The sequence below is a fragment of the Pristiophorus japonicus genome, chromosome 21, assembly GCF_044704955.1.
Source record: "Pristiophorus japonicus isolate sPriJap1 chromosome 21, sPriJap1.hap1, whole genome shotgun sequence".
NCBI classification, from domain to species: Eukaryota; Metazoa; Chordata; class Chondrichthyes; family Pristiophoridae; genus Pristiophorus; species Pristiophorus japonicus.
The window spans coordinates 10,800,511-10,944,689 of NC_091997.1; the positions used below are offsets into that span (position 1 = coordinate 10,800,511).

General features: G+C 45.1%; 1 protein-coding gene across 1 annotated transcript; it reads left to right on the forward strand.

The window, feature by feature from the left end:
- Positions 1–4,676: 4,676 nt before the first annotated feature.
- On the forward strand, positions 4,677–104,329 carry LOC139233600 (uncharacterized). Its single transcript, XM_070864004.1, has 11 exons — positions 4,677–4,740; positions 11,893–12,007; positions 20,114–20,232; positions 38,037–38,079; positions 39,411–39,529; positions 63,567–63,663; positions 80,104–80,219; positions 84,560–84,659; positions 94,604–94,722; positions 103,559–103,670; positions 104,151–104,329. Exons 2-11 carry the CDS (start codon positions 11,921–11,923, stop codon positions 104,205–104,207), a joined length of 969 nt encoding a protein of 322 aa, XP_070720105.1. The 5' UTR covers positions 4,677–4,740; positions 11,893–11,920; the 3' UTR covers positions 104,208–104,329.
- The last annotated feature ends 39,850 nt before the right edge of the window (positions 104,330–144,179 follow it).

The window sequence follows — 144,179 nt, forward strand, 5'->3', positions numbered from 1 at the left end:
CTACAACTACACACAGTCTTAATTACCTCTATACTTCTCAGCCATTAACTTTAGCTTGAAGTGTTATGCTATGAGATTGGTTAAGGTTACATTTTAGAGTTAAAGCTCAGGAACAATCCTGATTTTGCTGGGTATTGTAAGCCTTTTGCTAGGCAATGTGTGTATTTTTATTGTTGGGGACTGGTATGCTGTGCATGACCGGTTACACTGGGATGTGTTACCATATTAGGAACTAGGCTGCACATGTGCAGGCTCCACCAGTTGACCCAGCATGCCTTGTAACAATGGCTATGTCAACAGAAGACAGGAATATGAAAGTAGGGCTGGTGCTGGAACAACACCCTTGATCCTGGCATCTGGTCGGCCCCCAATTAGTGGTAGGAGTGGTAGTCTTGGGTCAATTCTATTTCAAAATGCTCGGAAGTACTGGTGATGGTCGTCTGAAAAGTGAGGACAAGGCTACAGTGATCCTTTTACATGAGCATGTTAATTAGCGCACTACTTATGTCGGACAGATGTCCCAGAGCACTTTGCAGATCAGAGAATGAAATGAATACTAAGTAGGAGGAAATAAAATAGAGAGTTAAGGGACGTCCTCAATGGACTTTTGAAAGCAGGAAGGGAACAGATAAGGTGGAAAGATTTAGGGAGGAAGTTCCAAAGGGCAGGGGCATGGTGACTGAAAGTATAGCCACCATGGACGGAGTAAAAGGTGCAAGGGATGTAGGCTTGAAGGAGATCACTGAAGTCAGGTGGAGCAATGCCATGAAGGCATTTGAAGATGTAGATAAGTTTGAAATTTATTTGTGTATGGAGGAGAGCCTAAGGGGGTCTAAGCAGAACTGAGGTTAAGGAATTGAGCAGGGATGTAAGGACATGGGCAGTGGCATTCTGAAATAGTTGGTAGTTTGTGGTGCTGGAAACAGGAGACCAGCTAGTGGAGTAGCAGTGGGTATAGGATGACTGGAACTAAAGTGGATGCCTTTAGTTTTGCCTACTTTAAGCCAGTAAAATGTTTTATTCATCTGAGACTTAATGTTGGACCGATAGAGAGTGGAGCAACAATAGAATCAAAACAGGAGGTAAAATTGTGAAACTTTGTGTCATCATACTGTCAAGCGGTATATGAATAGAAGAGGGGAGCTGAAACCATTTGAGTAGTGCCATTGTTAAGACCCAACCCTGGAGAGGACAGTGCTATAAGGATGGCCTGCCAAACAGACGTTGTGGAGAGTAGAATGATCGACAAGGTTTAGAGGCAGAGGGGAGGTCAAGGAACATGAGGAGGAGCAGTGACTATAGTCACAGATGTAAGCTATGTTATTTGACAAGAATAGTTTGCTGGGTGGTTCAGTTCCATTCGCAACTCCTTGGATAATGAAGCAGTTCGTGCCCGGATGCAGTAACACCTGGACGACATTCAAGCTTGAGCTGATAAGTGGCAAGTGACATTTACTCCATACAAGTGCCAAGAAATGACTACTTCCAACAAGAGAGTCTAACCAGTTCCCAATGACATTTAATGGCATTTTCATTGCCGAATCCCCCACCATCAACATCCTGGGGGTCATCATTGACCAGAAACTTAACTGGATACCCACATAGATACTGTTGCTACAAGAGCAGGCCAGAGATTAGATATTCTGCAGCAAGTGTCTCACCCACTCTGACTCCCCAAAACCTTTCCAGCATCTACAAGGCACAAATTAGGAGTGTGATGGTATACTCTCCACTTGCCTGGATGAGTGCAGCACCAACAATGCTCAAGAACCTCGACATCACCCAGGACAAAGCAGCCCACTTGATTGACACCCCATCCACCAACTTAAACATTCACACCCTCCACCATCAGTGCACGGCAGCTGCAGTGTGTACCATCTACAAGATGCACTGCAGCAATTCGCCAAGGCTTCTTCGACAGCACCTCCCCAACCCATGACCTTTACCACCTAAAAGGACAAGAGCAGCAGGCGCATGGGAACACCACCACCTCCAAGTCGCACACCATCCTGACTTGGAAATATATCGCCGTTCCTGCATCGTTGCTGGGTCAAAATTCTGGAACTCCCTCCCGAACAGCACAGTGGGAGAACCTTCACCACATGGACTGCAGCAGTTCAAGAAGTCGGCTCACCACCACTTTCTCGAAGCCAGTTAGGGATTGGTAATAAATGCTGGCCTTGCCAGCAATGCTCACATCCCATGAACAAAAAAAATGTAGAATCTCAATCTGGGAGTAATAGGAAAGGTGGGTGTTTTGTGAAGTAACAATGCACTCCAGGATTTTGGAGAGGAAGGGAAATTTGATGACAATAACTGGAGAGAGTTGAAAGGTTTAAGATGGGTTTTTTGAGGGAGGCTGATAGCTGTTTTGAAGGAGGGTAGGTTGATACCAGGCTGAGGAGAAGTTTCTTTTAAATAGGTTAATGCCTCCGCTAAAATAGCAGACACAAGACTTTCATCAACAGTAATTTCTAGGCTCATATTTTAATTTGAAGATTACTGCATCAAAGATGAATCCTTTACCTATACTGAACTGAAATGTAATTATTTGAATATATACTTCAGATACAGTAACTTCTCAGCTCTCCAACACCTTCCCACACTATCAGACTTGCTTATGGTAGCTAATTTAGGGTCTGTTTTGCCAATTCTGTGTAGTTATCTTTTTATATACATTTACAAAAAGTACTTTGAGGTGAGTTAATTTATAATTACATCATTGAATTTTTTCACTCCAAGTGTAAAAGTATCTGGGTTCTCATGTTTTGACTTTTGTGTATAGTATTCAAAACTCAGATTAGTTGTTAAAATGAGTTCTCTTATATAATAATAGAAGATCCTGTAGTTCTACTCCCAAAGTATTATAACCGCTACCTGTGATTTTTGTGTTTGGCATGGCAACCTATTCATGACATGTACAGTTTACCTTCTTTGGAACTTAATTATTCTAAAAAGTTGCTTCATTTTTTGTTGTGTACATTGTTACAATAATGATTTGTTTTACTTCAGGTGACAGCAGATATATCCAAAGTGATGAGGTAAAATTACAGCAGAATTTTAATATGCTTTTTTTCTTTTCCTTTATTACTTTCCGCATACCACAGGAAAGGTCAGCCATGTAACTGAGGAATGCTTGTGCCCAATATAAGAAAACCCCTTCCCCCTGTCCATATTTAGTTTTGATTACACAGTTCATCTGCAAATTAGCTCTCCTGATTTTGAATTGAATAAATGCTTTAAATTCACTTTAACTTTGCACTACACAAGTTCTATTTTTGCTAAGTTCTGGTTTCAAAATTGCTGTCAATTATTCTGTCACTGGACATGCATGGTATCAAAGCATAATGTTGCATTGTACAAGTGCTATTGATGCTTTTAAGGAGATTGCAAACATACTTCTAAGTCGTAATGTTAACATTTTGAATCCGAAAAGCGAAGGTTGAAACAAAAGCATTTCCTTCTATCCAAAAGACAATGGGAAAAATAAAATATTGTATTGAATCCTATGGCCCAAGTTGTCATCTTCACTATCCAAGTTGCCATGGTCTTCAATGTGCAAATTAACACCAGTATCAACATTCACTTGTAAATATTTGCACAAGACAAAATATCTTAAAGGAAACTTGTCTTGCGAACCTTCTAGGTTAATAAAAACATAAGAAATAAGCAGGAGTAGGCCATACGGCCCCTCGAGCCTCCTCCGCCATCTAATACGATCATGGCTGATCCGATCATAGACTTGGGTCCACTTCCCTGCCCGCTCCCCATAACCCCTTAGTCCTTTGTCGGTCAAGAAACTGTCTATCTCTGTCTTATTCAAGCTCTCTGAAGCAGCGAATTCCACAGATTTACAACCCTCTGAGAGAAGAAATTCCTCCTTATCTCAGTTTTACATTATTCTAAGATATTATGTCCCCTAGTTCTAGTCATGGAACCCTAACCCGAACCCTAACCTGGTGGTCACGGAGGAATGTACACTTGCGCTCCGAGGCCTAATTGCGCAGTCCAGCGTAGGGATCCAATTCGTCCAGGAGCGTATGCGTATCCTAGGATCATATGGGCCTGGACTACCAATCACAATGCAGTATTCTTATTCATAGTAATCAGAGCTCGGAGCTCCCATTATCATTAAGAATACCCCAAAAATCAAAAAACATCAACATAAATTTAAAAAAAACACTTCACTTGTTTTTAATTCGTAGAAATTGCATTAAATTAAATGTTTGAGAAAAATGTATTTTTTTGAAATAAAAAAAAGTTTTAATAGTGTTAAAAATAAACTTACCTTCATAGACAGGGTTTTTAATATAAAAATAAGTAATATTTAATATTTCTTTGTTTTACAGCTCTTACGCTGGTAAAAGTAGGCTATGTGACTGTTTTTATTAGTCGTAAGAGTTTGAAGGACATTCGTTGGGCAACAGTTGGGCAAATAGCCTAAGTGTCCTTCTCCTACCCATGTGCATCTCCCACGCATGTGCATCGTGCGCCGAGAACTGGCATTTGCGAGGCTTCTTCGTGTGTGCGCGCACATTGTACGCACCCTGAGAGTCCACAATTTTCGGGCCATTGACTTAACAAATAAAGAGCTTATTTGTGGAAATGACTATTGCTTTTTAAAAATCAGAGGGAAACATATGAATCTGCAGATGCCAGAACTGCCATGGTAGGAAGACCAGCAACGAAAACAACCTCCCAAGATGGAGAATCCAGCAGGAGTAGCATTGGGGCAAGAAGGTAGGATATTTGCCATTATTTTTCCTTTCAATAAATCCAAGTAGCAAAAATTATTACATACCATCACTGATGGACAGGAAAATACCTTTTGGTCCATGAAGCCTGTCCCACACAACGGCAGTGCCTTACCCATCACAATATATACACTCTCCACCCAATGTTTCCTCTCTTTTTTTCCTGCACAGGCCCTTTAAATATTTATTTTCTTTTTATAACTCTTCCAGTGGTAGCAGCTGGTGAGTGGCCTGTGTCGGACCTCACGATTGGTGCGCAGCCGCACACCTTACGGGGAACATTGTCCCCACCGCAAAGCCATGTGATCTCCTGGGCAAGATGAAAAATCATATTTTAAAAACTCAGGCTAATTATGAACAAAATCAGTGAAATTCCTCTCTGACCCCCCTTAGGCGATCAAAACTAGTCCAGGGGACCACTCTGGGCCTGATTTAATTTTGCACAGTACCTACCTTTTGTACAAGGTGATCTCTGCCCCAGCCAGATTTCGCTTGAAGGAATTCAGTGAATCGACATTCAGCGCACGAGCTGGCAGCCTGATCCAGAGATGCACTGTTGTTTTTAAAATTTTGTTTTAAATCTTTCAAAAGTTTAATGGACAGGGATGTTACCAAATAAAGCACAATTTGTTTCGTCACCACAACTTAGAAATAATATAGGACCAAAAAAAAGCCGATTGATTGTTAGTGATTTTAGACCGAGTAACTTTAAATTTGGAGCTCTCTTCCTCAAACAGCAGTTGATCCTGGGTCAGTTGTTCATTTTAAATCTGAGATTGATAGTTTTTTGTTGACCATAGGTATTGAGGAATATGGGACAAAGGCGGGTATATGGAGTTAGGTCACAGATCGGCTGTGATCTTATTAAATGGCGGAGCAGGCTCGAGGGGCTAAATGGCCTACTCCTGATCCTATGTTTTTATGAAATCATATCTTTTTGAATTGGTTTAGTGATATTGTTCACTGGCTATATTTTAATACTGATTTATTATTGTTAAATATTTGTACAAAAGACCACAGCACAGGTGGTATTTAGTGAACTACAGAGGTATCATTTTGTACCAGGATTTCTGCATCACATTGCTTTGAAGGTGGATGGGTATATCTAAATCCTTTTTACTGTAATAGTGGAACCTCCAAATAACTTCTAATGAAAGTAGTTAAACAGGAAATGGATGTTACTAGTTCAGCCTGCACTACCAGTTGTCATGTATCCAGACATGTTTACTGTTTGTACTATTACATATGATATGCCACCAGAGGGCACTACTATGGGGAAACTTGTACACCAGCTGTATGGTCACTAAGGTGTGCCACCAGAGGGCACTGCAGTGGGAGACTTGTAGGTTACATGTACAGGTGTGCCAGGCCTAGTATAGACCATGTGTGATCTTCACTCTGGAGTTATAATAAAATGGACTAAGGTCACTACAGTTCAAGTGCAATACATTGCCTCGTGGAATCATTATCAGAGCATCTAAAGATATAACAATTGCTGACGAGATTACGGACTTTCACGCGAAAATGGCTAACCTTGATATGTTGCAGCAGTTCGCCGTTGGTGAGCATTGGGATGCCTTTGCGGAGAGACTCGACCATTTCTTCATAGCAAATGACTTGGCAGGTGATGATCTGGCCACATTGGCTGATAAGCGCAGAGCTATCCTGCTAACCAGTTGTGGGCCCACCGTCTATGGCCTCGTCAGGGATTTGCTGGCACCAGCGAAGACAACAACCAAGACGTACGAGGAGCTTGTAACGGTGATCCAAGAACAACTCAAGCCCAAAGAGAGCATCCTCACAGCCAGACGCTGGTTTTACATCCACCGACGGCCCGAAGGCCAGGAAATTGGGAAATATGCTGCAGACCCCAGGAGGCTGGCGGCACTGTGTGATTTCGGCGAACACCTCACCAAAGCGCTGCGGGATATCTTTGTCATCGGAATCGGCCACGAGGGCCTTCTTCACAGGCTACTATCTGCAGATACCACAGTCACATTGCAGAAGGCCATCACCAAGGGTCAGGTATTCATGACCTCGATCTGCGGCTCTCGGTGGATGACTCATCCTCAGGACTCAAACCCAGCAAGTACTGTACACAGGTGCCTTTTAGAGACTGGATTGTAGAACATGAATCTCCTCGGGAAAGGGAACAGGCCCCCTTAACTCAGTCTGCCGAGGGGGGCTTATCGGATAGCACCATGCTGGCGTTGTGGAGAGAATCACATGGCTCACCAGTGCCATTTTAAGGACTATGTGTGTAAAGGCTGAAGCACAAAGGGCCACCTCCAGCGAACATGTAAAAGAAATAGGACTCACTGTGTTGAAGAAGAGTCTGCAGATGTCCATGAATCCAGCGCGGATTATGAAGAGGTGGTCAGAGAGGCAGCTCAGCCCCACGATGAGGTGTATGGTATGTTTACCTGCACCACAGAATGTTTTCCCGTTTAGGATGGAAGTCGAGATAAACAGCCTTCCAGTCTTCATGGAAGTGGACACGGGGGCGAACCAGTCAGTAATGACTCAAGAAGCCTTCGAGAGGCCATGGGACAATCAAGCTGAACGACCCAAGTTGGTCCCGGTTCAGGCAAAGCTGCGCACCTACACCAATGAACTTATCCCAGTTGTTGGTAGTGCGGATGTAAAGGTACTCCATGATAGCGCAGTGCACAAGTTACCCCTGTGGATTGTTGCAGGTGATAGACCAACGCGACTCGGAAGAAGGTGGATGAAGAAGATCCATTGGAGCTGGGAAGATTTCATCCCTCCAGCGATCGACATTCCCCGGGCTCCGAGGCAAAGCAAGCCCCCACCTGAGGTTGGATCCGGCAGCAGAGAGCAGACCAGCACAGCACCCGAGACACAGACCGCTCAGCACGACTGCGCAGAGATGATCGAGCTGAGACGACCCAAACGCATCTTCCAGCCTCCAGTGGCAGGACTCCGGAGGAAAAAAATCTGATCCAAAGGCGACTTCCCAGCTTTGGTGGCAGAACCCGGGGAGAAGAGGATCACAGCAGTCGACATCGTGGATGGAAGAAAGATGGCGTCTAAACCACGAGGTGAAGCGCTGAAGAAAAAGATGGCGGCGGCGGTCAGACTATGAGGTGCAGCGCTGATGGAGCAACACGTGGTACTAAGCGAAGAAGAGGATTGGGGTAAAGATAGCAAAGGAGACCAGCAACCCACCACACTTAAAGGGACAGTCCCACATTCTCAATCAATGGAATAGCAACTGAGAGTTAAATGTAAAGCTTGTAATTGATGATTAGAATTTTATACATGTAATAAGCAAAGAAAAGTCGTGCGATTGCGATCGGAGCTATAGTTTATCGACAATGAGTAATGAAACGTTGTGCAGTGTAGGATTTCACCTGTATTCAGATAATGTAGCGGGCAAACACCCATCGGGAGCACACAGGTCCAGCGGGCTACCCAAAGCTGTAGCCTGCGTCCCTGGGACCAGAGTGATGCACCACAGAGTGTGGCCACAAGCAGCTAATATAGACAAGCTGCAGATCAAGCGATCTCAGGAGGGCAACGGCACCGGTATCGATACCCTGCCCCTGATTGGCTGCACCAACCGCCACGAGCCTGAAAGAGCAAACTGCGCTAAGGCCCAGTCTCCAGATCCTATCGCTACCAAGGCTACACCCGGGAACGAAGGATCACCCGCAACAGTTCTCCCAAATGGGACTGGGACCAGCCAGGATCCCAAACCCAATAACGCCCAGGCAAGTGAGTCAGCAGTTCCCTGTGCACTGCTAGACGACTGCTCCTCAGGGAGCATCAGTGACCCGGGGCGTAAGGAAAGGACAGGGAGGTCACAGGCATCTGTGAACCTGCCCGACGCTAGGAGCAATGGCAATGTCCCCGAGAGCAGGCAACTTGAGTCAACCGGGTTCCCACTGCCAGCACCACCGGGCACCGCACCACCACCAGACTACCTGGACACCACCTAGCAGTTCTGGAACAAGCTTGTCCTCACGCACCGGTGCTGACCCCAGTACTGATTCCAAGTGTGTATCAAGAATGTATCTCACCAGTCAAATGTACTTGGCTCACAACTGTACCACAAATGTAATGATGTAAATGCAATTTTTTTTTTCTGGACTTGAATGTATATGAATGTAATGAGCCACCGGCATAATCTGTATGTGGAGGGGGGGGGGGGGGCGGTGAGAGAATGGAGTGGTCATGGACTCACAAACAGAAATCACCAGCACCTCTACTGCCAACGAAACACCACCTACTCACGCAAGATGGAAACGACCCTCCAAGGGTTAACCAGATAGAGCTAACCCCAGAGCACAGTCAATGTATGAAGGCGATTTGCACTAAGGACTTGGGGGGGGAAAAATATCCAGACATGTTTACTGCTTGTACTATTACATATGATGTGCCAACAGAAGGGTCTAATATGGGAAACTTGTACACCAGCTGTACGGTCACTAAGATGTGCCACCAGAGGGCACTGCAGTAGAAGACTTGTAAGTTACGTGTACAGATGTGCCAGGCCGAGTATAAAAGGCAGGCCACCATGTGTGATCATCACACTGGAATTATATTAAATGGACTAGGGTCACTACAGTTCAAGTGCAATACATTGCCTCGTGGAGTCATTATCAGAGCATCTAAAGACATAACACCAGTATTGCTACATTTCAGCAAATTAATTCTGCTGCAATACTGCCAATCTCATTAAATCATTGAAAACTATTTATTAAACAAAGAAAAGTGACCTTTGGCCCAGATGCGCTATCTACTGTATCAGTTGGGGGAAGGGGCAGGGAAGGATGACTAGAGCAGGTCTCATTAAAACTGAATGCTGAATATAATTTGAGGCTTAATAGTTTAATTTGATTTAAAATGGTATTAGCTAAATATGTAGCAGTTGCGCATTACGCATCATTTTTCAGAAGGCTTTCCAAAATCCAACTGTCTAGGGGCATCATGTAAATAAGAGAAGTCTGTCCATCATATCCCAGCTGCTTAGGGCACATTTCTCACCATCAACAGCTGGAAAATCTTGGTCAGTTCAGCCTCGATTTCCTGATATGTGAGACGAGCAGGTGTAGCTCCCCTCTGGTTGCACATATTCAGTTAATTGTCATCTTTCCAATTTCCCATAGCTAGACCTGTGAGACTTTTGAAGTTGTTCACTTATAAGTTATTATATTAATGACCTTCAAAGTTGATTAAATCCGAATCAAAATCTTGGGAAATCAAATGCAATGAAAAGGTAGAGTAAAGGTCAGATCGTGCTTTAATATTCAAAGTCTTGTCAGCAGTCATTTCAAATATGAGGCCTTTGTATAGTTATAGATGTGCCTCCATCTTCGTTTTTTTTTAATTTCACTAATAAGAAAGGTTCCCCCTTCACTCTGAACTATGGGTTCCATCAACCTGCCTGTTACTTACAATGTCTTGTATTGGGGCCGTTTCCTTTGTGTGCTATGTGTAGGGAAATCCTTATAAATGTCTTCATAGTTTTGCTACATACAGTGCACAGAAGACATTTTCCCCCAGGAGGGCTTCTTGTGCCCAGAATTTTATTGCATGTTTTGTCCCATCTATGCTTAGTACATATACTGCAAATGTAACACCCCTATTAAAAAGGAGGCAGACAAAAAGCAGGAAACTATAGACCACTTAGCCTAACATCTGTCATTGGGAAAATGCTGGAGTCCATTATTAAGGAAGCAGTAACGGGACATTTGGAAAAGCATAATTCAATCAAGCAGAGTCAGCATGATTTTATGAAAGGGAAATCATGTTTGACAAATTTGCTGGAGTTCTTTGAGGAGGTAAGGAGCAGGGTGGATAAGGGGGAACCAGTGGGTGTGGTTTATTTGGATTTCTAGAAGGCATTCGATATGGTGCCACATAAAAGGTTACTGCACAAGATAAAAGTTCATGGGGGTTGGGGATAATATATTAGCATGGATTGAGGATTGGCTAACTAACAGAAAACAGAGCGTCAGGATAAATGGATCATTTTCCGGTTGGCAAACAGTAACTAGTGGAGTGCCGCAGGGATCGGTGCTGGGTCCTCAACTATTTACAGTCTATATTAATGACTTGGATGAAGGAACCGAGTGTAATGTAGCCAAGTTTGCTGATGATACAAAGATGGGTGGGAAAGCAAATTGTGAGGAGGACACAAAAAATCTGCAAAGGGATATAGACAAGCTAAGTGAGTGGGCAAAAAATTGGCAGATGGCGTATAATGTGGGAAAATATGAGGTTATCCACTTTGGCAGAAAAAATAGAAAAGCAAATTATAATTTAAATGGAGAAAAATTGCAAAGTGCTGCAGTACAGAGGGACCTTGGGGTCCTTGTGCATGAAACACACCAAGTTAGTCTGTAGGTACAGCAATTAATCATGAAAGCAAATGGAATGTTGGCCTTTATTGCAAGGGGGATAAAGTATAAAAGCAAAGAAGTCCTCCTACAACTGTACAGTATTGGTGAGGCCACACCTAGAGTATTGCGTACAGTTTTGGTCTCCGTATTTAAGGAAGGATATACTTGCATTGGAGGTTGTTCAGAGTAAGTTCACTAGGTTGATTCCGGAGATGAGGTGGTTGACTTATGAAGATAGGCTGAGTAGATTGGGCCTATACCCACTGGAGTTCAGAAGAATGAGAGGTGATCTTATTGAAACATATAAGATAATGAGGGGGCTCGACAAGGTGGATGTAGAGAGGATATTTCCACTCGTGGGGGAAACTAAAACTAGGGGACATAGTCTCAGAATAAGGGGCCGCCCATTTAAAACTGAGATTAAGAGGAATTTCTTCTCGGAGGGTTGTAAACCTATAGAATTCTTTGCCCCATAGAGCTGTGGAGGTTGGGTCATTGAATATATTTAAGGCGGAGATAGATAGATTTTTGAGCGATAAGGGAATAAAGGCTTATGGGGAGTGGGCAGGGAAATGGAGCCGAGTCCATGATCACATCAGCCATGATCTTATTGAATGGCGGAGCAGGCTCGAGGGGCCAGGTAGCCTACTCCTGTTCCTATTTCTTATGTTCTTCGTACACTGAATGGTGTAACATTCTGTGGAATAGACTGCCACAGTACTGTACTGTTATTTCTTGAATTGTTTGACCAGGTAACTCATTTCTTATAGTTTGAAAAGGAACAGACCACAGAACACAATGCCTAAATTTTATGGATCTAGTCAGACTACACTCCAGAGAAGAACCACAAACCGGAATCAGTCACAGCCGAGCAATAAGAAAATGGTAGGATTCATTTCAACTGCAAACAAACTTTTGACTTTTTGTAAAATAATATACTCCCTCATCTCTAGATCTTAGCACAGAATTTCTGTTTTGTATTGCCATTGCCAGGGTCTTCGATATATGAGAAACGAATGAGGAAATATTATTGCAGATGGATTAATCATTATCAGGGCTATTGGTTTGCACTGAGCAGAGAATCAAATTGTACTTTGATTAGATGGGATTCAGAGATTTCTGCCAGTTCTTTTGGGGGGGGGGGGGCAGGTGCGGTTGGGATTCGGGGTGAGTCACATTTATAGCTCCTCCATTCCATGCAAACCATACACCCAGACCTTGATTATTCTGGGTGTTTCATGCTGTGTGTATTTTGCCGCTTTGTGTGGATATTTGTAAAAGATGCTATTCGAGGCATTCTGCCAGAGACCTGGAAGCCCAAAGGGCATGGTACTCGACTTGGAACCCAAAGGTCTTGCGTTCAGATCCCAACGTGGCAATTTGTGAAATTGAATTTAAACAATCTGGTATTGTACTTTGTGGGATAGCACCGTAGAAATAACTATGAAAGCTTCCGGATTACTGTATTAAACCCAACTGGTTCAATAATTTGCTTCAGGGAAGGATGCCTGCCACCCTTATTTTGGGGTGTCTGTGCATGCCTGAAACGTCACTTCTTTAACAGGCCCAGCAAACCGTGGCAGGAACAGTTGTTGAGCCATTTTCAGAAGCGGTATTTAAAGGGATCCTTGACTCCATTAAGGTACGTCTTGGGTTAGTGGTTTTAGGGTGCTTTTGAGTCAAGTTTTGGGCACTACTTGGCTGTTAATTCATTTTTCAGAGTCCATTTGTGGGGGGTACAACTGTATCTCTGCAAGTTCTTGTTCAGATTTGCTGGGCTTACCCTTGATGTTCCCAAATGAGGAAGAGGAGCAGCGGTAGCGAAGAGCTGCACAGACTGCAAGAAGAGGGTGAAGAAGGCATGAATGCAGGAAGCCTCGCAGGATGTGGGTTTCCAGGAACTGATCATCATACCCAGGCCTCAGAGGAGCAGTGTGCAACAGGGAGGCAGTCACGTATCTGCCACCTGATACAGCGAGAATTGGAGCTCAACACCAGGGCATGCACTGCACTGCCTGTGGCAGTGAAGGTTACCGTGCCTCTAAACTTTTATGCCTCTGGCTCCTTCCGCACGGCTCCTGGGAACATCAGGAGCATGAGCCAAGTTCACTATGCAGCTGGTCATCCGGCAGATCACTAGTGCACTGTTATCGAGGCTTCAACAGTTCACTACTTTCCCCATGGAGCTGGAAGAAATAGCACTGGGATTTGCCCGCATTGCTGGATCCCATGGTGCAGGCCATCATGGACTACACACACAGCTCTGCATGCTCCCGATCAGGAAACATCTCTGTTTCTGAACAGGAAGGGCTTCTGTTCGCTCAATATGCAACTTGTTTGTGACCACAGGCAACAAGTCATGCGGGTCGATGTCTGGTTTCCTGGCAGTAGTCATGATGCTTTCATACCATGCCACTCTTCTATTGGCAGGCTGGCTTCTGGTATTGAGGGCTATCCTCTCACTAACTGGCTCATGGCTCCTGTCAGGAACTCAAGCGCAGATGCTGAGCTCCGATTCTAATGAGAGCCATGCATCAACAAGGATTCTCATTGCGCAAATCATTGATGTTCTAAAACAAGGATTCTGCTGTCAGATGTGATCAGGAGGGGTCCTTCAGTATAGCCCAGAGCTGAAGAGCTCAAGGTTTATCATTTATTGCATGCTTTACAACCTCAATTTCAAAATTCTCATCCTTGTTTACAAATCGCTCCATGGACTTGCCCCTCCCTATCTCTCTAATCTTTCTCAGCCTCACAGTCCCACAAGATGTCTTCACTCCTCAAATTTTGCCCTCTTGAATATCCCTCATTATAACTGCTCAACCATCGGTGGTGGTGCCTTCAGCTGCCTGGGCCCTAAGTTCTGGAACTCCCTCCCTAAACCTCTCCGCCTCTCTACCTCTCTTTCCTCCTTTAAGACGCTCGTTAAAACCTACCTCTTTAAACAAGCTTTCAATCATCTGCCTTAATTTCTTCTGTGGCTCGGTGTCAAATTTATCTGTTTTGTCTGTAACACTGTTGTGAAGTGCCTTGGGACGCTTTACTATGTTAAAGGCGCTATATAAATAAAAGTTATTATTCAAAGCGGAGTTGCCTTGGAGATTCCTGAGGAGGAAGTGGTGGAGTAGAAGGGAATGAGGAGCTAGAGGAACCAGGGACATGACCCAGCTGTAATGCAGCAAATTATTGAGAGATTTTCCTGATCAATTGTTCCCCTCTCCCGGGACAAACACTCCTTATTTACATTTGACCCATTTTTGACATCCACTATATTAATGCACTCGAACTGTACAACTATAGCAAAACAAAATCCCTTACTTCACTACTCCAATAAACTCCATTCTTTATTTGACTAATGCTTTCATAAAGAAAGAAAGACTTGCATTTATATAGCACCTTTCACGACCACCAGACGTCTCAAAGCGCTTTTCAGCAATGAAGTACTTTTGGAGTGTACTCACTGTTGTAATGTAGGAAATGTGGCGGCCAATTTGCGCACAGCAAGCTCCCACAAACAGCAATTGGTAATGGCCAGATAATCTGTTTAGTGGGCCAGGGCACCAGGAATATCTCCCCTGCTCTTGGGCCTCGGTTTAACGTCTCATCCGAAAGCCGGCAACTCCCTCAGCACAGTGCTCGATGTAGGCCTAGATTTATGTGCTCAAGTTTCTGGAGCGGGACTTGAACCCATAACCTTCTGACTCAGACACAAGTGTGCTACCCACTGAGCCACAGCTGACATTATGGTTCATGACTGATGCCCATCTATAAATCACCTTTGTGCAACCACTTGAGTGCCTTTTTTGTGTGCTCGTTTATCATTTTTGGGGAAGAAAACAGTGGAAGATGAAGATAACTTACAGGCAAATGAAGAGATGAAGTAACCTGAAAGTAAAACAGCAGAGAGGAGAGATGGGAAATCTAGAAGCCCACAGGGCCAAATGGGTGTTGCAGTTCCAGGATGCCTGTAAGAAGGCAAAACTTTAACAACAAAAAAAATGATTTAAAATATTTCTAGATTTATAAGGAAAATTTAATCTCGTTTGCTATTTCTTACCTTTCCCAGGTATCTGCCACGTGAGAAGCTTAAAAAAGAGCTCCAAAGGGTCATCTTGTGGCCAGAGCCTGTAGTTATATTCAGTCTCCAAGTAGTGTTTTAGTGCCCCAGACTGTCACATCAGTGGGAAAATCCTATTACAACATGACAGACAGGTGTCACCAGGTGTAACATTGAAATATTCATGAGGAATGTTTACAGGTGCTGAGACATATTGATTCTAATAATAAGGTATCGATGTATAAAATCTGTAGTAATTCTTTAGATCTCTATCCATTTGCAGTCGGTTCCTGTTCGGTAACTAGCCCTCTTGATAAATAATTTTATTCACTTATTAGACATGTTCCATAAAATAAAAAGTTGTTTGTGTTCATTTGAGTGCTTTGGGACAGTCCACAAATTGAAATTCATCTATAATATTTTTTAATGTGCATTATAGAGATGATGGGTTGGTAATACATGTTAAACAGAAGGGGCTCAATTTTTCCCCAGTGATTTGTGGCGTTTTCTTGGCGTGCGCTGATTTTTTTTAGCGTAAGGTTAAAAAATTAGTTTCCCCAAGGAATGTGCGCCAGCGTAACTCAGTCATGGTTTTTTTAGGTTCGTTTTTTTTTGCGTAACCCGATGTCTACGCCAGTTTTTGTCAATTATGGAAGTTTGACCCCCCAAAAATTCTCCTAGGTCGACGTATGTGACCACTGCCAAAAAACCTTCTGGTGAGTTAAGAAAAAGCAGCGCACATTGAAAAATCGGTGCTGAAAGATGCCATTGTTTTTCAGCCAGCGAAGTTTTGGAGCGAGTCCAGAAGACTTAAATATGCACAATAAAGATTACATTTTTTTACCTTATAATGCAGTAAGTGGAAGTTTGATGGAATTCTGTAAGTTTTCATATTTTTTCAACTGACATGCCACCTCCGCACATCTGCAAACTGGACTGGAGGGTCGGAGCGACGGCCGGCAGAATCAGTCCTGTGCCCAGACACGGGCTCGGCTGCGAAAGAAGCGCGGGGGGTGGGAGGAGAGGTCGGGGGCTGTGGAAGGTGATTGGAAGGCATCAGAAGCCTGTACTACCCATCAAATCAAGCCCGGGTGGGTGGGGAGGGGGTGGGGGGCTGTGGAAGGCGATCGGAAGGAATCAAGACTGCACTACGCATCAAATGTAGGTTGTGGGGGTGGGGGGGTTCCTGATCACTGCGCCTGCTCAGACCTGGGTGTGGTCTGTACCGACCTGTGGGGAGAAAGAACAAATCTTGTCCTGCCTGCTGTTTTGAGCTTCTTGCAAAGGTAAAATTTAAGCATGGGGGCAATACTGACAAATGCCATACTTTGTGCAAGCCTTTTGAATGATGGTACTGTGGAGGAGACAATTGATTCGAGGTCATTGCATGAGGTACCTCGGAGCCTATAGGGTGATGGGCCGGAGGCCTTACCCACATTGGATATATTGAGACAGGCATTCGTACCTGCACCTGAGTGACGTAGACTGTGTCAGAAGGCTGCATTTTCACAAAGAAGTTGTAACTGAGATCTGTGAGTTGGTAAAATCAGACCTTCAAACTAGAAGGACTGCATACAGCTGCACTTTCATTCTATACATCCGGATCCTTCCAAACTACACCTGGGGATGTGTGCGCCATTTCTCAACATGCAACACGTCTGCATTTGGCAGGTGACAGCTGCACTATATGCCCAGAGGAATGACTACATAAAGTTCCCCATGACCGCCCAGGCAATGTGTGACAGGATTGTGGGCTTCTCCAGAATTACTGGCTTCCCAAAGATACAGGGCTGCATTGATTGTACCCACAAAGCCTTGCAATCACCGTTGGAGGATTCCGAGATGTACAGGAACAGAAAAGGCTTCACTACATTAATGTGCAGCCCGTGTGTGACGACATGCATCACATCATGTCAGTTGATGCAAGATACCCTGGGAGCACCCATGATGCGTTCATCCTACACGAGAGCATTATATCTACCATGTTTCAGCAACAGCCAGAAGGGCAGAGCTAGCGACTGGGAGACAAAGGGTACAGCCTCGTCACCTGGCTCATGACTCCCCTACGCATAACCCGGACGGAAGCTGACCGGGAATACAATATGTCGCACATTGCGACGCGCAGCATAATAGAGAGGACCATTGGCATCTTGAAACAGCTTTTCCGATGCCTGGACCATTGCAATACTCCCCTGAGATTGTCGGACAGTCCACTGTTGTGTGCTGCATGCTGCATAACTTAGCCATCATGAGGCAGCAGCAGATGGTAGTAGAAAACCCACCTGAGGTGAAAGTGGCTGATGATAATGATGAAGTGCAGATGACGAGGAAGAGGAGGACAAGGAAGCCATGCAACTACCTGAACACGGAGCACGACGGCGGAAAAGGGCGGGCCATCGTGCCCCCTTAATGATTGCTTGAGCCTTGCGCTCATCCATGAACGCTTTGCTGCCTGAAGGCTCAGCGGCAACTATTCCACATGGACCATGTTTACTGTTTGGACCTGTTCCGTAATGTTCTGTTGTGTTATTGGAACAAATAATGTAAATGATTCAGTTATAATTTAAAATATATTTCATTCAAAAGTTTAACAAATATTTGTTTGTACTTAACTTTAATAAAATTATTCTTGTATCAAACTTTTCAGTTACGATCACTTACAAACTCTAAGATCACTTACTAACTTTTAAACGTAAATTTACATAACTTACAAAAACTTTAAATTTGAGAACAGTTACAATAGTAACACCTCAAATTTAAAGTTTTTTGTAAGTTATGTAACAATAGTAACTGTTTCCCGGGTTGGTACCAAGCTTATTCTTTCAAACATCTTGGGTAATGCGCACTTCTTGATTGGGGGGGGGATTGGTGGGCAGGGAGGGTGAAGGTGGTTATATGGAGGGCCAGGCTTGGGCCTCTTCAAAGGCTGGTCTGGGGATTGGAGTGGAAGTGACATTTGATTCTGTCAATGGGCGCGGGGTCTGGGCGTGTTCCTTTATCGCAGCAGCTAACTCCAACATTCCCTCCCTCATGTTCACTGACAGTGTCTCAGCTACCTGTGACATGCCGTTACTCATGTTGAGCAACAGTGTGCCAACTACCTGCAACATTCCCTCCCTCATGGTCACTGACATGGTTTCAGCTGACTGATATATGCCTTCCCTTATATTCCCTGACAGCGCTCCCATTTCTCGTGAGAGTGTTGTTACTTCTCCCGACAGGCCTGATATCTCATCACCCACCCCACTGATGGTGTCCAGGAGTGATCGGATAAGGTCAGTGCTCTCTGCACTCAATGACATCATCTGAACCACATCTGTTAGATTCTGCACCTCAGGAGAGTGCGGTCGAGCTCTCCTTCCCCTCCTCACCCTGGGTGTACCTCACTCCACCCGACCACTGGGGACCCGCAGCCTCGGAAGGTGGGAAACCATGGAATGTCCCACCAACACTCAAACCACTACTTGGAGAAGGGGCTGAGACCTCAATGGGTGGCATCTGCACCTCCTCCAAAGTCAGTAAAACAGTGGGGGTTTCATCCATCTCCATCCTCACCCCCGTGCTCTTGGTCTGCAAGGTGGGATTGGAAGATGTTCTCCTCTCCAGGCTCGTCCTTGTCTGAATCTCCTGCATCGTCAGGGTTGGCCTCAAGTTCTGCAAAATAAAACCGAACAGACAAATGGTTAGCAGCAGAGGAGGGGGCAGGGTGGGTGACACGAGTAGGCTCACATAGCACAGGCAGCAGGCTGATTTGAAAGACCACGATGAATGATAGCACATTGCATCAACTGAAGCATAGCTGATGGTGACATCCCCATGAACCGAAGCATGGCTAGCCCACGCAGTACTTAACATTTAGCAAAGCCAGACTGTGGAATTTGAAGGACTTACCCTCTCCCTCGAGTGTGGGCCCAGATTGTGCAGTGGTGGTTGCTTTTGTCTAGGCAGGACCCATCAAAGCAGTGACCCTCTCTTCCAAGGGTGTCAGTGAGTGCAGATTTGCCGGGCCTCCTCCTGTTTGAGTTCTTTCTCGTTTGTTGTGTGTCACTTTCCTCTGCAAAGATGAAAATATTATTTTTTTAGAGAGGGTATCTTTCTGCTGAGTGGGACATATACAGATGGTCACATTTACAATTGTAATTCCATTGAAAAATGAAAATATTACTTACACTAACTACTTGACCAAGGTCCTGCTACTTTTTGCACTGGCCTCCAGATCTCGGGGTGGTCACCATTACACAGTAATTTTCTGCAAGTTGGTTCCAGCATTTCTTTATTTCTTTGGGTGGAACTTTTATGTGACCTCTGCTGGTGTCCCACTCCTGCCATCTACCCTCAATCACAGTAACTAGTGCCTCCACTTCATCCTGTAAGAGATTATTGGTCCTTGCGCTGCGTTGCATCTTGTATTGCAGCTCCGATTTTTCCAATGAGAATTAAAGTTCTCGCACACAACTGGCTCTGTAAAAATGGCTGCTTGCAGACCGGGAGCTGTACTGCGCATGTGTGCCCATAGGAATCACGTCAAAAATGTCCTTTTTTTTTTCCCCACACATGCGCAGAAGGGGCAGCATCATTTTTTTGCCGCAGACAGTAGGCTCCATCCCCCGAGGTTACAGGACAGCCAATTTTGAAAAATCGAGTGGGGAAACTTGAGACATTTATTTCTGGAATAGTTCTGGCCTAGAAAAACGGGAGTAACTCAGGCAATATGCCAAAAAACCGCTTTGGGCAAAATTGAGCCCAAGGTTTGTAACTTTTGCCACAAATATGGTAAAAGATGGAGCAATAGACAAGAATATTCACTTGGTGACACCCAGTATTCCTTTCTAAAGAATGGAGACAGTAGAACTGCTGAGGAAGTTGAAAAGACATTTTCAGTTTCCACTGATAGTCTCATTTCAGTTATTTACTTGTGGATTGACTTTTAACAGGAAGATGCAAGAATGCGTCAAAACATTGAAAAAGATAACATCATCCTATTGGAAAGGCTTGCTAAGATAATGAACCCTCCAAGAGGTGGACTTGTTTCAAGTGCTTACAATTTGAAAAGGTAGGACATTTGTTTTCCTAATGTCTCTCTTTTACCAGTGTTTTCCGTTTGAAGATGCGAGTCCTTAAATCCTTTTAAAATACATGGACAAAAGCCAGTTATTTATTTTAAATGTGCTTTATTGCTGTAGCAGCAGAATAGGCCAAATATACCACTTGACTCAGAGCTGTGTTATCATGTGGCTGTTGCTGGTAATTTTGCCAATGGTCTAATGACATGTGAAAGCTTCAGTGCTAGGTGGAATGAATCAGTCATCAATGTGGGACAGCCTTCCAGTTTCTCATGTATACTTAAAATGGCAGCAGCAGATCTCTGAGGGTGTCAGAAAATCAAGGCCATTGTTGAGTGAGTAGATGCAGTTTATGGTAGCCATGTTGCATTTTATGAAGAGTTAGGTTGTCTGCACACATGAGCTACAAGTTGAGCTCAAAGCTGTTGAATACTTTGCTAAATCCACCATAACATAGCAGCATAACATTTTGTCTTATTGTGGCTACCACCGTCTTTAAAAGGATTGCAACAAATAGGAAGTTGTAGAAAATATGATTGCTAATCATTTAAGTTTAGAGAACTTTCTCTGCCATGCAAATGAATGTTACAAAACCAGATCACACGTACTGACCAAAATGAACAATTCAGCACTCGCATTCAAATATGTGTAACCTGTCTGTAATAGTTGCAATATAAAATGAAGTATTTATCATGGCTCGTGTGTCTCCTATTATATGTAGCATCCATTCCTCTTGCCTTTAGGCCCAGTTTAAAGTACTTGTAATGGAGAGGATAAAAGGAAGGATGCGACTGAAAATTCGGTACCGCCCCATTTGGGAGCAGTAACATCCATGAGGCGGGATATCCTGCGCCAGGAGCAGAAGTTCGCCCCGCAAGTTATATTGGGCTTACTGCCTCCGACAGGCACGGCAACGCAAAATCTCGCACTGCAGTTCCTGTCGGGGGCAGGGCCAGGGTGCAATGGGATGCGAATTTTCAAGCACTACGTGGAAGGACGCGTAGCGCTGGCGGGGAAACAGCGCCCTCCCCGTCCATTAAAGGAGAGGGCCAAGCTGCCGACTCTGCAGGAGGGAGAAGGGGCCCGTGCTAGACCACCAGAGAGCGGGATGCCATGGCAGCAGGCCAGCACACTAGCAGAATGCCGGGCTGCAACATCACGGTACAGTCCCCGCGATCTGCATTGAAGACGACCATTTAAAAAAAATTGACACAGTTGTACCTCCCTTTTAATTTTCACCCTGTGAGCGGCCTACAGCCCGGGACATGCCCCGTGAAGTTGCTGTGGGCAAGCTTCCGAATTTTTGCTCCGGGGTGAAAACGGGTAGCTGCGCATGGTGATGACGTTGTCCGGGGTGTTACTGGTGGGAGCGGGGCGTTACTGGCAGGGGTGGGGTGCCAACGGTTAGCGTAGCTGCTAAACTCCCGGCGTGAGTGGCGCTGCATCCGGGTGAAAAGCCGTTTGCGCCCCGTTAATGGGAGGCACAAACTAGTTTGTCTGCAAATGTGTGAGAGAAGTGGGAACTTTGCAGACTGTATAATTAATGTATTAATTCCACTGAACCTGTGGCAGAACAATCGCTTAAATAGAAGAACAGTTTTTGTGCTATTAATGGTCCTTGTTATGAGGCAGTCAGCTTGTTCCATTTAAGTTGCACCTGTGGGCTGACAACTGGCAAATTATCTTTATTGTAACAATTGTACCGAATGTACTGGGTGTAGCAATTTTGTGATCCATTCGAAACTTCTGTATTTTGTGGTTTTGTGCCTGTCCAAGGGGACTACATGGCTGCGAGCAGGGCAGGGGTTATGTAAGAAGTGTAAACAGGCCTCTCTAACCTGAGCTTTTCCCCTGTCCGTTCGCGAACGCACTTTGGCTGCTGCTCCGGACCCGAGCCGATCAATACTTTTCCACTTTTCCTCCTCTTTCCTTTTCACTTTCTCCCTCTCTGACGATTCTCCCCTGTCACCATGCCTCCTTTCATCTCTCCTTTCTCGAATAGTCTGCCCTCCCAAATCCCTACCCCAATCCTTCGTTACTCTTCGACCTTCCTACTCTTGCCGTTGTCCCTGGCTTGACTCCCTCACACACCAGCCTACAGCTTCCCTCTGTGCCTCTCTTGGCATCCTACGGAAGGGTCCATCGAGGCATTCATCACTGCCTCCTTACAAGCAGCATCCCCAATTTGCCCCATCCTGCTCTCTCGCCGACCAACCGCCCAGTGAGCCCACTGGGGGCTAATCGTGCCAGTCTCCCAGCGCTGATCCTGTGGACGCAGGCAGCCGTCTTCTTAGGTAGTCCCTCATAGTCAGGGATGACTTGCTTTCACAGTAATGAGAGTTCTCAGGTGACTGATGAGTCCAGTGCGGGATCTACAGTCTCTGTCACAGGTGGGGCAGACGGTGGTTGGAGGGACGGGTGGGTGGGGTGCTTGGGTTGTCGTGCGCTCCTTCCGCTTGGTTTCCGCGTGCTCCCGGCAGAGAGACTCGAGGTGTTCAGCGCCTTCCCGGATGCTTCTCCTCCGCTTTGAGTGATCTTGGGCCAGGGATTCCCAGATGTCGGTGGGAATGTTGCACTTTTTCCAAGGAAGCTTTGAGGATGTCCTTGATGATTTTCCTCTGCCCACCTGGGTCTCGCTTGCCGTGTCGGAGCTCTGAGTAGAGCACTTGTTTTGGGAGTCTAGTATCAGGCAGGCAGACGATGTGGCCTGCCCAATAGAGCAGATCGAATGTGGTGAGAACACTGACATTGGTGCGCCTATCCTGCCAACGGATTTTCAGGATCTTGCACGATCTTGTGGATGCAGCGTTGGTGGTACTTTGAGGTGCCTGCTGTACATAGTCCATGTCTCTGAAGCATATAGGAGGGTGGGTATCACTACTGCTCTGTAGATCATGAGCTTGGTGCTGGGTTTTGAGGTCCTGGTCTTTAAACACTGTCTTCCTCAGGCGACCAAAAGCTGCACTGGCACACTGAAGGCGGTGTTGGACTTTGTCATCGACGTCTGTCCTTGTTGACAGTAGGCTCCTGAGGTATGGAAAATGGTCCACATTGTCCAAGGCCTCGTCGTGGATCCTGATAATCGGGGGGGGGCAGTGCAGTGTGGTGGGGGCAGGTTGGTGGAGAACCTTGGTCTTGCAGATGTTTGGTGTCAGGCCCGTACACACATACACGCTTCAGTGAAGGTGTTGATGATGGTTTAGAGTTCGACCTCCGAGTGTGCGCAAATGCATGTTCAATGACAGAGAATGGGACAATCTTGGATCTGGACTGGAGACAACAGAGACCGTTTCCCGTTTCCCACAGGCAGTGGGGCAGCCATCACCGACCCTCTCCTCATCTTCCTCCAGAACGTCCATGCGCTTGCGAACAAGGCCCTTCCCATCTATGAGCTTATTGTGGATAATGGCAACGACATCATGGCTCTGATGGTTGAAGGGTGATGATACCGTACCCTTAAATGAAGCCTCCTTGCCTGGATGTACTTCCACCACTTGCCCCGCCCAGACCGCCATGGTGACATTGTGGCTCTCATCAGCAAATCACACCTTGGTCTGTCCCCTACTCCTCCGACACTTTCTCCTCCTTTGAGCATCTCACCCTATTCCACCTCTCTTGCATCTCATTTAAAATTCTCGTTCTCAATCGCGCACACAGGTACAATAAAAAATGTTATTACCGATATTTCGTCACTACTTTACTCCCTCAGCCTCTGCACCGAATGGCTTCTCATCCTCGGTGATTTCAACCTCCATCTCAATTCATCATGCGCTCTCTCCTCTGAGTTCACTACCCTCCTGTCCTTCCTTAATCTCTCCCTCCATGTAAACGCCCCAACCCATATTCACGGCCAGCCTCCTCAACCTTGCCATCTCTCGTGGCCTCGCTATTCTCATCGTGTTAATCACAGATAAGGCCATCTCTGACCACTTCCTCAAATCACTCTCCACCCACATCCCCCTTCCATTCCCCCAACCCTACCTCCTTCTGTGGCCGCCCCTGGAAAAAAAACTCTCTCGACTCTCTGACAACTGCACTTATCAACTCCCAACTGTGCAGCCTTTGGCCCTCCATGCACCACAACATTTCTGCTCCATCACACCCCCACCACCACCTTTGATGCCCTAGTCCCTGATAAAACAATTACACTCTCTCACTCTGGCTGTTCACCTGGTACAGCCCTGATCTTCGCTCCCTTAAATCCAAGGGATGCAGATTTGAAAGGATATGGCAGACAACTGGTTTAGCCAATCACCGCCGGATTTGGCTGGGCCACATAAAACAAAATCGCTCACTATTCCAGAATCATTCTGGAATGTAAAGATAAACCCCGGTGTCTATTCTCCACTGCAAACTGCCTTTTTCAAACCCTCTCCCCAATCTCCACCATCACCTCCGCCAATAAGTTTGAGGAGCTCATGGACTTCTTTGTCTCTATGATTGAGGACATCCCTCCTCGACCACCTTGACTTGTCTGCATCTTTGACACGGTTGACCACTCTATCCTTCTCCAACGCCTCTCCACCGTCATCCAGCTGGGTGGGACTGCACTCGCCTGGTTCCACGCTTATCTATCTAATTGCAGCCAGAGAATCACTTGCAATGGCTTCTCTTCCCGCTCCCGCATAGTTACCTCTGGTGTCCCCCAAGGATCCATCCTTGGCTCCCTCCTATTTCTCATCTGCATGTTGCCCCTTGGCGACATCATCCGAAAACACAGGGTCAGTTTCCACAGGTATGCTGATGACAACCGGCTCTACCTCACCACCACTTCTCTCGACCCCTTCCACGGTCTCTAAATTGTCAGACTGCTTGTCTGACATCCAGTTCTGGATCAGCAAAAATTTTCTCCAATTGAGTATTGGGAAGATCAAAGCCATTGTTTTTGGTACCCGCCACAAACTCCGTTCCCTCGCCACTAACTCCAACCCTCTCCCCAACTCCTGTCTGAGGCTGAACCAGACTGTTCGCAAACTTGGTGTCATATTTGACCCTGAAATGAGCTTTCAACCACATATCCGCAGCATAACTAAGACTGCCCATTTCCACCTCCGAAACCTCGCCCGTCTCTGCCCTTGCCTCAGTTCATCCGCTGTTGAAGCCCTCAACCATGCCTCTGTTACCTCTAGACTTGACTATTCCAATGCACTCCTGCCTGGCCTCTCACATTCTACCCTACGTAAACTTGAGGTGATCCAAAACTCAGCTGCCTGTGTCCTAACATGCACCAAGTCCCGTTCACCCATCATCATCATCATCATAGGTGGTCCCTCGAAACGAGGATGAGTTACCCATCACCCCTCTACTCGCTGACCTACATTGGCTTCCGGTTAAGCAACACCTCGATTTCAAAATTCTCATCTTTATTTTCAAATCCCTCTATGGCCTCACCCCTCCCTATCTCAGTAATCTCCTCCAGCCCCACAACCCCCCCCCTGAGATGTCTACGCTCCTCTAATTCTGCCCTCCTGAGCATCCCTGATTATAATCGCTCAACCATTGGTGGCTGTACCTTCTGTTGCTTAGGCCCCAAGCTCTGGAACTCCCTGCCTAAACCTCTCCGCCTCTCTATCCTCTTTCAAGACGCTCTTTAAAACCTATCTCTTTGACCAAGCTTTTGATCACCTGCGCTAATTTCTCCATATGAAGGTCGGTGCCAAATTGTTTTATCTCATAATACTCCTGCGAAGTTCCTTGGGACATTTCACTACTATAAAGGCGCTATATAAATACAAGTTGTTATAAGTTCCACACTTGCATAAATGCATTTATTTTGATTTTTGCGTTCAGCATATTCACATTATACAAACCAAACATTACACCTACGGACACATCCTGTCCACAAAACCTTACTTCATTATGCCAACTTTTCTATTATGCATACGGGATTGTTTCTTAGAACAGTATGTTACAGAACCTACAAGGGAGCAAGCTATCTTAGATCTGGTCCTGTGTAATCAGACAGGAATAATAAACGATCTCCTAGTAAAAGATCCTCTCAGAACGAGTGATCACAGTATGGTTGAATTTGTAATACAGATTGAGGGTGAGGAAGTCGTGTCTCAATCGAGCGTACTATGCTTAAACAAAGGGGACTACAGTGAGATGAGGGCAGAGTTGGCTAAAGTAGGCTAGAAATGCACACTAAACGGTGGCACAATTGAGGAACAGTGGAGGACTTTTAAGGAGCTCTTTCATAGTGCTCAACAAAAATATATTCCAGTGAAAAAGAAGGGCGGTAAGAGAAGGGATAACCAGCCGTGGAGAACCAAGGAAATAAACGCGAGTATCAAATTAAAAACCAATGCGTATAAGGTGGCCAAGGTTAGTGGGAAACCAGAAGATTGGGAACATTTTAAACGACAGCAAAGAATGACTAAGAAAGCAATAAAGAAAGGAAAGATAGATTACGAAAGTAAACTTGCGCAAAACATAAAAACAGATAGTAAAAGCTTTTACCGATATATAAAACGGAAAAGAGTGACTAAAGTAAATGTTGATCCCTTAGAAGATGAGAAGGGGGATTTAATAATGGGAAATGTGGAAATGGCTGAGACCTTAAACAATTATTTTGCTTCGGTCTTCACAGTGGAAGACACAAAAACCATGCCAAAAATTGCTGGTCATGGGAATGTGGGAAGGGAGGACCTTGAGACAATCACTATCACTAGGGGGGTAGTGTTGGACCGGCTAATGGGACTCAAGGTAGACAAGTCCCCTGGTCCTGATGAAATGCATCCCAGGGTATTAAAAGAGATGGCGGAAGTTATAGCAGATGCATTCGTTATAATCTACCAAAATTCTCTGGACTCTGGGGAGGTACCATCAGATTGGAAAGCAGCTAATGTAACGCCTCTGTTTAAAAAAGGAGGCAGACCAAAAGGCAGGTAACTATAGGCTGGTTAGTTTAACATCTGTAGTGGGGAAAATGCTTGAAGCTATCATTAAGGAAGAAATAGTGGGACATCTAGATAGGAATAGTGTAATCAAGCAGACGCAGCATGGATTCATGAAGGGGAAATCATGTTTATTGGAATTCTTTGAGGATATAACGAGCATGGTGGATAGAGGTGTACCGATGGATGTGGTGTATTTAAATTTCCAAAAGGCATTCGATAAGGTGCCACACAATAGATTACTGCAGAAGATAAAGGTACGCGGAGTCAGAGGAAATGTATTAGCATGGATCGAGAATTGGCTGGCTAACAGAAAGCAGAGAGTCGGGATAAATGGGTCCTTTTCGGGTTGGAAATCGGTGGTTAGTAGTGTGCCACAGGGATCGGTGCTGGGACCACAACAATTTACAATATACATAGATGACCTGGAAGAGGGGACAGAGTGTAGTGTAACAAAATTTGCAGATGACACAAAGATTAGTGGGAAAGCGGGTTGTGTAGAGGACACAGAGAGGCTGCAAAGAGATTTAGATAGGTTAAGCGAATGGGCCAAGGTTTGGCAGATGGAATACAATGTCGGAAAATGTGAGGTCATCCACCTTGGGGGGAAAAAAAACAGTAAAAGGGAATATTATTTAAATGGGGAGAAATTACAACATGCTGCGGTGCAGAGGGACCTGGGGGTTCTTGTGCATGAATCCCAAAAAGTTAGTTTGCAGGTGCAGCAGGTAATCAGGAAGGCGAATGGAATGTTGGCCTTCATTGCGAGAGGGATGGAGTACAAAAGCAGGGAGGTCCTTCTGCAACTGTACAGGGTATTGGTGAGGCCGCAGCTGGAGTACTGCGTGCAGTTTTGATCACCTTACTTAAGGAAGGATATACTAGCTTTGGAGGGGATACAGAGACGATTCACTAGGCTGATTCCGGAGATGAGAGGGTTACCTTATGATGATAGATTGAGTAGACTGGGTCTTTACTCGTTGGAGTTCAAAAGGATGAGGGGTGATCTTATAGAAACATTTAAAATAATGAAAGGGATAGACAAGATAGAGGCAGAGAGGTTGTTTCCACTGGTCGAGGAGACTAGAACTAGGGGGCACAGCCTCAAAATACGGGGGAGCCAATTTAACACCGAGTTGAGAAGGAATTTCTTCTCCCAGAGGGTTGTGAATCTGTGGAATTCTCTGCCCAAGGAAGCAGCTGAGGCTAGCTCATTGAATGTATTCAAATCACAGATAGATAGATTTTTAACCCATAAGGGAATTAAGGGTTACGGGGAGCGGGTGGGTAAGTGGAGCTGAGTCCACGGCCAGATCAGCCATGATGTTGAATGGCGGAGCAGGCTCGAGGGGCTAGATGGCCTACTCCTGTTCCTAATTCTTATGTTTTTTTGTTCTATGAATTCTCTGTCATTTTGCAATGAAAACTGGCTATGTAAATTGATTAAGCTGTAATTATATGTTTCCTCCAGTAGTGGCGCTGCAGCATTTCAGTTTTGCATATCCCAGCTTTTCGGCCTACACGACAGATAAGCAGCAGCCACCTCTATTTCTCTGGTTCCCAAATGTTGTTATTTTAACTATGGGGGAAAATTACGGTCGGAGGCTTCCTTCGGATGAACAGCTACCCGAATAAAATCTACAAAAATACCTGGTGGTCCTGGAAGAACATAGGATTCCGGTTGGAGGTCTTCAATTGCTGTACATGTCTTCCAGATACGGACGCACATGTTGGAATCTGTTTGTCCAGGCCCACACATCACTAAGTGGTATTTTCATTGATAATAATGGGAGCTCTGTTTTTACGAGCTCCCATTACTATCAATGAGAATACCGCCCCCTAAAACAAGAAACACAGCTTAATAAATTTAAAAAAAAACACCTCATACATTCAATTTGAATTAATTTTAAATATAACTAAATGTTTTAGAAAAATTATTTTTTTGAATTTTTTTAAAAGTATGTGTTTTAATTGGGTTAAAAATAAACTTATCTTAATGGACAGGGTTTTTAATATAAAAATGAGTGATTATATTTAATTTTTCTAAGTTTGAAAACTCTTGCACTGCTAAAATGGTGTTCCTTCACAGACCTTCTCTCTCAATACAGCTCCCTCTACCTCCTAGCTCGATGGCGCTATACATTATCTCGTTACAGACGTAAGAGTTTGAAGGACATTCTGTTGGGCACGATTTGGGCAAATAGTCCAACCTCTGCCCCGCGGATGTCCTTCCTGCAGGGATGTGTGCCGAGAACCGGCACTTGCGAGGCCTCGCCGGGTGCATACGACGCGCACACCCACCTAAGCCACAATATTTGGCTCATTATAGCAATATAACAACAGAATGTGTGCACACCTGGTCCAACTCCCGCTGCCCTCGAGTCCCATTTCACCTGAGAACCTTTGATTCCGCATGTGCAACATGTGGAAGATTTGACTAATTTATGAATATAAATATTGTTGTGTTTGGCTGCAGTCTTGACTTCAAAGAAATTGATTAAATAAAAACAGGAGTTCGGGGACTCTTGCAATTTTATAGTGTGAATTCAGATGGAAGGCTCTCTGTGAATTCCTTATCCAAGGAACATATAGGAAGATAAATGCACTGAATTTGCTTTCCCAGTAACCTGGATTTTATATTGCAAACAGAAAAGACCATGGGGTAGATTTTCGGCTCTTCTCCGCTCCGTTTTTAACCCCGGAACAGCGGCATTGGCGAGGTGTTCTGGGTGGGCGGTCAGTCTCCAGTGCCCCACAGCGGTCCTGGTTTAGCGGCGGCACTGATCAGCACCGCCCGGCAAAGCTGCGCCTGGTGTGCAACACCGCTGGTTGCGACACTGTCACGAGTTCTGACAATTGCCTGACCCATACGCCCCGAAGCGGTCCAATGATACCAACAGCGGAGAGGTAAGTGTATTATATAGTCTCTTGGACACTCTTGAACCCTCTTAGTTCAACTTAACTCTATTTATTTGGGAGATCTCAGACAGCCATGTGGAGCTTTAAAATGGTGTTCCTTCACAGACCTTCTCTCTCAATACAGCTCCCTCTACCTCCTAGCTCGATGGCGCTATGCATTATCTCGTTACAGTAAGTAATGGACTCCAAAGGTAAGTAAGATTGTTCTTTTAATTTTTTTTGCAGTTTGTCTTGTGGTGGCATGGGTAATGGTTTGGGAATGTTTTTTGAGGTTTTTTAGTTTTCCCCCCTCCTCCAGGCATTTCTCGGTGCGCTCCCAGCCCGGCTCTTTAGCTCGGGAGTTTCCCATCCGAGCAGCCAAGAAAGTTGTACAACGCCTCCCTTAGCACTGTACCCCCTGACTCCGGGCCCAGCTGCCCATTTTTACTTACTGAGGCACAATCTGTTCGCGGGCGCAAACTTTACCGCCCCAGAAACGCCAAAGCCAAAAATCCAGCCCCGTGTTTCTCTTGCCTGTTAAGAGCAATTGACTTCCCATTAGGCCTTTCCTTGTGTATGGTTGACTTCTAGTGCTTGTTCATATTTGCAGATCTTTGGTATCATCTTTTATTTCCAATATCGTGACTATCCACCATTTCTGAGGTGTAGCACACAGCTACATTCATTCACAGGTCGTGGAAATCTGCAAGGCCAGATTTCTGGAAAGGTACAACTTCTGGATTGTAGGGGACAAGGCTTGTTTAAGAGAACTGTTTTGGACCCATTTAGAAAGAAACAACTCCATTTTAACAACTTGTAATTGTGACAGCATCTGTAAATCTGCTATTTGTAGATTGTCACTAACTTTTTGCATCATCTGCAGTCTACATATCGGGAACATTCCAAACATCACACTGCCACCCAACCACTGCGTAGAGCTCCTGAGGGAATGAATGTTAAGGTTCCTCCTTATTTCGATACTTTGTGGTTTAAATGAATTAAGTGGGTAGGACTGTCTTTACACAAGGTGCAGAAGTGAGAAGAATCACACGGAGGATATCACTATCTTACAACAACAACTTGTATTATTATCGCACCTTTAATGTAGTAAAACGTCTTAAGGAGCTTCACAGGAGAGTTATGACAAAAATTTGACAACGAGCCACATAAGAAGAAATTACGGCAGATGACCAAAAGCTTGGTCAAAGAGGTTTTAAGGAGCATCTTAAAGGAGGAAAGAGAGGCGGAGAGGTTTAGGGAGGGAGTTCCAGAGCTCGGGGCCTAGGCAGCTGAAGGCATGGCCACCGATGATTGAGAGATTATAATCAGGGATGCTCAAGAGGGCAGAATTTGAGGAGCGCAGATATCTCTGGAGGTTTTGAGGCTGGAGGAGATTACAGAGATAGGAAGGGGCGAGACCATGGAGGGATTTGTAAACCAGGATAAGACATTTGAAATCGAGGCGTTGCTTAACCAGGAGCCAGTGTAGGTCGGCAAGCACAGGGGTGACGGGTGAATCGGATGGTGCGAGTTAGTACATGGGCTGCTGAGTTTTGGATGACTTCAAGTTTACGTAGGGTAGACTGTGGGAGAGCACGTGCTCACGTGAGCAGTACGGGTACTCAGTGGTCTTTGGAGCTTGTCTTTCCAATGGAAGAATAAAACAGGTAAACAAAGTAGGTATTGTTTCTTATTGCTAAATTAAAGACTTGGGCAATCTCATAACTTGATCAAACTTTGCTGTACAGCAAATGTTTCCTCCCATGCCCTGTGTTTTCCTGGCTATATATAGCAATAGCAACAGCTGAAGGGAAAGAAAAAAATGAAAATTGTTTCTGCAGCAATCAAGCTATCAAACTTTTCTTCCTGTAATGTATATAATGACTCGAAAGACTTGTTACTGCAAACCTGGTTCAACTTTATTTGCGCTCAAAGTGCCCACATGACATGGTACTCACTCTTGTATACCAGGGCCCACGCGCACACAAGTACAGCCCGATGACCTCCGACAGTGGCGCCCCCTGGTGTCTAGTGACCCCAAGCATCAATACATAACAACATCCCCCTTCAAGATCTTAGTATCAATCTCTTTACAAATTAAGACGGTCTGGGGCTTTTTGCTCACGAGTTGATCGTCCCAGTCCAACTCCAGTTCTGGGCGAGCGTTCTGAGTCAGTTATGACTGGAGGCTGAGTAACCAATCTGATGGGAGTGGTAATGGTCCAGATTCAGTAATCTTCCGATGAATGAACATTGATTGGTTGGTCACTAACTGCATCTTCCTCAACTGGTTCTGGTTCATCCGTGTGCCGCAGTTTTATCTGATCAGCATGTTTCCTGCATGTTTGCCCATTCTTGAACACAACAATAAACACTCTGTTACCCTCCTTGGCCGTAACAGTACCGGTGATCCACTTTGGACCTTGACCATAATTCAGCACATAAACTGGATCGTTGACAGAGATGTCACGTGACACAGCAGCGCGATCATGATACCATTGCTGATATTGACGTCTGCTTTCAACATGATCATTCAAATCAGGATGGACAAGAGAAAGCTTGGTCTTGAGACCTCTTTTTATCAGTAGTTCAGCAGGGGAGACCCCGGTAAGCGTGTGAGGTCTTGTCCTGTAACTAAACAATATATATGACAAACGAGTTTGCAGTGAATCATGAGTCACACGTTTCATACTTTGCTTGATCGTTTGAACCGCACGCTCTGTTTGACCATTAGACGCAGGTTTGAATGGAGCAGACCTTACGTGTCTGATACCATTGAGTTTCATGAACTCCTGAAACTCAAGACTTGTGAAGCAAGATCCGTTATCGCTCACAACAATGTCAGACAAACCATGAGTATCAAACATGACACAAAGGCTCTTAATACTAGCTGTGGACATACTGGATAACATCATAATAATACTCTATCCACTTTGAATATGCACCCACCACAACAAAAAACATCTTTCCCAGGAAAGGGCCCGCAAAATCGATGTGCATCCTCGACCATGGTTTAGATGGCCATGACCAAAGACGCAGTAGAGATTCCGCTGGTACTTTACTTAGCTGCAAGAAAGTATTGCACTGATGCACACATGATTCCAGATCAGAATCAATTCCAGGCCACCAAACGTGAGCCCTGGCAATGGCTTTCATCATGATGATACCAGGATGAGTGCTATGTAGTTCACGTACAAATTTTTCTCTGCCTTTCTTGGGCATGTCAACACTATTGCCCCACAGTAGACAATCTGACTGAATGGATAGTTCATCTTTGCGACGGCTGTAAGGTTTGGTCTCATCGCACATTTCTATAAGTATTGCAGATCAATCACCACTGAGGACACAACGTTTCACAACCGATAAAATAGGATCATGGCTGGTCCAGATCCTCACTTGTTGAGCAGTGACAGGAGTTCCTTCACTCTCAAAAGCATCCATTACTAACAGTTGATCTGCAGGTTGAGGCATCTCCACTTCAGGTGTGGGCAACTGCAGACGACTCAGTGCATCGGCACAATTCTCAGTGCCAGGTCTATGATGAATAACATAATCATAGGCAGACAATGTCAGTGCCCACCTCCTGGATGTGGGTCGATGCATTGGTAGTAATACCTTTGTTTTCGAAAACAAAGAAATAAGTGGCTTGTGATCCATTTCGAGTTCAAAACGAATACCAAACAGGTACTGATGCATCTTTTTGACCCCATACACACAGGCCAAAGCTTCTTTTTCTACCATGTTGTAAGCTCTTTCCGCCTTTGACAAACTTTGAGGCATACGCAACAGGTTGTACCTTACCTGACTCATTTGATTGTTGGAGTACACAGCCAACCACATATGATGAAGCATCACAGGCCAATACAAGACGTTTACACAGATTATAGTGAACAATCAGCTGTTCGAACAGAGCAGATTCTTCGCTTTCTCAAAAGCTCTATCTTGAGATACACCCCAGACTCAGTTGTCGTCTTTTCTGAGCAGCATGTGCAGTGGCTCTAATAAAATGCTCAATCTGGGTAAGAAGTAGTTGAGTAGCCCAAGGAACGAACGCAGCTCCATCACATTGAGGTCTGGGTGCATTTTTGATGGCCTTGTTTTTCAAATCAGTAGGTCTGATCCCATCAGCAGCAATTTTCCTCCCCAGGAATTCAATTTCAGTTGCCATGAAAGACACACTTTGAACATTTCAGCCTGAGTCCCACTTTGTCCAGACGATGTAGGACTTCAAGATTGTTCAGATGTTCAGCAGTGACCAGAATGTCATCTTGAAACACAACGGTTCTAGGAACGGACTTCAGTAGACTCTCCATGTTTCTCTGAAACATGGCTGCAGCCGAACAGATTCCAAAAAGGACACCTGTTGTAGACAAACAGTCCTTTATGGGTGTTGATGCAGGTGAGTTTCTTCGAAGTGTCGACAAGCTCCTGTGTCATAGAGGCCGACATCAGATCCAGTTTAGTGAACGTCTTTCCACCAGCTAGCATAGCGAACAGGTCATCAGCCTTCGGTAGTGGTTAATCGTAATCCTGTAGTCTCCACAGATCCTGACAGTGCTATCACTCTTTAACACAGAAAAGATAGGACTGGCCCATTCGTTAAATTCGACCGGTGAAATCCCTTCATGTTGGAATCTGTCAAGCTCAATTTCGACCTCTCTCATCATGTAGGGAACAGATAGATAGGTCTTGCATCAGAATTCGGGTGAAACTGCACCTTGGCTCCAGTAAAATTGCCAATGCTCGGTTCAAACAAAGAAGGTAACTTCAGGATTTGAGCACACGAAGTGTCATCCACCGAGGACAACGCTTTGATATCATTCCAGTTCCACTTGATTTTCTCGAGCCAATTCCTGCCGAACAGTGTTGGACCATTGCCTGGGACGATCCATTGTGGTAAATCGTGAACCACACCATTATACGACACCTTGACTACTGCACTACCAATCACCGGTATGAGTTCCTTAGTGAAAGTACACAACTTGACATTGACTGGACTCAGCTTAGGCTTCACAACCTCAGTGTCCCACAGCTTGACGAATGTTCTTTGGCTCATTATCGACTGACTCGCACCTGTGTCCAGCTCCATTGATACAGGCACACCATTCAGCTTCACATTCACCATTATCGATTGGCTCTTTGTCGGGAATGAATACAAGGCCGTACACTTCCTTCTCGGGTATCTTGGGTTGCATATCCGGGCCAGCACTGGACTGGTCATCATCATCAGTGTGATGAACAGCAGCACGCTTGCTCAGTTGTGGGCACATTCGCTGAAGATGCCCCACTTTCGAACAGCCTTTACAGATGTACTGTTTAAACCGACACTGATGAGGCTGATGATTGCCCCCACAACGCCAACAGGGTGAAATTGAATTCGTACCGATTGGTAGACTTTGAGCAGCTACAGGTTTCACATAAGCAGTCGAGTAGGCCCTGTCATAAGTAGCTCTGTCAGATGACGACACAATCTTGTTTACAGTACTTGCTGTGGAGCTCCGATTCTTCGATGATATCTGCCTTAAATTATCATCAGTCGCCATGCACGCCTGGGCAGTCGTGATGGCCTTGCTCAAATCCAGCGTTTCTGCAGCCAATAATTTCCGAAGGATCACATCATGGTTGATGCCTATCACGAAGAAATCTAGCAGCATGTCTCCCAACTTTCTGAACTTACACGGCTCAGCCAGACGTCTTGGGTCGGCAATGAATCCCTTCACATCCTGGCACTCAGCACGAACGTGTGTGTAGAAGCAATAGCGTGAGATGATGATCCCCTCTTTTAGCTTGAGATGTTCACGCACCAGAGCGCACAAATCCCCATACTCTTTGTCCGTTGGACATGCAGGCGAGAGAAGATTCTTTGAGGCCATAGATTTTTGGACCATAAACGGTGAGGAAAACCGCCCTGCGCCTAACTGCATCGCCAGCTTCCTCCGTTTCGTTGGCTACGAAATACTGATCCAGGCGGTCGATAAAATCCGCCCAATCCTCGCCATCCACGAATCCCTCCAGAATTCCAGTGGTACCCATTGTGCATGCGAAGGTTCTTAAGTTACCTCGTCGCCAAATGTAATGTATATAATGACTCGAAAGACCTGTTACTGTAAGCTCACTCAGGTGCAAACCTGGTTCAACTTTATTCACGCCCAAAGTGCCCACGTGACATGGTACTCACTCTTGTATACCAGGACCCGCGCGCACACGCGTACAGCCCGATGACCTCCGACAGTGGCGCCCCCTGGTGTCTAGTGACCCCAAGCATCAATACATAACACTTCTGGAATTTGCACTCGCCTGCTTTCTTTCTATGTCACTTTGTTGCTGTTCTTCCTTCTCATGTTATAACTACCTGCCATTTGCTTTGCTTTCTCTCTCAATTCCTTCATTGCCCTGCTTCTTTGCTTTATTTATTTTTCCATTTGCTATCTTCATTTCCTTTGCCTTTGTTCTCTTTCTCTATAACTCTTTCTCTCTCTCTTTTACCTTTTGAGTTCTCAAGATTATTTGAAACATTTGTGCTGTATCGAAGTATGCACCAAGAGCAATGTAAAGCATTGTATGTTTCCCGTAGCCACTCAGATTCTCCTTGCAATGGTTTGGTATCTTGAAAAATGTAAAAATGGATTCTGACATGAAATCTTTCTCATCTCAGTTTATAGGTTGGAGTCTTGTATTGTGATCTCATGTTGGATAATTGTTAGAGACAATTCAGGCAACTTAAATTAAGAGAACAACTTAAAAAAAAAAATAAAATCCTTTAGGGCTTTCTTTACTATGGCACCTATTTTCCACTTGCTGGATTTTTGGTGCCTGCGCATATTAACGTACGATTTTTTTGTGTACTTTCGTGCCCAAAAAAAAATCGGTACATTCGCCAAGAATTATTTGAATTTGGCGCAGCGCTCTCTGAAGCTAGTCTGGGGCGGAGCTTCAAGTCTGCGCCATAAACTCTGGGCATACGCGAAAAGCTGAAGTTGCCAGGGCAACCAGAGACGCTCCTGACATTGATTTATAATGACGTTCACACTGAGGGGTTAGCGATCGTAAGACAACTTTACCAAGACGTAGACATCACGAGCAGTTGATCACAGCTGTATTCGGTACCCCAAAATGATAACCTGCTCATTTCTATACAATCCAGCATTTAAAAAGTGAAATACGCTGGGCCCCCGAAGGACCCCTCCCCATACCGCCCTGCTGCAATCCCCGGCCGATTGGCCCTCCCGCTCCTGAATTTCAACTCTTGGGGGTAGCGGGACTGGGGGGGGGGGGGGGGGGGCATTTGACCCAGGATTGCAGCGGGCCCAGCTTGTGGGGAGCAGTTCTTTTGGCCCAGAAATAATCATCCCTTGCTCCAAAAAGAGTTCCCGGGGGGGGGGGGGGAAGGGAAACGTTTTTTATTGTGTATTCTTATTGCCTTGCTCCTGTCCTCTTGTGCGCCACGCAGATTCCTTAAGATAATGTACATTTTTTTTTTTGAGGGACTTTTGGGCAGTGTGCACTGCACTGAAAAAAATTATGATGGCCAAAATCGATAAGTCCACAAAAATTGCGTCTGATCCCGTTTTGACTCATGTCTGTGCCAAAAATGTTTAAACTGGCGCACATGATCGGCACCGGCGTCCAAACATTGGCGAAAGTTGGAAAGTGAGTATTTCATGCCAAAAACTGTTTGGACGCCAAAAAACGGCGCACAATCGTGGCGAAAATAGGGGCCCCAAAAAACATATCTTTCCCTTTTCCCTGGGATGGTAGATAAAGGGCGTAGCATTCATGAATCAAGCTGCCAACCAAAAGCTTTCAGCTCACTGCGCAAAATTTATTTGTGCCTTCAGATGACTGGGCATGCAGGAAGTGCCCATAATACTCTTTGAACTTTCCTGGACGACAATGTTAGGCACAGCATTCAAATTAATATATATATATTATGCATGCTGTAGACTTAATTCAGTGCTTGGATGCTTTGATCATGTAATTTTTTTTTTTTTTTTTAACAGACCACCAAAATATGATCGAGAAGAAGCCAAGCTCAAGCAGATGGTAGGATACGTTTAAAATTCAGATAAAGTTTTGGCCTAGCCTCAACCTAACTGTTAAATCTGTTCAGCTCTGGTGACGCCTTCTCTGCCTTTAGCTTATTTTAGTGAAAACAAGAACCTAATGAAAATGTGTGTTTGCAGAACTGTGTTGCTCCTCTTCTGGTATTTGAGGTGTCTGGGGCTGTAATTAGTAGTCTCTTGCTTTTAAGTTAAAGGATAGCTGATATCTCTCTATTAGCAACCAATAGGAAGAAAAGAGGTGGAACTGTATGTAGTTGCTTAACTCTGCCCTCTTTCCGCCCCCTTGGGCTACACACCCCGAACAATGCACTCCGTTCCAGTCACTGAAATAAGCTAGTTATCTGTGGTAATGCACTAATAATTCACATACAATACCCAGTGGTTATGAGAAAAAATGAAAATAATGAATAGGATGCATTATCTTTTTGAACTAGTACATTATCCTTGTTAACATGGCCAATGTATGAACACTTTACTTTGTTTCCACTTTAATGGTTAATGCTTCACAGGCTTTTTGAAGGAAAGAAAGACTTGCATTTACACAGTGTCTTATCACTTTCCTCAGAAATTACTCGAATGCACTTCACATACAATAATTGCTTTGAAATGCAGTGACTGATTATATATGTGAACACAGTAAAATGTCTCAATTAGCATTCAGAAGAAATGAAAAGTTAATCTGTTTTTGGCGATGTTGATTGAGTGAGGAATGTTGGCCAAAATACAAGGAGACTTTATTGCTCTTTCATTGAATAGTGCTATGGGATCTATAATGTCTGCCCAAACCCACTGGAACAGGCAAATGAAACTTCAGCTTATATCTCATTGGGAATACCTCTGATAATACAGCACTTCCTCATTATGACATGTTCTGGCTCTGAGATAAGAGTGCAAACAAGTCGAGCAAGAATTCAAGGCTAGGTGGACCATAGTAGGATTTAAAACTATTATTTTTTGGTATCAAGCTTGTAAATCACACTCCTCAATTTCTGCTACTTTGTGGTTGCCAAAAAAAAAGAAACAAATCCTGGATCTGAACAAATTGTTATCTCATCTTAGATCTTAGTTATTGAAAATGAAAACTTCAAAATTGTTCTTCCAATTTTATAAGGGTGTAGCAGAATACACCTGGCCATCTGAGGAGCTAAAAATCTATTTGGGCACCTCAAGGGACTCGAGGTCACGATCCCAAACGATTTGGATAATATATAAAGGCTGTGGATAGAAAATGAGTTTGGTTTGCCAATATCGAAGAGGGATATTCATGATTCAAATATGCAATTGTAGAATTTACTCCACTTATTCTTGCAGAGGCTTGAGCGCCAACGTGCACAGATTGAAAAAGAAAATATTGCAATGCTGGAGAAACTGGCGAGTATAATGGCCCCCCGCCCAGGGGGACCCACCTGGAGTGACTACAAGAAAAACAAGTAGGTCATTTGTTTAGTGCTACTTCTATTTTTGCTAGATCTTTTACATTATCCCTGAGAAAAATGATTCTCTTGCCCTTCTAACTATTGCTTTCTTGCTCTTAGTTATGGAAACTGTTGTTTGAATCTTAAATCAACCATTACCTTCAAAATGTTGCCTTAATCTGTGATTGCCAGTGTGGTTCTCAGCATCGCACCATAAAACTGGTCATTTTGTTACCAAGATTTCTCACCTTTGGACCTATGCGCTTGAAAACTTTTTTGGATCACCTACCTTAGCTTGGACATCTTCAGAATCTTTGACAGGATCTGATTCCATGCCTTTTTAAATAAGTTACCATGATGAGGTCTAATCAGGGCTATGCTAATGGGTATTTAGTTTCCTTTCAAATAGCTCTGTGCTTTGGTTAACAGCTCACTTATTTCTTTTATGAATTCAGGGATTATCTAGGAACTGTGTCCTCTCTCTCTTTCCAGATCAGTGGCCATTTCTATTTCTCACCCAATCCTATCCACTGTTTTTAAGACGATTCCACTGTAAATTCATTGAATTCAATCAGATTACATTATCTGAGTTCCTGGTCTGATTAAAGGGTGCCCACTCAAAGGAAAGGAATGCCTGTAATTATCCATACACCAGTCATTGAATCCATAGCATGGTTCCATATCAGCAAAGCAGCTTTGAAAATACTGGACCCAATCCTGAACTCTTACACTCCCTAACCACCATGTCTTTCTCAGAATTGCTGTATTTTTTACTTGTTTTGCCACCATGGCAAACTAGCTGCCTACTCTTTACTCTTTTTTTCCACCAGTTGTATAATTTGGGGCCAAGTTTCACCCTGAGTTGCTCCTGTTTTTTTTGGAGCAACTGGTTTAGAATGGAGTATCTTAGAAATTGCAATTCTCGGCATTTAGTTTGCTCCAGTTCTAGTCAGTTAGAACAGTTTCAGTTTGGAACAGTTTTTTTTTTTCAAAAGGGGCCGTGTCCAGCCACTTACGCCCGTTTTGAAAGTTTAGGCAGTGAAAACATTCTCCAAACTAAGTTAGAATGGAGTAAGTGTAGATTTTTGTACGCTCAGAAAAATCTTGTCTACACTTAGAAATTCAGGCGTAGGTTACAAATCAGGCGTAGTGAATGGGGGGGTGGGGTGGGGAGGAGGGTTTAAAGGGAAGTTTACAAACATTAAACACTTCAGTTTTACAAATAAAGAGCCATCATCAATAATAAATGATAAATACATCAATAAATCAACCAATAAATCAATCAAAAAAAATTAATAAAAAATAAAGATTAAAAAATCAATAAATAAAACATTTCTATTTACCGACTGCAGCATCGGGAGTCCTCCCCCAGTGTGTCACTGTCAGTGTCTCTATCTCTCTGTCTGTCTGTGTGTGTGTGTCTCTCACTCTGTGTCTGTGATTCTGACAGCGAGAGAAGGGGGGGGAGGGGTGGGGGGGGGAGGTGGGGAGGTAGAGGGGGGGCGGGTGGAGAGCGGGGGAGTTGCGGAGGGAGAGGGGGCGGAGTCGCAGAGGGAGGGGGTGGGGGTGAGGGGGGGATGGGGGGGAGGGGGGAGCGGAGGTTGGGTCGCCGGGGGAGGGGGGGGCGGAAGCGGAGGTCGGGTCCGGGGAGCGGGAGTCAAGTCGGGTCGGGTCCGGTCGGGTGGGAGGTGAGCCTTATCCATGCAGCCCCAGTGAGGCCGTTCGGCCAGGGCTAGGGGCTGCGTGCTTCGGGCCCCTCCCACAGTTTTGGGCGCCTGGAGCTACTGCACATGCGCGCCCACTGCAGCGCGCATGTGCAGAGGTCCCGGCACTGTTTTCAGCACAGGGACCTGGCTCTGCCCCCCCACAGCTCATGCTGCGCTGCGCCCAGCTCCAGAGGACCTGCAGGGAACCGGAGAATAGATGAGTTTTTTTTAGGCGCACTTTGTGGCGCGAAAAATGGGCGTCCAGGTCCGGGCTGCGCCGTTTTAGGCGCGGCCCGAAACTTGGGCCCATAGTCTGGGACATTGGGATGCACCTTGTTTTATATTATAATACTGAAAGCATCTACTGATGGAATGTATGAGGGAGAGCTTGATGACCTAGTGCCAGCTTAACATGGTAAGTGTTCTCTTCAGCCTCTTCTTGCTAGCCCCTTAAACTCAATCAGTGAGTAACAGGCAGGCACATCTTCCCTTCGGCTTCAAGGCATCGTATTGACCTTGCTACTTCATGCAGTCATTGGCCACATGTTCCATGATAACACGTGTTCCATTTTTCTTTTCATAGGTGGCTTCCAAGGTGAGGATGCTGGCACCAGAGAGGGGTAGGAAACAGCCCCATGTGATGAACACACATCAAGCACCCCAGATCCTGTAAGCAACAGCACAAAAACATTCACTTCAGGAAATTCAGACAGGGAGTCTCAGGAAGGAGTACCTGGTGAAGGAGCCACTGGAGGTGGCACCAAACCAGCATTAGCAAGAAGAAGGAACCGCTAGGGACAGGTGTGCAGCTAAACCCATGGATCCGTAGCATTCAGGAGCTGGTCTCCAGTCATCTTGGTTAATCCTTGCCACTGGACCAAGACCTAGCTCTGCCAAGCCCGTGTAGTGGCTGATGTGCAACGGCCACCTCACGTTAAGAAAAAATCCACGCACAGGCATCTTCCACCCTTCAAGATTTAGTTCGGGATCTGGAATTTTAGATCCTTCTTTGAAACACCTGCGAACTTTTTGACGTGGAAGCAAGTCATCCTCGATTCGAGGGACTTGCCTATGACTGAAAAAAACTGATTAATCAGCAGATGTTTTTCTTAAAGTTCTAACTAATGTTAAATAATGCTGCTGCAATATCTGTCTGTATAGCCATACAAGTGGGTTTTGGGAGCCTGCAGAGCATCTTGGAGTGAGTTGCAACTCCAGTGCGACCTGCAATGGAGTTCCCAAGATCAAAGGGTCTATGCAACTTGTTTGCCAACACTGCCTGTCACCGTTGAGATCTGAGGTTCCAATTTGCAGGAGTCGAGAGCAGCAGGAGTTGAGAGGATCTTAATGGCAGGCTTCGTGCTCCTTAGTTGTGGCCATCTGCAAACAGCACCTGGCAACTAGGACATGGCAGGAAGAGAGGTGGATGAGCAACTGATCTCCCCCGGGTGATGATTTGCCCACCTGCCCCTCCCAGCCAGCCATTTCAAAGGACTGTAGAAGAGCCAGCTCGTGCAGACACTGAAGTTCCGGCGGGATTTTGTGAGCAGCAGAACGAATGGAATTGCCACAGCCAAGTTGCGAGGTACCCATTGATGAGCAACAGCCTGCTACCACATTTGCTCCACTCACAGAATGGGAAGCATGCGGAACACCTGACGCTGTTAACAAGGAAAAGCAAACATTAAAGCAGGGACGCAGCTCGACTCGGAATAAATTGATAATACCGTCTTTGGAATGTATTGTGTAGAATTATTGTCAAAAGGGACGTATGTAAGTTGATTTTCAGGCAAAATATGTAGAAATTGTAGTCAAGACAGAAAGGATAAGGTCACAATGTTGGTACAGGGGCTAGTGAGAGAGGTCTATAGGAAGTGAAGCTTTTAACAAAGTTCTGTCAGTGATTCTTCTTGGCAGTGCATTTGCGGGTCATTTCTTCTTCCTCATTCTCCTCTCCTCATCTTCCTTCTCTGCCGAGGCTGCGCATGAAGTTTTCTGATTCCCCTCTCAGTAATGTAGTCATGCAGCATACAGCAGATTATCTTCGAGACTTTCTCAGAGCTGTAGAGCAGGACCCCATCTGATGTATCCAAGCAACAGAATCTCTGTTTCAACATGTCAATCGTCTTGGGGGATAAATCCTCAAGGCTCATAAGTCACTTAATGTGCCATTCTTTATTGGGACCACTAAGCTGTAGAACTCCTGACCTCTCTCAGTATTTCCTTCCTTCTGTTCAGTAAATGTTGATTTACCCCATCTTTTTTCAAACTTGGCAATGTCCTGCACGATGGACCTTGCTGCCTCACCTTGGTTTCACAATTTTAGTGTAAATAAAGTATTGTAGTTTCATTCTCTTCCTATTTGTTGTGACAAAGGAGTATCCAAATGGCTATGTTGAGAATGTACAAGATCTCATGAATGTAAAAATGTAGGACTGAAGTCTAATCCAATGCATTTAGACATCTTGTATTGAGTGCCATTTTAAAATGTATGCTGTATTCATTATATTTTATGTATCAGCATTTTTGTGTTTGTAAATTAGCCATTTTGCCATATAATCATGATTCTGTTTTGAGAAAATATTGTTAAACTTTCTGTATTCTGCCTAATTCTTTAGGTCATTTACTGCAGAATAAAACAATGAGGTAGAGAATATAAGGAGTTTGATTTCTTTTTAGTGGTTACTGATGGTACAGGCATTCTTCAAAACAATGTACTGACACTATTTTTATTGATGGGTTCATCATTATTTATGGCACTTTAGCTCCAAGAAGCAAATGCTATATTGACCATACTAGTGGAGAACCGTAGCATGGTGGTAATGTTACTGGGCTAGTAATCTAGAGGCCTGAAATAATAATCTGGAGACATGAGTTCAAATCCCACTATGGCAGCTGGGGAATTTAAATTTAGTTAATTAAATAAATCTGGAATTTAAAAAAAAAAAGCTAGCATCAGTTATGGTGATCATGAAACTACTGGATTGTCATAAAAACCCATGTGACTCCAGACCCACAGCAATGTGGTTGACCCTTAGTGGCTCACCACTACCTTCTCGAGGATAAATAGGAATGGGCAATAAAAGCTAGCCTTGCTGGCGACACTCAACTCCCATGAATGAATAAATTTAAAAAAAAACTTCGAAAGGCATTTAATTGGTTGTAAAGCGCTTTGGGATATCTGGTGGTCATGTCTTTCTTTTCTTCTCTCTCCTTTTTTTTCTTTTCTTTTATGTGATTGGTGGAGAGGACATCGTCGGTGAAAGTGAATGTTAGATTCATCTTCGTTTTAAGATCCATACCAGAAGAACCATGGGCATAAGTTACATACTTCCATACTTGTTGTAGTGTGTCATGACAAATACAGTTTTGACAGGACTTTAACTGGTCTTGACCTCACGAGCCCAGACTTTTCTCGATAGTTGGGACCCCTATTGGAAGGAACCTGCTTCTGCTCAGCTGACTGATGCAGTGCAGACCTCAACAGTTTTTCAGGGTCAACTTAATTTAATTTAAATAATGGTGAGTTCCCAGTGCTATTCCTGCCTCAGATTGGAGCTTGCCACTTTGATGGAGAGGAGGAGAGAAACGGGTTGCCGCTGCAGGATTCAAATGTCAGCAGCAGCATAAAGGGAAAGGCACCATCAGGAAAAAATTTTTGTGGCATTAGATTTTGTTGTTGAAAAGAGAGTAAGTGTTCTGCAGCATACAAGGCCCCCAAAGTTTCTGAAGCATCAATAGATGCCTTCTAGTCCAAATCAGGATAAGGGAAGGAAGGCCCTGTGGGAACGGAAGGAAGAATGCCATTGAAGGGGCTGCCCAGACACAGTAGAAGGAGGTGGCTGCTGCTTTAATGCCATCTCCATGACTCCAGATTGGTTACAACCGTACTGTCATTTCACAAAGTTAGAGACTTCAAGAGGAAGATTGAGGCTTGGGCCATCCTGCTAAACTCAGCAACTGTAACATGAGGTTTTCCACGGCCTTTGCATCAATGTGTGCTGTCTGAGTACAGTTTCCTCTAATAAATCTATAAGCAAAGGACTCTGCTTCTAGAGCTCGCATTCCTGGTACAGAGATGATGACACCAAGCTTTTCTCTATAGCATTATCTAGCACAGGTGCTGCAAGACCTTTAGTAGCCTTAACAGGTATGACGAGATAAGAGTCAGCTCTATCTTCCAAGACTACACTATTAAGCATGTTTTCCACCAATTACCTTCCACTCACTGTGTTGAAGTCCTTCAAAAGCTCTGTAGGGATCTTTACAAGCCAAACCTTGACCTGCAAGTCATGGTACATAAACGCTTGTGTCAAGCATCTGTCATGAATCCTTTCAATGCCAACAGTTAGCTTTCACTGCATCTCCTGGCAACCAGAGGTCATTCATGCTTTTGCATTCTAAAAGGGGAAGACAGCCCATAATGCCAGTGAGGAATTGGCCACAGGTGGTGAGGGGTGGTTGGGGAGGGGGGGGGGGGTGAGAATTTGTATTTCATTGTCCAACACTGAGAAAGCACAATAGGTTGGTGCTTGCAAAAGATGGAGTCAATCACCTCTGTGGGTAAGGCAAAGTTTTTCAATACCATCATTGGTGAAAATAATCTGAAATCTAAGATCTGATACAACAAATTACATTTGAGTTTAAAACCAAAACAAATGAATCAAGATTATGGTGTTGGAAAAGAGCTTCAATAAATGTGGCCAAAACAATGGGCTCAATTTTCTCGTTATCTGCGACGTTTTTTGGCCTAAATTTAAATATCCAAGTTTCCCCAAAGATTGTGCGCCAGTGTAACTCAGTCAGTTACGATTTTTTTGGGTTAGTTTTTTTTTGCGTCATTGGGGGCGTAACCTGCCACCTGCGCCAATTCTGGCCATTTAAGCAAGTTTGGCCAGCACCGATTTACTCCAATTTTTCTTTGGACGGCATATGTGACCGCTGTGGAAAAACCTTCTAGGCAGTTAAGAAAATTGGCGCAGGTAAGTAAATCAGCACAGCAGATGCAGTTACAGGGCCTGGACAGCAGCAGCAGAGGGGGGGGCGAGGGGCGAGGGGAAGAGGAGAGGGGGAGGCCTTTCGGCCAGGGTTAGAATGGTAACCGGCACCGGAAGGCCCATCGGCCAGAGCTAGCAGCGGGCACCGGGAGGGGAAGGCCCTTCGGCCAGGGCTAGCAGCGGGCACCGGCATCAGGAGGGGGAGGCCCTTCGGCTAGGGCTAGCAGCGGGCACCGGCAGGGGAGGCCCTTCGGCCAGGGTTAGCAGCGGGCACCGGGTGGAGGGAGGCCTTTCGGCCAGTGTTAGGAGCAGCACCGGGAGGTGGGGGGGATAGACTTTTGGCATAAACACTTTAATAATTTAATGATGGAATTTTGTTGCAACGTGTAATGTGCTTGTGCAGGTTGCTGTGAGCTGGCCCAAAATGTGTTGTATGTGTCACTTTCCAGCCTCAGCCTGCAGTGTGTCCCTGGTTACCCTGGCAACCCAATCTTTTTGGCGCAGATCTTAGCCTCCACCCCCAAAGGGGCTAGGCAGCGCCAAAATGAACAATTCAAACGGGGAAAGTTGGATGATTTTTTTTTTGCCGTAGTTGTGCCCCCAAAAAAACGGGTATATGCCAAAAAAACAGCTTCTCTGGAAAATTGAACCAAAATATCTGAGAAGCTGGTTCTCCATTAGCTCATTACTTTCACTGTGTCTGGTCAACTGATGGTGTCCCCATCTGAATGTAAAACAACAATGAGAAGTTAGTCCCATCCTGACAATGAAAGGCCTTAAAATCAGCCACCGTAGGACTGCACACTACCAAACCCGGTGTATTGAAAATCTGGCTTTACTGAAGGCCTACTGTTCTGTAAAATTAATAGAAAAAATAAAATTGTCGGAGTCCCAACAGTAGACAATTTCTGGTGGGTGAAAAGATCCTCATCCACTCTAAAATTGCATGGAACAATACTGAATGAAAAGCTTATTGAACATCCATATCACAACAACCTGTTACTTGGTTGACTATTGGTTTTCAAAACAAACCAGTTGATGTTTTTTGTGGAACAGTTCTCTTGATGTTTACTATGAAGTTTCTTATTTAATGAGCTGTTGAACTAGACACTGCACACACCAATCCCACAATAATTTGTGTACAACTAGCGACGTATCTGTGACGTATAATGACAATACAGTTATAGATTCAATCACTAAACATAATAAGATTTGGTCCTCAGATTACATTGATACAGTTTCAAGGATGATTGAACAGAATTATAAATCATCATAAAAGTAACCAAGAAACCTAGTTTCCAGAATTTGCTGTGACTAATTTAACACAGCATCAATAATCAGTGTTTGATTTGAACTGTTACCTTCCCTAATCTACGTAACAAGACAACATTCATATGTTCTGTTAACTCTACAGCATAGAAATTACTGTTGGTGATATTAGTGGATGAATGCTTAACATGTTCATATCATCACGATCATAGGCAGTCCCTCGGAATCGAGGAAGACTTGCTTACACTCTTAAAATGAGTTCTTAGGTGGCTGAACAGTCTAATACGAGAACCACAGTCTCTGTCACAGGTGGGACAGATAGTCGTTGAGGGAAAGGGTGGGTGGGACTGGTTTGCCCCATGCTCTTTCCGCTGCTTGCACTTGATTTCTGCATGCTTTCAGCGATGAGACTCAAGGTGCTCAGCGCTCTCCCGGATGCATTTCCTCCAGTTAGGACGGTCTTGGGCCAGGGACTTCCAGGTGTCAGTGGGGATGTTGCACTTTATCAGGGAGGCTTTGAGGGTGGCCTTGTAATGTTTCCGCTGCCCACCTTTGGCTCGTTTGCCGCGAAGGAGTTCCGAGTAAAGCGCTTGCTTTGGGAGTCTCGTGTCTGGCATGCGAACTATGTGGCCTGGCCAGCGGAGCTGATCAAGTGTGGTCAGTGCTTCAATGCTGGGGATGTTGGCCTGGTCGAGGACGGTAATGTTGGTGCGTCTGTCCTCCCAGGGGATTTGTAGGATCTTGCGGAGACATCGTTGGTGGTATTTCTCCAATATGATATTCCAATGTCCAGCACTTCAGGTGAGCTGTTCACACTATCAAAATAAATAGATTAACATCTACACTAAACTAGCATGTAGACGAATGTTAAATGAATGAATTGTTCGTGAATGCTATTAACTTAAATTACATTAATATAAATACATACAATCTCCTTCATTGGATGACAGATTAACCAATGTACAGTAGCCATCAATGCAATGTATACAGCCCACCTACACTCTGGTTCGAAGTCCTGATCCAAACATCTCTATTTATCTATTCTCGGGATTTGGTTATTGCTGGCAAGGCCAGCATTTACTGCCCAACCCTCGCTGCCCTTGGGAAGGTGGAGGTGAGACGTTTCTTGAACTGCTGCTGTGGTGAAGGTACTCCCACAGTGCTGTTAGATAGTGAGTTACAGGATTGTGACCCAGCGACGATGAAGGAATGGCGATATACATCCCAATCAGGATGGTGTATGACTTGGAGGTGCTGGTGTTCCCATGCACCTGCTGTCTTTGTCCTGCTAGGTGGTGGAAGGTTGTGGGTTTGCAAGGTGCTGCCAAAAGAAGCCTTATCATTGCTGCAGTGAATCCTTTAGATAGTACACACTGCAGTGCACCAGTGTTGGAGGGAGTGGATGTTTAAGCTGGTGGATGAGAAGCCGAACAAGCAGACTACTTTTTCCTGGACAGCTTCTTGAGTGTTGCTGCAGCTGCATCCATCCAAGCAAGTGGCGAGTATTCCATCGCACTTCTGACTTTTGCCTTGTAGATGGTGGAAAGGCTTTGGGGAGTCAGGAGGTGAACCACATGCTGCAGAATACCCAACCTTTAACCTTCTCTAATAGCCATGGTATTTATGTGGCTAGTCCAGTTGAGTTTCTGGTCAGTGTTGACACCCAGGCTGTTGATGGTGGGGGAATTTCATCAATGGTAATCCCATTGAATGTCAAGGGAAGGTGGTTAGACCCTCCCTTCTGCTTGAGATGGTCTTTGCCTGGCACTTATCAGCTCAAGCCTAGATGTTGCCCAGGTCTTGTTGCATGCGGGCATGGATTGTTTCATTATCTGAGGAATTGCGAATGGAGCTGAACAATAACAACTTGTATTTATATAGCGCCTTTAGCATACTAAAAGCTCCCAAGGTGCTTCACAGGAGTGTTATAACACAAAATCGGACAGCGAGCCACATAAGGAGAGCTTAGGGCAGATGATCAAAAGCTTGGTCAAAGAGGTAGATTTTAAGTGTCTTAAAGGAGGAAAGAGAGGTAGAGGGGCGGAGAGGTCTAGGGAGGGAATTGCAGAGCTTTAGGGCTTTGGTAGTTGAAGTCACAGCCACCAATGGTTGAACGATTAAAATTGGGGATGCTCAAGAGGCGAGAAGAGGAGCGCAGATATATTGGAGCTGGAGGAGAACAGCCCACTTTTAATCTGATGGAGTAAAGGTAATTGATGGAGTAGCTGAAGATAATTGGGCCTTGGATGAACAATGTTTCTTTGTCTCATGTATGACTCCAGCTACTGGAGCGTTTTCCCTCTGATTCCAATTGACTTCAGTTTTATTTGGGTTCCTTGGTGCCACACTTGGTTGAATGCTGCCTTGATGTCAAGAGCAGTAACTCTTGCTTCCCCTCTGGAATTCAGCTCTTGTGTCTATGTTTGGACCAAGGCTGTAATTCGATCTGGAGCTGAGTGGTCTTTGTGAAACCCAGATTGAGCATCAGTGAGCAATTGCCGCTTGATTAAATTGTTGATGACTCACTTTTACTGATGATTGAGAGTAGGCTGATAGGGTGGTAATTTGCTAGGTTGGATTTGTCCTCCTTTTTATGAACATGAAATGCCTGGGCAATGCTTCACATGGTCGGGTAAATGCCAATGTTGGAGCTGTGCTGGAATGGCTAGTTCTGTGGTACAGGTCTTCAGCACTGTAGCCGGGATGTTTTCGGGGCCCGAAGCCTTTGCTGCATCCATTGCGCTCACATGGAGTAAATCGAATTGGCTGAAGACTTTTGCACTCACGTACTGGGCTCTGCTATCAGTGAGAATAGGGATGTTCATGGAGCCTCCTCCCCCCGTTAGTTATTTTACTACCACCTCCATTTCCGACTGGATGTGGCAGGACTGCAGAGCTTTGACCTGATCCATTGATTGTTGGATTACTTGGCTTCATCTATACCGTTGTTTAGCACGCATGGAATCCTGTGTTGTAGCTTCACCAGGTTGGCATTTAATTTCAGGTATGCCTGTGGCTGCTTCGGACATGCTCCAGAGAATGTCCTGCAATGGCTTCTCATGTTGCCTCTGTACTGCTACCTCTGGAGTCCCCCCAGTGTCTTTCCTTGCCCCTCTCCTATTTCTCATCTACATACTACTCCTTGGCCACATCATCTGAAGACATTAATGGCAGGTTCCACATTACCACCTCTCTCAACCATTTCACTGACTCTATGTTGTCAGGTTGCATGTCCGACATCCAGTTCTGGATGAACCGAAATTTCCTCCAATTAAACATTGGAAAGACTGACGCTATTGTCTTCAGCCCCCCTACATTCTCCGTCCCATCGCCACCGATTCCATCGCCCTCCTTGGCCACTGTCACAGGCTGAACCAGATCGCACGTTCTGGTGTCCAATTTTACCTGAGTCTCTGACCTTATAGCCTCTCTATCACCAAGATCGCCTATTTCCACCTCTATAGTATCACCCATCTCTGCCTCTGCCTCAGCCCATCTGCTGCTGAAACCCTCATCCGTGCTTTTGTTACCTCGGGTCTCGAATATTCTAATGCTCTCCTGGCTGGCCTCCCACCTTGCAACCTCCATAAACTTGAGCTCTTCCAAAACTCTGCTATCCATATCCTAACTCGCACCAAGTCCCGTTGACCCATCACTCCTGTGCTCGCTGACCCACATTGGTTCCCGGCCCACCAACGCTTTGATGTTAAAATTATTAATCTTGTGTTCCAATCTGTGCCTAGCCTTGCCCATCCCTATCTCAATAACCACCTCCAGCCATACAACCATCTGAGAACTCTGTGTTCCCCCCACTCTGGCCTCTTGTGCATCCGCCCATCTTTCATCCCACCATGGTGGCAGTCCCTTCAACTGTCTAGGCCCCAAACTCTGGAATTCCCGCCCTAAACCTTTCTGCCTCTCAACCTCTCTTTCCTACTTAAATATGCTGCTTGAAGCCTGCCTTTTTGAATTAGCATTTGATCACATGCCCTAATGTCTCCTTCTGTGGCTCGGTGTCGATATTTGTCGTCTTATGCTCATGTGAAACGCATTGGGATGTTTTACTACGTTAAAGGTGCTATTTAAATGCCAGTTGTTGTATGTTTTATCAGCTGCATTTGTTGTACAGAGTCCATGAAGTTATAAAAGTCTGGGGGATTCTGAAATTTATCAATTTCTCCTAAAATTTGTGCAAACAATATGAAATTCATTGTGTTTCTCTACCTCAAGGAACTTTGGATTCCCTGCAACAAATGCAGCCTGCAAAAATGTTTGTCAGTAACCTTAATGCAACTCGAGCACCACAACAGGTAAACTGGCCAGTCAGTCAATAATCCGCCTTGGTGAGTTTGAAAGATCCAATTGACACCGCATAAGTATATCCTAGAAATTGTAATTATTCAGTTACATAGATGCCATTTTTTATGCTCCACACGAGCTTCCTCCCACCCTACTTCATCTAACCTTATCAGCATACACTTCTATTCCTTTCTCCCTCATGTACTTATCTAGCTTCTCTCTAAATGTATCTATGCTATTCACCTCAACTACTCCATGTGGTAGCAAGTTCCACATTCCAACTCTCTCTGGGTAAAGCAGTTTCTCCTGAATTCCTTTGAATTTGTCAGTGACTATCTTAAAATTATTACTCCCTACAAGTGCAAACATCTTCTCTACGTCAACCCTATCAAACCCCACTATAATTTTTAAGACCTCTTGGGTCACTCATCCTTCCCTTTTCTACAGGAAAGAGCCCCACCCTATTCAATCTTTCCTGATAGTTATAACCTCTCAGTTCTGGTATCATTCTTGGAAATATTTTTTGCATCTTCTCCAGTGTCTATATTTCCATTTTGTGATATGGAGACCAAGATAAAAGTTCACCGGGTTGGGGGTAATATATTAGCATGGATAGAGAATTGGCTAACTAACAGGAAACAGAGTCAGGATAAATGGTTCATTCTCGGGCTGGCAATCAGTAACTAGTGGGGTACTGCAGGGATCAGTGCTGGGACACCAACTATTTACAATCTATATTAACGACTTGGAAGAAGGGACCGAGTGTAATGTAGCCAAGATTGCTGACGATACAAAGATGGGAGGAAAAGCAATCTGTGAGAAGGACACAGAAAATCTGCAAAAGGACATGGACAGGCTAAATGAGTGGGCAAAAAATTGGCAGATGGAGTATAATGTTGGAAAGTGTGAGGTCATGCACTTTGGCAGAAAAAAATCAAAGAGCAAGTTATTATTTAAATGGAGAAAGATTGCAAAGTGCTGCAGTACAGCGGGACCTGGGGGTACTTGTGCATGAAACACAAAAGGTTAGTGTGCAGGTACAGCATGTGATCATGAAGGCCAATGGAATCTTGGCCTTTATTGCAAAGGGGATAGAAACATAGAAACATAGAAAATAGGTGCAGGAGCAGGCCATTCAGCCCTTCTAGCCTGCACCGCCATTCAATGAGTTCATGGCTGAACATGAAACTTCAGTACCCCCTTCCTGCTTTCTCGCCATAACCCTTGATCCCCCGAGTAGTAAGGACTTCATCTAACTCCCTTTTGAATATATTTAGTGAATTGGCCTCAACTACTTTCTGTGGTAGAGAATTCCACAGGTTCACCACTCTCTGGGTGAAGAAGTTTCTCCTCATCTCGGTCCTAAATGGCTTACCCCTTATCCTCAGACTGTGACCCCTGGTTCTGGACTTCCCCAACATTGGGAACATTCTTTCTGCATCTAACCTGTCTAAACCCGTCAGAATTTTAAACGTTTCTATGAGGTCCCCTCTCATTCTTCTGAACTCCAGTGAATACAAGCCCAGTTGATCCAATCTTTCTTGATAGGTCAGTCCCGCCATCCCGGGAGTCAGTCTGGTGAACCTTCGCTGCACTCCCTCAATAGCAAGAATGTCCTTCCTCAAGTTAGGAGACCAAAACTGTACACAATACTCCAGGTGTGGCCTCACCAAGGCCCTGTACAACTGTAGCAACACCTCCCTGCCCCTGTATTCAAATCCCCTCGCTATGAAGGCCAACATGCCATTTGCTTTCTTAACCGCCTGCTGTACCTGCATGCTAACCTTCAATGACTGATGTACCATGACACCCAGGTCTCATGTTACGCCGGATGGAGTATAAAAGCAGGGAAGTCTTGCTACACTTATACAGGGTATTGGTGAGGCCACACCTGGAATACTGCGTGCAGTTTTGGTTTCCATATCTACGAAAGGATATACTTGCTATGGAGGCAGTTCAAAGAAGGTTCACAAGATTGATTCTGGAGATGACCTATGAGGAAAGGTTGAGTAGGTTGAGCTTGTACTCATTGGAATTCAGAAGATTGAGGTGTGATCTTATCGAAACGTATAAGATTATGAGGGGGCTTGTCAAGGTGGATGCAGAGAAACTGTTTCCACTGATGGGGGAGATTAGAACTAGGGGGCATAATCTTAGAATAAGGGGCAGCCCATTTAAAACTGAGACAAGGAGAAATTTATTTTCTCAGAGGGCTGTAAATCTGTGGAATTTACTACCTCCGAGAGCTGTGGAAGCCTGGACATTGAATAAATTTAAGACAGAGATAGACAGTTTCTTAACCGATAAGGGAATAAGGGGTTATGGGGAGCAGGCAGGGAAGTGGACCTGAGTCCATGATCGGATCAGCCAAGATCATATAAAATGGCGGAGCAGGCTCGAGGGTTTGTATGGCCTACTCCTGCTCCTATTTCTTATGTTCTTATGTAACTGTACACAATATTATAAGTGTGGTCTAACAAGTTTAACCTAACTTCTCTGCTTTTTAATTCTATTCCTCTAGAAGTTAATCCTAGTACTTTGTTTTCATTTTTAATGGCCTTACTAACCTACATTGCTACTTTTAATGATTTGTGAATCTGTACCCCTTGAATTCCTTTGCTCCTCCACTCCATTCAGACTCTTATTTTCCAAGGAGTATGTGACCTCCTTATTCTTCCTACCAAAATGCACCACTTCATACTGATCTATATTGAAATGTATTTGTCATTTACACGCCCATTCTGAAAGTTTATTAACGACTTCTTGTATTTTGTCGCAGTCCTCCTCAGTCTTAACTAAACCTCCCAATGTGCGGCCAGCCGCAAATTTTGAAATTGTATCTCAGATTCTCGAGTCCAGATCGTTTATGTAAATGGTGAACAACAGTGATCCCAGCACTGATCCCTGTGGAAACACCACTTCCTACTTCAGCTAGTCTGAGTAAATACCTTTAACTCTGTTTTCTGTTTTGTAGCCAGCTTGCTATCCATTCTGCTAATTGTCCTTGAACTCCACATGCGCTGACCTGAGACTTGGATCAGCTATGCGGTACCTTATTGAAGGCCTTTTGAAAATCCAAGTATATCATATTCACTACACCTTATCTACTCTTTCTGTTACTTCTTCAAAGAATTCAATAAGGTCGGTCAGGCATGACCTTCACTTTTATAATCCATGCTGACTATTCTTCATTTATATTTTCAATTTCTAGGGGCTAGATTCTCCTATGGCTTACAGCCCAGTTTCTGGGCTGTATTGGCCATTGTGGGCAGTAATCAGGTGAGCGAAAATGTCCTTACTTGAGTTACGCCGGCGGTTTCGAGGTACCGCTGGGGAGCGGACCGCCGGTGTGCCCAGTCCTGAAATCACCCTGGCGCGATATTTGGCTGAGCGCGATGACCTGTAGGTAAGTTTACAAAACCACCCAGGAGGATCAGTGGAGCTGTGCAGTAGGTGAGTAGCTCGTCAAGAAAAAGGTTAGTAATTGGTTTTTTTACTAATTATTTTAAAAATGTGTTGAGGTGACAGTTTTAAAGTGTCTTGGGGATTTTTTTTGATTTTTTTTTTTTAGTTGATGTTTTTAAAAAAATTATTTTTATTGTTTATCTGATAGGCCCAACCCGCAGCCTCGGGTTAAATTTTTATTGATTTAAAAAAAAAAATTTCGCCCATTTTGTTTACGAACCGCCCAATCGACCCTAAATTGCACTTTTTCGTCCAGAATGAGGGTGCAAGGCCCATGTTTTACGCTCAGCGGATTTAAAACATTTTTTTTGGGGGGGGGGGGGGGGAGTTTTCGCCGGCGATAATCTTCCCAGTCTTAGCGGTCTTTTGGGCGGCGATCCGGCGCTGGCGGGCTGATAGGAAATTCTAGCCCATGATATTTTTATATTATATCTTTGAGTAAAGATTCCATTACATTTCCTATCACCGACACGAAGCTAACTGGTCTATAGTTCCCTGGACTTGTTCTAACTCCCTTTTTAAATATAGGAATAACATTAGCTGTCCAATAGTCCTCTGGTACTATTCCCTTTCCTAATGAATTTTCATAAATATACAATAATGCCTCTGCCATCTCTTTCCTTACTTATTTTAGTATGAGCAGATGCAATCCATCTGGACCAGAGGTTTAATCTTCTCTATGTTTGACTAGCTTATCATTTATCTCCTCCCTTTCTATCGTAAATGTCATGCTATCTTTTGTGATCTCTTCTCCCAATGCCATGTAAACCCGATTAGTCTCCCGTAATACTGAGGCAAAGTAATTATTCAATATTTTTGCAATTTTGCTGTCGTTACCTGTGAGTTTATCCTGTGCATCCTTTAGTGGCCTTGGGCCCAAATTTTCCCAGGATTGCTCCGTTTTTTTTTTTGGAGCAACTTGATTTTTCTTTTCAGTTGCAATTCTGGCCTTTTAACTTGCACCAGTGTAAGTGAGTTAATTAGGTTTTTTTTAGTTTCGTTTTTTTTTCAAAAGGGTGCGTTCCCAGCCGCTTACGCCTGTGCTGGCCATTTATGCGAGTTTAGCCAGCAAATAGTTGCTCCAAACTAACTTAGACCAGAGTAAGTGTCCACTTTTGTATGTTCTGAAAAACCTTGCGGACACTTTAGAAATCAGGCGCAGGTAGCCAGAGATGGCGGGGGGAAGGGAAGTTAGAGGATTTTCCAAAGCATTAAACACTTCACTTAAAAAAAATAAAGAACCATCAATAATAAATGATAAATAAAAAATTAAAAGTTCCTACCTCACCCACTGCTGCATACTTAATCATCATGTAAAATGCTGATACTATTTGAGATACATAGACATCAATGGGGTAAGTTCTGGCAGGGCTGCTAATCCAAGAACAAAGGGTCCTGCCTCCTGAAAAGAGTGATAGGTAAATATGTCATATATGCATGCTCAAAGTAATTAAGTTTATGTACTGGAGTTTATTATATAGACTGCCAACATTATTTCCTTAGCACTGCAAACAAAGTGGCCTAAATCTCCCTGTGTACACGCTCCATACGGCTGGGTTGCCATGGGAACTGTTCAGGAAGCACGGGAAGGCAGCGGCTGGCTTATGCGGCAGGCCACTCGGCCCGGGTTGGGGCTGCGAACATCGCGTCGTCCCTTCAGCCAGGGATAGGGTCGCCCGGAGACAGGACACGCTGGGAGGGCCAGGACTCACTGCGCACGCGCGCAGACTCCACTATGCATGCGCGCAGCTGCCGGCACTCTTCGGCGCAGGGCTGTAGCTCCGCCCCCTGCTGCTTCTGCTGCGCTGCGCCGAGTCCAAAGCAGGCTTGATCATCGTGGTGAAGAATACAGAGGTAAATATTAGGCGCGCTTTTCATTCCAGAAAGTCGGCGGACCTCTCGGAGGTGCACTGTTCTATGGGTCGGTCGAAACTTGGGCCCCTTATCTCTATCTTGAATTTATTTTATAATTTGTGTGTCTTGTAGAATACTTCACTATTTATTTTTATATTCCTTGACAATTTTATTTCATAGTTTCTTTATGCCTTCCTAATTGTTTGTTTTGACTTCTTTCCTAACCTCCCCACATTCCCTTTTGTTGTCCTCTCCTTTATTGTCTATATACTTAGTATATGCCTTTTTCTTTAGTTTCAATGTTGCCCTCATCTCTTTATTCATGCATGGTGTTTAATTATTTGCTAGTTTGTTCTTGTTTTTTTTGCAGTTAATTCTTCTGAACGCTATTGAGCTTTTTAAATATTTCCCACTGCTGTTCTAACTCCTTGTTTGTTAATGTGTTTCCAGTTGATCTTTTCTAGATAATTCTCTGCCTCAAAATGAGCTTTTTCCAATCTATCACTTTGGTCTTTGTCTTTCTTATGTCTTTCTCAATCATTAGCTTCAACCTATATTATCATCACTGTTGCCTAGATGTTCCCTTATGCTAACTTCTTTATCTCACCTGATTCACTTCAAATTACTAGATCCAGCCAGCGATTCCTCTCGTTGGGCTTCTTGCATACTGGGTAAGAAATAAGTCCTGCACACATTGTAAAAGCTCCATTCCCTTTCCCCCATTCCCTACCTTTCCTTGCCAGTTTATTTGAGGGTTGTTAAAATCTCCCATTCGTCTGTTACTCATTTCATTTACTCAATTAAAAGTATCTCTATGACTTCTCCACTCAAGCACTTTCTTATTTGAGAATGTTATTTAAGTATTGTGTGTGCTATTCTCTAAATATTTCTTGATGATTTGAATATGTAATGTCCACTGAGACTAGGGAGGAGAAATCCCAGTTTGTCTTCAATTTGCTGGTACAGCTTGCAGGAGAAATTGAATCAGGATTTACGGTTTATGTCTAGGATTGTGTATATTGATGCTTAAGTGGCTCTGGAGTCTTCCTACCTAAACCAAGACAGCTAAGAAAATGGTCACATCCAGCATTTACCATGAGTATAATGCAGTACTCCAAAGACTTATTAATGCTTAGCAGACTTGGAAGACATTAAGGATTGACACAACACTGTGATATTAACGACAACAGCACTACGTTCAACACGATCGTAGGTTTCAGTCTCTGCTGTTCTAATCACATCAAGGGTAATTCCGTGATCCCATGCCCCAAGCAGGGAGCAATGCTCACCGGGAATACAGGTGAGGTAGATTTTCATTCACTGACCTGCGCCCTTTACATGCACAGCTGCCCACTGGGAACACAGGACCATGGAATTATTCCTATAGTTAAAATAGATGATTGATATTTTAGCCTCTTGAATCGAAATAATCATAAGCACAACAACCTTCTATTTTGTTTCAGTATAGAACACAGGCTCAGAATTGCAGTCGGCCAACTTTAGTTGGGTTCAACTTAACATAGTATAACAGTGAGGGCCCCAAATTTAGTACCGCTGGCTAGCTGGTGCTCCCCCCACCTTTTTGGGGCCATTAGTGGCAACATTGTTTCATGGCTGGGCCACCCCATATTCAGCTCCTAAAGTGAACAACTGGGTTCCAGCGCTAATGAACTCTTTCAAAGTGGATTTTTCAGCGGTGTGGCTGTCTTAATTTGAACGTTATCACTGAGAAATTCAGCATGTTGGTAAGTGTTTCTAATGAGCCAGCTGCTCCCTGGCCTTTTTAAAGGCCAAGGTTTGCAGCAAGGCCCTGAGGGGGGAAGGCGCTTGGAAGGATGGCTGGTGTAAGAGGTGCAAGGAGAGCCAACAGGTTCACTGATATGGAGCTGGAGACACTGATGGACGGTGTGGAGGACAGAAGAAGAATACTGTTTCCTGATGTGGGGGAGACCTGGCAGACCGCCAGTACATAATGCATGGAGGGAGATTGCAGGGGAGGTGTCAGGCATATATGTGAGGACGCACCCTCCCTCATTGGCTGCATGCTCTGGCGCTGTCCTGGGATTCCGCAGTGGAGTGAACAGCCAAGTGGACAGGGGATATCCCTTGTCCCCAAGCAACCAACTGCAATCTTGATTCAGGCCGGTCAAGAGGGCGGGCACACTGGTCTGCCTCTCTACACAATGCTGATGGCGACACCTTCTCCTGCGTGCCGCCCGGCTTCTGACCAGGTGTACCAGATGTTGCCCTCCCAACACTCCTCCCATCCTCAGAGTGAACCCTGCCAAGCAGGTCTCTGCAGCCCACAGGCCTCCACTAAAGAGTCAGACCCGAAAGTTGTACAAAAGTCTGTGCAAACCTCTGGGCAGCACTCAGCAGGTTTAATAGAGCCAAAGCAATTACTAAAACTATATGAAAATCTAAATACTGTGGATGATGGAATATGACATAACAACACTAATAATTAATAAAGCTAAATACTGTGGATGATGGAATCTGACATAAAACACTAATAATTAATAAAACTATGAAAAGCTAAATACTGCAGATGATGGAATCTGAAATGAAAACACTAAAATTAATAAAACTATTTCCCTACCAAAGGGCCCCGATCGCGGCAAAACTCCAGCGGTGTCACGTTCGAGCACTGACTCGAATACCTGGTGAGGGCACTGCCTGAAGAAGTCCTACCTTTTTGTAGGTGAATTTCCCTGTCCTGTCTGCTTTTCAGCGGCCCGCTTGCTCTGAGCTCACTGCAGAAAATCTTCCTTTACCGTGGCTTCACCCTGCCGATTCCGGCGGAAATGCGCACCACTCAAACCCCCACCGAGTTAAATATGGTTCGGGGAGGGAAAATCACCCAACCACGGTGGGCGATCGCCCAAACCCCGCGGTAGCCATCTCTTCGGGTACGGTGAATTTTGGCCCCAAAGAGTTAATGACTAGTGCAAGGTTGACTTAATTAGTGGTGGCAATAAATGGTGCTGTGTCCAAAGTTTTGACGTCAACTTGAGTTGCTGGAGGAAAGTGAGATATTTCAATTATCACCATACTCCTGGCCCAATAATCTAAATGTCTAGGGACATTTTGCTCCCAGTTAACAGCCTTCTGCTGTCAGGCTGTTCACCTCATCCACCATATTGATCACCATGTTTTCAGGAAAGGCAATCAGTTATGCTGAATCCTAATTTTCTACCAGTACTTTTTTTGCTCACCTAAGGTGGCACTAAAATTAAGATTCAACAAAAATAATCTCTCAAAGTGTTGGCCTTGATTCAGTGGTAGCACTTTCACCTCTTGAATCCGAAGGTCCTGAGTTCAAGTCCCACTCCAATGTCTTGAGCAGATAATCTAAGCTGACACTTCGACACAATACTGATGGAGTGTTTCAGATGAGACGTTAAACTGAGGCCCTGTCTGCCCTATCGGATATATGTAAAAGATTCCATGGCACTATTCGAAGAAGAGGAGAAAAGTGCTTTTATACTGGCCAGTACATAATCCCTCAGACCAACAACACTAAAAAATATTATCACATCATTATCGCACTACTGTTTGTGGGACCTTGCTGTGCATCTATTGGCTGCTATATTTCCCCATGTTACAACTGTGACTCCATTTCAAAAGTACTTCATTGACTGTAAGGTTGTAAAGTGCTTTGGGATGTCCTGAGGATGTGAAAGGCACTATATAAATGCAAGTATTTTCTTTCTTCAAACAAAACAGCCATAATTATGAGGATCTTAAGGCATCAGCACAACAGACAATAGATAGGTCTTGCACACAGTGTATGGTTTTTCATGAAATCACCCAACATGGCAGAAATCAGGAATATTGGTGCTGTTGAGGTTAACAAGAATAACATTGGGATCCATATTCATTTGCCACGTGAGGAAATTATGAAACAACACTTGAGTTGCCTGCTGGAACCAAGCTAGTGCACTACATAACACTTTTAGTGGAAATATGTGTATTGGATAGCCTGTGGTAAGATTTCAAATATTAACACATAATTTAAATTTTTTTTTAAATAAAAAAAAAAAAATTTCTAAAAAAATTGCAAAATACTTTAAAATGTTGATTATGAAAGTCTGCTCATCCCAAGCACTTATTAAGTTAGTGTTATATAGTATGGTAGTGCTGTTATGCTTTCAGGTATCAAGTCTACAATTTGAATACTATCAGTATGACTACATACAATCCCTCTCCATCAGGCAACAAACGAAGTGGTATATTGAAGCAGTTCAGATTTTTTCTAATTCAGGTTTCTGTAAGCAACTTTGGCACGTTATCCGCAGTTGTTGTCTTTTTAGCTCAGTGGCAGCCTCCTCCTGAAGTCTGGCGAGCACGTTTCACATATTGTACATTGTCGTACTATAATTTCTAACCTTCTATAATATTTTTACCTCCTTCCTTCTCTCTGTAACCTTTATCAATCACCTTCAACCAGGTGGACAATGTTTGACATTAATTGGACTATTTTTGCTCACCATTGACATCAAACTATATTTGCGCCACAAAATGCTGGGATGTCAACCCAATAAGGGCATAGCGATATTAATATCGCATCTGGGACCTTGTGAACATTGTGCCCAATGGCTTATCTCCTTGACCAATGAAAGAAAAGGATAGAGAAAGACACAGCGAACAACTGAGCGAAAAAAAGGTGAATTAGACTCAAATTAGTGACAGAAAGAAGAATAAAGAAAGGAAAGAGAATAGAGTAGATTAAGAGAGAGAGAGAGAGAAAAAAAAAGAGAGGAAAAATTAAGAAAAAATAATAACAATCAGAAGCAGAGGATGTTGTAACCCAGTTTTCTTTGGGAATTGCTGTATTGGTCTTTGAGAAGTTCAAGCGTGAATAGGAGGTTAGATGTACAAAATGTACAAATATTCTTGACCCATGATGTCTAGAACCAGCGGCCCCATCCATCATGATCAAGAAGAGTGGAACACCCACTGAGTCAGAAGGTTATGGGTTCAAGCCCCACTCCAGAAACTTGAGCACAAAACCTAGGCTGACACTCCAGTGAATTACTGAGCGAGTGCTGTCGGAGGTGCCATCTTTCGGATCGAGGCCCAGTCTGTGCTCTCAATTGGATGTAAAAAATCCCATGGCACTATTTAGATGATGATCAGGGGAGTTATCCCCAGTGTCCTGGCCAATATTTTTCCCTCAATCAGATCACTAAAAAACAGATTATCTGGTCATTAACATATTGCTGTTTCTGGGAGTTTGCTGTGCGCAAATTGGCTGCCGTGTTTCCTACATTATAACAATGACTACATTTCAAAACTACTTCATTGGCTGCAAAGCTCTTTATCCTGAGGTCATGAAAGTCACTATATAAATGCAAGTCTTTCTAGTAAAGGTTCCATTCCACTGCTTCCATAAGAATGTAGGAATTGCTAGATGAAAAAAGACCAAGGTCTATATAGTTTGCCTTCTAACATGCTGGTACAATGATAATGGAGTTGTTGACTAATCAGAGCAGTCAATTTCTATCAATTAGTTTACAGCAGCTCCAGAAATGACATGCGGAAAACCCCAGTGATGGAGAGCTTTAGGAACCATAGGTCCAAAATAATTTTTTCCTCCCAAGCATGCTGCACTTATCATGTCATGTCTTAAAATACTCATATACTATATCCTAAAATGTTATTTTCTGAATGAAATCTATCTAATTTGCATTTGAGTGTTGGAACAGCTTTGTATCCTGAAACGTATTGTCTTCCTACATTAACATGAGTGTGGATGGCAAGACTGACACAAAAGACGACCAAGACAGATCAAAAGAATAAAACCCCTTGAGGAATAAATCACTACCTGTTGGAGTGAGACTCCACAGCTTCATTGGTTCCTTTCTGGACCTCTAAGATTGATTGTCATGTGAGGACCATACATCACGTCATTACTAGGGTCCTCTACGACATTAATTACCAGCCCTAAATGGCTGCGACGGGAATAATTTGGAATAAGGTTGGTAAATCCAGCAATTTTGCGATCACCATTAAATTCAATGGTGAACTTTACGGAGAGAACAAACTTTTATCGTCTTTGGTGAGGCTAATGGCAGAGTGACCCAAATCGTCCAGCAATTTGTGGTGAATCGGAACTCATGACGTATCTCTTTTACTCCGCACATTGTGAAATTAGTGGTGTACGACGATAATGCGTCATTCTAATGGCGTACCTGCCCAGCCCAGCAATTTCTGGCCCATTATTTATTGGCCAAGTTAGGAGCATGATCGTGTATAATTTCCTCCGTGTGTAAAGTTAAATAAAAATTTTATTACTGAATAATTCGCTTTATAATAAAACAGTATGCTAAAGTGTATGGAATGCAATTCTTAATCTGTGTTTAAATTAAACCAAAATTAATTCCTTCAATAACAATGGACAGTTACTGTGCTGTTATTTCACTGCTGGAATTGTTTGACCTAGCAACTGATTTCTTATAGATGGAGCAACAAGACAAGATCACAAGAAAAGCTGCCACAAATTTCACAGGAGCCTAGGAGTGTTATGTCCAGAAAACCAGTACCTAAGGACAAGCAGGTAAATTGTTAACTCAAACAAAATATAGGGCCATAGTTTGAGGCCCCTGCAGGTGCATACGAGGTGCGCACATGCCCATAGGGGCCGCACAAGTTCGTGTTTAGACATGCGCTGGGCATACGCTAAATCCCGGAACTTGCAATCTGTTAAAAATTCTTTTGACAGATCATCAGCATCCCCAGGAAAAGGGCATTCGCGAGTGGAGAGTTGGGCTATTTGACCAACTTCTGCCCAGTGACTGCCCCTGAAATTCTTACCCCTGGTAAAGCCTGCTTTTACCAGCCTACGAGTTTTAAAAAAGAAAAAGAAAATGTTATCAATTATTTGTGCATTTAAAAACCTGTGAAATAAGGTAAGTTTATTTATAGTCCCTTTAAAGCATGTAAATTTATTTTTTGAAAAATTACATTTTTGTTTTAAACATTTAATTAAATGTAATTTTAATTCATTTTAAATATGTGATAGTTTTATTTGATGAGTAGAGGTGTTTTTTGGGGTATTCTCATTCATGCTTATAGAGTTTCCGTACATACGGAATCCCCATAAGCATGAATGGGGATCCCCTTCTTTCATTCGTTGGGCCGGCCCATGTGACCCTGGGGCGTTTGTGAACCGGATGCGCCCCTGAGATACGTGGGCCTCTATCTGTGGGTAACCGGAGAGGCCCAGGACCGTGAATCCCCATACCTCCCAGACCACCATTTTATTTGTGGATTGGAGGCATTTCCCTGCGGGACGCCTCCAACCACAAATTGAGGACCAATGAGTCAGTCACAGTCACCGAAGCTTTATTGCTATAATTGCAATGTCTTTTATTTAGCTATTCAGATATTTTTCACATGCTTTTTTCACCCCATATGCTTAAATATGCGAGAAGTAGAAGGGTGGAGTATTATTACCTGTAACTAAATTGTAGTCATAATATCTAGCTGTTAACTAAGGAATAATGCCATATCTGTCCCATTAAGAATCTTTTTGTCAGAAATGCTTTCCAGTTCAGAGCAGTGCTCCAAATTTGAATGCAGTGCTCTCAATTTAATCTTGCTAATAGTATCAGTCATTTTTTGCACTCAGAGAGAATGGGTGGAATTTTAACCTAAAAAGAAAATGGGTGGTATGGGGGTAGTTACATGTTTAAAAATGGGATTCCTGACCTAAACCTGCCTCCAACCCACCCACTTCCGGTTTTAACGGAAATGGGATGGGACGAGCAACCAACCCGTTCCCGGAAGGCAGGACGTCAACGTAATTATTATAATGAGGCTGGAAGCTCCAGAGGGCGCTGTGGTGGGAGACCTGAAAGTACCTGCACGAGACAGTATAAAAGGCTGCCCACTACACCTGTGGAGCACTCTGGAGCTGTTCAATAAAGGACGAAGGTCACAGCAGTTAGACTTACACCAGACCATGTGGAGTCAGTGATTTGTGTGCTACATACACCACATTGGCGACAAGGAAGCGGACGAACTCCATGCAACCATGGCTACTCTGGGCTCGCTAAAGGATTTTACCGTGGGCAATGGTTGGGAGGCCTTTACGGAAAGGCTCGAGTACTACTTCACAGCAAATGACCTGACGGAGGACACGGACGCAATGAGAGAGAAGCGTAAGGCGATATTGCTCTCCAGTTGTGGAGATGAGGTTTACTGTCTCGTCAGGGATTTTCTGGCACCTGGGAGTGCCAGGGACAAGTCATACGAGGAGCTGACTGAACTCATTCGTGACCAGTTGAAACCGAAGGAGAGCATCCTCACGGCCAGATACAAATTTTACCTTCACTGCAGACCCGAGGGCCAGGATGTCACCAAATACGCTGCGGACCTCAGGAGACTCGCGGCGCCGTGTGATTTTGGGGCACACACCTTGACGAGACGTTGCGGGACGTTTTCGTCATGGGGATTGGCCACGAGGGCCTCCTTCACAAGCTGCTAGCCACGGAACCCACAGTCACCCTGACAAAGGCCATCACCATCAGCCGGGCACATATGACCTCGACTTGCAGCACCAAGCAGATGATCCACAGAGTCTCGAACCCAGCAGGCACTGTCCACAGGATAGCGCCCACCATGGACAAAACTACAGAACATGGCTCTGCCCGGGGCAGAGAGCACGGACTTGGGGTCCTGGAACTCAGAGTCTGCCGAGGGGGGCTAATCGAGTAGCACCATGCTGGCGCTGTGGAAGAAGCCATGGGGCTCACCGGTGCAGGTTTGCAGAGTATACGTGCAGCACCTGCCACATTAAAGGCCACCTTCAGTGTATGTGTCAAAGAAATCAGACTCACCATGTGGAGATGGTGGATGATCCACTGTTCAGCGAGGAGCAGGCAGAAGAAGATGCGGTGTTGGGACTGTATACGTGCACCGACGATTCGCCCCCAATGATAATGGAAGTAAAAATTGACGGAGTCCCAGTGAGTATAGCAGTGGATACGGGATCGGGTCCGTCGTTGATGAGTCAGAGAACTTTTGATAAACTGTGGGATAACCTGGCTGCACGACCCAAGCTGGCCCCGGTCACGGCGAAGCTGCGTACCTACACCAAGGAACTGATACCTGTTCTTGGCAGAGCGGATGTGCAGGTATCTCTCGGGGGCGAGACGCACGGTTTACCTTTATGGGTCATTGCAGGCGATGGGCCGACGCTCCTCGGCAGAAGATGGATGGGAAAGGTCCGTGAGAGCTGGGAAGACTTCTTCACTCCTCCACAGACTGCTGCTCCCCGGGTTTCCAAAGAGCAGCGCCAACCGAGCTGGAGCTGCAGCCTAAATCCACACACAGGCGACAGCAGCCCAGAACTCCTGACCCCAAGCAATCCTGCAGCCTCAGCCTCCACAGACGAGCAGACCCTGGAAGAACAGGTTTGCAGGTCAACCCCCACTCAAAGTTACAGGTGCGGGCCTATTGCTGGGGTGCGGGCCGGCGGGGCGCTGCGGGCGAGAAGCGGGAGGCCCGCAGGAGAGGCGGCCACGGTGGGAGCGGAGGCTGCGGCAGTGGCGGTAAGCAAACTGACGAATGGTGAACCCGGGTCGGAGAACGATCTCTTCGATTTCCTCCGCGTTGTCGATGGCGTCGGGGGTGATCAGGGCCAGCGTCCTCTCCACGTACACCTCTGCTGCACACTGTTCTTTCTCCATAACTCACTCACCTCCGCTGGAAATACCGCACCTTTCCTAAAAACACTGCAAAATTCCCTTTCCCTCCTTCCCTGTTTCTTCTTCTTCTTCTTTCTAGGCCAGCAGAACACCTAAGATGGCGACGCCCAACGGAGGCCTCGTGGGAGCCACAAGATGACGTCTTAAAAGGAAAATGCTCCTGGGAGTCTTGAAAGGGCCTCACACCACTGCGGTCCCCACATAAAGACTTTTGGACTTTTATAGGGCTAGAGCGAGTTTAAGTGTGCTCTGTGAATGTAAGATGATGGATTCATGACGAGAGTTAATATTTTAATGCTGAATGGTCACTGTGTTTAAATTGAGGGACGTGGATCCGTGACCAACAATACCAATGGGCTAATGCGTTTTTCGATTTAGGGGATTCAAGCAACGGCTTTTTGAACTGGGGGGGGGGGGGGGCAGTGATGTTGTGTGTTGCGTTGGTACATTAAATGTATGATAAGTACAATGGTGCACCACAGAGGGCGCTGTGGTGGGAGACCTGAAAGTACCTGCACGAGGCAGTATAAAAGGCTGCCCACCACACCTGTGGAGCACTCTGGAGCTGTTCAATAAAGGACTGAGGTCACAGCAGTTAGATCAACACCAGACCATGTGGAGTCAGTGATTTGTGTGCTACATACACCACACGGCAGATAAAGCAAGGCGGGGACTGCTGGATCTAGGAGGTAAGTACCTTATACCTGGATCCAGGGTCCCTGCTTAACCCACCCCCCCGTGATCGAAAAACCCCTCACGGGGCCTCCGATCATCCCTCAGGCCACTAATCACCTCTCCACCGATGGTGCTGAGGTCGGCCACAATCCTCTGGTGGCCAGCCACGATCTTCTCATCACCCACTCCTTTCTTCCCGCCTCCCAATCGTGCCTGACACCTACCCCCCGATCCTTTTGAGGACACAGCCTGATCCCTGATCCCTGCCCGACCCGTCCTCCCATCTTTATAGCGGACAGGCCCGATCCCTCGCTCCCCCCTCTGTACGGCCTAGTGCCGCAGGCCTACCAACCCGCAGCCAGCCAACCTCTCCATCTGCGAGCAGGAAACCAGGACCTCGCATGCAAATCAGGCCCTGCCATTAAAGTCGGCAGGGCCTGCAGGAAACCCGGCTTCCAAGGTTTCCTGACCGCCTCGGACCCCATCCCACCCCGCCCCCAACCTACCCTCCTTATCCAGCCCGCTATCACCTTTTTTATCTTTTAAGGCTTGGAATTTGTCGAAGAGGGAGTTGCTGTTGTGGCAGAGCAAGATATGCTCCAAAAGTCAATGATGTTTGGCACCAACAAATAACTCCCTGATTCAGAGGGAAAAAGGGAGATGTCACTCAATGATTAAATACTATTTCAGACACTTGAGAATGATCAAATGAGATTGCTAACTGAAAAAGTAGCCTTTTAGAAATGTAACAGTTAGGGGACAAAGTTACCCCTTCCCTTAAAGCCTGTTACCGCCGGAAATTGGCGGCCATGCTGCGGAGTGGAATAGCCGCCGATCTTTTGGGGAATGGCCGCCACTTTGAAAATTTTGCTCCTGCGGTATCCCGGCCGTGACCCATTCCCCCCCCCCACTACCGCTCTGCTGCTGCTGATCTGTCCCAAATGCATCATCGGTACGCGCACCGCCAATGTTTTCCCCTGATGGTGAAATTCTGCCGAGAAAATCTTCCTCCTGCCGCTCGGTGCCACCAGCGGCTTTTTCTGCCCGTGCACTGTGCTTGGAGTGTGTTCGAAATGGCGGTATGGCCACTATTAAAGGGAAGGACCTATTGCCGCAGCCGCCATCTTATTTTTTTTTTGTCGGCCAACTGCTCAGTCGGCCCGACAGTTTTGCCCCTGGGTTCGGCCGGACCGCAAGCAGGCAGCCTGGCACCCCCTCTCGGGTGAAGCAGGGAATAACTGACCACAACTTTAGGATTTCTGTGTTTATCTGCGCATGTGCTGAATCCTGAAGTTGCGGTTGGTTTCAGGACGGTAATGACAGCGAATGCTGACAGTACAGCGTCATTACCACCGCAAAATTTGTGTCAATATTATTTTTTCAAACTCCAGTGAATGCAGTGGAAATGGCCTTATATTAATTAGCATAAACGTGTTATTGTAAAACATTTGATTCAGTTGGTAGTACTCTGGTCTCCGAGTCAGAAGATTGTATGTTCAAGCCTCACTATGGGCTTACATAGAATTACATCAAATATTACAGCACAACAGGTCTATGCCGGTGTTTATGCTCCACATGAGCCTCCTCCCACCTGACTTTATCTCACCCTATCAACATATCTCGAGCACATAATCCAGGCTGACACTTCAGTGCAGTAGTGAGGGGTTGCTGCACTGTCTTTTAAATGAAATGTCCAATGGAACCTTGTCTGCCAGCTCGGGTGGATGTATAAGATCCCATAGCACTATGTGAAGTTGAGCAAAGTTCTTCTGGTGTCCCAGCCAACATTTACCAAAAACTGATTGGTTACTCATTTATTCATTTGCTGTTTGTGCGAGCTTGCTGTGTGTCGATTGGCTGTCATGTTGCCCAGAGCCTGTATGGCGCCAGTATGAGCGTCCCTGAGAAATGCTACTTACCGATGTCACAGACTCCTGCAGGGAGGGCTCAGCTGTGATGTCCATAGAGGTGACCACATGCTCCATGGTTAACTGCTACTACTTCTTTCATATGGTAATAGCAAAGCAAGCCAAAGCTTCCGGTGCAACAGAGTGGATATCTTGTAGGCTGCCTGCAAATTTCCTCTGCGGGCAGTGCTCAGTGGTGTGCTCCGGGGTCTGATTAGGAGCTCCACAGTTGCATGATGGGGATGCTTTAATCTTCTATCTATGGAGAAAGTGACAGCGTTTACCATGACCGGTTCTGAAGTGGCTGATGGGTTGTCCATTGTTTGCGAGGAAGGTTTGATCCTTCATGTTGTACTGTGGGGTCCTCTATAAGGAATCCATTCTGTATGTCGCAGTTCATCCAAGCATTTCACCCTTGGTCATCAAGGCTGAGGGGAGATCGCTGAAGGACTTCAACGACGGTCCAAAATGGCCGCCTAGATTTGAGACAGGTTGGTGGTAGGTTGTTCAAGTTGGCTTAGATCGGCATGTATTTGCTGGTGTAGCGGTTGTATTCTCTGGAGACTGCATATTTGTGACGTAGGTTTACTGCAGAGTGTCGATGCCAATACCCAGTATACCAGAACCCAACACAAGTTGGTAGTTCTCTGACATGTTGTAGGAGCTTTCTGGCAGGGAATCTTGTACATTCAGCACAGAAATCATCTTTCTTTAAAAGGCTGAGTCCTAATTTCTACATCTTTGTCCTCTTCAGTAGACCTAAGATGTGAATAGGTATTCAGAAAGCGGACTTCTTTGCTGATGGTCACTTGTTCAATCAAGATTGTCACCATTGGATCTGAAAACCTTTCGGGTCTTGTTGGAAGTCATTTCACCGGCTGTTGCTCAATCTTGTACGACTAGTTACCCCCACTTTAAAAAAGCAGGCCCTCCCCTTTAATATGCTGCTGGCCTTTTGCTGTCCTGCCAGGTTTCACATCCTCCTAATCGACAGGCTGCCAATCGGGAGCATGTTTCCTGGGCTGTCCCATCCACCTGCTGCTGCTCACGTTTTCTCAGTGAAGCAGCCAATGCAGATCTAACTCTCTGTCTGTGGTGCTTAATTCCATGCTGGCTCCTGGAGGGGTAAGAGCGAGTGACAGTGCATCTTCTGGAGGGTTCTCCTCCTCTGCCTGTGTGATTGGGATGCCTGAGTTGTCTGATGGACCTGGAGAAAGGGGAGAGAAACAACGATTACCATGTATTGGCAAGGGTAAGCACTAGCAGATGAGTGGCAGTGCAACACACCACTAGATTATTCTACTGAGTCTGTGTTGGGTGACAAAGAAAGAAAGACATGGATTTATATAGCGTCTTTCACAACCATCGGATGTCTCAAAGTGCTTTACAGCCAATGAAGTACTGCACTGTTGTAATGTGGAAAATAGAAAGAAAAGTTAAAGAGAAAGAGGAAAGGCAGGGAAGTTGCCCTAACACACTCTTGTGCCTGGTGCTCAGCCTGGCCATTTTTGACGGAGCACGTCCTTTGGCAATAATTTTGATGGCCTCTTTCATTGGAGTCAGTGTCTGTAGAGTGAAGGGACCGCCTGCTGGTCTGGTAATCTCCCTCTTGTGTGTTCTGTAACAATCATGGCAGTGGGTTAATATATGCCCCCTTTAAGAAGTTTCAAGATGTACAAGTTAGTTTAGCATATTGTGAAGATTACAGGAAGAAGCATCAAGGAATGCAATGAGGGAGAATAGTTGTGAGGCCCGTAGCAGGTTTTTGAAGGTGTGAGTGCGAGCAGTAAGGAAGTCGAGTGAAGTGTTCCCAGCTGACGTTAGAGCTGGGAATGGAAGGATTGATACTGCTGAGGCTGAAGTAGGGTTCTGAAGGGCTATGCAGACTATGAAAGGGAGTCTGACCTCGGCAAACTTGATCAGATTATTTTTTTTCCTGCAGTACAGCCAAGTTCTGGGGATTACGCTGCTGCTATTGACATTTTCTGCCACCTCTCTCCACACCTGTTGTCTGATTTGTCTCAAAATCCATTACTCTTCCATTTGGAAGAGGTCCTCTTTGTTGATAAACACTTGTTCCGTCAATATCTTCACCGCTGCATCGGAAAACCTTGGCGTCTTGTTGGAAGTCATTTTGTCTGCTGCTGCACAATCTTGCTGGTCGTTGAGCTCCTTTTGGCATGCTGCTGGCCCTTTAAGAAGTTGCCGCTCTGCCGGGTTTCCCACATCCTAATCAACAATCTACCTATAGGGAGCGTGTTTTTCATCGGCATATCACTGAATTCATTTAAAAATGGCACAGGACCATTACTGACTTCAGATGGGTGCCACATATGCCCCTTCCACAGCTCACTTGATTTATGCTCCAGTTGAAAATCACCCCCACATAGTTTTGTGCCACAGCTGTCAATGCAAATTTCTGTCACATTTATGCTTGTGCATTAAATTTCATATTCAGAAACGGCAACCAATCACAACTGAACAGATAGGGAGTACACTGATTGAAAGTGGTTACATAAACGTCCGATGAAAAACTACCAAACCAATCAACAATGTGCATGCAACAAAAGCTACCGGTAAAAAGGGGAACCAAGGAAATGGCTTCAAACATTTTTGTGCACTAAAGTTTATCTAACAATGTGTTCTGCTGGAGGTCTTTTAGTTCTCTGAGAGACCGAGGACTGGAGTTCCCAGAACGATCACTATTGGCTTTAGAAAGAGTCTTAATAAGGCAGCAGACGACATCCCAAAAGGCACCAATGCCTTCCACTTTTTTTTAATGATTGACAGCAAGATTGGACATTTTTTTAATTTGTTCCGGGTTGTGGGCATCATTGGCAAGGCCAGCATTTATTGCCCATCCTTAATTGCCCTTGAGCAGGTGGTGGTGAGCCACCTTCTTGAACCGCTGCAGTCCGTGTGGTGAAGATACTCCCACAGTGCTGTTAAAAGAGGGTGTTCCAGGATTTTGATCCAGCGACAATGAAGGAACGGCGATATATTTCCAAGTCAGAATGGTGTATAACTTGGAGGGGACCTTGCAGGTGTTGGTGCTCCCATTTACAGTGTAGACCAGGACTTGCTGTTTGTAAGAATCTCCCTTGCACCCTTCTCCAGTGATAGAGAAGCTTCATAGCATGAACAGTCATGAAAACCATTTTAGGAACAGCAATAATAAAGGGAACTTTACTTTATACCTCTAACTATGAAGGAAACATAGAAGAAATTGGTCAGCAAAATATTAATGTTTAAAATTGTGTTTCTAAAACTGTTGGCTAAAACAAAGAATTGTAATTTAGTTCATGTGCTTTAGTTTATGTAATACAGGTTAGTTAAATGTTGCTTTTATATTATATAATTACTTTCCTGAGAAAATGCTTATTTTCTAAAAGCTGGCCTCAATGAAACCAACTTTGTTGAAACCAAAGTAGTTGTTTTAACCACAGCCAGTAGACTCCTGTGCCTACTTGTTAGAAATAAAGATGTCCATAATTATTAATGTACTTAAAATAATTAAAAAGCTGCAGAAACACAACTAAGAATAACTATGGGGACGGTTAAATGCCTAATTTGTTAGTGAAAAGTGGAAGTGTTCTCCTCTGTGCCACATACACAGATATATTTATTGATGTTACTGATCAGTGAAGGGAACAAATGCATTAATTTATCCATCAGCAATGGGTGAGGACACCCTGCGTACTTGGTTTCTAGGAGCCAACATAAAAAAATAATTTTGCTATTGCTCAAATTCTTTTCCAAATCATTTCAATACAACTCTGTATCCCTCCCCCACGCTCACACCCATCAGCAATCACCTCTTTGCAACACCGTAGACAAGTGAATCACTTTGAGCAATGTCACTCGAGAGCTGCTTATGTCGCCTCCAGGCTAGATCCAAGACCACCCATCCTCTGTCATCGAACTACAGTACGCGGACGACACTTCCATCCGTGCACATTCAGAGGCTGAACTCCTCAAGCCATCGTCAACATCTTCACCGAGGTGTACGAAAGCATGGACCTTATACTAAACATCCGTAAGACAAAGGTCCTCTACCAACCTGACCCCGCCACACATCACTGCCCCCGGTCATCAAAATCCACGGCGCGGCCTTGGACAACGTGAACCACTTTCCATACTTCGGGAGCCTACTATCAGCGGGCAAACATTGACAACGAGGTCCAACACCGCTTCCAACGTGCTATTGCAGCCTTCGGTCGTCTGAGGAAGAGTGTGATCGAAGACCAGGCCCTCAAATCTGGCACCAAGCTCATGGTCTATAGGGCAGTAGTGATACCCGCCCTCTTGTATGGCTGAGACGTGGACCATATACAGTATAGACGCCTCAACTCGCTGGAAAAATACCACCAGTGATGTCTCCGCAAGATCCTGCAAATCCCCTGGGAGGACAGGCGCACCAACATCAGTGTCCTCGACCAGGCTAACATCCCCAACATCGAAGCACTGACCACACTCGACCAGCTCTGTTGGGTGAGCCACATTGTCTGCATGCCCGACACAAGACTCCCAAAGCAAGCGCTCTACTCGGAACTCCTACATGGCAAGCGATCCCCAGGTGGGCAGAGGAAACATTTCAAGGACACCCTCAAAGCCTCCTTGATAAAATGCAGCATCTCCACTGACACCAGGGAATCCCTGGCCAAAGGCCGCCCTAAGTGGAGGAAAAGCATTCGAGTCTCGTCACCGAGAGCATGCAGAAAATAAGCGCAGGCAGCGGAAGGAGCGTGCGGCAAACTAGACTCCCCACTCACCCTTTCTTCAACGACAGTCTGTCCTACCTGTGACAGACTGTACTTCCCGTATTAGACTGTACAGTCACCTGAGAACACACTTTGAGTGGAAGCAAGTATTCCTCGATTTCGAGGGACTGTCTATGATGATGATATGTGGTTATTCCACATAACAAGATAAATATAAATCAGATTTACGAAGCATCATTCCATCTAAAGTCACAAGTATTAACAGCATTATAAAAAAGGATAATTCATCATTGTAACAAATTTGTAATTTCTTTAATATGAAACAGTAAGTAGTCACTTGTTTAGCCTTCTATGGGACATTTTCATGAAGATTATTGAAGGATGATACCAGAAATGCGAGGGTATACATATTAGGAACGGATGAACAGGCTGGGTCTTTTTTCTCTTGAAAAAGAAGGCTGAGGGGTGAAAGAGAGAACGTTTCCACTTGTGGGGAAGAGAATAACTAGAGGCCATCAATATAAGATATTATCAAGAAATCCAATAGGGAATTCAGAAGAAAATTCTTTACCTAGAGAATGGTGAGAATGTGGAACTCGCTACCACAGGGAGTGGTTGAGGCGAATAGTATAGCTGCATTTAAGGGGAAGCTAGACAAGCATATGTGGGAGCAGAGAATGGAGGGTCATGCTGTTGGATTTAGATGAGGAAAGGCAGGAGGATGATTGAGTGGAGCATAAACGCCGGCAGGTCTGATTGGGCCGAATGGCCTGTTTCTGTGCCGTATATCCTATGTAATCCTATGTGATGTTTCTGTTCCTGAGCTGGCATTGCACAAAATTGTTGCTCATCAATGTGAAGTTTTCAATTCTTATTGTAAATTTATACCATGGGCAGCCGACAGCAAAAATTTGGTTATCTGCACTACTTTGTCAAATAAATGATCACCACATCAGTCCACACTTCCAATTTTGCATTCGCATTCTAAAAATACGCTCCATAGCTGACCAATATTTACCTGCCTGAATGCACATCCACATTACTCTAACTTTTGTTCAATTGTCATGCAACCCTTGTCATCCAAGATCCTTGAAGTAATCAGCCAACAGATGAATAGAACTCACGACCGCCCCGAGATCCTTGTGTGGATCCCTTAATGGTCTTATTTCATAGAGAAGTGGCAGTGCCTTCTCATTCATGGCACATCCGTAGATCTATTAACTTACTTAACTGTGATTCGTGAGGGAAACAAATTTAAAAAAGGAGGCAGACAAAAAGCAGGAAACTATAGACCAGTTAGTCTAACATCTGTGGTTGGGAAAATGTTGGAGTCCATTATTAAAGAAGCAGTAGCAGGACATTTGGAAAAGCAAAATTCAGTAAGGCAGAGTCGGTGTGGATTTATGAAGGGGAAATCATGTTTGACAAATTTGCTGGAGTTCTTTGAGGATGTAACGAACAGGGTGGATAAAGGGGAACCAGTGGATGTGGTGTATTTGGACTTCCAGAAGGCATTTGACAAGGTGCCACATAAAAGGTTACTGCACAAGATAAAAGTTCATGGGGTTGGGGGTAATATATTAGCATGGATAAGAGGATTGGCTAACTAACAGAGAGTCAGAATAAATAGTTCATTCTCTGGTTGGCAACCAGTAACTAGTGAGGTGCCGCAGGGATCAGTGCTGGGACCCCAACTATTTACAATCTATATTAACGACTTGGAAGAAGGGACTGAGTGTAAGGTAGCCAAGTTTACTGACGATACAAAGATGGGAGGAAAAGCAATGTGTGAGGAGGACACAAAACATCTGCAAAAGGATATAAGTGAGTGGGCAAAAATTTGGCAGATGGAGTATAATGTTGGAAAGTGTGAGGTCATGCACTTTGGCAGAAAAAAAAATCAAAGAGCAAGTTAGTATTTAAATGGAGAAAGATTGCAAAGTGCCACAGTATAGCGGGACCTGGGGGTACTTGTGTTTGAAACACAAAAGGATAGTATGCAGGTACAGCAAGTGATCAGGAAGGTCAATGGTACCTTGGCCTTTATTGCAAAGGGAATGGAGTATAAAAGCATGGAAGTCTTACTACAGCTTTATAAGGTATTGGTGAGGTCACACCTGGAATGCTGCATGCAGTTTTGGTTTCCATACTTTGGAAAGGATATACTTGCTTTGGAGGCAGTTCAAAGAAGGTTCACTAGGTTGATTCTGGGCATGAGGGGGTTGACTTTATGAGGAAAGGTTGTGTAGGTTGGGCCTCTACTCATTGGAATTCAGAAGAATGAGAGGTGCTCTTATCAAAATGTATAAGATTATGAGGGGGCTTGACAAGGTGGATGCAGAGAGAATGTTTCCACTGATGGGGGAGATTAGAACTAGAGGGCATGATCTTAGAATAAGAGGCCGTCCATTTAGAACAGAGATGAGGAGAAATTTCCTCTGTCAGAGGGTTGTAATTCTGTGAAATTGATTGCCTCAGAGAGCTGTGGCAGCTGGGACATTGAATAAATTTAAGACAGAAATAGACAGTTTCTTAAACGATAAGGGATTATGGGGAGCGGGCGGGGAAGTGGAGTTGAGTCCATGATCAGATCAGCCGTGATCTTACTGAATGGTGGAGCAGGCTCGAGGGGCCGTATGGCCTACTACTCCTCCTATTTCTTATGTTATTTTAAATTATTTCTACCATCAGTAAGTAAGGAAACTCCAATTATTTAGGGTCTAGAGACCCAGCTTCAAAATTTATGGTTTAGACTAGTCAGAATTTGCCCCTAAGAATTTGTTAAATTCTAGAATTTCAACTGTGGTGTATGTAGCACACAAATCACTGACTCCACACGGTCTGGTGTAAATCTAACTGCTGTGACCTTCGTCCTTTATTGTTCAGCTCCAGAGTGCCTCTCAGGTGTGGTGGTCAGCCTTATATAGCACCTGTTGCAGGTACAACCAGGGTTTTCCACCACAGCGCCCTCTGTCGTGTGGCATAGTGCTTACATTACATTTAAGGTACTGGGACAATACACACATCATTCCATAACATCACCTTCCCCCCCCACCAGGACGCAGGACAACGATACACACATCATTACATAATATCACACTTGTCCAACGGAAGGCAGGTGGGCATAGACAGTGCGTTAGTATGGTACATATTATCTGGTATATTAACTGGTTATTGACTGGTAACAGATCCTTGATTTCCTTGTTAGCCGTTATCATTAATTGTACTTCATCCATTATTTTACACACATACAATGGCCATTCAGCATTAAAAAAGTAATTCTTATTATAAATTCACTATCTCACATTAACATAGCTCATTTTAGACTCGCTCTGCCTTTCAGAAGTCCTTTGTGGGGACCACCTCTTTGTAAGGCCCTTTTAAGACTCCCGGGTGCATTTCCTTTTTAAGGCGCCATCTTTGATGCAGGAGGATTCCACGAGGCTTCTCCTTGGGCGCCGCCATCTTTGATGCTCTACTGCTCCGACACGATGCCGCCGCCATCTTCTTCTCCGTCGCTCCGGATGCCCTCCGCCGTCGCAGCCTCCGCTCCCCTCCGACTTGCCGCCTCTCCTGCGGCCATCGTGGCCTCTCCAGCGGCCGCACTTGCTGCGGCCTCCGTAGCCCCCGACCTCCAGCTGCTGCCGCAGCCCAACACTAACAGCTCCTCGGCGGGGCTCTTCCGATCCGCCGGCCATCCTGGATCCCTCGCACCCCGTTGGCTCACTTCCCCCCCCCCCCCCCCCCCCCACTAGGCCCCTCTGTGCAGGGCTGCTTGCCTGTGGGGGCTGGGGCTGCAGGATCTCTGTGTGAGGTCTGGGCCTGGGACTTGCCCGTGGGTGGATTGAGGCTGCAGGGTCTCTGTGTGAGGTCCGAGCCTGGGGCTTGCCTGTGGGTGGATTGAGGCTGCAGCTCCAGCTCGGTCGGCGCTGCTCTCTGGGGACCCGGGGCACGGCAGCACCCCGGGGAGCAGCAGCCTGTGGAGTGATGAAGTCTTCCCAGCTCCCACGGACCGTCCCCATCCACCTCCGGCCGAGGAGCGTCGGCCCATCGCCTGCAACGACCCACAAAGGTAAAGAGTGCGTCTCGTCCCCGTGGGATACCTGCACCTCCACTCTGCCAAGAACAGGTATTAGTTCCCTGGTATAGGTACGCAGCTTCACCGTGACCGGGACCAGCTTGGGTCGTGCAGCTGGGTTAATCCACAGTTTATCAAAAGTTCTCCGACTCATCAACGACGGACCCGAGCCCGTGTCCACTTCCATACTCACTGGGACTCCGTTGATTTTTACTTCCCTTATCACTGGGGGCAAATCATCGGTACACGTATACAGTCCAAGCACCTCATCATCTTCTACCTGCTCCTCGCTGAACAGTAGATCATCCCCCATCTCCTCAGCCACATAGTGAGTCTGATTTCTTTTACACATACGCTGAAGGTGGCCTTTAAAATGGCAGGTATTGCACGTGTACTCCGCAAATCTGCACCGGTGAGTCCATGGCTTTCTCCACAGCGCCAGCATGGTGCTGCTTGATTGGCCCCCCTCAGCGGACTCTGAGTTCCAGGATCCCGAGTCCGTGCTCTCTGCCCCGGGCAGAGCCACGTTCTGCAGTTTTGTCCGTGGTGGGCGCTATCCTGTGAACAGTGCCTGCCGGGTTCGAGACTGTGTGGATTATTTGCTTGGTGCTGCAAGTCGAGGTCATAAATGCCCGGCTGATGGCGATGGCCTTTGTCAGAGTGACTGTGGGTTCCGTGGCTAGCAGCTTATGAAGGAGGTCCTCGTGGTCAATCCCCATGATGAAATCGTCCTGCAAAGCCTCGTCAATGTGTGCGCCAACATCACACGGCGCCGTGAGTCTCCTGAGGTCCGCAGCATATTTGGTGACATCCTGGCCCTCGGGTCTGCAGTGACGGTAAAATTTGTATCTGGCCATGAGGATGCTCTCCTTCGGTTTCAACTGGTCACGAATGAGTTCAGTCAGCTCCTCGTATGACTTGTCCCTGGAGCTCCCAGGTGCCAGCAAATCCCTGACGAGAGAGTAAACCTCATCTCCACAACTGGAGAGCAATATCGCCTTACGCTTCTCTCTCATTGCATCCGTGTCCTCCGTCAGGTCGTTTGCTGTGAAGTAGTACTCGAGCCTTTCCGTAAAGGCCTCCCAATCATTGCCCACGGTAAAATCCTTTAGCGAGCCCAGAGTAGCCATGGTTGCATGGAGTTCGTCTGCTTCCTCGTCGCCAATGTGGTGTATGTAGCACATAAATCACTGACTCCACACGGTCTGGTGTAAGTCTAACTGCTGTGACCTTCGTCCTTTATTGTTCAGCTCCAGAGTGCCTCTCAGGTGTGGTGGTCAGCCTTATATAGCACCTGTTGCAGGTACTACCAGGGTTTCCCACCACAGCGCCCTCTGTGGTGTGGCATAGTGCTTACATTACATTTAAGGTACTGGGACGATACACACATCATTACATAACATCACCTTCCCCCCCCCCCCCCACCTGGACGCAGGACAACGATACACACATCATTACATAACATCAACATTATGCAAACAGAGTAGAAAATTAGAACAGAACATCCAATACCTATCGGGCAGAAAATTTATCCACACCTGATCAAATAATGACTGCAGTTCTTAATATTTAACGACTGGCCATTGTAAACGATATTCTGGCAAAACGGACAGGTTTCTAGATTATATTTCTCAGCCAAATATTAGGACACTTTATACAGAGATGTACACTTGGGTAATGTGAGGATCATAAATTGAGGCAAATTTAGTTTACTATTTTCAAAACAATCTGAGCTGTCCAACGTTGTAACAGCCAAGTCGTGTCCGAAGCTGAACTATAGTAGGTAGAGGCGCTGAAATCATGAGAAAATGAATTCCTGATCAGAAGAATGACTTTTGGTCCTTTAATGGTTGAAATACTGAGGCTTCACTGCATAAATCTGTGTTTACATGTGGATTTTTACAGACGAACAGAGACTTTGCCAGAATTGAGTCAGAAAATATCACCATCTTAGAACGACTGGCAACAATAATGACCCCACATCCAGGTGGCCACACCTGGAACAACTATGATATAAAGAGGTAGGGAGATTTCCTTTTACATTGTTCCTGTTATCAATAGATCCAATTAATGGAATTAAGTTGTTGCTGCATTTACATTTAAGTGATTTAAAATCTTTTAGAAGTTAAATCGACAAATGCCAGTTCTTAAGGGAACACCCTATAATAAAATCCCAACAACCCTGTGTATTGCTCACTAAAAGAACTTCACCTTATTTTAAAAGGATGTCAAATATTTCATCAAAAAGAGACATTTCATCTCAGCAGTTTCAATGAATCCAGCTTCATCAGGATTATTTACAATGTTACGTATTTTCCCTTAATCATTCATGCAGCACGATAAGCATCCTTCTTAGGCAGGTCCCTCGGAGTCAAGGATTTCTTGCTTCCACGCTAATATGAGTTCTAAGATGACTGATGAGTCCAATGCGGGATCTACAGTCTCTGTCACAGGTGGGGCAGGTGGTGGTTGAAGGGACGGGTGGGTGGGGGGCATATTCCCTATGCGGCACACTTCTACATAAGTCTGTGCCCCTCCATGCTGCTGTTTTATGGCAGTGATGCTGGCGGTTATTACAAAGACCTTGCTAGACCACTGCAGACCCAGGCATATACCTACGCACTGGAGAGCACCCCTCCCTAAAACATGCATGCCCAGCAAAACTCTTTGCTGTTGGTTGCAAGACGATGCATTTCCGGCTTTGGTAAAATAAAATCCTCCTCACAACCGACATGGGCGAAACATCAGCGCAACATGTGCCGGTTGAAATAGTGATGTGTTGCAGGTCCTGAAATATCATAGAGCCTCTTCCAGTAGTCTACAACCAGGGGCTCGATCTCCAGTGTGTAAACAATTGTATCAGTAACCCTGATGGAGCGGTACATTCTCTTTTAAATACATTTAGTTTGACAGATTTGTACAATGATTTCAAAAAAGTATGCTTTTTTTTCTGAAAGTAAAAATTAAAAAGAATATAATTGGCTCATAAAATCAGGTACATCTATCATCTGTTTTCTATACCCCTACCTTAATGTTTAACCCTGGGGGGAAAGCATTTCCTCTCCGATGATCTTCTAGAAATCATGGTAGACATAGTTGTGAGCACAATCGAAATTCATTTGAGTGTCTTGGTTAATATTTTTGCTGCGTTGCCAAACAGATAACTAAATGATAATTGAAACAGCATTTGTGAGGCCTTGTTTTAAGATGAGCAAAAGCCAGAGAAGTAAGTCTTGCTGGATCTGCTTGGTGTCAATAGACTTGGTAGTATTTCTTTAAAAAAAAATTCTCCCGACAATTTTTCCGCTCCTGAAGACATTGGCTCCTTTCTGGTGTACACTTTCACAGGCATTGGTTGTCCTCTAGTATCTTGCCCATGGGACATTATTCACGCGTAAGCCTTGATAAGAGCTCATTACAGCTGAGTCCAGTTTACCAAATATGCACGCATGTACATATCCAGCATGTGTCACTGGATAATGGTCAGAGTGGGAACCCTAGCAGATTTATGTACCCACCAACTTGAGGTGTTGAGGCCAATTGTTGTGTATTCTTAAGCTCCAAGGAAGTGATGTCACAATGAAGGCCTCTCCTTCAAACAGCAGACAGTACACAAAGGGATTTAGACGGCTGGAAGGCTAAGCCTGACCATCTTCACAGAAAACCCAAATGTAATGGAGAAATTATACTAGTATTCAGAGAGATATCAGACACGAGACTGAGATTTAAGCAACAGCTTGTGAGGATTTGTAATGGACTGTCAAGGTTGCCTGAATGAGCCAGGCGTTTATGTAGAAAGCCTCTTTGTTACTAGAGTTAGTCCTTTTTCCACTGCTAAGCTTCAGATATCAATACGCCTATGACTGGCTGAGGCTTTTGCAGAGTAGCATTTTAGGAACAAGTCCTCCAATAAGAGTGAGGCCCATTCCTGATCCAGGCTAAAATGTTTAGCTCAATGCCAGACTCTGCGGCCAGACAGATGGAAAATCAAGGCCTCAGGATTGAACCACAGGTTTGACCGGGTTCCATTACAGGTTGGAAAGAGTTATTTCTATCTTTCACCCTCTATAAACTTGAACTCATCTAATATTCTGCTTCCCGTATCCTAACTCACACTGTTCTATTCTCCCTTCACCCCTGTGTTCGCTGGCCTACACTGGCTTGAATTTAAACTTTTCATCCTTGTGTTCAAATCCCTCCATGGCCTCACCTCTCGCTATCTCTGCAATCTCCTCCAGCCCTACAACCTTCTGAGAACTTTATGTTGCTCCAATTCTGGCCTCTTGTGCATTTCTGACTTCCTTCGCCCTACCATTGGTGGCCGTGCCTTCAGCTGTCTAGGCCTTAAGCTCTGGAATTCCCTCGCTCCGCCTCTCCACCTCTCTCTTCTCCACCTCTCTCTTCTCCACCTCTCTCTTCTCCACCTCTCTCTTCTCCACCTCTCTCTTCTCCACCTCTCTCTTCTCCACCTCTCTCTTCTCCACCTCTCTCTTCTCCACCTCTCTCTTCTCCACCTCTCTCTTCTCCACCTCTCTCTTCTCCACCTCTCTCTTCTCCACCTCTCTCTTCTCCACCTCTCTCTTCTCCACCTCTCTCTTCTCCACCTCTCTCTTCTCCACCTCTCTCTTCTCCACCTCTCTCTTCTCCACCTCTCTCTTCTCCACCTCTCTCTTCTCCACCTCTCTCTTCTCCACCTCTCTCTTCTCCACCTCTCTCTTCTCCACCTCTCTCTTCTCCACCTCTCTCTTCTCCACCTCTCTCTTCTCCACCTCTCTCTTCTCCACCTCTCTCTTCTCCACCTCTCTCTTCTCCACCTCTCTCTTCTCCACCTCTCTCTTCTCCACCTCTCTCTTCTCCACCTCTCTCTTCTCCACCTCTCTCTTCTCCACCTCTCTCTTCTCCACCAAACCTATCTTTTTGAACAAACTTTTGGACACCTTCCTAATGTTTCCTTTTTTGGCCGATTACACTCCTGTGAAACACCTTGGAACGTTTTACTATGTTAAAGGCGTTTCAAAAATAAAAGTTGCTGATGCTTGTGAGTGAATTTTAGGTTTGAATTGCAACTAACGAGTCTGTCTTAAAGATTGAGAACTGTGTCACTACGGCCCTGTCAACTGCAATAAACCAAACTCTATGTTGTATTTGCCCCTGTATCCAAATCTTATTCGGTAAACATTGAGGTTCTGCTAACTCCTGAGTAACACATCCAATATTGGATTTTGTTACAAAAGCATTGAGAAATGTAAAACCAAAATATTTTTTTAATTAAAGCAAAGAGCAAAATATATATACATGTTTGTTCTATTGACATGAAATGTCTATTCTTGACATAGGTGTAATATATTTGCTTCATGGGTTCTTTGCTTAAGAATTCATAGCGACACATTGTTATTAAGAACTAGTTGGTTTATTAACAAAGGTTTAACAATCACACTACACATTACCAGTTCATCCACTCGGCTCACAACTGCATACCTCATCGCGGATGACCTAGACCCAACCGACTGGGGTTTTATTGAGTCTTGTGAATATCACGTGACTGGCTAAGCCATTCACAATGACCTGTGAGCATAATTGCAGGTGCATACATTACAATAGGAGATACTTTGGTGGTAATACTAGATGGAAGGTTCACATTTATCAGTCAATTTGGGAGATTATAGACTGGTTTCTAGGTAATTTGCATGTAGGAGCTATCTATAATGTGTTGCAAAACAAAAATAGCTCTCCTCCATGAGCTATCAGTTTAATTTGTGCTCAGATAAAAGAAAAGGAGTTATGATTGTAATTTCAAAAACCATCAAAAATAGAACCTATTAATAGGATCCCAACTTAATGTTCCTTAAATGGAAAAAAAAAGTCATTCATTTATTGTGAGTCTGAATAAGATATATTGCTTTTCAGTATGTTATGATGGTGGATGGAAGCAATTGCCTTGACATTGAGATTACCTTCATGAGACTCCTCCCTGTGTTTTAGAACTGCCAGGTGTTAGCCAAATATTTTTATAATACTTATACTTAGGTATTTTAAAATCGTGGTTTTGAAAAGATATGTTTTTCACAAGTGTACAATTGTTTATAAGTTTCAACTTAAAAATCTGCAAAATGACATTGCTATATGATCATTAGCAAGTGTGAGATGGAAACTGAACACTGTCTAGTTGAGGAAAAATGTTCCAGGCTGTTCCTCTGCTGCTCAAAAAGTGTCTTATGAATTTAGAGATTAGAACTCTTGATCAGTTGCCCCTTTTCAATATTCCTTAAGTGTATAATTAAAATACCCAACAGATAACTACATAAGGGGAGCTATTTATTTCAGTGTTTTAATTGTTAACTGAAGGATTGATTTCTTCTAGCTTGAGTACACCTAAATACGTTACCAAGATGCCAAAAATTACACCAAATAAGGGTGTAGTAAATCAGAATATGGGTCGCACAAGGGACCAGAAGCTGAAGGTAAGACCTGCCTATTGTAAATTGAAACAGAATTTTGACGGTGCAAAGATACAAGTTATACCTGAATAGTCACAGAACTATTGTGGCACTAAATGCAATACCTATCTAAATATTAGATCGCATGCTAGGTGTTGCAGTGGATATTTAATGCAGACTTTTTCGCTAATAAAGGAAAATATAACATAATATCATAATCATGTGTTCCTCCTGCATTTGCCTGTGATTTCTGTCATAGCTTGTTCCTACCTCACCCCCCACACCGAGGACAAGGGGAACCCTATCGTGCTTCTGGGAGGGAGGGGATTTTTCAGTTTGTAGCTGTTGATGATTCTGCTATTCCCATTTATACCTCTTCTAGACCCAACTTTTCCTTTATTTGTCCCATTACCATCTCCTTTTGCCTCGCACCATCATCCCTTTTGTATTTTAATCTCGCCTGCCTTCCACCCTATCACAGACCTTCCCTTTTGTTCTTTTCTCCTCTTCCCCCTTTCCCTGCCCCTACACTTGCTTCAAATCTGTTATGTCTCTAACTTTTTTCAGTTCTGACGAAGGGTCATCGACCTGAAATGTTAATTATTTTTCTCTCTCCACTGATGCTGCCTGACCTGCTGAGTGTTTCTGCTTTTATTCCTGTAATATTATGTTTGTGATCTAAGAAACCAATTCCAATTATGGAATGAAGGCTTGATGGTTTTTTCTGTGAATGGTAGTAAAACTGCTTTTGCAAGCAATGCAGATCTTGCAGTAGAGTTGGGGAGTACCAGGGGGGTAGCAAGTGCTAATTTATTGCATATACTGAGACTGTTGCTGTTTAAAAGATGGGGCAACGGGGATATCAACATTATGTAGTCCTGGTGCTGGAACTGTTGCGGATCTGGCGCTGGCCACGACGGAGGTAACAAAGCTAACTCTGTCACATTATGTGAAGGCAACTAATTTAAATATAAAGCCCTGGAGTATCCGCCCAGAAATCAGCACTGCCTGGACTGAATCGACAAACAGCACAAGATCGCGGAATTTAAAACGCAATTGAATTGTGTCCGTAACCATTTACACTCGAGTTTCCGCCATCTTTTACGCTGGTTCAAAAGTCACTTTGTCCAAAGCAGTGCCAGCCCCCCAAAATGGCCCAGGTCAGCATGGCAAGTTTCAGCTGATTGTGCCCGTTCGGGCATGTTCACCACAATGCGGCCAGAAATTTGGACGCACAAGCACCCGTCGTGAATGATTTGCAACTGCAGGCAATTGAAGCGTCTCTCAGGTCTGTTTCTCATTCTGATGCCATATTTACTTTAAATTACTTTAAGTTCAATTTAAATGAATTCAAATTCAGTCAACTGATCATCCCTTGGTACATATGAGCTGTGACGAGCAGTCAATTGAAAGCACTGATCGGCCTGTTTGTTCAGCTTCAACAATTATTTCAGCAAATGTTCAGAGCAAGTTAGTTTAATTCAGTAATCTTGAGGCCCCATTGTCCAAGTTCCAGTCAATAATCAATTATGATCGATAACGCTGCTCGATTGCACTGATTCATGGGTGATTTTACGTTCAGGCTAATGCAAATGAGTTTGAGCAGAAACTTCACTTTGGTGAATCTGGTGCAATTTCCAGTGCGTTTTGAGCACATTTTCCCAATGATGTCCCGAGACCAAAATTTTTAGACAGCGCGCCGATCACACAGTGCACAATGCCCTGGGGTGGTATTGAGGTCAAGGGGTGGGTTATCAGGTGCCAGGATCAGGTAAAGGACTTCTGTCTGCCTTTAAAACTATGTCTGTTTTTTCAACCGAGTTTGGGGGCAGGGTAAGCCAGATTCAGAGATTGGATTTTAGAAGCCATGCTTTCAATGAAGGGTGGCCCTTTGTTGCGGAGAGTACCACCCAGGCCTAAAACAGCCACTGTGCAGCTAAAGCACTTTTCAGGTACTCCAAGTGCAATTATGAGGCATCCCCCTCATTAACATAAAATATAGTCTGTCCACAGGTTCTTCGTGCACAAAGCAGTTCTGGCCTGTGCTGGTCAATGCATATTGCACGAGAGATGCAGAATAGGATTTAGGCCTCCATGGACTGATAACATGGACTCTCGCTCCAAAAGCACCGCAGATCAAACCCTGTCTCACTGAGAAGAAACCTAAAGATCATCATCAGTTTTTGAAAGACCCAAGAAGCAGACATTTTTGGGGTAATGACAGATGAGGCCAATGTATGACTGTTGTTGAACCCCACATAAAAAGGGAAATTGGGTGGGACGTAGAAGTGTTCTGCAGCTTTGCTTTTTGCTGCTTCCCTAATCCCTATTGACAACTTTGTCAGAAACCTGGTGGTAGTCCATTTTTACAACTGGCTGTTGTGTTTTTTATGTTTTGGGGGCTGCACTTTCCTGCCCTATTGCAATTTTTTTCTTTTGGTCATCCATGAAAGTGCCACTTTTTGTGACTTAACTAAGTGAGAAGGGTCTCCATCTATATGGCTTTTACTGTTGCTTTTCTGCACACTGACCACTCTTGCTATAATAATGAATTTGGGGGAAGTCAAAGGGTATGCAATTTAACAAGGATTTAACAAGCTAAACCTGACATATCTATGATATTGGTTTAAATATTAGTAACAGCTAAATAATCCAGTGCGGTCATAACATAAGAAATAGGAGCAGGAGTAGGCCATATGGCCCCTCGAGCCTGCTCCGCTATTTAATACGATCTTGACTGATCCGATCATGGACTCAGCTCCACTTTCCCGCCCGCTCCTCATAACCCCTTATTCCCTTATCCGTTAAGAAACTGTCTATCTCTGTCTTAAATTTATTCAATGTCCCAGCTTCCACAGCTCTCTGAGGCAGCGAATTCAACAGATTTATAACCCTCTGAGAAAATAAATTTCTCCTCATCTCAGTTTTAAATGCGCGGCCCCTTATTCTAAGATTATGCCCCCTAGTTCTAGTCTCCCCCGTCAGTGGAAACATTCTCTTTGCATCCACCTTGTCAAGCCTCTTCATAATCTTATACATTTCAATAAGATCACCTCTCAATCTTCTGAATTCCAATGAGTAGAGGACCAACCTTCTCAACCTTTCCTCATAGGTCAACCCCCTCATCTCCGAAATCAACCTAATGAACCTTCTCTGAACTGCCTCCAAAGCAAGTATATCCTTTCGTAAATATAGAAACAAAAACTCCATGCAGTATTCTAGGTGTGGCCTCACCAATACCCTGTATAACTGTAGCAAGACTTCCCTGATTTTATACTCCATCCCCTTTGCAATAAAGGCCAAGATTCCATTGGCCTTCCTGATCACTTGCTGTACCTGCATACTATCCTTTTGAGTTTCATGCACAAGTAGCCCCAGGTCCCGCTGTACTGCATCACTTTGCAATCTTTTGCCATTTAAATAATAACTTGCTCTTTGATTTTTTTTCTGCCAAAGTGCATGATCTCACACTTTCCAACATTATACTCCATCTGCCAAATGTTTGCCCACTCACTTATATCCCTTTGCAGATTTTTTGTGTCCTCCTCACACATTGCTTTTCCTCCCATCTTTATATCGTCAGCAAACTTGGCTACGTTACACTTAGTCCCTTCTTCTATGTCGTTAATATAGATTGTAAATAGTTGGAGTCCCAGCACTGATCCCTGTGGCACACCACTATTTACTGATTGCCAACCCGCGAATAGAAACATAGAAACATGGAAAATAGGTGCAGGAGTAGGCCATTCGGCCCTTTGAGCCTGCAGCATCATTCAATATGATCATGGCTGATCATGCAACTTCAGTACCCCATTCCTGATTTCTCTCCATACCCCTTGATCCCTTTAGCCATAAGGGCCACATCTAACTCCCTTTTGAATATATCTAACGAACTGGCCTCAACAACTCTCTGTGGTAGAGAATTCCACAGGTTCACAATTCTCTGAGTGAAGAAGTTCCTCCTCATCTTGGTCCTAAATGGCTTACCTCTTATCCTTAGACTGTGACCCCTGGTTCTGGACTTCCCCAACATCGGGAACATTCTTCCTGCATCTAACCTGTCCAATCCCGTCAGAATTTTTAATGTTTCTATGAGATCCCCTCTCATTCTTGTAAATTCCAGTGAATATAAGGCTAGTCGATCCAGTCTTTCTTCATATGTCAGTTCTGACATCCCGGGAATCAGTCTGGTGAGCCTTCGCTTCACTCCCTCAATAGCAAGAATGTCCTTCCTCAGATTAGGAGACAAAAACTGCACATAATACTCGAGGTGTGGACTCACCAAGGCCCTGTTCAACTGCAGTAAGACCTCCCTGTTCCTATACTCAAATCCCCTCACTATGAAGGCCAGCATGCCATTTGCTTTCTTTACTGCCTGCTGTACCTGCATGCCTCCCTTCAATGACTGATGTACCATGCCACCCGGGTCTCATTGCACCCCTCCCTTTTACTAATCTGTCACCATTCAGATAATAATCTGCCTTCCTGTTTTTGCCACCAAAGTGGATAACCTCACACTTATCCACATTATATTGTACCTGTCATGCATTTGCCCATTCACCTAACCTGTCCAAGTCCCCCTGCATCCTCCTAGCATCCTCCTCACAGCTCGCAGTACCACCCAGCTTAGTGTCATCTGCAAACTTGGAGATATTACATTCAATTACTTCGTCTAAATCATTAATGTATATTGTAAATAGCTCGGGTCCCAGCACTGAACCCTGCGCCACCCCACTAGTCACTGCCTGCCATTCTGAAAGGGACCCATTTATTCCCACTTGTTGCTTCCTGTCTGCCAACCAGTTCTCTATCCATGTGCCTTAATTTTGCACACCAATCTCTTCTGTGGGACCTTGTCAAAATCCTTTTGTAAGTCCAAATACACTACATCCACTGGTTCTCCCTTATCCTCTCGACTAGTTACATCCTCAAAAAACTCTAGAAGATTTGTGAAGTATGATTTCCCTTTCATAAATACATGCTGACTTGCATCGATCCTGTCACTGCTTTCCAAATGCGCTGCTATTACAGCTTTAATAATTGCTTACAGCATTTTCCCCATCACCGATGTCAGGCTTAACTGGTCTTTAATTCCCTGTTTTCGTTCTCCCTTCTTTTTTAAAAAGTGGGGTTACATTAGCTACCCTCCAATCCATAGGTACTGATCCAGAGTCCATGGAATGTTGGAAAATGACCACCGATGCATCTACTATTTCTAGGGCCACTTCCTTAAGTACTCTGGGATGCAGACTATCGGGCCCTGGGGATTTATCGGCTTTCAGTCCCTTCAATTTCCCCAACACCATTTCCTGACTAATAAGGGTTTTCCTCAGTTCCCCCTTCTCGTTGGACCCTCGCTCCCCTAGTATTTTCGGGAGGTAATTCGTGTCTTCCTTAGTGAAGACAGAACCAAAGTATTTGTCCAATTTGTCTGCATTTCCTTGTTCACCATTATGAATTCACCTGATTCTGACTGCAAGGTATGTCATCATCATCATAGGCATTCCCTTGAAATCGAGGAAGACTTGCTTCCACTCCTAAAGTGAGTTCTTTGGTGGCTGACCAGTTCAACACGAGAGCCACAGATCCTGTCACAGGTGGGACAGACATTCGTCGGGGGAGGGGTGGGGTGGCACTAATTTACCACACGCTCCTTGTGCTGCCTGCGCCTGATCTCTTCACGCTCGCAGCGTTGAGTTTCGAAGAGCTCAATGCCCTCCCGCACTTTCTCCACCTAAGGCGGTCTTCGGCCAGGGTCTCCCAGGCATCAGTGGTGATGACGCACTTCACTAGGGAGGCTTTGAAGGTGTTCTTGTACCGTTTCCACTGCCCACCTTTGGTTTGTTTGCCATGAAGGAGCTTCGCATATACCAGTTGTTTAGGGAGTCTCATGTCTGGCATGCGAACTAAGTGGGCCTGCCCAACGAAGCTGATCTAGCGTGGTCAGTGCTTCAAAGCTGGGGATGTTAGCCTGGGCGAGGACACTGATATTGGTGCATCTGACCTCCCAGGGGATTTGCACGATCTTGCAGCGGCATCGTTGGTGATATATCTCCAGCGACTTGATGTGTCTTCTGTAATTCATCCATGTCTCTGACCCATATAGGAGGGTGGGAATTACTGCAGCCCAGTAGACCATGAGCTTGGTGGTAGGTTTGAGGGCTTGGTCTTCGAACACTCTTTTCCTCAGGCGGCCGAAGGCTGCACTGGCGCACTGGAGGTGATGTTGAATCTCCGCATCAATGTCTGCCTTTGTTGACAAGAGGCTCCCGAGGTATGGGAAGTGGTTCACATTACCGAGAGCCGTGCCGTGAATCTTGATGACAGGGGGGTAGTGCTGTGCGGCGAGGACAGGTTGGTGTAGGACCTTTGTCTTACGGATGTTAAGCGTAAGGCCCATGCTGTCATATGTCTCAGTGAATACATCGACTATATCCTGGAGTTCAGTCTCCGAATGTGTGCAGACGCAGGCGTCGTCCGCATACTGCAGCTCAACGACAGAGGTTGGGGTGATCGTGGACCTGGCCTGGAGGCGGCATAGGTTAAACAGCTTCCCACTGGTTCTGTAGATTAGTTCCACTCCGACGGGGAGCTTGTTGACAGTGAGGGGGAGCATGGCAGCGAGGAAGATTGAAAAGAGGGTTGGAGTGATGACGCAGCCCTGTTGACCCCGGACATGGAATGGGTCTATAATGGATCCGTTGGTAAGGATCACAGCCTGCATATTGTCATGAAGCAAGCGAAGGACGTTGACAAAGGGCATCCAAAACGGAGGAGGACGCTCCATAAGCCCTCACAGTCGACAGTGTCAAAGGCCTATGTAAGGTCGAAAAAGGCCATGTATAACGGTTGGTGCTGCTCCCTGCATTTTTCCTGCAGTTGTCGTGCTGCAAAGATCATGCCCGTTGTTCCCCGTAGGGGATAAAATCTGCACTGTGACTCTGGGAGGAGCTCCTTGGCCACAGGGAGAAGATGCGGATATCTATAGAAGCTTTTTCAGTCAGTTTTTATGTTCCCTGCAAGCTTACTCTCATACTCTATTTTCTCCCTCCTAATTAAACCCTTTGTCCTCTGCTGAATTCTAAGTTTCTCCCAGTCTTCAGGCTTGCTGCTTTTTCTGGCCAATTTATATTCCTCTTCCTTGGATTTAACACTATCCCTAATTTCCCTTGTTAGCCACGGTTGAGCCACCTTCCCTTTTTTATTCTTACGCCACACAGGGATGCACAATTATTGTAGTTCATCCATGTGATATTTACATGTCTGCCATTGCCTATCCACCGTCAACCCTTTAAGTATCATTCTCCGGTCTATCCGAGTCAATTCCTGTCTCATACCGTCGAAGTTTTCTTTCTTTAAGTTCAGGATCCTAGTCTCCGAATTAACTGTGTCACTCTTCATCTTAATGAAGAATTCTACCAAATTATGGTCACTCTTCCCCAAGGGGCCCTGCACGACCAGATTGCTAATTAATCCTCTCTCATTACACAAGACCCAGTCTAGAATGGCCTGCTCTTTAGTTGGTTCCTCGATATATTGGTCTAGAAAACCATCCCTTATACACTCCAGGAAATCCTCCTCCACAGTATTGCTGCGAGTTTGGTTAGCCCAATCAATACGAAGATTAAAATCACCCATGATAACTGCTGTACCCTTATTGCACGTGTCCCTAATTTCCTGTTTGATGCCATCCCCAAACTCCCTACTATGGTCTGTACACAACTCCCACTAGCGTTTCTGTCTTTTGGTGTTTTGCAGCTCTACCCATATAGATTCCACATCATCCACACTAATGTCCTTCCTTACTATTGCATTAATCTCCTCTTTAATCAGTAACGCCACCCCACCTCCTCTTCCTTCCTGTCTGTCTTTCCTGAATATTGAATACCCCTGAATGTTGAGTTCCCAGCCTTGGTTACCTTGGAGCCATGTCTCCGTAATCCCAATTACATCATATCCGTTAACAGCTATCTGCGCAGTCAATTCATCCACCTTATTACGAATGCTCCTCGCATTGAGACTCGGAGCCTTCAGGCTTGTTTTTTTTTTAACACACTTTGTCCTTTTAGAATTATGTTGTAATGTGGCCGTTTTTAATTTTTGCCCTTGATTTCTCTGCCCTCCACTCTTGCTTTTCTCCTTTCTATTTTTTGCTTCTGCCCCCTTTTTACTTCTCTCTGCCACCCTGCATAGATTCCCATCCTCCTGCCATTTTAGTTTAAACCCTCCCCAACAGCACTAGCAAACACTCCCCCTAGGACATTGGTTCCGGTCCTGCCCAGGTGCAGACCGTCCAGTTTGTACTGGTCCCACCTCCCCCAGAATCGGTTCCAATGTCCCAGGAATTTGAATCCCTCCCCCGGCACCATTCTTCAAGCCACGTATTCATCTGAGCTATCCTGCAATTCCTACTCAGACTAGCACGTGGCACTGGTAGCAATCCTGAGATTACTACCTTTTGAGGTCCTATTTTAATTTAAGTCCTAGCTCCCTAAATTCAGCTTGTTGGATCTCATCCCATTTCTTACCTATATCGTGGGTACCTATATGTACCACGACAGCTGGCTGTTCACTCTACCCCTCCAGAATGTGCTGCAGCCGCTCCGAGACATCCTTGACCCATCCTGAAGGCTCAGTTGTGGCCACAGAAACGCCTGCCTATTCCCCTTACAATAGAATCCCCTATCACTAAAGCTCTCCCACTCTTTTTCCTGCCCTCCTGTGCAGCAGAGCCACCTCTGGCGCCATGGACTTGGCTGCTGCTGCCTTCCCCTGATGAGCCATCTCTCCCAACAGTACCCAAGGTGGTATATCTGTTTTGGAGGGAGATGACCGCAGGGGACCCCTGCACTACCTTCCTTCCACTGCTCTGCCTGATGGTCACCCATTCCTTATCTGGCTGTGTACCCTATACCTGCGGTGTGACCAACTCAATAAACGTGCTATTCACAACATCCTCAGCATCGCAGATGCTCCACAGTGAATCCATCTGCAGCTCCTGTGCCACAATGCGGTCTGTCAGGAGCTGCAGCTGGATATACTTCCTACACATGTAGTTGTCAGGGACACTGGAAGCGTCCCTAATTTCCCACATAGCATAGGAGGAGTATGACTTGGGTCTGGGTTCTCCTGCCATGACTGAACCCTTAAATTAACTTAATTGGTAACAACGCCAAAGGTTTCTTACTGATAAGAAAAGAAAAAGAAAAAGATTAAATACGCACCAATCCACCAGACAATCACTTACTCGCTTGGCTGTGACGTCATACTTCGATTTCTTTTTGCTTCTTTGTTTACATTCTGCCCCTGCACCAGCTAGCTCCTCCCACCTTCTAGGTCCCTTTTATCGGCCTTGCTGCTCCCGACCTGCACCGCTGCGACCTGAATATTTATCCCGACTCTCTGTCTTCTGTTCGTTAGCCAATCCTCTATTCCTGCTAATATATAACCTCCAACCTGATTTATGATGAGTGATGGAAGTCCATAAGAACATAAAAACATACGAAATAGGAGCAGGAATAGGTCATTCGGCCCCTTGAGCCTGCTCCGCCATTCAATAAGATTATGGCCGATCTTCTACCTCAACTCCATTTTCCTGCACTATTCTCATATCCCTTGATTCCCTGAATATCCAAAAATCTATCGATCTCTGCCTTGAATATACTCAACGACTGAGCCTCCACAGCCCTCTGGGGTAGAAAATTCCAAAGGTTCAACACCCTCTGAGTGAAGAAATTTCTCCTCCAGTCAGTCCGAAATGGCCCACCCCTTATTCTGTGACTGTGACCCCTGGTTCTAGACTCCCCAGCCAGGGGAATAATCCTCCCTGCATATAATCTGTCAATCCCTGTAAGAATTTTGCATGTTTCAATAAAAGCTGCATTAGGTCAAATGTGAAAATTGCTCATGAGCACTTAATATCAATTTACCAGGTATTCATTTGCTGAATTAACTATTCATTTTAACAGGATGTCCCAGTGAGACGGGATAGTATTGAAGTAGCCAATCTTGTCATGCTCGAAAGGCTAGCGAAGGTAATGACTCCTACTCCAGGTGGACCAAGCTGGAAGGACTATGAATCAAAAACGTATGCCATTGTTTTACCTCAATATGCATTAAATTAGCAGAACTATACTATTGTGTTCATTCCTTAATATTTTAAGTCTTTGAGACGTTAAATAGATTAATAATACTGCTGGCAGTAACAAAATGCAAAATAATAGAAGAACTGAACAGTTTTCTTCATTAATTCATGGGATGTGGGCATCGTTGCCCATCCCTAATTGCCACCGTCATCTTAAACCACTACAGTCTGTGTGGTGAAGGTACTCCCATAGTGCGGTTAACATAGAAAATAGGTGCAGGAGTAGGCCATTCGGCCCCTTGAGCCTGCACCACCATTCAATAAGATCATGGCTGATCATTCACCTCAGTACCCCTTTCCTGCTTTCTCTCTATACACCTTTCCTGCTTTCTCTCTATACTCCTTGATCCCTTTAGCCATAAGGGCCATATCTAACTCCCTCTTCAATATATCCAATGAACTGGCATCAACAACTCCCTGCGGTAGAGAATTCCACAGATTAACAACTCTCTGAGTGAAGAAGTTTCTCCTCATCTCAGTCCTAAATGGATTACCCCTTATCCTTAGACTGCGTTCCCTGGTTCTGGACTTCCACAACATCAGGAACATTTTTCCTGCATCTAACCTGTCCAGTCCCGTCAGAATTTTATATGTTTCTATGCAATCCCCTCTCATCCTTCTAAACTCCAGTGAATACAGGCCCAGTCGATCCAGTCTCTCCTTATATGTCAGTCCTACCATCCCAGGAATCAGTCTGGTGAACCTTCGCTGCACTCCCTCAATAGCAAGAACATCCTTCCTCAGATTAGGAGACCAAAACTGAATACAATATTCCAGGTGAGGCCTCACCAAGGCTTTGCACAACTGCAGTAAGCCCTCCCTGCTCCTATACTCAAAACCCCTAGCTATGAAGGCAACATATCATTTGCCTTCTTCACTGCCTGCTGTACCTGCATGCCAGCTTTCAATGACTGATGTACCATGACACCCAGGTCTCGTTGCACCTCCCCTTTTCCTAATCTGCCGCCATTCAGATAATATTCTGCCTTCGTACTTTTGCCCCCCAAAGTGGATAACCTCACATTTATCCACATTATACTGCATCTGCCATGCATTTGCCCACTCACCTAACCTGTCCAAGTCACCCTGCGGCCTCTTAGCCTCCTCCTCACAGCTCACACCGCCACCCAGCTTAGTGTCATCTGCAAACTTGGAGATGTTACACTCAATTCCTTCATCTAAATCATTGATTTATATTGTAAATAGCTGGGGTCCCAGCACTGAGCCCTGCGGCACCCCACTAGTCACAGCCTGCCATTCTGAAAAGGACCCGTTTATCCCGACTCTCTGCTTCCTGTCTGCCAACCAGTTCTCTATCTACGTCAGTACATTACCCCCAATAACATGTGCTTTAATTTTGCACACCAATCTCTTGTGTGGGACCTTGTCAAAAGCCTTTTGAAAGTCCAAATACACCACATCCACTGGTTCTCCCTTGACCACTCTACTAGTTACATCCTCAAAAATTTCTAGAAGATTTGTCAAGCATGATTTCCCTTTCATAAATCCATGCTGACTTGGACCGATCCTGCCACTGCTTTCCAAATGTGCTGCTATTTCATCTTTAATAATTGATTCCAAAATTTTCCCCACTACTGATGTCAGGCTAACCGGTCTATAATTACCTGTTTTCTCTCTCCCTCCTTTTTTAAAAAGTAGGGTTACATTAGCTACCCTCCAGCCCATAGGAACTTATCCAGAGTCGATAGAATGTTAGAAAATGATCACCAATGCATCCACTATTTCTAGGGCCACCTCCTTAAGTACTCTGGGATGCAGTCCATTAGGCTCTGGGGATTTATCGGCCTTCAATCCCATCAATTTCCCCAACACAATTTCCTGACTATTAAGGATTTCCCTCAGTTCCTCCTCCTTACTAGACCCTCTGACCCCTTTTATATCCGGAAGGTTGTTTGTGTCCTCCTTAGTGAATACCGAACCAAAGTACTTGTTCAATTGGTCTGCCATTTCTTTGTTCCCCGTTATGACTTCCCCTGATTCTGACTGCAGGGGACCTACGTTTGTCTTTACTAACCTTTTTCTCTTTACATATCTATAGAAACTTTTGCAATCGTCTTAATGTTCCCTGCAAGCTTCTTCTTGTACTCCATTTTCCCTGCCCTAATCAAACCCTTTGTCCTCTTCTGCTGAGTTCTAAATTTCTCCCAGTCCCCGGGTTCGCTGCAATTTCTGGCCAATTTGTATGCCACTTCCTTGGCTTTAATACTATCCCTGATTTCCCTTGATAGCCACGGTTGAGCCACCTTCCCTTTTTTATTTTTACGCCAGACAGGAATGTACAATTGTTGCAGTTCATCCATGTGGTCTCTAAATGTCTGCCATTGCCCATCCACAGTCAACCCCTTAAGTATCATTCGTCAATCTATCCTAGCCAATTCACGCCTCATACCTTCAAAGTTACCCTTCTTTAAGTTCTGGACCATGGTCTCTGAATTAACTGTTTCATTCACCATCCTAATGCAGAATTCCACCATATTATGGTCACTCTTCCCCAAGGGGCCTCGCACAACGAGATTGCTAATTAATCCTCTCTCATTACACAACACCCAGTCTAAGATGACCTCCCCCCTAGTTGGTTCCTCGACATATTGGTCGAGAAAACCATCCCTTATGCACTCCAGGAAATCCTCCTCCACCGTATTGCTTCCAGTTTGGCTAGCCCAATCTATGTGCATATTAAAGTCACCCATTATAACTGCTGCACCTTTATTGCATGCACCCCTAATTTCCTTTTTGATGCCATCCCCAACATCACTACTACTGTTTGGAGGTCTGTACACAACTCCCACTAATGTTTTTTGCCCTTTGGTGTTCTGCAGCTCTACCCATATAGATTCCACATCATCCAAGCTAATGTCTTTCCTAACTATTGCATTAATCTCCCCTTTAACCAGCAATGCTACCCCACCTCCTTTTCCTTTTATTCTATCCTTCCTGAATGTTGAATACCCCTGGATGTTGAGTTCCCAGCCCTGATCATCCTGGAGCCACGTCTCCGTAATCCCAATCACATCATATTTGTTAATATCTATTTGCACAGTTAATTCATCCACCTTATTGCGGATACTCCTTGCATTAAGACACAAAGCCTTCAGGCTTGTTTTTTTAACACCCTTTGTCCTTTTAGAATTTTGCTGTACAGTGGCCCTTTTTGTTCTTTGCCTTGGGTTTCTCTGCCCTCCATTTTTCCTCATCTCCTTTCTGTCTTTTGCTTTTGCCTCCTTTTTGTTTCCCTCTGTCTCCCTGCATTGGTTCCCATCCCCCTGCCATATTAGTTTAACTCCTCCCCAACAGCACTAGCAAACACTCCCCCTAGGACATTGGTTCCGGTCCTGCCCAGGTGCAGACCGTCCGGTTTGTACTGGTCCCACCTCCCCCAGAACCGGTTCCAATGCCCCAGGAATTTGAATCCCTCCCTGCTGCACCACTGCTCAAGCCACATATTCATAATAAGGATTTCCTTCAGTTCCTCCTTTTCACTAGACCCTCAGTCCCCTTGTATTTCCAGAAGGTTATTTGTGTCTTCCTTTGTGAAGTCAGAACCAAAGTATTTGTTCAACTGGTCTGCCATTTCTTTGTTCCCCATTATAAATTCACCTGGATCTGACTGCAAGGGACCTACATTTGTCTTCACTAATCTTTTCTCTTCACATATCTGTGGAAGCTTTTGCAGTCAGTTTTTATGTTCCCAGCAAGCTTTCTCTCATACTCTATTTTCCCCCTCCTAATTAAACCCTTTTGTCCTCCTCTGCTGAGTTCTAAATTTCTCCCAGTCCTCAGGTTTGCTGCTTTTTCTGGCCAATTTACATGCCTCTTCCTTGGATTTAACACTATCCATAGTTTCCCTTGTTAGCCACGGTTGAGCCACCTTCCCCGTTTTATTTTTACTCCAGACTGGGATGTACAATTATTGAAGTTCATCCATGTGATCATTGAATGTCTGCCATTGCCTATCCACCGTCAACCCTTTAAGTATCATTCGCCAATCTATCCTAGCCAATTCACGTCTCATACCATCGAAGTTACCTTTCCCTAAGTTCAGGACCCTAGTTTCTGAATTAACAGTGTCACTCACCATTTTAATAAAGAATTCTACCATATTATGGTTACTCTTCCCCAAGGGGCCTCGCACAACAAGATTGCTAATTAGTCCTTTCTCATTACACATCACCCAGTCTAGGATGGCTAGCCCTCTTGTTGGTTCCTCGACATATTGGTCTAGAAAACCATCCCTAATACACGCCAGGAAATCCTTCTCCAACATATTGCTACCAGTTTGGTTAGCCCAATCTATATATAGATTAAAGTCGCCCATGATAACTGCTGTACCTTTAGTGCACGCATCCCTAATTTCTTGTTTGATGTTGTCCCCAACCTCACTACTGCTGTTTGGTGGTCTGTACACAACTCCCACTCGTATTTTCTGCCTTTTGGTATTCCGCAGCTCCACCCATACTGATTCCACATCATCCAAGCTGATGTCCTTCCTTACTATTGCATTAATTTCCTCTTTAACCAGCAACACTACCCCACCTCCTTTTCCTTTTTGTCTATCCTTCCTGAATGTTGAATACCCCTGGATGTTGAGTTCCCAGCCTTGGTCACCCTGGAGCCATATCTCCGTGATGCCAATTATATCATATTCGTTAATTGCTGCCTGCACAGTTAATTCGTCCACCTTATTACGAATACTCCTCGCATTAAGGCACAGAGCCTTCAGGCTTGTCTTTTTAACACACTTTGCCCCTTTAGAATTTTGCTGTAATATGGCCCTTTTTGCTTTTTGCCTTGGGTTTCTCTGCCCTCCACTTTTACTTTTCTTCTTTTTATCTTTTGCTTCTGCCCCCATTCTACTTCCATCTGTCTCCCTGCATAGGTTCCCATCCCCCTGCCATATTAGTTTAACCCCTCCCCAACAGCACTAGCAAACACTCCCCCTAAGACATTGGTTCCGGCCCTGCCCAGGTGTAGACCGTCTGGTTTTTACTCGTCCCATCTCCCCCAGAACCGGTTCCAATGTCTCAGGAATTTGAATCCCTCCCTTCTGCACCACTCCTCAAGCCATGTATTCATGTTAGCTATCCTGCAATTCCTACTCTGACTCGCACGTGACACTGGTAGCAATCCTGAGATTACTACCTTTTGAGGTCCTGTTTTTTACCTATATCGTTGGTACCTATATGTACCACGACAGCTGGCTGTTCACTCTCCCCCTCCAGAATATGCTGCAGCCGCTCCGAGACATCCTTGACCCTTGCACCAGGGAGGCAACATACCATCCTGGAATCTCAATTGCGGCCGCAGAAGCGCCTATCTATTCCCCTTACAATAAAATCCCCTACCACTATAGCTCTATTGCTTAAGTAGGGAATGCGAGGATTTTGATCCAGCAACGATGAAGGAACAACAATATAGGCTCAATTTTCCCCAAATCATTTTTTTGGCGTACATGAAGAGTTACGCCCGATTTTTTTTTTTTGGGCCCAAGTATGCCAAAAAAAAATGTTCTAAAATTCATCGCCTTACCCCTCCTATCTCTGTAATCTCCTCCAGCCCTACAACCCCCTGAGATATCTGCGCTCCTCTATTTCTGCCCTTATGAGCATCCCGAAGCTCTAGAATTCACGAGAAAGCTGTATGATTGTGTATCATAGAATCATAGAGGGGAATTTATACCCAAAAAACGGGTGGGTGGAGTTGAGTGGGAGGTTGAAGTGTTAAAATACCGAATCCCGATCGCGACACACCTCCAACCTGCCACGTCTGGATTTAACAGAGGAGGGATGGTGGTGGGGGTGAGGAGGGCAGCCAACCCGCTCCCAGGAGGCAGGTCCTCCATTTAAATATTATGTGGCGAGAGTGCCTGAGATTTAACCAGCATTTCACTTTTAACTCTGGCTGGCCGGGTTTCTCAGGCCTTGGAGAACCCGCCAGCTAAGGTATGGCGAGGACGGCTGTATCCAGGGGGTAAGAGGCCTCTGATTTCCCCCCCCCCCCCCCGAGGATCCCAATCTCCCCCACAAGGACTCCGATCCTCTCACGAGTCCTCTGACTACCCCCGCCCCCCAGGGGCTCCGATTTCTCCCCCCCCCCCCCATGAATACTCCCCCGCACCCCTCGATCCACCACCCCTCGATCCACCACCCCTCGATTCCCCTTGCCCCCCGATCCTCCAGCCCCAATGATTACCCCCCCCCGCCCTCCCCCACTGCCAGTTCTCCGGCATCGATCCTCTCTTTCTACCGCCCCCCCCCCCCCGTCCAATTCCTCCTCCGGTCCTGACCACCCCCCCCACCCCCCGATCTCTCCTTCCCTCCTCTCTGTTGCCGAGTGCCACAGGCCTATCCACCTGCAGCCCGACAGCCTCTCCAGCTGGCTAGCTGCAAGAGGGAAACGGAACCTTTTGAAATGCAAATCAGGCCCACGGGAAACCTGTTCTCCCGGGTTTCCTCACCGATCCTGAGACCCCATCTCCCAACCCGCCTCCCGATTTAAAATTCCGGCCACAGAATAGTACAGCACAGAAGGAGGCTATTCGGCCCATCCAGTCTGCGCTGGCTCTTTCGAAGAGCAATCCAGTTAGTCCCACCCACTCCCCCACTCTTTCCCCATATCCCCACAATTTTTTTCTCAAGTATTTATCCAATTCCCTTTTAAAGGGTACTATTGAATCTGTACCCACCACCCTATCAGGCAGTGCATTCCAAATCTTAACCAGTCATTGCATGAAAATGTTTTTCCTCATGTCGCCTCTGGTTCTTTTGCCAATCACCTTAAATCTGTGCCCTTTCATTAATGACATTTCAGCCCTTGGAAAAAATGTCTCTTAATTTACTCTATCTAAACCCATCATGATTTTAAACACCTCTATCAAATCTTCTCTTTGCCTTCTCTGCTCTAAGGAGAACAGCCCCAGCCTATCCACGTAGCTGTAGTCCCTCATCCCTCATACCATCGGCGACAGGTCGGGGCCATAAAAGGAGCGCCGTGCGGAGGCCCAGGAGCAGCATAGAGGGCACTACAAGGACCTTGCGACGGCAGCGAAGAGTGACGTCAGCAAGGTCCAGGTCGGTGATCGGAGCGTGGGCAGATGCAGCAGGAGCGGCGAGGTCGGGGCGAAGGAGCTGCAAGAGACTGTAGAGGGATGTGATTGGGGCCCAGGGGAGGCGTGAGTTGGGGGCCAGGGGCCCAGGGGTAGCATGGGCCAGCCCACACTGCAATATGTGTGCGCACTAGGTCCGTGCAGCAGAGCAGGTCTCCAGTTGTCTTGGGTAATCCTTGCCACTGGGCCAAGACCTAGCTCTGTCAAGCCCGTGTGGTGGCTGGTGTGCAACAGCCACCACACGTTAAAAAAATCCACGCACAGGCATCTTCCATCCTTCAGGATGTAGTTCGGGTTCTTCATTCGAAACACCTGTGAACTCGACCTTTTTTTGGCGTGGAAGCAAGTCATCCTTGTTTCGAGGGACTGCCTATGATGATGAATCCCTTATTCCTCATTGTTCATCCCTGGAACCATTCTTGTAAATCTCTTCTGAACCCTTTCCAAAGCCTTCACGTCCTTCCTAAGGTGTAATGCCCAGAATTGGACACAATATTCCAGCTGGGGTCAAACTAGTGTTTCATATTGGTTGAGCATAACTTCCTGGCTGCTGTACTCCATGCATCTATTTATATAGCCCAGCATCCCATATGTGTTATTACCTGCTTTGTTCATCTGTCCTGCCACCTTCAAAGTTTTGTGCACAAGCACCCCCAGGTCTCTCTGTTCTTGCACCCCCTTTAAAAATGTACCATTTATTACATATGGTCTCTCCTCATTCTTCCTACCAAAATGTATCACCAGTAAATTACAGTTTGTTGAGAATCCAAAGGACACGTTCATTTTTTATTTAGCAACTTTATGCTATTTGATCTTGATATCAAAGTAGTATATCTGATGCAAAGCAGGCTTGCAACTCAGTGAAACCATCTTGGATAAGATTCCCAGAAAATCCGGACCTTCTACCAATCACAGAGTAAAGGTGGACTGGTCTTTCACAGTCACTGTGAACAGAAGGTTCCACCTGATTGAGTGATTCTAAGGACTGGGAGGTGCAATGGCTAGAAAAGTGTTCTCTCCTCTTTGGGAGATTGCTTGTACAGTGCTTGGCAGATTCTGAATAATGGCAAAAGATGTTCAGTGAGTTATAAGACGATGCAGAAGAAGATAAATGTTCAAACTGACAAATCCAAATCCAAAACTGAAAGGCTGAGGCAGTGCAAGCTATCTCCTTCTCACCTCTGAATAAAAATGATGGGCTGGCCAGCAAAGCCCACATCCCATGAATGAATTAAAAAAAAAACATATACTCAGAAGTTACTTTGGTTGTGATACTGGGTGATTGCCATACTATTTATTAATCAGATTAAGTGGATAGTGGGACTATATCAATGTTGATGATGTATAATTAGGATATTTAGGAGCTTATAGATGTTGTTTTGAAAGTGCTTGCATGGGTGACGGTTTTAATAGACTGCCAAGATTTGAATTTTTATTAAGATAACTGAAAATGATTTGTTGCGACTTGTAATAGCTTCTTCTGCGATTCATTTAACAAGAACAGAGGCTTCTCATTTTACACTTAACAACAATACGTTCTTCAGAAACATTTGTGGTGCAACATTTTCATTTGATCAGGAATGCGCACGTGCCAGGATTACATCGCCAAGGCATCATTGGACTGTATTATTTAACCACGTAACTCATTTCCTTTAGTTATGGAACGAACCAACGACCAGTTGCGTTGCCTAGCATATCCAAAGGCAGAGGTGGAATGAAACAGAATAAATTGAGATATAGCTCGAAGGATCAGAATGAAAGCTGGAAGGTAGTACCAACTTCTCAGTGTTTTGAAATTAGTGCATGTATTTTTTCCCCTCCTTTCCTTAGCTGAAGCCAGTGACATGTTGGTTATAGTTCCTCAGGTACCTACAAGCCTTCAGACTCTCAGCCAAGTGACTGCTCTTTGTTTGTGAGCCTTGGTGTTGAGTGCCATAGGCCATTAAAGCATGGCTGTATCATAGCTAAGTCTTATCCTCTCTTCACCTCATGTCCAAATGTGAACTTTGTTGCAGTGGTCACTGGACAATGATGAGACGTGAAAACCGGGGTGAGCATCACACAGGTGTTTTTAGCTGGTGAGAAAATAAATAAGGGATTACACATTAGTTTGAAGAATAAATAGAAGTGCCGTAGATACTTTACAATAACAGATCCTTTCTGCGTTAAATTGATGCCATCTACACAGTAAACTTTATTTTCAGACATCGGTCTTTTTTTATTAATCAAGCTAAATATTATTTTACAGGACATCAACCAGAAACTACCTGCTGTCTCCTCAAACAGTAAGCAAAATGGCAACTGAAAGGTCAACATTAAGAATTTGATCAGAAGCTGCAGTGGTAGTTCAATAACATCTGCTATTTAAAGTGTGCTATCCACGTACTGTATTGATCATGGTGCTCTGTTTGTGTTTGGGATAAATAAACTGCAATTAATAAAACTGTTCACCTTTGTGATGAAGTCTTCTTTGATTCTATGAATGCCACTGGATACTATAAACCTACTTTTCATTTTCCACTCCCCTAAAGTGGGAAGGGACCAACTAGAAAAGAGTTGTTCCGAATTAAACCAAACTGTAATAGCTTCCATTGTGTTTTCTCCCATCCAGCCTTGTCTCACGGGAGTCTCCTTTCCTTTGGCCATCAGAGACAGCAGTGAGGTAGCTGCTTCTTAGTTTGCTGAGGCCACTCTGAATGGTTTCTTTCACTGATGGTTCGGTTACACATTCCAGGGCCACGACAGCCCACTGTTAACTTCCCAATCAAATACAATCCACTTGGAAACTCTTAACAATCTTCTGCCTTGCTGTGAGTTGATTTTTGAGACATCTGCAGATCCAACAGTTATGATGCCTAATGTTTTATACTCCTGTTTCTCTCTTTCAGATATGCCAGAAAGCATAGTGGCTGTTCATCAGAAGATAATAGAAGTTCCTAATATTTCTGTATGGACAATGGTTAAATAGATGGGGACAGTGAGTTGTGGCAGTTATTACAAACAGTTTAAATGCCCATAACTCTCAAGAACTGCAGCCAAGAATGTGTTATGACAGTTATTCACACATGTTTGAACCCATTGTACTTACTGTCATTGGTAATACTGTAAGACTTATGGGGCTGATCGCGAAGGGACGTTAATCTGAACTATATGTAATCTGGATTTGGCTATGAACAAAATGGTACATTTGCCGACACAGCAGCAGTCTCACCACTTCAAAAGTAATTCATTTTATATGGAACTGTTTGAGATGTTATTTTCCCAGATTGCATAGCTATAAATATTGGGAGACAGACTCTCAATCTTCACTATTGTATCCTCCATTCTATTTGAATGTGGAGAATTGGGTTATGCTAAATGAATGTCAACCCCTTAGCATGATGTAGATTCCTGTTTTCTGTACACTCTATCTGAAGAATCTGAAACATTTAAAGCTACACTAAGACAAGGTCCTATTTAGACAGTTATTCAAACAATGCATCTAGTTGCTATCTTCCTGTCAGGCCTTAATCTAGAACAGCCTTGGTATTCATGATTGCAGCGTCAAAAATGGAAGTCACCTTGTATTACTTCCCAGGAGAAGTTTGGTTCAAGATCAAAGACGATTGATCAAATATATGAGGAATTAATTAGATTGGGGAATAGGACTGACAAGTCGCAGATGTCTTAGAGGAGGATAGTTTAGGTTTAACAACTTTATACAACATCATGGGGCAATAGGTTTAAGACAGAGTTGGATAATAATCCAGAGAAAAATTTGATGGAGGAATATAAATGGTATTATTGGATATGATATTTCCTTGATACTGGTACTGGCCACATGGATCACAATGGTCTTTTCCACTTTGCGTTGGAAATCAGATACAAAAATAAATCCTTCAGAAAAGCTACCATACAGTTCACTGTATCCCTGACAGTACTAAATTGGTAAACCCGACTTATCTCAAGTCCAATATTAGAATTTCAAAATTCTGTGACCTGCTAATCCACTATGCTCCACTCCCTGGCCCACATTGCATTCTGTTCTGATACTCTGAATGAGACTACACTAAACATCTCAACTGTGCTCTGGACTTCAGACTATTTGCGAAATATGCCAAAAGAGGTCAATAACAACTTGTATTTTATATAGTGTCTTTAATCTTGGGAAACATCCCAAAGCATTTCACACAAACGTAATAAGACAAAACTTTACACCAGGCCAAAGAAGATGATGTTAGGACAGGTGACTAAAAGCTTGGCCAAAGAGGCAAGTTTTAAAGTGGGTCTTAAACAAAAAAATAGAGACAAAGAGGTTTAGGGAGGTCATTTGTCTTTGTAATGAAGAGCATATGGGATTGGAAGCTCAGTTGAGGGTCAAATAGGATGCTGAGGTTGCAAACTATCTGGTTCAGCCTGAGATGATGGAATTAGTGGTTAGGGACCGTGTATGTCAGGAGATGAAAACAATGGCTTCAGTCTTTCCAAAGCTTAATTGGAGGAAGTTTTGGCTTATCCAAGACTGGATGTCAGACAAGCAGTCTGACAGCAGTGGAGAGGTTGAGAGTGGTGGTACTAAGGTAGAGCTGGGTATCGCCAGCATACATGTGGAACCTTACAGTATCTGAGGAGGGGGAATTGTTTAATTTATCAGCTAGCATGAGGGCCAAGAAAGGAATTTGGGCAGTCAGCAGTTCAATGGGAATAGGGTCAAGAGAACAGGTTGTCAGTCTCATGGACAAGATGAGCTCCGAGAGGACATGAGGGGAGATAGGAGAGAAGTTCAGGGCGAGAGCAGGGGGAAACCTTGGCCTCATGGGCAAGGAGATGGAAGGGGTGTGGCAGAGGCAGCTGAATGCATGGTCTCAATCTTGGGGACAAAGAAAGTGACAGTGGAAGGGGCAGGGGAGAGCAGTTTACAGAGATGTTTGGTCATGTAGAAAAGAAATCGGTGGTTATCTTTGCATTCTAGATGATCCTGGAGTAATGGGCAGATTTTGCAGAGGAGAGCAGAGCTTGTTAGTGCTTGATGTATCCAATCAGTTCTGGTGATGAATGGCTAAACTAGTTGTGCGCCACATACATGCATTCCTTGGACTTAATGTAGTAAAGATGGAGACTGTACCAGGGGGAATGAACAGGGTGGGAGAGAATAAGGGTTGTACTGGGGTCAAGGGCATCAGAAGTGGAGGTGAGGATGTGATTGAGCAGATCAATAGCTGCAGAAGTATCTTAGTGAACAATGGGTCAAAAGCTGGACAGTTGGAAGTTTGTAAGTGACGGTGCAGAGTTTTTTTCGAGGGGTGGCTGCAGAAGGAAATGGAGTTGGAAAGGGAAAGGTGGAAGGGTTTGAGAGTGATGAGGGTTACAAGGAAATGTTTGTGATTGAGACGATGTGAATAGAGAGTCCATGTGAAATGGCAAGTTTGAGAGAGAGGTTAAGGGAGAACAGAAGGGCAGTGAAATCAGAGAAGTGGGCAAGGTCATCGAGTGGTAAATAAATTCCCTTTATTCCTACACAACGTGTCAGTCAATTAAATGTGTATGCTACAGTGTCAGTATAGTGAAACAATACATGTGTGCATGTGATGTCATAAAGGTTTTCATAGCAATCACTTCAGGCAAATAGATTATTCAAACAATTGCGCTCATCCTGACACTGAGAAAGAGATGTATAGAGTTTAGTTTATCCTTCCAAAGTGCAGCATATTATACAAATGTCAGCATCTAGAAAAAAGTGGGAAATGGTCGGTAAACTTTTGGGAAATAATTAAAAATGATTAAAGGGTAGAAATTACTCTGCATTATTTTTAATAAATTGATTAATATGTCTGGATGAAATTCCTGTGTTTGCAACCTCAGCATCCTATTCACAAATGAAATGAGCTAACGATCCTCTCCATCACAAGGACCACCTACATCCATATAAATTGTCTGCCTCTGCCCCTCATTCAGCTCATCAGCCACTGAAACCCTCATCCACGTTTTTGGCATCTTTAGACTTGACTATTCCAATGCTTTCCTTGTTGGTCTGCCATCCTCCACAAACCACAGCTCATCCAAAACTCTGCTGCCTGTAGTCCATTCTGCACCAAGTTCTGCTCACCCATCATCCCTATCCTTGCTGACCTACATTGGCTCCTGGTCTCCAATTTTAAATTGTCATGCTCGTGTTTAAATCCCTTCAAGAGCCCCCTATTCCCTCGCTCTTTAACCTCCTGCAGCCTTATAAACCTCCCGAGCACTTAGTTCCTCTGATTATGGTCTTGAGTATCTTCCCTCCCTTGGGGGGGAATCCCTTCAGCCACCTTAAGTTCCACAATCTGGAATTCCTTTCATAAAACCTTCTACCTCTCCACTTCCCTTGCCTCATTTAAGATGTTCCTTAAAACCCACATCTTTGACATTCCTAAAATCTCATCCTTTGGCTCGGGATCTATTTTTGATTACACCTCTGTGAGGCATTTGGGGGGGGGGGGGGCAGTATTTCTATGTTAAATTTCCTATATAAATACATATTCTTCTTCCTCTTGATATTGTCCTTCCTGACATGTCTCCCAGTGTTTGGGTTACTTCTACCCGTTCAGATCAAATGATAAAGATAAGTTGCTCAGGCAATTCAAAATTAAAAGAAACACAGGTTTTTTTTTAGTGATACTCTTTCTTTTGAGGGGATCATTCGCTTTGCTTGCTTTGCTACCATCACCGGGAGGTCCATTTAGCAACAAGTTCGGTGTCCTGTGAGACGACATTAGCTGTGATCTAAGCGCTAAGATCTCGTAACAGGGTGGGCTGCGAGAAGGTGGTCATCATCCACCCCGGCAACCGACAAGATATCCACGCTGTTACACCGGAAGCTTTGGCCTGGATATCCGACTTGGATAATGACACTTGATTTGCTTTGCTACTACTCTACGAAAGAAGAAGTTACACTATTTACCATCCTGTTTTTAAAAAAAATATTATTTAGCATGAATTTTTACTGGGATTTCCTGGTCAGTCCATGGAGAAAATGAAGACCTGCAAAGTGACGCGATTCAGATTGTGATGCCCTAGTCTGCACAACGTTGGCAGTGCTATTTAAAGGGAAAGCAGCATGGAGGTTTTAAGAGACATTTTCCTTGCAGTCTCTTGTATGTTTTTCACCTTAAAAGAATTGGAAAGCTTATGTAGGTGCTGCTGCAGGTTCTGAACTTATGTTGTCTACTGCCCCACAGCTTTGGTTCTCTCTGTGCTGCACACAATATACAATTGCTGCTGCACACCCTTTAAGAAATGGCCGCACCTCCAGATTTCCCATCGGCAAATTGTCGAGCTGCCTATGGGGGGAACGTGTTTCACGCAGGTAGCTCACTGACATGTTACTGAGGGGATGACCCAGAAAATCGCATGGCCCCCTTGCCAATTCCTCTGGCCGGCTGCCACGCTCACCCAGCTGTTTACCACATCGCTGAAAATCTGTGCCAGGCAGGCCATATTCCAATATCCTAGCGATAACAATTGTAAAGAAACTCTTCCCAAGAAATAATAGCACCTCACCGTGTGTGATGTATGTAGCACACAAATCACTGACTCCACACGGTCTGGTGTAAATCTAACTGCTGTGACCTTGGTCCTTTAATGAACAGCTCCAGAGTGACTCTCAGGTGTGGTGGTCAGCCTTTTATACTGCCTCTTGCAGGTACTTTCAGGTCTCCCACCACAGCGCCCTCTGTGGCGTATCATTGTGCTTATTATACATTTAAGATACCAGGACGATACACACATCAATACATAACACCGTACACCATAGCATCCATTAGAAGCACAGTTCTTGTTGGCATGTCACTGATTGGGAGTTGCTTTGAAAACACTCCAACCAGACTACGCGAAACAATGCCTTCTAGGGAGTTCAGCAGGCACCAGAGGCGGACTGCCTATCATCATCATCATCATCATCATCATCATCACGCATGCTCTGATCTACTTATGTGACCATGAGAAAGACTTGCATTTATATAGCGCCTTTCATGACCACCGGACGTCTCAAAGCACTTTACAGCCAATGAAGTACTTTTGGAGTGTAGTCACTGTTGTAATATGGGAAACATGGCAGCCAACTTGCGCACAGCAAGCTCCCACACACAGCAATGTGATAATGACCAGATAATCTGTTTTTGTTATGTTGATGGAGGGATAAATAATGGCCAGGACAACAGGGATAACTCCCCCGGTCTTCTTCGAAATAGTGCCATGGGATCTTTTATGTCCACCTGAGAGAGCAGACAGGGCCTCGGTTTAACGTCTCATCTGAAAGACAGCACCAGCGACAGTGCAGCACTCCCTCAGTACTGCACTGGAGTGTCGGCCTAGATTTTTGTGCTCAAGTTCCTGGAGTGGGACTTGAACACACAACCTTCCGACTCAGAGGTGCTTGTGCTACCCACTGAGCCACAGCTGACACTAGAGTGTGCAGGAGTTGCTTCCAAATCTTTGCCACCTGCTGCAAGGACATCTGCAGCCAACCTGAGTGTATGCCTGCATGGGAGTGAATGGGAAGCCAGTCTCGATATAAGAATTTTATTAGTCCTGAAGTTGGAATTAGCCCTCCAAGGCATGTAAGACGTGTAATTCCTCAGCTCCCCTCCCATTCAGATCTGTTTCCTTGTATGCTGTGCCATTTTGCCATGCAAGCATGGATAGTATTCAGATGTATTAAGTTGAAGAAGCACATGTTCTGATCAAAGTGCCCCGCCTACAGTTCATTCTATATGTGATGAAGCGACCATGCATCGTGCAGTTAGATAAGAAAGGACTTGCATTTATTTTTGAATTTTTTTGCATCCTCAGGATGTCCTAAAGCGTTTCACAGTCAATGAATTACTTTTGAAGTGTAGCCACTGTGTTAGGCAAGTGACCGTGACAACTAACTTGCATCACATAATCAGCTAATGAGATAAATGACCTAATTTATCCTGATGGTATTGGACAGGGCAACTCGTTGCTCTTCAAATAGTGCAATGGGAACTTTTTATATGCATTGGAATTGGTGGACATGACCTCTCATAATGGAGCAGTTTCTTCAGTACTGCCCTATAATAGCAGTCTAGATTATTTACTCAAATCCCTGAGTGAGGCTTGATACACAGTCCTCTGTCTCAGAGGTGGGGGTGCTTATTATTAAAGTATTCCTGCGGTAAAAACTATTTTGTGCAATTCCACATCAAAAATAACTCTGTATTGCTGAAACTTGAATTTCGATGACACCTGTGTGATGTGAAGTACTGAATCATCAATATAGCTAGGCACTGAAGTACAGTCAGTTTGTCTAAATATGACTTACTTGTGTCATAAATATATTTGTGACACCTCTGTTTCATATTCAGCTACACTGTGTGCCTAATACAGATAAGTATTTTGTTCAACAAGTGAAACATATACAGTTAAAGAAGAAAGCAAGCAGTAAGGGTAACAATTTGTCAATGTGAAGTAGCTCTAGTTACTTTGTAATAACTTGCTTTCATTGTACAGATTGGTTCCTTTGATGAGCCCACAATAGGAGGCATTTCAATCAAAAACAACTTGTATTTATATTGCACCTTTAGTGAAATGCCACATAAGGAGAAATTAGGGCAGATGACCAAAAGCTTACTTGGAGGCAGGTTTTAAAGGATCATTTTAAAGGGGGAAGAGAGATAGAGAGGCGGAGAGGTTTAGGAAGGGAGTTCCAGAGCTTAGGACTTGGGTATGGCCACCAATGGTTGAGCGATTAAAATTAGGGATGCTCAAGGGGGCAGAATTAGAGGAGTGCATATATCTCAGGGGGGTGGGCCCATTTAAAACTGAGATGAGGAGAAATTTCTTCTCTGAGGGTTGTGGATCTGTGGAATTCGCTGCCTCAAAGGGCTGTGGAAGCTGGGACACTGAATAAATTTAAGATAGAAATAGATAGTTTCTTGAACGATAAGGGAATAAGGGGTTATGGGGAGCGGACAGGGAAGTGGACCTGAGTCCATGATCAGATCAGCCATGATCGTATTAAATGGCAGAGCAGGCTCAAGGGACCATATGGCCTTCTCCTGCTCCTATTTCTGATGTTCTTATGGAGGAAATTACAAAGAGAGGGGCGAGGCCATGGAGGGATTTGAATTTGAAGGATGAGAACTTTGAAACCGAGGCATTGTTTAACTGGGAACCAATGTAGGTCAGCGAGCACATTGTGTGAATGGGTCTCGGAGCGAGTTAGGACATGGGCAGTCGAGTTTTGCATAATCTCAAGTTTAGGTAGGGTAGAACATGAGAGGCTAGCCAAGAGTATGTTGGAATAGTCAAATCTAGAGGTAACAAAGGCATGGATCAACAGATGTGCTCAACATTCTTCAGGCAGGTTGTGTTTGTAGAGTGACTCTTTTAGCTGGCTATTCAGTTGGTCTTTTTATAGATCAGCTCTCTTGTTTTTCTGTCTATTTTCTTTCTTGTTCTCCTCCTGTCCAGAAGGTGTTGACTGCCTATTGAAGAAGGTATCAGTCATCCTTTGGTACCTGTCCCAAGTGGCCATTCTTCACGAGTGAGTGAACAGAGCTATTTGACTGCGAAGGGTATCATAGACAAGATTGGTCTTTTCATTAGACCAACTCTGTTCTTACCTAACATGCCCACATGCACACTTCCAGTTAGAATTATTGAATAGCAATCAAGAGCAAGAACCCCATCTGATTTGGAGTTAGGGTGTTTAGGGGTGATGATGTACAAAAGTTCTACTGTGACAGAATACGACCGGGGCAGCCTGTCCCTTTTAGCTTGTATTTGTCCTTGGGGTGTGGGGAACGCTGCCAAGGTCACATTTACAGCATCCTTATCAACCAGGATCTATTTGAATACATTTTCCGTGCGTCGTGCCTAATGCCGGTCAGATCCATTACCTTTCCGACGGGCAGGAATGGGACTTTGGTGACAGGAGGCCACAGCCGGGGTTCCATGGAAACGGTACCCAGCCGTCAGTTGATGGTGGGGTGGGGGGGGGTGGAGGGGAAGGGGGTGCTCTGGACGTGACAGGGAGGAGCCTGCGCAAGGGAGGCCTAAGGCTTCCTTCTGAGGCCTGAAGGAGCATTCCCTGCTCCTCTTGGGCTATAAGGAAAGTTCAAATTAAATTTTTATCAAACTTACCTGCTCGTCCTCTTCTGGCCCCTCCTGACAAGTTTGGCCTGAAACTGTCACTGCTCCTTTAATCAGGTCTCCTGATTGCAGATTTACGGAAGGGGAATCAGCTTTCATCCTGTGTGTGTCCCACTCACCTGCTCAAAAGAGTAGGCTATTATCGGGAAAGCCGGGGGAACAAAGGTGGTAATTAACTGCCCTCATTTTAACTGCCCACCCGCCTGGTTTCCGGGGGTGGGGGTGGGAGGGGTTAAAATCAGGGCCATGTATTCCTGATACTTTAGTTAAAATAAATGCAAAAAAATTGCACATTCAGTTACAACATGTTTGTGTCTAACCAGTAATTACAAAACTAAAATATCCTTTGTTGGCTTTGACAGAATTTCTCAGCAGCCCTCCTCAAGGATCCTACATCACAACCAAGATACTCCAGAAAGGGAGACATTTTAAGGTGACTACATCTTTGGATTTTGGGTAATAAATCGCATAAGGGGGTATTTTACTAGAAAATCAGATTGGTCATACTTGGACCTATGATTATAATTTAGGTTGATCATCCCTTTGACTTCATTGCAGTTTTGTTAGCGCATCAGTGCTGAGGTCATGATAATTTTAATGAGAGCCAGAATTATCGGGGGAGAAATTTGCATTGTTTGAGCCTCCCGTTAGCGCCCCCTGGGGGTACTAATGGGGTGCAACTGATTTCTCGCCTGGGGGAGGGGTGCGGAGGGGGAGGTAGCTCCCCGGGCCGCTGCGTCGGTCACGATGATGTAATCGCCGCGTGCAGTGACCCGTTTTTACCCCGCGGTGGAATTTGGGTAGCACCCCGTGAGGATGCCGCGAACCGGGTCGCACTCCGCTCATGGGGCGAAAAGGAAAGGGGAGGTGCGTGGCGTCATTTGTTTTGGCTCAGCCTTTTGTTGCCAATTTCACGGGTTCCGTGCCACGATGGCGCAGCCCTGCACTCCGCTTCTGTGCCGGGCTGTGGCCACAGCACCCCGCATTCCCAGAGGTGTGGTGGAGGCCTCTCACCCCACTGCGGAGCTCGCTGCGTGCCCTTCCCTTTAACAGAAGGGGAGGGCCTTGTGCTTGCACCAGCGCTAAGCGGAGAGGCCCCAAAGCGCTGGAAAATCCGCCCCTGTCCCGGCCCCGAGTAGAAATGGAGCACCCGACATTGCGCTTCACTTCCTCTGGGAGCAGTAACCCCAATCTTGCAGCTGGGGCAGGAAGTCCCGTCTCTCCTTGGTTACTGCCCCAAATGTGGTGATACCGAATTTCACCCCCTACCTCATAAATCAAATTGATTACATCAAACAATATAGAATAGAACTGTAGCAGCATAGAATGTGACCATTCGGCCTATCATGTCCATCCCAGCTCTTTGAAAGAGCTATCCACAGTCACATTCCCCTTCCCTTACCCCATACCCTTTTAGATGTTTATTTTATTTATATTTATTCATTTCCCTTACAAAAGCTACGATGGTTTCTGCTTATGCCACGGTTTCTGGTAGAGTACGCCATATCTTAACAAATTTCGGCATTTAAAAAGTAATCTCCTAACCTCTCCTTTTGTTCTTTTGAATATGGGAAAAACTTATGCACTTTAATTAACAGCTGATCAATCATTGGAAAATGTTTCCCCTATTTAAATTATAATTTCAAAGACCTCTATCAGATCTCCTTTTTATCACTTCATTTTTTTCTTAACTTCTTTCATAACTAAAGCCTCTCATCATCGTAGTAAATCTCCTCTGCGTCTTCTCTATGGCCTTTACATCCTTCCTAAAGTAAGGCACCCGAGATTGGACATAATCGGCAGAAATTCTCCTTGAGGGGTTTTCTACTCCATCTCTGTAATTTTGGAGGAAGTGTGGCAGAGACCTCTTTACACATGTCAATGGGATTTCTGCTGAATTTCTACCATAGTTAGTAGGGGCAGGTGTCCTGAGGAAATAACTGGCGAATATTCGAACAGTGGCTAACCAATGATTTGTACAGGTTTAGCTCTGTCTCTTTGCGTTTGTATACTGTGCCCCTATTTATAAAATCTAGGATCCCGTGTGCTTTCATTTTAAAGCTTTATCAAATTGTCCTCCCATATTTGCATATTTAAACCATTAAGTCTCTCTGTTCTTCTTCTCCTTTTAAAGTTTTACCATTTCACATCTAGTTCCAGAATGTATCGACTCACATTTCACCACAATCATTTTCATCTGATATCTATTTGCCCATTCTAATATCCTATATATCTCTTTCTGATGTCTCTAACAGTCCTCTTCACAGTGAATCTTACTCCTTATTTTTGTGCTGTCTACAAATTTTGATATTGTGCCTTCAATGCCTAATTCTAGATTATATATGTGGACCCAACACTTCCCTCTGAAAAATATTCAGGTACCACTGTGTTCTGTCTATTATTTAATTCCATATGTATGCTGCCATATTCCCTTTAATATCAAAAAACATAGAAACATAGAAAATAGGTGCAGGAACAGGCTATTCGGCCCTTCGAGCCGACACCGCCATTCAATATGATCATGGCTGATCATGCAACTTCAGTACCCCACCCCTGCCTTCTCTCCATACCCACTGATCCCATTAGCCGTAAGGGCCACATCTAACTCCCTCTTGAATATATACAATGAACTGGACTCAACAATTTTCTGTGGTAGTGAATTCCACAGGTTCACCACTCGCCGGTGAAAAAGTTTCTCCTCATCTCAGTCCTATATGGCTAACCCCTTATCCTTAGACTGTGAAGCCTGGTTCTGGACTTCCCCAACATTGGAAACATTCTTCCTGCATCTAACCTGTCCATTCCCGTCATAATTTTATATGTTTCAATGAGACCCCCTCTCATTCTTCTAAATTCCAGTGAGTATAAGCCTAGCCGATCCAGTCTATCTTCATATGTCAGTCCTGCCATCCCAGGAATTAGTTTGGTGAACCTTCGCTGCGCTCCCTCAATAGCAAGAATGTCCTTCCTCAGATTCGGAGACCAAAACTGAACACAATATTCAAGGTGTGGTCTCACCAAGGCCCTGAACAATTGCAGTAAGACCTTCCTGCTCCTGTACTCAAATCCCCTCGCTATGAAGGCCAGCATGCCATTTGCCGCCTTCACAGCCTGCTGTACCTGCATGCCTACCTTCAGTGACTGATGTGCTGTGACACCCTGGTCTCATTGCACCTCCCCTTTTAGTAATCTGCCGCCATTCAGATAATAATCTGCCTTCCTGTTTTTGCCACCAAAATGGATAACCTCACATTTAATCATATTTAATCATGCACCTGCCATGCATTTGCCCACTCACCTAACCTATCCAAGTCACCCTGCAGCCTCTTAGCATTCTCCTCACAGCTCACACTGCCAACCAGCTTAGTGTCATCTGCAAACTTGGAGATAGTACATTCAATTCCTTTGTCTAAATCATTAATGTATATTGTAAATAGCTGGGGTCCCAGCACTGAACCTTGCGGCACCCCACTAGTCACTTCCTGTCATTCTGAAAAGGACCCGTTTATTCCCACTCTTTGCTTCCTATCTGCCAACCAGTTCTCTATCCACGTCAATACATTACCCCCAATACCATGTGCCTTAATTTTGCACACTAATCTCGTGTGTGGGACTTTGTCAAAAGCCTTTTGAAAGTCCAAATACACCACATCCACTGGTTCTCCCTTATCCACTCTACTAGTTACATCCTCAAAAAATTCTAGAAGATTTGTCAAGCATGATTTCCCTTTCATAAATCCATGCTGACTTGGACCGATCCTGTCACTGCTTTCCAAATGTGCTGCTATTACATCTTTAATAATTGATTCCAGCATTTTCCCCACCACCGATGTCAGGCTAACTGGTCTATAATTCCCTGTTTTCTTTCTCCCTCCTTTTTTAAAAAGTGTGGTTACATTAGCTACCCTCCAATCCATAGGTACTGATCCAGAGTCCATGAAATTTTGGAAAATGACCACCAATGCATCTACTATTTCTAGGGCTACTTCCTTAAGTATTCTGGGATGCAGACTATCAGGCCCTGGGGATTTATCGGCCTTCAGTCCCATCAGTTTCCCTAACACCATTTCCTGACTAATAAGGATTTCGCTCAGTTCTTTCTTCCCGCTAGACCCTCGGTTCCCTAGTATTTTCGGGAGGTTATTCGTGACTTCCTTAGTGAAGACAGAACCAAAGTATTTGTTCAATTGGTCTGCCATTTCCTTGTTCCCCATTATGAATTCAGCTGATTCTGACTGCAAGGGACCTAGCCTTCACTAATCTTTTTCTCTTCTCATATCTATAGAAGCTTTTGCAGTCAATTTTTATGTTCCCTGCAAGCTTACTCTCATACTCTATTTCCCCCCTCCAAATTAAAGCCTTAGACCTCCTCTACTGAATTCTAAATTTCTCCCAGTCCTCAGGTTTGCTGCTTTTTCTGGCAATTTATATGCCTCTTCCTTGGATATAACACTATCCCTAATTTCCCTTGTTAGCCACGGTTGAGCCATGTTTCCTGTTTTATTTTTACGCCAGACAGGGATGTACAATAGTTGTAATTCATCCATGTGATCTTTTAAATGTCTGCCATTGCCTATCCACTGTCAACCCTTTAAGTATCATTCGCCAGTCTATCCTAGCCAATTCACGTCTCATACCATCGAAGTTACCTTTCCCTAACTTCAGGACCCTAGTTTCTGAATTAACAGTGTCACTCTCCATTTTAATAAAGAATTCTACCATATTATGGTCACTCTTCTCCAAGGGGCCCTGCACGACCAGATTGCAAATTAATCCTCTCTCGTTACACAAGACCCAGTCTAGGATGGCCTGCTCTCTAGTTGGTTCCTTGACATATTGGCCTAGAAAACCATCCCTAATACATGCCAGAAAATCCTCCCCCACAGTATTGCTACCAATTTGGTTAGCCCAATCAATATGTAGGTTAAAATCACCCATGATAACTGCTGTACCCTTATTGCACGCGTCCCTAATTTCCTGTTTGATGCCATCCCCAACCTCCCTATTACTGTTTGGTGGTCTGTACACAACTTCCACTGATGTCTTCTGCCCTTTGGTGTTTCACAGCTCCACCCATATAGATTCCACATCATCCATGCTAATGTCCTTCCTTACTATTGCGTTAACCTCCTCTTTAACCATTAACTCTACCCCACTTCCTTTTCCTACCTGTCTATCTTTCCTGAATATTAAATATCCCTGGATGTCGAGTTCCCAGCCTTGGTTACCCTGGAGCCATGTCTCCGTAATCCCAATTACATCATATCCGTTAACAGCTATCTGCGTAGTTAATTCATCTACCTTATTACAAATGCTCCTCGCAGTGAGACTCAGAGCCTTCAGGCTTGTTTTTTTTTTTAACTCTTTGTCCTTTTAGAATTATGTTGTATTGTGGCCCTTGTTGATTTTTGCCCTTGATTTCTCTGCCCTCCACTCTTGCTTTTCTCCTTCTGACCTTTTCCTAACAAGGAATATTATCATAAACCTCCTGTGCAGCATTTGATCATACTCCTTTTAAAAATCCATACACACAACTTCCACTATATTTCCGGTGTCAATACATTTCATTATTTCCACAAAGAACTCATCAGATGTGACTTGTCTTTTCTAAATATTGGTCACTTTGAATGCATGTGTCAACACGTTTACTTTAAATCAAAGTACATCACTGAAATACTTTTTCAGGACCATATAGACAATGAACATCTCCAACAAGTCAAAGTCTAACCACAGCCCCTTGACATTCAATGGCATTACCACCGCCAACTCCCCCATCATCAACATCCTGGTGGGTTACCATTGACCAGAAACTTAACTGGACCAGCCACATAAATACTGCGGCTACAAGAGCAGTTCAGAGGCTGGGTATTCTGCAGCGAGTGACTCACCTCCTGACTCTCCAAAGCCTTTCCACGATCTACAAGGCACAAGTCAGGAGTGTGATGGAATACTCTCCACTTGCCTGGATGAGTCCAACAACACTCAAGAAGCTCGACACCATCCAGGACAAAGCAGCCCACTTGTTTAGCACCCCATCCACCACCTTAAACATTCACTCTCTCCACCACCGTGACTGCAATATGTACAAGATGCACTGCAGCAACTCACCAAATCATCTTCGACAGCACCTCCCAAACTCGCAACCTCTGAACACCTAGAAGGACAAGCGCAGCAGGCGCATGAGAACACATAGAAACATAGAAACATAGAAAATAGGTGCAGGAGTAGGCCATTCAGCCCTTCGAGCCTGCACCGCCATTCAATGAGTTCATGGCTGAACATGCAACTTCAGTACCCCATCCAAGTTCCCCTTCAAGTCACACACCATCCTGACTTGGAAATATATTGCCGTTCCTTTATCATCGCTGGGTCAAAATCGTGGAACACCCTCCCTAACAGCACTAAGGGAGTACCTTCACCACACGGACTGCAGCAGTTCAAGAAGGTGGCTCACCACCACCTTCTCGAGGGCAATTAAGGATGGGCAATAAATGCCGGCCTTGCCAGCGATGCCCACATCCCATGAATGAATTTTTAAAAAAATACTGTGTGCAGATTTGTATCAGTGCAGCTTTGTGAGTGAATCATTTAAATATTCCAACATTACTCTGATTACATCTTTCAGCAAAAGCGATGATTGACAACAAGCCACCCGTAGTATTCATTAAGAAACAACAAAAAAGCCTTCGAGAGGCACAGGTGAACTTTTAATGTACATATTTCAAAAAAAATAATTAGTGATTTTCTTTTTGTAGAAGTGAAATGTAGAAGGAGAAATGTTACTGCTATTTTAACAGGGTTATTCAAGTTAGATTATCAAACAAGCTGGCACTATTTTATTCATCGGCGCCAGGTGCAGCCGAGCAGGCGTGTTAGCACCGCCGCAACGCTCCCGCCCAATATGGCGGAAGGCGCTGCTCTTGCCACATTTGGGCAAAAACTCATTTGCGCTCTTGGAGGCGTGAACGGGAGGTGCAAACTACCCCAATGTAATTAACAATAAGCTGATTAAAATATGAGCTTACACAGTGTAGGCAAGGCAACAATCATGGGTGATTTTAATCTCCATATTGATTGGACAAATCAAATTGGTCAGGGTAGCCTTGAGGAGGAGTTCATAGAGTGCATAAGGGATGGGATCCTTGAGCAGTATGTCACGGAACCAACCAGGGGACAGGCTATCTTAGATCTGGTCGAGATGAGGAGAAACTTCTTCACCCAGAGAGTGGTGAACCTGTGGAATTCTCTACCACAGAAAGTTGTTGAGGCCAATTCACTAAATATATTCAAAAAGGAGTTAGATGGAGTCCTTACTACTAGGGGGATCAAGGGGTATGGCGAGAAAGCAGGAATGGGGTACTGAAGTCTTTACGGTAGAGGACACTAACAATATTCCGAAGTGGATAGTCTAGAGGCTATAGGGGAGGAGGAACTTAACACAATCACAATCACAAAGGAGATGGTACTCAGTAAGATAATGGGACTAAAGGCAGATAAATCCCCTGGACCTGATGGCTTGCATCCTATGGTCTTAAGAGAAGTAGTGGCAGGGATTGTAGATGCATTGGTTGTAATTTACCAAAATTCCCTGGATTCTGGGGCGGTCCCAGCAGATTGGAAAACTGCAAATGTAACGCCCCTATTTAAAAAAGGAGGCAGACAAAAAGCAGGAAACTATAGTCCAGTTAGCCTAACATCTGTGGTTGGGAAAATGTTGGAGTTCATTATTAAAGAAGCAGTAGCAGGACATTTGGAAAAGCAAAATTTGGTCAGACAGAGTCAGCATGGATTTATGAAGGAGAAGTCATGTTTGACAAACTTTCTGGAGTTCTTTGAGGATGTAATGAACAGGATGGATAAAGGGGAACCAGTGGATGTGGTGTATTTGGACTTCCAGAAGGCATTTGACAAGGTGCCACATAAAAGGTTACTGCACAAGATAAAAGTTCATGGGGTTGGGGGTAATATATTAGCATGGATAGAGGATTGGCTAATGAACAGAGAACAGAGAGTTGGGATAAATGGTTCATTCTCTGGTTGGCAACCAGTAACTCGTTGGGTGCCACAGGGATCAGTGCTGGGACCTCAACTATTTACAATCTATATTCATGACTTGGAAGAAGGGACTGAGTGTAACGTAGCCAAGTTTGCTGACGATAGGCTAAGTGAGTGGGCAAAAAATTTGGCAGATGGAGTATAATGTTGGAAAGTGTGAGGTCATGCACTTTGGCAGAAAAAAAATCAAAGAGCAAGTTATTATTTAAATGGAGAAAGATTGCAAAGTGCCGCAGTACCGCGGGACCTGGGGGTACTTGTGCATGAAACACAAAAGGATAGTATGCAGGTAAAGCAAGTGATCAGGAAGGCCAATGGTATCTTGGCTTTTATTGCAAAGGGGATGGAGTATAAAAGCAGGGAAGTCTTAATACAGCCATATAAGGTATTGGTGAGGCCACACCTGGAATACTGTGTGCAGTTTTGGTTTCCATATTTACGAAAGGATATATTTGCTTTGGAGGCAGTTCAGAGAAGGTTCACTAGGTTGATTCTGGGATGAGGGGGTTGACTTATGAGGAAAGATTGAATAGGTTGGGCTTCTACTCATTGGAATTCAGAAGAATGAGAGGTGATCTTATCGAAACGTATAAGATTATGAGGGGGCTTGACAGAGTGGATGCAGAGAGGATGTTTCCACTGACAGGGGAGACTAGAACTAGAGGGCACAATCTTAGAATAAGGGGCCGTCCATTTAATAGAAACATAGAAACATAGAAAATAGGTGCAGGAGTAGGCCATTCGGCCCTTCTAGCCTGCACCTCCATTCAATGAGTTCATGGCTGAACATGCAACTTCAGTACCCCATTCCTGCTTTCTCACCATACCCCTTGATTCCCCTAATAGTAAGGACTTCATCTAACTCCTTTTTGAATATATTTAGTGAATTGGCCTCAACAACTTTCTGTGGTAGAGAATTCCACAGGTTCACCACTCTCTGGGTGAAGAAATTCCTCCTCATCTCGGTCCTAAATGGCTTCCCCCTTATCCTTAGACTGTGTCCCCTGGTTCTGGACTTCCCCAACATTGGGAACATTCTTCCTGCATCTAACCTGTCTAACCCCGTCAGAATTTTAAACGTTTCTATGAGGTCCCCTCTCATTCTTCTGAACTCCAGTGAATACAAGCCCAGTTGATCCAGTCTTTCTTGATAGGTCAGTCCCGCCATCCCGGGAATCAGTCTGGTGAACCTTCGCTGCACTCCCTCAATAGCAAGAATGTCCTTCCTCAGGTTAGGAGACCAAAACTGTACACAATACTCCAGGTGTGGCCTCACCAAGGCCCTGTACAATTGTAGCAACACCTCCCTGCCCCTGTACTCAAATCCCCTCGCTATGAAGGCCAACATGCCATTTGCTTTCTTAACCGCCTGCTGTACCTGCATGCCAACCTTCAATGACTGATGTACCATGAAACCCAGGTCTCTTTGCACCTCCCCTTTTCCTAATCTGTCACCATTCAGATAATAGTCTGTCTCTCTGTTTTTACCACCAAAGTGAATAACCTCACATTTATCCACATTATACTTCATCTGCCATGCATTTGCCCACTCACCTAACCTATCCAAGTCGCTCTGCAGCCTCATAGCATCCTCCTCGCAGCTCACACTGCCACCAAACTTAGTGCCATCCGCAAATTTGGAGATACTACATTTAATCCCCTCGTCTAAATCATTAATGTACAGTGTAAACAGCTGGGGCCCCAGCACAGAACCTTGCGGTACCCCACTAGTCACTGCCTGCCATTCTGAAAAGTCCCCATTTACTCCTACTCTTTGCTTCCTGTCTGACAACCACTTCTCAATCCATGTCAGCACACTACCCCCAATCCCATGTGCTTTAACCTTGCACATTAATCTCTTGTGTGGGACCTTGTCGAAAGCCTTCTGAAAGTCCAAATATACCACATCAACTGGTTCTCCCTTGTCCACTCTACTGGAAACATCCTCAAAAAATTCCAGAAGATTTGTCAAGCATGATTTCCCTTTCACAAATCCATGCTGACTTGGACCTATCATATTACCTCTTTCCAAATGCACTGCTATGACATCCTTAGTAATTGATTCCATCATTTTACCCACTACCGATGTCAGGCTGACCGGTCTATAATTCCCTGTTTTCTCTCTCCCTCCTTTTTTAAAAAGTGGGGTTACATTGGCTACCCTCCACTCCATAGGAACTGATCCAGAGTCAATGCAACAGAGATGAGCAGAAATTTCCTCTCTCGGAGGGTTGTGAATCTGTGGAATTCGCTGACTCAGAGAGGTGTGGAAGCTGGGACATTGAGTAAATTTAAGATAGAAATAGATGGTTTCTTAATCAATAAGGGGTTATGGGGAGTGGGCAGGGAAGTGGAGCTGAGTCCATGATCAGCTCAGCCATGATCTTATTGAATGGTGGAGCAGACTCAAGGGGCCGTATGGCCTACTCCTGTCCCTATTTCTTATGTTCTTATGTAATATTACATTAAATTAAACCAGGAAATTCGGAGCAGAGGATATAAATTTATAAGAGTGAAAAGTAAATTTAAAACAAATATCGAATAAAACTTTATTTACTCAAGGGATGATAATTGCTAGGAATAAGTTGCCAGGTGTTGGAACCAACATTATTAGGCACATTCGAAATGCAGCTAGACGTTATAATGAGAGAATTAAGGTAATAGAAAGATGTGCTTTGATTGGCTGAATGGCCTATACCTGTTCTTGGTATTTCTTCTGTTAATATTCACCTTGGTTTTTGAAAAATAAACTTTCATATGAAGGGTGAACTACATTTGAGGAATGAAGAATATTATACCTATATGTAAAGGTGTTATATATAAAGGTAAGTAATCTGTATTAAAGCTTCAGTTTCCATCCAGCTAATAGAGTAATTTATCACTTATGCATTTAATTAGAATTGGTTGTTCCTATTGTTATAGTTAGATCAAGAGAAAGCTGCTATTAAAAAAGATAACCTGAAGATGATACAAAGACTGACGCAACAAATGCTCAATGCACCAGAAGTAGATTGCTGGAACTATCCAAAGCGTGGAAAGTATGTCACTAGCTTTGAATTATTTCTTAATCATTACGCCAATCAGTAAAATTCGCTATTCTTTTGTTGAGTTTATAAATGATGTAAGGAATTAAATGGAAACCAGCCAGGGTTTCAAAATTGTGGTGTTTTCCAAATATAATGATTGGACATTAAAAAAAAGTAGGGAATGGAAACATAGGAGCTGATTTTCTTCTTTGAACATAAGAACATAAGAACATAAGAATTAGGAACAGGAGTAGGCCATCTAGCCCCTTGAGCCTGCTCCGCCATTCAATAAGATCATGGCTGATCTGGCCGTGGACTCAGCTCCACTTACCCGCCCGCTCCCCGTAACCCTTAATTGGTTAAAAAAATTGGCATCCAGCATAAACGACTGACGGGCCTTGAAACGCTTATTGCCAATTCAAGCTGCTTGCAGTTTTCCTTTCTATTTTTAATGGATGGAAAATTGTGGACAGCATGTGCTTGAGTGTGCAATGAGTGCTTCCACCAGACCAAGGTCTTATAACTGGCACCGAAGAAGAAAACCTCCCATGATCTCGGTTTCATCCAGCTGGCTACCAAGAAAACAAATGTTGCCTACCTTTAGAAAGTGAATGTTTCAAAAATTCTGTTTCATGTTTCTATTCAATAATTGCTTTATTAGTTGCATTTGAGTCAAGAGTTAGCAAGGTGACCACATGCATATTAATGAAGCTAAAAGTTTAAGTAATTAGTGTACAGTTGAAAGTTACGTTTGGAGTGCAAAATATGTTCTGATGAACAACATGGTTGCCATGAATGGATGGTCACAAAATTAAGCCTCACTATATATTGTTTTCTTTTCACGTTTTAAGGTAAAATTAGAATAAATCTGTGTGCTGTACCTACTGGGTAGATAAATTACACCGACATATACAGCCCTTTGTGATTTCAATTCTGCAGATATTGTCACATTATTCACGGAGTATATTGTAACACTGTTATGCTAACCCAGTAAGATTCTGGGTCTCAGAGATGCTTTTTCAGAAGACATGGGTAAGCAAATGCGGTACATATTGTAAGCCAAAGAGGCTGTGACTCCAGTACTGGAGACTGGGAATGATTCTATTGAGTCAGGAGGTTCCTAGCTTTTGAGGGCCTTTCCCAGACCATAGAGACAAAACAACCGTTTGGGTTTGAAGAAGCAAGTTAGTCTGACTCCACATGTAGTCCCGGCAGCAGTTGCTGTGATTTGCTTATGACAATAGTTATCAGTCGCAATGAATCCCAACTCCACTAGTACTATTAATAGTGTCTTAAGCTTACATAACCCTTCACCAGTTACGACTTTCATTATAGCCAGCACTTTGGATTGCACAGGGAGTTTTCAGTCTTTTGTATGAGTGCCCAAATTTTTCTGATGCGATATTAATGTTGCAACATTTCAATCTAGGAGATGATATTCAGCTTTACGAATGCTTGACAATTTGCTAGATGTAAGTGGATACACTTAGGGCTGGATTTTTGGTTGGATTGCGCCTCTGTTAGCACCCCGGAAGGGCGGTAAAGCGTGTCGTAAAACCGGCACCTCAGCATCTAACTTAGGACTTTGTTAGTTTGTGTTTTATGAATGTCTTTGGAAGTCTCCAGGCCACTTGACTGAAGAGTGCTCCATCTTTTTTTATTAAAGTAGTTTACGTAATTTAACAATACTTAGGATCTAGTGCCGGTTTTACGGCGGCGCAAAACGCTACTGTCTCGCTCTGTAGTTTCATTCAGATCATGACGTCAGTCGTTATGCAATGACCCGCTAGCACCCCGGTCGCTAAATTAGATGGTAACGCCGCATTTAACATCCGCCCCAAGTCACGCCTGAAAAACTAGGTGGTCCCATGGTAGATTAGGTGCTCTTTACAGCGTATTTAAAGTGAGGGAGGTGGATCCTATATCAGAGGTCACATTGACCGCAACGTTTGCACACAGCATGCTGCTTGAACCTCAGACTTTAACGCTGCAGATTTATCTGCCATTACAGGTTTCTTACAACTTGAGTGAAATCATTTCTAGGCATTACTAGTTCGCCAGCGTCTCCTACTCCATGTTAGGCAGCGTCAAGATAGAAGGCCTGGTGTCCATGTCAGGTCACAGATAAAGAGAGGCCGTAGACGTCTGGTCAGGAGGCTTTACCCCCCCATGGGTTTACAGGCAGCAACGCTCATACCTCCAGCTCTCTGAGGAGCAGTGTGTGAGAAAGAAGAAAGGAAGTGCTGACAGAGATATGCCATCTCCTACAAGCAGACCTGCAGCTTCACATCAGCACCAGGACTGCAGTGCCCGTCACAGTGAATGTCACTGTGGCACTGGCCTTCTATGCCTCCGGCTCCTTTCAGGCTGCAGTAGGGGACATATGCAGTGTCCCTCTATATGCTGCACATCACTGCATTCGTCATGTCAAGGCTCTCTACACCCGCAGAATGGATTTCATAACGTTCCCAATGAGCAGGGAGAGCCAGAATGCACGTGCATGTGGGTTTGGCAGGATTGCGGGCTTCCCGAAGGTTCAAGGAGCCATTGGCCGCACACACGTGGCCTTGCGAGCACCATTCCACAATGCAGAGGTATTCAGAAACCGAAAGGGATACCATCCCTAAATGTACAGTTGGTGTGCGACCATACGTAGCGCATTCTCGTAGTGAATGCCCACTATCCAGGAAGCGCACATGATCCTTTTATCTGAGTGAGAGCACTGTGTCACGATTGTTTCGGCCACCACAGGAAGGGCGCAGCTAGCTGCTCTGGGACAAAGAATATGGCTAATGAACCCCTTCCATAACCCCACCACACAAGTGGAGCATTGCTACAATGAGAACCATGTAGCTACCCGCAACATCATCGAACAGACAATAGGGGGTGCTCAAGCAGTGTTTCCGATGCCTGGACCGCTCTGGAGGCAGCCTTCAATACTCCTCTCAACAGCTGTTAGAATTCATTGTGGTGTACTACATGCCACACAACATGAGGGGTCAAGCATTGCCAGTGGAGATTGCAGCCCCACCTCAGGAGGAGGAGGACGAGAAATAGGAGCTCGGCAAGGCCCCGAATGGCCAGCCACTGCAGGAGGAGCACCATCCACGTTGGAGGCACGGTGGCAATGCTGCCGGACCAAGAACCGCATGTCACCGGCTCATAATAGATCGGTTTTCTTGAATAGAGGAAGCTGAGGGATGCAGCAAATACTGACCGCACTATGGCACATCTCCGATAAAGTCTGCAATCGTACACAAGACACAAATGCAAAATGGAATACAGATGGCCTACGAGGACACCCTGGACGGGCTCTGGGCCTGGAAGGCCCGACAAGTAACAAAACAAAACACAATGTCCCATTGAAACAAACTCAAGCACAATGAAGTGCAACAATGTAACAAAAATATTTACAGCCTTTATTTACATTGGGAGTACAAGTGCCCATTGTGGGCAAAGTCATCAATTAGACTTTGCCCGACATTTCCCACCCCTCACCTTTACCCCTCTCCCATGCCTACTGCTCCTCCTCAATGTGGTCTCAGCAAGGCTGCTTGAGGGCTACTGTGTGTGTTGAGCAGAGAATAAAGATGGCCTACGAGGATGCCCTGGATGGGCTCTGGGCCTGGAAGGCCTGGCTGTGGACTCCACTGCCTCAGCATCAGCGGCAGCAGTTTGGGATGGCTCGGGTGTAGACCGCGGTAGGTGCAAAGGCGGAGTGGCAGTGGTGGGAGCCGGAATGCTGACATCTTGAGGAAGGACAGCCCTTCCATTTCCAGGGGCCCACTGCCACTCACATGGGGCGGAGCATCGCAAAACTTGCTGGCCTGCTTCGGCACCCGTCGGACTGTGGGTCAGACAGAGAGGATGGCAGCAGTCAGTGATTGCATAGCATCACAATGAGGCTGACTCAGAGTACACTGAGCCTGAAACGCAGCAGTCTGTGAGTTCATGCCAGCAATCACTGACAGCATCACATCACGAAGTTCTTGTGTGGCTTGGGCCTGTGATGTGATTGTTGCTGCCACGTCGACCATGGCACCATCCTCTCTGGGACTCCACTGTCGCTGGTTGAGCCCATCTCTGTAAGTGGGCAAGGATGGTGTTATGTATGTAAACTTTACCAATGTGTAAGACTTCCCATCAGGGGGCGCACCTGTGGGAGACTCAAGGATCACCTGCACACCCCGGGCAAGCAGGTATGAAAGGCAGACTACCATGCTGCTTCCTCACTCTGGAGTTACATTAAAGAGACCAAGGTCACAATAGTTTGAGCTTACAGCACACAGTCTTGTGGAGTTATCCTGAACATAACAATTGGCGATGAGTAACAGATCACGAACTTTCACGTGGTTATGGCTGCCGTTGGTATTCTTGAGAGATTTGTTGAGGGTGATGATTTGGAAGCCTTTGTTGAGCGTGGCCAACGAGCTGGATGCAGAAGAGCCTGTGGTCAAATGCAGGGCGATTCTCCTCACAGTTTGTGGGTCCACGATATATGGCTTCATCAAAAATCTGCTAGCACCGACGAAAACAATGGAGCAGACATATGAAGAGCTGTGCACGCTGGTTCGGGAACACCTCAAGCTGAAGGAGAGCATCTTGATGGCCAGGTATCGCTTTTATACGCACCATCACTCCGAGGGCCAAGACGTGGCGAGCTATGTTGCCAATCTAAGACGCCTTGTGGGACCGTGCATATTTGCTGGACTTTTTCGTGCTTGGAATCGGCCACCAGATCATTCTTCGCAAACTGCTGTCTGCCGAATCCCTAGATCTGAGCAAGGCCATCACGATAGCCCAGGCTTTCATGTCCACGAACGATAACATTAAACAGATAGCTCACCGGCAAGTACCATGCATAAAATAACACCTTCAGCAGGCAGAACTGTACATGGCAGGGCCTACACGCCTGCAGGGGCCAGACCTAGGATGACTCAGAGTCCGCCGTGGGGCGTGAATGCGAATCCATTAACACCATGTTGGCGTTGCGGGGGTAATCGAGCCCATCAATGTCGATTCAAGCACTACGTGTGCAAGGGCTGTGGAACAATGGGGCACCTCCAGCGAATGTGCAGACGTGCTGCGACTCACCACGTGGCAGAGTCGGCAGAAGATGACCGATCCGGCGCGGATCACGCTGAACGAGTAAGTGAGGCAACCCAACCCGAGGCTGAAGAGGAAGTGTATGGGTTACACGCCTTCACCACCAAAAGCCCTCTGATAATGTTAAAAGTCAAATTAAATGGCATTCCAGTTTCCATGGAATTGGACACTGGGGCGAGTCAGTCAATTATGAGCCAGAAGGCTTTTGAGAAACTGTGGGGTGACAAGGCACAAAGGCCAAAACTAAGCCCGATCCACACCAAGCTGCCCACTTACACCAAAGAGCTCATACCAGTCATTAGCAGTGCGGCAGTGAAGGTATCGTACGATGGAGCTGTGCATGATTTACCACTATGGATTGTACCAGGCGATGGCCCAATGCTGTTCAGCAGAAACTGACTAGGAAAGATCCGATGGAACTGGGACGACATCAAAGCACTGTCTTTGGTGGATGATGCCTCGTGCGCCCAAGTGCTAAACAAATTCCCGTTGTTATTCGATCCAGGCATCGGCAACTTCACAGGCGCCAAAGTGCAGATCCATCTAGTCCCTGATGCACAACCCATTCATCACAAAGCCCGAGCGGTTCCATACATGATGCGAGAGAAAATCGAGATCGAGCTGGACAGACTTCAACGAGAGGGGATCATATCGCCAGTCGAGTTCAACGAGTGGGCCAGTCCAATTGTTCCGGTGTTGAAAAACGATGAGACGGTCAGAATCTGTGGAGACTACAAGGTAACAATGAACCGCGTCTTGTTACAGGACCAGTACCCACTACCCAAAGCGGATGACCTGTTCGCAACGCTAGCAGGGGGGAAGTCGTTTACCAAGCTGGATCTTATCTCTGCTTACATGACACAGGAGCTGGCTGAACTGTCAAAAAAATTGACGTGCATCAACACGCACAAAGTACTGTTCATATACCACAGGTGCCCCTTTGGGATTCGCTCGGCTGTGGCCATCTCCCAGAGGAACATGGAGAGTCTGCTGCAATTGGTTCCGCACACTGTGGTTCAAGACGACATCCTGATCACTGGTTGTAACACCACCAAACACTTGCACAACCTGGAAGAGGTTTAAAGCAACTGGACAGAGTGGGACTCAGGTTGAAACGCTCCAAGTTTTCCTGGCACCAGAGGTCGAATTTCTGGGGAGAAAGATTGCGGCGGACGGCATCAGACCCACGGACTCCAAGACAGAGGCCATCAAGAATGCGCCCAGACCACAGAATGTGACGGTGCTGTGTTCATTCCTGGGACTCAACTATTTTGGTAACTTTCTACTAGGGTTGAGCACTTTGCTGGAACCTTTGCATTTATTGCTACGCAAGGGCGACGACTGGGTTTGGGGTAAATCTCAAGAGACAGCCTTTAATAAGACCAGAAACTTGCTATGTTCTAACAAGTTACTTGTATTGTATGACCCGTGTAAACGTTTAGTACTAGCTTGTGATGCATCTTCGTACGGGGTCGGTTGTGTGTTACAACAAGCCAATGTGTCAGGCAAACTGCAACCGGTTGCATATGCATCCAGAAGTTTATCTAAGGCTGAAAGAGCCGACAGTATGGTTGAGAAAGAAGCATTAGCATGTGTATATGGGGTTAAAAAAAATGCACCAATACCTATTTGGACTCCAGTTCGAGCTCGAAACCGACCACAAGCCGCTCATTTCGCTGTTCTCAGAAAGCAAAGGTATTAACACCAATGCTTTGTCCCGCATCCAAAGGTGGGCACTAACGCTATTTGCGTATGACTATGTAATCTGCCACAAACCAGGCACTGAAAACTGTGCGATGCCCTCAGTCGGCTACCATTGCCCACCACCGGGGTGGAAATAGCGCAATCCGCAGACTTGCTCCTTGCAATGAATGTTTCTGAGAGCGAGGGGTCACCCATCACGGCTCGCCAGATCAGGACCTGGACTAGCCAGGACCCTGTGCTATCACTAGTAAAAAGCTGTGTCCTCAATGGGAGCTGGTCGGTTGTTCTGGGGAAATGCAAGACGAAATTAAGCCATTCCACTGACGCAAGGATGAAATGTCCATCCATTCGGATTGTCTCCTATGGGGAAATCGTGTAGTTTTGCCAAAAAAAGGCCGGGAAACATTTATATGCGATCTTCACAGTACCCACCCAGGCATAGTCATGATGAAGGCTATAGCCAGGTCGCACAGTTGGTGGCCCGGCATTGACTTGGAATTGGAGTCATGCGTATACCAATGTAACACTTGCTCACAGTTGAGCAATGCACCAAGGGAGGCCCCACTGAGTCAGTGGTCATGGCCCTCCAAATCATGGTCTAGGGTCCACGTAGATTTCGCTGGCCCTTTTCTAGGAAAGATGTTCCTAGTAGCAGTGGACGCTTACTCTAAATGGATTGAATGTATAATAATGTCGTCATGTACATCCACTGCCACCATTGAAAGCCTCCGGGCCATGTTCGCCACCTATGGTTTGCCCAATGTCCTTGTTAGTGACAATGGACCATGTTTCACCAGCTCGGAATTCAACGAGTTTATGACCCACAATGGCATCAAGCATGTCAGGTCTGCCCCGTTTAAGCCCGCATCCAATGGTCAAGTGGAACGGGCAGTCCAAACTATCAAGCAGAGCTTGAAACGCGTGATGGACGGCTCCCTGCAGACCCAGTTATCTTGGATTCTGCTCAGCTACCGTACGCGACCCCACTCGCTTACCAGGATTCCCCCTGCAGAATTGCTAATGAAGAGAGCACTCAAAACCAGGCTCTCCTTAGTCCACCTGGATCTCAATGATCATGTAGAAACCCGACGTCACCGGCATAATGTGTACCACGATCACACGGCTGTATCGCGTGACATTGAGGTTAATGACCCTGTGTTTGTTCTTAATTATGGTCATGGTCCCATATGGGTTGCTGGCACTGTGTTAGCCAAGGAGGGGAATAGAGTATTTGTTGTCAAACTTCTGAATGGACAAACGTGCAGAAAGCATTTGGATCAGATCAAACTGTGATTCACTGACAACCAAAAACAGTTTGAAGAGGACATTACCATCATTGATCCACCTACACACACCCAACCTGCAATTGACCTCGCGGTCAACCATGGGGATGAACCCACCATGCCCGACAGTCCAATCAGACCAGCCACATCACAGTGCAGCAATGATCCGACCGACTCACCCATGCCAGGACTTCAACTCAGGCGATCAACCCGGGAACGAAGAGCCCCGGATCGCCTCAACTTGTAAATAACTCGTATCTAAGACATTGTGGGGGGAAGTGATGTTATGTATGTAAACTTTACCAATGTGTAAGACTTGTCACCAGGGGGCGCAGCTGTGGGAGACCCAAGGGTCACCTGCACACCCTGGGCAAGCAAGTATAAAAGGCAGTCTACCATGCTGCTTCCTCACTCTAATGGAGTTACATTAAAGAGATCAAGGTCACAACAGTTTGAGCTTACAGCACACAGTCTTGTGGAGTTATTCTAAACATAACAGGTGGGCTCGTTGGACCCCTGAGAGGCCTGGGCAATGGTTGAGGCGGCCACCACACTCACAGCAAGTGCGACGATGCTCTGCGAGACCCTTCCCAATGCACCCATGAGGTTGCGGTGCATTTGTATGGTCTCCCTGGACATAGCCACCGAGTCCAGGTCCACCTCTGCCTGTCTCTCAGCGGGCCTCCTGGGCCAACTCACCCTCCGGTGAGCTGGCCTCCGAGCTTCCCCACCCACTGGGTGATGCTGTGAGCCACTGGGGCCAGGAACCTCAGAGTCCTCAAACCCCTAAAATTCAGCCTCCATTCCGATGTTGCATGCTCACTCGGTGGGGCTGATGGGGTCTCCTGCTCAAGGAGTACACTGTCGTTCCCCCCCCCCCCCTCATCATCTACCCCGTCCCTAGATGTTGACGGCTCAGGGGCAGGCTGCTGCACTTCTGGTTGATCATTTTGTAAGCACAAAGCAACAGACGTATGGTTAGCAGCAGGGGAGGGGGCAGGGACGTAAGAGGAAGGTGGCATTGGACATCTGTATATCAAGGGGTTAGGCAACTTGTTATCAGGGGACAAGGACTCACAAATTGCAAACGTCATTCACGTACCGTCACTCCCCATAGGGAGCTCTGCCTCGCCACCAGCCACAGTGACCATGAGGGCCAACACTCGCTGCTCCACCTCAGTGAGGTCCTGAAGATGAGGCGCTCCACCTCCGGTACGCTGCTGCTCCCGATGATTATGAGCCAATTTCGCCTAAGAACAAGCTGTGAGTGAGTGTGCAGCTCATCGTGTGGCACATGTGCCTTCCATAGTTGAGCAGCTGCTATCATCTGGAAGTGTAAAGATGTGCATTATAATCTACGTGGCTGCATACTGAGCATGTGGGAAGGCTGGGAGGAGGTGGGAGCCAGTTAGGATTGCAGCTCAGGGTGACGTTTGGCAAACGCATATAAAGTCAAAGGGTATTTAAGCTATGGAACTCCCTCCCTAAACCTCTCCACCTCTCTAACTCTCTTTCCTCCTTTATGACGCTCCTTCAAATCTACCTCTTTAACTGAGCCTTTGGTCATCTGCCGTAATTTCTTCTTATGTGGCTCAGTGTCAAATTTATCTGTTTTTGTCTTGTAAAACTGTCGTGAAGTGCCTTGGGGCATTTTAGTACGTTAAAGGTGCTATTATAAATAAAAGTTGTTGTTGTTGTTGGTAGTGCGAGGAGGTGTGAGAATGAATAGAGGACAAGAGCGTCCACCCCGCCTGAATGCATAGGGCATGGCTGTTGGATAGAGCCTCCAGCTTTCAGGTGGCTTGACCAACCCACACCATGGCCTGGAGCACATAGAGAAGGGGCAACTTCATCAAAGACTTTACATTGTGTGAGACAGTGATTTTGCAGCCATGGCAGGGGTGCATTAATATAAAGGGTACTCACCCTGACAACCCTCGTGAGGTCGGTAAACTTCTTGCGACATTGGGTCGCAGTTCGAGGCACCATGTCTGCCACTGAGACCTCCTCTGCTATCTCCCTCCAAATCCTCCGAAACACTCTTGGCCTGGGCCTCCTTCCTCCAGCAAAATTCAAGGCAGGCTACCTCCTCTCTATGGCCTGTGTCAGTGCGTCAGCGGCTGTGGCTGAGAAGCGACGTGCTCTCTGGCGTCCTTCCTCCTCAGCCATTTTCACGCTCTGCTCAAAGTGCCCAGGGGGAACCGCGCATATGCAACCTTCTAGTGCCATGCCCTAACTTTTCGGCTGGGCTCGGGAAATATAGCAGGCCCTGCGCATGAGCAAGGAAAGTAGCGTTTTTTTGCTGGGCAATTTTTGGTTGGGGCGTGTAACACCTGATTTAGTGCCCCTGATCATTGTAGCTAAGTTCTTACCGCCTGCCATGATTAACGCCGCAAAATGGCCACAACCGAAAATCCAGCCCTTAGTACCAGGCAGGAACACTTCAATTTCCAATGAAGCATATTATAAATTAAGACTTTTAACCAGCACATGTGCCCTGATATTAATCTGAAGGTGAGGAGGTTGGGAGCCCATCTTTCCCTGGTGGACCGCCTCAGTACAAATGTCTGTTCTGGTGTGTTGGCTGTATCCTCGCTGGGCTGGCATGTTGTTGGCCCTGCAGGGTTGCTGGGTGAGCCTGGCCTTGCTGGGCTGTTGGGCGTGATGGGTTCGATTTCCTGGTCCGGCGTGGTGTCGTTGATCCTTTGGGTGTGTGTTGTGGGCTCGAAAAAGGTGGTGTCTGCTGTGGGTTGTTCAAGGCAGTCTGTGAACCGCAGCCTCGTTTGGTCCAGGTGCTTTCTGCAAATTTGTCCATTGTCTAGTTTGACTACAAACACCCTATTCCCTTCTTTAGCTATCACCGTGCCCGCGATCCACTTGGGACCATGTCCATAGTTTAGCACATACACACGGTTATTCAGATCAATTTCCCATGATACAGTGGCGCGACCATCGTTTACATTTTGTTGCTGCCGCCTGCTCTCTACCTGATCATGCAGGTTGGGGTGAACCAGCGAGAGTCCAGAACCAGGGGACATAGGCTTATAATAAGGGGTAGGCCATTTAGGACTGAGATGAGGCGAAACTTCTTCACTCAGAGAGATGTTAACCTATGGAATTCCCTACCGCAGAGAGTTGTTGATGCCAGTTCATTGAATATATTCAAGAGAGAGTTAGTTTTGGCCCTTACGGCTAAGGGGATCAAGGGGTATGGAGAAAAAGCAGGAAAGGGGTACTGAGGGAATGATCAGCCATGATCTTATTGAATGGCAATGCAGGCTCGAAGGACCGAATGGCCTACTCCTGCACCTATTTTCTATGTTTCTATGAGTCTGGTTTTAAGTGTCCTTTTCATGAGTAGCTCAGCCGGGGGCACCCCTGTGAGCGAGTGGGGTCTCGTGCGGTAGCTGAGCAGTACTCGGGACAGGCAGGTTTGGAGTGAGCCTTCTGTGACTCGTTTGAGGCTTTGTTTGATTGTTTGTACTGCCCGCTCTGCCTGCCCATTGGAGGCTGGTTTAAACGGGGCCGAGGTGACATGTTTCATCCCATTCTGGGTCATGAATTCTTTAAATTCGGCACTGGTGAAACATGGCCCGTTGTCACTGACCAGTATGTCAGGCAGGCCGTGGGTGGCAAACATGGCCCTCAGGCTTTCAATGGTGGCAGTGGTGGTGCTTCCCGACATTATTTCACATTCAATCCATTTTGAAAAAGCATCCACCACCACCAGGAACATTTTACCGAGAAACGGTCCCGCATAGTCGACATGGATCCTCGACCATGGTCTGGAGGGCCAGGACCACAAACTTAGTGGTGCCTCAACTGAGCACAGACACTGCATTGCCGTACATAGGACTCTAAGTCAGAGTCGATTCCGGGCCACCACACATGGGATCTGGCTATCGCTTTCATCATTACTATACCCGGGTGTGTGCTGTGGAGATCCAAGATGAACGTCTCCCTGCCCTTTTTGGGTAGCACTACGCAGTTACCCCACAACAGGCAGTCTGCCTGAATGGACAGCTCGTCCTTTCGCCGCTGGAACGGCTTGATTAGCTCTTGCAATTCAACGGGGATGCTGGCCCAGCTCCCATGCAGCACACCGTTTTTTACTAGGGACAGCAGAGGATCTTGGCTGGTCCAAGTCCTAATCTGATGGGCTGTGACAGGTGATTTATCATTTTCAAACGTTTCCATGACCATCAACAAGTCTGCGGACTGCGCCACCATCAAAAAGTTTGCAGGCTGCGCCATTTCCACCCCCGTGGTGGGCAATGGTAGCCGACCGAGAGCATCCGCACAGTTCTCGGTGCCTGGCCTGTGGCGGATGGTATAGTATACGCTGATAGCGTGAGTGCCCACCTTTGTATGCGGGCTGAGGCATTAGTATTTATCCCCTTGTTTTCAGCGAACCGGGATATGAGGGGCTTGTGATTGGTTTCCAGCTCAAATTTGAGGCCAAACAGGTACTGATGCATTTTCTTTACCCCGAACACACACGCTAATGCCTCTTTCTCAATCATGTTGTAGGCTCTCTCGGCCTTAGACAAGCTCCTGGAAGCATAGGCGACAGGTTGCAACTTCCCCGCAACATTAGCTTGTTGTAATATACACCCAACTCCGTACGACGACGCATCACATGCTAGCACGACTCTTTTACACGGGTTATACAATACAAGCAGCTTGTTGGAGCATAAAATGTTTCTGGCTTTCTCAAAAGCAATTACTTGGTTTTTTCCCCATACCCAGTTCTCACCTTTACGCAATAACACATGTAGGGGCTCTTAAAGGGTGCTTAACCCCGGTAGGAAGTTACCAAAATAGTTGAGGAGTCCCAGGAACGACCGCAGCTCCGTGACATTCTGTGGCCTGGGTGCATTCCCAATAGCCTCTGTCTTGGTGTCTGTGGGCCTATTGCCATCCGCCGCGATCTTTCTCCCCAAAAACTCCAGTTCTGTTGCCATGAAGACGCATTTCGACCTCTTCGGCTGCAGCCCTACGCGATCCAGTCATTGGAGGACCTCCTCCAGGCTGTGTAGGTGCTCGATGGTGTCCCAAACCGTGACCAATATGTCGTCCTGAAAAACCACCGTGCGTGGTACCGACTTGAGTAGGCTCTCCATGTTTCTGTGGAAGATCGCTGCAGCCGACCGAATTCCAAACGGGTATCTGTTGTAGATGAACAGTCCCTTGTGCGTGTTGATGCAGGTGAGGCCCTTTGAAGACTCCTCCAGCTCCTGCGTCATGTAGGCTGAAGTCAGGTCATGCTTGGTGAACGTCTTGCCTCCTGCCAGTGTCGCAAATAGGTTGTCTGCCTTAGGTAGCGGGTATTGGTCCTGTAGCGAGAAACGATTAATAGTTACTTTATAATCACCATAAATCCTGACCGTGCCATCACTTTTGAGTACTGGAACAATTGGGCTGGCCCACTTGCTGAATTCCACTGGGGAGATGATGACCTCGCGTTGCAGCCTGTCCAGCTCGATTTCCACTCTCTCCCTCATCATGTGAGGTACCGCTCGCACCTTGTGGTGAATGGGTCGTGCCTCTGGGACCAAGTGGATCCGCACCTTCCAATGCCTGGCTCAAAAAGGGAAGGAAATTTGTTAAGAACCTGGGTACATGAGGCCTCATCGACATGTGATAGCGCTTGGATGTCATCCTAGTTCCAGTGGATTTTGCCCAGCCAGCTCCTTCCAAGCAGTTTGGGGCCATCACCCGGGACAATCCAGGGTGGCAGTTCGTGCAGCGTGCCCTCGTAGGTGACATTGACCATGGCGCTGCCCAGGACAGTGATAAGCTGTTTGGTGTACGTTCTCAGTTTCGTGTGGATGGGGCTTAGGGCTTGTCTGAGTGCCTTGTTGCACCACAGTCTCTCAAACATCTTTTTACTCATGATGGATTGGCTAGTGCCAGTGTCCAGTTCCATGGATATAGGTAAACCATTCAATTTTAAGTTTAGCATTATAGGTGGACATTTCGTCGAAAATGTGTGCACCCCGTGTTCTTCAGCATCTGCTTCCTCTCTCTCAGGCTTGAAATTGTTTTGGTCCACCATGGACCGATCTTCCTCTGCCACGTGGAAGTTAGCAGGTTTTGCAGAGCTTGCAGCTCGTTTGCAAGCTCGTTGGAGGTGCCCCATTGTTCCACAGCTCTTGCAAACATAGCCTTTGAAGCAGCATGAATAGGCTGAATGGAAGCCTCCAAAACGCCAACAAGGTGTGAATTGCCTTGCATTCATCCTTTGCTGCGGACGCTGAGTCATCTGGGTCACCTGAGGCCTGCTAGCAGTTGCAGACTCATGGTTTCTGCCCTGGCCTGTACATTTCTGCTCGCAAACACAGTTCCAGTTAATTTATGAACATTGCTAGCACTTGTGTGCTGAGAGATTTGTTTGGTGTTATCACTGGTGGACAGAAACGCCTGTGCTATTACTGAGGGTCGGTGTCTCTACAGTCAAAAGTTTTCATAGGATGGTCTCGTGGCCAATGCCCAGTACAAAAAAGTCTCTGAGCATCTGCTCCAGGTCGCCATCAAACTCACATTGTCCTGCAAGTCGCCTTAGCTCGGCGACGTAGCTCACCACTTTCTGACCTTCAGATCGCTGGCATGTGTAGAACCGATACCTCGCCATCAGCACGCTCTCCCTCGGGTTAAGATGCTCCCGAACCAGTGTTCACAGCTCCTCATACGACTTATCTGGGGGTTTCACTGGAGCCAGAAGATTCTTCATGCGGCTGTAGGTCGGTGCCCCGCAGACTGTGAGGAGGACCGCTCTCCTTTTTGCAGCGCTTCCTTCTCCGTCCAGCTCGTTGGCTACAAAGTACTGGTCTAACCGTTCGACATAAGCTCTCATGCCCTCACCCTCCGAGAACTTCTCCAGGAAGCCCACAGTTTGCTGCATCTTTGCGTTGGATTCGTATACTCGTCGGCAGTTGTTGTGTTCCTAACACAGATGAGACTGCACAGAGGGAGGTTAAAGTAACAGTGACCTCAGACTTTATTGAGACTTTATGCTGGGATCCCTTGGGACGTCAGGGGATGCGCTCCCTGGTGGCGGAACATGGGAGTGCATGCTTTACAGATACACAACAGTTTTGACTCGAACCCGATGTATAATGTGCTGTAAAGGTAAGTGCGAGTGTTTGTTCTTTTAAGTTTTGTAGCGATTTGTGTCCTGGTGGCGTGAGCAATGTTTTGGGAATGATTTGTGTGTTTTTTTTAAGGTGTCCCCCCCCCCCAAAGGCCTCTCTCAGAGCGCACACGCCCCAACATATTAGTTCACATCGTTCCCATTTTTGCGCCTTGAAAGTTGTATAATGCCTCCCTTCGTGCTGCACACCCTAACGCAGGTTCCAGATGGCAAAAATTCCTTGTTATAGCGCAACCTATTTCCGTACGGTAACTTTCCCACCCGCCTCCCCTTTGCCCTGAAAACAAAAAAGCTTAAACTCCAGCCCTTAGTATTACTAAATGCGTGAAATGTTTTGTAAATATTGCATTTAGGAAAATATAAATTCTGCTGTGTTAACTTTATGCTGACCTTTACCTTTAATAAACCTGATTCATAGTTTATAGCCTAAGTTTCATAGTCAAATACTGTTAGTCTTTGGATAGCAGTAGAACAATCATATTATGTGAGGCGTGGTGCCAATTACAGAAAGCTATTATAGTTACAAAGGTTTCTGGTTGGCTTTGGGCATCGCTACATTACCAGGTATTGTGCATATAAAGTCACAGTCTGGTCTGTAGGAAGTGAGGGCTCTATGGGTGGACTGACCATCTGGGAATTTAGGACATTTCCCGATGCCACACAAATGGATCCATAGTGCTGCATTATTGGTGGCCCCCCTCCTTTATCCCCTGAGAATTCCACTCCCTTCCAGTGTACTACCCGGCAAAACCAACTAATAGGTACAACAATATTTAAATAATGAGACCAACACCAATCTTTTTTGCATCAACTGAAAGTGCCCTCCCTCTTTAAGAAGCTTACTTCTTAGTGGTGTGGCTGGCGGGGGGGGGGGGGGGTGGGGAATAGGGTGAGCTGAAATTAAAAAAGTCAGAGAAAAGAAAAGGCAATAGTGCAGGGTAGCGATAGGGGTAATGACAACCAGAGTGTGACAGGAAGGGACAGAGTGTATAAACATAAGAGTGCATCAAAAAGTGGGGTCAGAGTAGGGAAAAATGGTAAAAAGTCACTATTAAAAGCTCTTTTTCATCATAACAAGATAACAAGATAGATGAGTTGATGGCACAAATAGAAATTAATCGATATGATCTGATAGCCATTACAGAGACATGGTTGCAAGGTGACCAAGGCTGTGAACTGAATATTCAGGGGTATTTGACATTTCGGAAGGATAGGCAGAAAGGAAAAGGAGGTGGGGTCGCTCTGTTAATATAGAATGGGATCAGTGCAGTAGTGAGAAATGATCAAGATGTAGAATCAGTTTGGGTGGGGATAAGAAATAATAAGGGAAATAAGTCACTGGTGAGAGTGGTCTACAGGCCTGCAAACAGTAGCCACTCTGTGGCACAGTGTATAAATCAAGAAATAATAGAGACTTGTAAGAAAAGTATGGCAATAATCATGGGCGATTTTAATCTTCACATTGATTGGACAAATCAAATTGGCAAAGGTAGCCTTGAGAAAGAGTACATAGAGTGTATTCGGGATGGTTTCTTAGAACAATACGTTGTGAAACCAACCAGGGAGCAGACTATTTTAGATCGAGTACTGTGTAATAAGACTGGATTAATTAATGATCTTGTAGTGAAGGACCCTCTTGGGAAGAGTGACCATAACATGGTAGAATTTAAAATTCAGTTTGAGGGTGAGAAAGCTAGGTCTCAAACTAGTATTCTGAACTTAAATAAAGGTAATTACAAAGGTATGAAGGCAGAGTTGGTTAAAGTGGATTGGGAAAATTCATTAAAGGGTAAGACTGTAGAAACGCCGTGGCAAACATTTAAGGAGATATTTCATAACTCTCAGCAAAGATTTATTCCAGTGAAAAAGAAAGACACTAAGAGAAGGATGAACTATCCGTGGCTAGCTAAGGAAGTAAAGGATGGTATCAAACTGAAAACAAAGGCATACAATGTTGCAAAGAGCAGTGGAACACCAGAGCATTGGGAAATTTTTAGAAACAAGCAAAGGACAACCATAAAAGTAATAAAGAGAGAGAAGATAGTTTATGAGAGTAAACTAGCAAGAAATATAAAAACACACAGTAAGAGCTTCTACAGGTATATAACAAGGAAACGAGTAGCTAGAGTAAACGTTGGTCCCTTAGAGGTTGAGACTAGGGAATTAATAATGGGAAACAGGGAAATGGCAGAGACCTTGAACAAATATTTTGTATTGGGCTTCACGGTAGAAGACACTAAAAGCATCCCAATAATTGATAATCAAGGGGCTATTGGGAGGGGGGAACTTAAAAGAATCACTATCACTATAGAAAAAATACTAGGCAAACTAATGAGATTAAAGATGGACAAATCCCCTGCACATGATGGCCTGCATCCTAGGGTCTTAAAAGAAATGGCTGCAGAGATAGTGGATGTATTCGTTGTAATCTACCAAAATTCCCTGGATTCTGGAGAGGTCCCAGTGGATTGGAAAACCACAAATGTAATGCCCCTATTTAAGAAAGCAGGGAGACAGAAAGCAGGAAACTATAGACCAGTTAGCCTAACATCTGTGGTTGGGAAAATGTTGGAGTCCATTATTAAGGAAGTAGTAGCAGGACATTTAGAACATCATAAACAGTCAAGCTGAGTCAGCATGATTTAATGAAAGGGAAATCATGTTTGACAAATTTGCTGGAGTTCTTTGAGGATGTAATGAGCAGGGTGGATAAAGGGAAATGAGTAGATGCCGTGTATTTTAGAGTTCCAGAAGGCATTCGATAAGGTGCCACATAAAAGGTCACTGCACGATAAGAGCTCACAGGGTTGGAGGTAATATATTAGCATGGTTAGAGGATTGGCTAACTAACAGAAAACAGTCGGGATAAATGGGTCATTTTCAGGTTGGCAAACTGTAACTATTGGGGTGTACAGGGATCAGTGCTGGGGCCTCAACTATTTACAATCTATATTTATGACTTGGATGTAGGGACCGAGTGTAATGTAGCCAAATTTGCTGATGATATAAAGATAGATGGGGAAGCAAGTTGTGAAGAGCATGTAAAGAAACTGGAAAGGGGTATAGATAGGCTAAATGAGTGGGCATAAATTTGGCAGATGGCGTATAATGTGGGAAAATGTGAGGTTATCCATTTTGGTAGGAAAAATAAAAAAGCTAATTATTATTTAAATGGAGAGAGATTACAAAATGTTGTGGTGCAGAGGGATCTGGGGGTCCTTGTACATGAAACACAAAAAGTTACCATGTAGGTACAGCAAGTAATTAGGAAGACAAATAGAATGTTGGCCTTTATTGCAAAGAGGATGGATTATAAAAGTAGGGAAGTCCTGCTACAACTGTACAAGGCATTGGTGAGACCAACCTATAGTATTGCTTACAGTTTTGGTCTCCTTATTTAAGGAGGGATATACCTGTATTGGAGGCAGTTCAGAGAAGGTTCACTCGGTTGATTCCTAAGATGAAAGGGTTGGCTTATGAAGAAAGGTTGAGCAGGTTGGCCCTATACACATTGGAGTTTAGAAGAATGAGAGGTGATCTTATTGAAATGTATAAGATTCTGAGGGGGCTTGACAGGGTAGATGCAGAGAGGATGTTTCCCCACGTAGGGGAATCTAGAACTAGGGGGCATAGTTTCAGAATAAGGGGTCGCCCATTTAAAACGGAAATGAGGTTGGAATTTCTTCTCTCAGAGGGTCGTGAATCTTTGGAATTCTGTACCCCAGAGAGCTGTGGAGGCTGGGTCATTGAATATATTTAAGGTGGAGATAGACAGAATTTTGAACAATAAGGGTGTCAAAGGTTATGGGGAGCGGGCAGGGAAGTGGAGTTGGGGCCAAGATCAGATCAGCCGTGATCTTATTGAATGGCAGAGCAGGCTCGAGGAGCCAAATGGCCTACTCCTGCTCCTATTTCTTATGCTCTTATGTCACAAGATTTAGTGTGGGACCAAATTTTAGAATTAATTTCATACTAAAGTAATGCATTATGCAGTGCCAACTTCCCATCTCAAACTGGGTGACCTCGTGCCCAACTTTGTGGTTCCCACCCATTGTCAAGAGACCCTATGTCTTGGTGGGGCCTCAGTAATTGAGCCTTAAGAGGCTTCAATGGAACTGAGCAATGGGAGATTTCTGTTTCAAAATAAAAATCTACATTTAATGGGTAAACATATATCTTTAAGTACAGGCAAACACATTTCATTGATACTTCAAAGTTTGTAATGTTTGATGAGATAACTTCTTATAGTTTGAACAAGGAAGGAAGAGAGAATGAGCTGAGAAGAATTGCAGAAGAGAACCTGATCTTCGCAAGACGTCTGCAAAGGGTTGCAATGGAACCAGGAAGATACTATTATGATCAATTGAGACAACAGGTAGTGTCTTACATCTCTATAAAAGCTTTGTTGAGTTATATCTGATCATTTTTATCTGGCTGATTTGCGCCTCCTGTTATCGCCTGCGGAGGCTGGTGACGGGGCGTTAAGGGATTACCGACCGGATGTGGTGAATTCACCGACCCCCGCGAACTTCCCTGGCGGTTTCACGCTGGCGCTAACGCTCTCTTATGCCCCGTAGATAATGACGTCATCTCGTGCGCAGCGCCCCATTAGTGCCCCGGATGTGATATTCGCTCCGGCCCCCCTCCCCCCCCCCCGCAGCATCACCAGGCGTCAACAACAGCAGCTGCAGGGGGCATTGTCGCCTTAACTGGCCGCTTGGGGAGCGATATTTAAAGGCAGTAGTGGTCAGGTAGGGCAGGCTTTATCACTCGCCCCAGTCTGGTGCCTTCTGATTGTTCTTGACCCTGTGATGCCT

Bases quoted from the DNA above. Each gene is read 5' to 3' on its own strand.
- LOC139233600 (XM_070864004.1), top strand. From the start codon at position 11,921: ATGCCTAAATTTTATGGATCTAGTCAGACTACACTCCAGAGAAGAACC. The intron at 80,220-84,559 runs GTAGGGAGATTT...GATTTCTTCTAG, and splicing joins AACAACTATGATATAAAGAG to CTTGAGTACACCTAAATACG. The intron at 94,723-103,558 runs GTATGCCATTGT...CATTTCCTTTAG, and splicing joins AAGGACTATGAATCAAAAAC to TTATGGAACGAACCAACGAC.